This window comes from Leptodactylus fuscus, chromosome 7, assembly GCF_031893055.1.
Source record: "Leptodactylus fuscus isolate aLepFus1 chromosome 7, aLepFus1.hap2, whole genome shotgun sequence".
NCBI classification, from domain to species: Eukaryota; Metazoa; Chordata; class Amphibia; order Anura; family Leptodactylidae; genus Leptodactylus; species Leptodactylus fuscus.
In genome coordinates, this window is record NC_134271.1 from 84,141,745 (window position 1) to 84,263,640 (window position 121,896).

The 121,896-nt window shown below is 45.3% G+C and overlaps 3 protein-coding genes across 3 annotated transcripts; 1 reads left to right on the forward strand and 2 right to left on the reverse strand.

Annotated features, from left to right (window-relative positions):
* Window positions 1-57,732: 57,732 nt before the first annotated feature.
* PSMC1 (proteasome 26S subunit, ATPase 1) lies at window positions 57,733-68,265 on the forward strand. Its single transcript, XM_075282375.1, has 11 exons — window positions 57,733-57,799; window positions 59,232-59,285; window positions 60,589-60,685; window positions 62,712-62,836; window positions 62,940-63,125; window positions 65,056-65,184; window positions 65,354-65,450; window positions 65,530-65,719; window positions 66,031-66,182; window positions 66,787-66,941; window positions 67,838-68,265. Exons 1-11 carry the CDS (start codon window positions 57,797-57,799, stop codon window positions 67,970-67,972), a joined length of 1,323 nt encoding a protein of 440 aa, XP_075138476.1. The 5' UTR covers window positions 57,733-57,796; the 3' UTR covers window positions 67,973-68,265.
* Window positions 68,266-69,315: 1,050 nt separating this feature from the next.
* On the reverse strand, window positions 69,316-82,914 carry LOC142212686 (epithelial cell adhesion molecule-like). Its single transcript, XM_075280672.1, has 9 exons — window positions 82,839-82,914; window positions 77,178-77,348; window positions 76,369-76,615; window positions 73,835-73,906; window positions 73,249-73,309; window positions 71,734-71,835; window positions 70,235-70,417; window positions 69,949-70,002; window positions 69,316-69,378 (listed from the first exon to the last, which is right to left on the reverse strand). Exons 1-9 carry the CDS (start codon window positions 82,912-82,914, stop codon window positions 69,316-69,318), a joined length of 1,029 nt encoding a protein of 342 aa, XP_075136773.1.
* Window positions 82,915-85,466: 2,552 nt separating this feature from the next.
* On the reverse strand, window positions 85,467-106,485 carry NRDE2 (NRDE-2, necessary for RNA interference, domain containing). Its single transcript, XM_075282392.1, has 14 exons — window positions 106,385-106,485; window positions 104,666-104,774; window positions 103,154-103,339; window positions 101,235-101,378; window positions 99,301-99,748; window positions 98,734-99,139; window positions 95,785-95,918; window positions 91,948-92,071; window positions 91,555-91,730; window positions 88,916-89,302; window positions 87,851-88,731; window positions 86,864-87,002; window positions 86,100-86,171; window positions 85,467-85,624 (listed from the first exon to the last, which is right to left on the reverse strand). The coding sequence occupies exons 1-14, from the start codon at window positions 106,443-106,445 to the stop codon at window positions 85,499-85,501; spliced, it is 3,393 nt and encodes a 1,130-aa protein (XP_075138493.1). The 5' UTR covers window positions 106,446-106,485; the 3' UTR covers window positions 85,467-85,498.
* Window positions 106,486-121,896: the final 15,411 nt, after the last annotated feature.

Below are 121,896 nucleotides of genomic sequence, written 5' to 3' on the forward strand. Positions count from 1 at the left end.
CTCTGACCTCTCAGACTGATTCTGGCTCTGACCTCTCAGACTGATTCTGGCTCTGACCTCTCATACTAATTCTGGCTCTGACCTCCCAGTCTGATTCTGGCTCTGACCTCTCATACTGATTCTGGCTCTGACCTCTCAGACTGATTCTGGCTCTGACCTCTCAGACTGATTCTGGCTCTGACCTCTCAGACTGATTCTGGCTCTGACCTGTCAGACTGATTCTGGCTCTGACCTCTCATACTGATTCTGGCTCTGACCTCTCAGACTGATTCTGGCTCTGACCTCTCAGACTGATTCTGGCTCTGAATTCTCATACTGATTCCGGGTCTGACCTCTTATACTCATTCCGGCTCTGACCTTTCATACTGCTTCTGGTTCTGTCCTCTCATACTGATTCTGGCTCTGACCTCTAAGACTGATTCAGGCTCTGACCTCTCATACTAATTCTGGCTCTGACCTCCCAGTCTGATTCTGGCTCTGACCTCTCATACTGATTCTGGCTCTGACCTCTCAGACTGATTCTGGCTCTGACCTCTCAGACTGATTCTGGCTCTGAATTCTCATACTGATTCCGGCTCTGACCTCTCATACTCATTCCGGCTCTGACCTTTCATACTGCTTCTGGTTCTGTCCTCTCATACTGATTCTGGCTCTGACCTCTCAGACTGATTCTGGCTCTGACCTCTCATACTCATTCCGGCTCTGACCTTTCATACTGCTTCTGGTTCTGTCCTCTCATACTAATTCTGGCTCTGACCTCTCATACTGATTCTGGCTCTGACCTCTCATACCGATTCTGGCTCTGACCTCTCATACTGATTCTGGCTCTGACCTCTCAGACTGATTCTGGCTCTGAACTCTCAGACCGATTCTGGCTCTGACCTCTCAGACCGATTCTGGCTCTGACCTCTCAGACTGATTCTGGCTCTGACCTCTCAGACTGATTCTGGCTCTGACCTCTCAGAACGATTCTTGCTCTGACCTCTCAGACCGATTCTGGCTCTGACCTCTCAGACCGATTCTGGCTCTCACCTCTCAGACTGATTCTGGCTCTGACCTCTCAGACTGATTCTGGCTCCGACCTCTCAGACTGATTCTGGCTCTGACCTCTCATACTGATTCTGGCTATGACCTTTCAGACTGATTCTGGCTCTGACCTCTCATACTGATTCTGGCTCTGACCTCTCATATTGATTCTGGCTCTGACCTCTCAGACTGATTCTGGCTCTGACGTCTAATACTACTTCTGGCTCTGACTTCTCAGACTGATTCTTGCTCTGAACTCTCAGACCGATTCCGGGCTCTGACCTCTCATACAGCTTCTGGCTCTGACCTCTCAGACTGATTCTGACCTCTCAGACTGATTCTGGCTCTGACCTCTCAGACTGATTCTGGTTCTGACCTCTCAGACTGATTCTGGCTCTGTCGTCTTATACTACTTCTGGCTCTGACTTCTCAGACCGATTCTGGCTCTGACCTCTCAGACTGATTCTGGCTCTGACCTCTCAGACTGATTCTGGCTCTGACCTTTCAGACTGATTCTGGCTCTGACCTCTCATACTGATTCTGGCTCTGACCTCTCGTACTGATTCCAATTCTGACCTTTCATACTGATTCTGGCTCTGACCTCTCATACTGATTCTGGCTCTGACCTCTCGTACTGATTCCAATTCTGACCTCTCAGACTTATTCTGGCTCTGACCTTTCAGACTGATTCCGGCTCTGACCTCTCATACTGATTCTGGCTCTGATCTCTCATACTGATTCTGGCTCTGACCTCTAATACTGATTCTGGCTCTGACCTCTCGTACTGATTCCAATTCTGACCTTTCATACTGATTCTGGCTCTGACCTCTCATACTGATTCTGGCTCTGAACTCTCGTACTGATTCTGGCTCTGACCTCTCGTACTGATTCCAATTCTGACCTTTCATACTGCTTCTGGCTCTGACCTCTCATACGTGTCCTGGTTCTGACCTCTCAGACTGATTCTGGCTCTGACCTCTCATACTAATTCTGGCTCTGACCTCCCAGTCTGATTCTGGCTCTGACCTCTCATACTGATTCTGACTCTGACCTCTCAGACTGATTCTGGCTCTGACCTCTCGTACTGATTCCAATTCTGACCTTTCATACTGATTCTGGCTCTGACCTCTCATACTGATTCTGGCTCTGACCTCTCGTACTGATTCCAATTCTGACCTCTCAGACTTATTCTGGCTCTGACCTTTCAGACTGATTCCGGCTCTGACCTCTCATACTGATTCTGGCTCTGATCTCTCATACTGATTCTGGCTCTGACCTCTAATACTGATTCTGGCTCTGACCTCTCGTACTGATTCCAATTCTGACCTTTCATACTGATTCTGGCTCTGACCTCTCATACTGATTCTGGCTCTGAACTCTCGTACTGATTCTGGCTCTGACCTCTCGTACTGATTCCAATTCTGACCTTTCATACTGCTTCTGGCTCTGACCTCTCATACGTGTCCTGGTTCTGACCTCTCAGACTGATTCTGGCTCTGACCTCTCATACTAATTCTGGCTCTGACCTCCCAGTCTGATTCTGGCTCTGACCTCTCATACTGATTCTGGCTCTGACCTCTCAGACTGATTCTGGCTCTGACCTCACAGACTGATTCTGGCTCTGACCTCCCAGTCTGATTCTGACCTCTCATACTGATTCTGGCTCTGACCTCTCAGACTGATTCTGGCTCTGAATTCTCATACTGATTCCGGCTCTGACCTCTCATACTCATTCTGGCTCTGACCTTTCATACTGCTTCTGGTTCTGTCCTCTCATACTGATTCTGGCTCTGACCTCTAAGACTGATTCTGGCTCTGACCTCTCATACTAATTCTGGCTCTGAACTCCCACTCTGATTCTGGCTCTGACCTCTCATACTGATTCTGGCTCTGACCTCTCAGACTGATTATGGCTCTGACCTCTCAGACTGATTCTGGCTCTGAATTCTCATACTGATTCCGGCTCTGACCTCTCATACTCATTCTGGCTCTGACCTTTCATACTGCTTCTGGTTCTGTCCTCTCATACTGATTCTGGCTCTGACCTCTAAGACTGATTCTGGCTCTGACCTCTCATACTAATTCTGGCTCTGACCTCCCAGTCTGATTCTGGCTCTGACCTCTCATACTGATTCTGGCTCTGACCTCTCAGACTGATTCTGGCTCTGACCTCTCAGACTGATTCTGGCTCTGACCTCTCAGACTGATTCTGGCTCTGACCTCTCAGACTGATTCTGGCTCTGACCTCTCAGACTGATTCTGGCTCTGAATTCTCATACTGATTTCGGCTCTGACCTCTCATACTCATTCCGGCTCTGACCTTTCATACTGCTTCTGGTTCTGTCCTCTCATACTGATTCTGGCTCTGACCTCTAAGACTGATTCTGGCTCTGACCTCTCATGCTAATTCTGGCTCTGACCTCCCAGTCTGATTCTGGCTCTGACCTCCCAGTCTGATTCTGGCTCTGACCTCTCATACCGATTCTGGCTCTGACCTCTCATACTGATTCTGGCTCTGACCTCTCATACTGATTCTGGCTCTGACCTCTCAGACTGATTCTGGCTCTGACCTCTCAGACCGATTCTGGCTCTGACCTCTAAGACTGATTCTGGCTCTGACCTCTCATGCTAATTCTGGCTCTGACCTCCCAGTCTGATTCTGGCTCTGACCTCCCAGTCTGATTCTGGCTCTGACCTCTCAGATTGATTCTGGCTCTGACCTCTCAGACTGATTCTGGCTCTGACCTCTCAGACTGATTCTGGCTCTGACCTCTCATACTAATTCTGGCTCTGACCTCCCAGTCTGATTCTGGCTCTGACCTCTCATACTGATTCTGGCTCTGACCTCTCAGACTGATTCTGGCTCTGACCTCTCAGACTGATTCTGGCTCTGAATTCTCGTACTGATTCCGGCTCTGACCTCTCATACTCATTCCGGCTCTGACCTTTCATACTGCTTCTGGTTCTGTCCTCTCATACTGATTCTGGCTCTGACCTCTCATACTCATTCCGGCTCTGACCTTTCATACTGCTTCTGGTTCTGTCCTCTCATACTAATTCTGGCTCTGACCTCTCATACCGATTCTGGCTCTGACCTCTCAGACTGATTCTGGCTCTGAACTCTCAGACCGATTCTGGCTCTGACCTCTCGTACTGACTCCAATTCTGACCTTTCATATTGCTTCTGGCTCTGACCTCTCATACGTGTCCTGGTTCTGACCTCTCAGACTTATTCTGGCTCTGACCTTTCAGACTGATTCCGGCTCTGACCTCTCATACTGATTCTGGCTCTGATCTCTCATACTGATTCTGGCTCTGACCTCTAATACTGATTCTGGCTCTGACCTCTCGTACTGATTCCAATTCTGACCTTTCATACTGATTCTGGCTCTGACCTCTCATACTGATTCTGGCTCTGAACTCTCGTACTGATTCTGGCTCTGACCTCTCGTACTGATTCCAATTCTGACCTTTCATACTGCTTCTGGCTCTGACCTCTCATACGTGTCCTGGTTCTGACCTCTCAGACTGATTCTGGCTCTGACCTCTCATACTAATTCTGGCTCTGACCTCCCAGTCTGATTCTGGCTCTGACCTCTCAGACTGATTCTGGCTCTGACCTCCCAGTCTGATTCTGACCTCTCATACTGATTCTGGCTCTGAATTCTCATACTGATTCCGGCTCTGACCTCTCATACTCATTCCGGCTCTGACCTTTCATACTGCTTCTGGTTCTGTCCTCTCATACTGATTCTGGCTCTGACCTCTAAGACTGATTCTGGCTCTGACCTCTCATACTAATTCTGGCTCTGACCTCCCACTCTGATTCTGGCTCTGACCTCTCATACTGATTCTGGCTCTGACCTCTCAGACTGATTATGGCTCTGACCTCTCAGACTGATTCTGGCTCTGAATTCTCATACTGATTCCGGCTCTGACCTCTCATACTCATTCTGGCTCTGACCTTTCATACTGCTTCTGGTTCTGTCCTCTCATACTGATTCTGGCTCTGACCTCTAAGACTGATTCTGGCTCTGACCTCTCATACTAATTCTGGCTCTGACCTCCCAGTCTGATTCTGGCTCTGACCTCTCATACTGATTCTGGCTCTGACCTCTCAGACTGATTCTGGCTCTGACCTCTCAGACTGATTCTGGCTCTGAATTCTCATACTGATTCCGGCTCTGACCTCTCATACTCATTCCGGCTCTGACCTTTCATACTGCTTCTGGTTCTGTCCTCTCATACTGATTCTGGCTCTGAACTCTCAGACTGATTCTGGCTCTGACCTCTCATACTCATTCCGGCTCTGACCTTTCATACTTCTTCTGGATCTGTCCTCTCATACTAATTCTGGCTCTGACCTCTCATACTGATTCTGGCTCTGACCTCTCATACCGATTCTGGCTCTGACCTCTCATACTGATTCTGGCTCTGACCTCTCATACTGATTCTGGCTCTGACCTCTCAGACTGATTCTGGCTCTGACCTCTCAGACTGATTCTGGCTCTGACCTCTCAGACCGATTCTGGCTCTGACCTCTCAGACCGATTCTGGCTCTGACCTCTCAGACCGATTCTGGCTCTGACCTCTCAGACCGATTCTGGCTCTGACCTCTCAGACCGATTCTGGCTCTGACCTCTCAGACCGATTCTGGCTCTGACCTCTCAGACCGATTCTGGCTCTGACCTCTCAGACCGATTCTGGCTCTGACCTCTCAGACCGATTCTGGCTCTGACCTCTCAGACCGATTCTGGCTCTGACCTCTCAGACCGATTCTGGCTCTGACCTCTCAGACCGATTCTTGCTCTGACCTCTCAGACCGATTCTGGCTCTGACCTCTCACACTGATTCTGGCTCTGACCTCTCACACTGATTCTGGCTCTGACCTCTCAGTCTGATTCTGGCTCTGACCTCTCATACTGATTCTGGCTCTGACCTTTCATACTGATACTGGCTCTGACCTCTCAGACTGATTCTGGCTCTGACCTCTCAGACTGATTCTGGCTCTGACCTCTCAGACTGATTCTGGCTCTGACCTCTCAGACTGATTCTGGCTCTGACCTCTCATACTAATTCTGGCTCTGACCTCCCAGTCTGATTCTGGCTCTGACCTCTCATACTGATTCTGGCTCTGACCTCTCATACTGATTCTGGCTCTGACCTCTCAGACTGATTCTGGCTCTGACCTCTCAGACTGATTCTGGCTCTGAATTCTCATACTGATTTCGACTCTGACCTCTCATACTCATTCCGGCTCTGACCTTTCATACTGCTTCTGGTTCTGTCCTCTCATACTGATTCTGGCTCTGACCTCTCATGCTAATTCTGGCTCTGACCTCCCAGTCTGATTCTGGCTCTGACCTCCCAGTCTGATTCTGGCTCTGACCTCTCAGATTGATTCTGGCTCTGACCTCTCAGACTGATTCTGGCTCTGACCTCTCAGACTGATTCTGGCTCTGACCTCTCATACTGATTCTGGCTCTGACCTCTCAGACTGATTCTGGCTCTGACCTCTCAGACTGATTCTGGCTCTGAATTCTCATACTGATTCCGGCTCTGACCTCTCATACTCATTCCGGCTCTGACCTTTCATACTGCTTCTGGTTCTGTCCTCTCATACTGATTCTGGCTCTGACCTCTAAGACTGATTCTGGCTCTGACCTCTCATACTAATTCTGGCTCTGACCTCCCAGTCTGATTCTGGCTCTGACCTCTCATACTGATTCTGGCTCTGACCTCTCAGACTGATTCTGGCTCTGACCTCTCAGACTGATTCTGGCTCTGAATTCTCATACTGATTCCGGCTCTGACCTCTCATACTCATTCCGGCTCTGACCTTTCATACTGCTTCTGGTTCTGTCCTCTCATACTGATTCTGGCTCTGACCTCTCATACTCATTCCGGCTCTGACCTTTCATACTGCTTCTGGTTCTGTCCTCTCATACTAATTCTGGCTCTGACCTCTCATACTGATTCTGGCTCTGACCTCTCATACCGATTCTGGCTCTGACCTCTCATACCGATTCTGGCTCTGACCTCTCAGACTGATTCTGGCTCTGAACTCTCAGACCGATTCTGGCTCTGACCTCTCGTACTGACTCCAATTCTGACCTTTCATATTGCTTCTGGCTCTGACCTCTCATACGTGTCCTGGTTCTGACCTCTCAGACTTATTCTGGCTCTGACCTTTCAGACTGATTCCGGCTCTGACCTCTCATACTGATTCTGGCTCTGACCTCTAATACTGATTCTGGCTCTGACCTCTCGTACTGATTCCAATTCTGACCTTTCATACTGATTCTGGCTCTGACCTCTCATACTGATTCTGGCTCTGAACTCTCGTACTGATTCTGGCTCTGACCTCTCGTACTGATTCCAATTCTGACCTTTCATACTGCTTCTGGCTCTGACCTCTCATACGTGTCCTGGTTCTGACCTCTCAGACTTATTCTGACTCTGACCTCTAAGACTGATTCTGGCTCTGACCTCTCATACTAATTCTGGCTCTGACCTCCCAGTCTGATTCTGGCTCTGACCTCTCATACTGATTCTGACTCTGACCTCTCAGACTGATTCTGGCTCTGACCTCTCAGACTGATTCTGGCTCTGACCTCCCAGTCTGATTCTGACCTCTCATACTGATTCTGGCTCTGAATTCTCATACTGATTCCGGCTCTGACCTCTCATACTCATTCCGGCTCTGACCTTTCATACTGCTTCTGGTTCTGTCCTCTCATACTGATTCTGGCTCTGACCTCTAAGACTGATTCTGGCTCTGACCTCTCATACTAATTCTGGCTCTGACCTCCCACTCTGATTCTGGCTCTGACCTCTCATACTGATTCTGGCTCTGACCTCTCAGACTGATTATGGCTCTGACCTCTCAGACTGATTCTGGCTCTGAATTCTCATACTGATTCCGGCTCTGACCTCTCATACTCATTCTGGCTCTGACCTTTCATACTGCTTCTGGTTCTGTCCTCTCATACTGATTCTGGCTCTGACCTCTAAGACTGATTCTGGCTCTGACCTCTCATACTAATTCTGGCTCTGACCTCCCACTCTGATTCTGGCTCTGACCTCTCATACTGATTCTGGCTCTGACCTCTCAGACTGATTATGGCTCTGACCTCTCAGACTGATTCTGGCTCTGAATTCTCATACTGATTCCGGCTCTGACCTCTCATACTCATTCTGGCTCTGACCTTTCATACTGCTTCTGGTTCTGTCCTCTCATACTGATTCTGGCTCTGACCTCTAAGACTGATTCTGGCTCTGACCTCTCATACTAATTCTGGCTCTGACCTCCCAGTCTGATTCTGGCTCTGACCTCTCATACTGATTCTGGCTCTGACCTCTCAGACTGATTCTGGCTCTGACCTCTCAGACTGATTCTGGCTCTGACCTCTCAGACTGATTCTGGCTCTGACCTCTCAGACTGATTCTGGCTCTGAATTCTCATACTGATTTCGGCTCTGACCTCTCATACTCATTCCGGCTCTGACCTTTCATACTGCTTCTGGTTCTGTCCTCTCATACTGATTCTGGCTCTGACCTCTAAGACTGATTCTGGCTCTGACCTCTCATGCTAATTCTGGCTCTGACCTCCCAGTCTGATTCTGGCTCTGACCTCCCAGTCTGATTCTGGCTCTGACCTCTCAGACTGATTCTGGCTCTGACCTCTCAGACTGATTCTGGCTCTGACCTCTCAGACTGATTCTGGCTCTGACCCCTCATACTGATTCTGGCTCTGACCTCTCAGACTGATTCTGGCTCTGACCTCTCAGACTGATTCTGGCTCTGACCTCTCAGACTGATTCTGGCTCTGAATTCTCATACTGATTCCGGCTCTGACCTCTTATACTCATTCCGGCTCTGACCTTTCATACTGCTTCTGGTTCTGTCCTCTCATACTGATTCTGGCTCTGACCTCTAAGACTGATTCTGGCTCTGACCTCTCATACTGATTCTGGCTCTGACCTCCCAGTCTGATTCTGGCTCTGACCTCTCATACTGATTCTGGCTCTGACCTCTCAGACTGATTCTGGCTCTGACCTCTCAGACTGATTCTGGCTCTGAATTCTCATACTGATTTCGGCTCTGACCTCTCATACTCATTCCGGCTCTGACCTTTCATACTGCTTCTGGTTCTGTCCTCTCATACTGATTCTGGCTCTGACCTCTCAGACTGATTCTGGCTCTGACCTCTCATACTCATTCCGGCTCTGACCTTTCATACTGCTTCTGGTTCTGTCCTCTCATACTAATTCTGGCTCTGACCTCTCATACTGATTCTGGCTCTGACCTCTCATACCGATTCTGGCTCTGACCTCTCATTCTGATTCTGGCTCTGACCTCTCAGACTGATTGTGGCTCTGAACTCTCAGACCGATTCTGGCTCTGAACTCTCAGACCGATTCTGGCTCTAACCTCTCATACCGATTCTGGCTCTGACCTCTCAGACCGATTCTGGCTCTGACCTCTCAGACTGATTCTGGCTCTGACCTCTCAGACTGATTCTGGCTCTGACCTCTCAGACCGATTCTTGCTCTGACCTCTCAGACCGATTCTGGCTGTGACCTCTCAGACTGATTCTGGCTCTCACCTCTCAGACTGATTCTGGCTCTGACCTCTCAGACTGATTCTGGCTCCGACCTCTCAGACTGATTCTGGCTCCGACCTCTCAGACTGATTCTGGCTCTGACCTCTCATACTGATTCTGGCTCTGACCTCTCATACTGATTCTGGCTCTGACCTCTCGTACTGATTCTGGCTCTGACCTCTCGTACTGATTCCAATTCTGACCTTTCATACTGCTTCTGTCTCTGACCTCTCATACGTGTCCTGGTTCTGACCTCTCAGACTGATTCTGGCTCTGAACTCTCAGACCGATTCTGGCTCTGACCTCTCGTACTGACTCCAATTCTGACCTTTCATATTGCTTCTGGCTCTGACCTCTCATACGTGTCCTGGTTCTGACCTCTCAGACTTATTCTGGCTCTGACCTTTCAGACTGATTCCGGCTCTGACCTCTCATACTGATTCTGGCTCTGATCTCTCATACTGATTCTGGCTCTGACCTCTAATACTGATTCTGGCTCTGACCTCTCGTACTGATTCCAATTCTGACCTTTCATACTGATTCTGGCTCTGACCTCTCATACTGATTCTGGCTCTGAACTCTCGTACTGATTCTGGCTCTGACCTCTCGTACTGATTCCAATTCTGACCTTTCATACTGCTTCTGGCTCTGACCTCTCATACGTGTCCTGGTTCTGACCTCTCAGACTTATTCTGGCTCTGACCTCTAAGACTGATTCTGGCTCTGACCTCTCATACTAAATCTGGCTCTGACCTCCCAGTCTGATTCTGGCTCTGACCTCTCATACTGATTCTGGCTCTGACCTCTCAGACTGATTCTGGCTCTGACCTCTCAGAATGATTCTGGCTCTGACCTCCCAGTCTGATTCTGACCTCTCATACTGATTCTGGCTCTGACCTCTCAGACTGATTCTGGCTCTGAATTCTCATACTGATTCCGGCTCTGACCTCTCATACTCATTCCGGCTCTGACCTTTCATACTGCTTCTGGTTCTGTCCTCTCATACTGATTCTGACTCTGACCTCTCATACTAATTCTGGCTCTGACCTCCCACTCTGATTCTGGCTCTGACCTCTCATACTGATTCTGGCTCTGACCTCTCAAACTGATTATGGCTCTGACGTCTCAGACTGATTCTGGCTCTGAATTCTCATACTGATTCCGGCTCTGACCTCTCATACTCATTCTGGCTCTGACCTTTCATACTGCTTCTGGTTCTGTCCTCTCATACTGATTCTGGCTCTGACCTCTAAGACTGATTCTGGCTCTGACCTCTCATACTAATTCTGGCTCTGACCTCCCACTCTGATTCTGGCTCTGACCTCTCATACTGATTCTGGCTCTGACCTCTCAGACTGATTATGTCTCTGACCTCTCAGACTGATTCTGGCTCTGAATTCTCATACTGATTCCGGCTCTGACCTCTCATACTCATTCTGGCTCTGACCTTTCATACTGCTTCTGGTTCTGTCCTCTCATACTGATTCTGGCTCTGACCTCTCATACTAATTCTGGCTCTGACCTCCCAGTCTGATTCTGGCTCTGACCTCTCATACTGATTCTGGCTCTGACCTCTCAGACTGATTCTGGCTCTGACCTCTCAGACTGATTCTGGCTCTGACCTCTCAGACTGATTCTGGCTCTGACCTCTCAGACTGATTCTGGCTCTGACCTCTCAGACTGATTCTGGCTCTGAATTCTCATACTGATTTCGGCTCTGACCTCTCATACTCATTCCGGCTCTGACCTTTCATACTGCTTCTGGTTCTGTCCTCTCATACTGATTCTGGCTCTGACCTCTAAGACTGATTCTGGCTCTGACCTCTCATGCTAATTCTGGCTCTGACCTCCCAGTCTGATTCTGGCTCTGACCTCCCAGTCTGATTCTGGCTCTGACCTCTCAGACTGATTCTGGCTCTGACCTCTCAGACTGATTCTGGCTCTGACCTCTCAGACTGATTCTGGCTCTGACCTGTCAGACTGATTCTGGCTCTGACCTCTCATACTGATTCTGGCTCTGACCTCTCAGACTGATTCTGGCTCTGACCTCTCAGACTGATTCTGGCTCTGAATTCTCATACTGATTCCGGCTCTGACCTCTTATACTCATTCCGGCTCTGACCTTTCATACTGCTTCTGGTTCTGTCCTCTCATACTGATTCTGGCTCTGACCTCTAAGACTGATTCAGGCTCTGACCTCTCATACTAATTCTGGCTCTGACCTCCCAGTCTGATTCTGGCTCTGACCTCTCATACTGATTCTGGCTCTGACCTCTCAGACTGATTCTGGCTCTGACCTCTCAGACTGATTCTGGCTCTGAATTCTCATACTGATTCCGGCTCTGACCTCTCATACTCATTCCGGCTCTGACCTTTCATACTGCTTCTGGTTCTGTCCTCTCATACTGATTCTGGCTCTGACCTCTCAGACTGATTCTGGCTCTGACCTCTCATACTCATTCCGGCTCTGACCTTTCATACTGCTTCTGGTTCTGTCCTCTCATACTAATTCTGGCTCTGACCTCTCATACTGATTCTGGCTCTGACCTCTCATACCGATTCTGGCTCTGACCTCTCATACTGATTCTGGCTCTGACCTCTCAGACTGATTCTGGCTCTGAACTCTCAGACCGATTCTGGCTCTGACCTCTCAGACCGATTCTGGCTCTGACCTCTCAGACTGATTCTGGCTCTGACCTCTCAGACTGATTCTGGCTCTGACCTCTCAGAACGATTCTTGCTCTGACCTCTCAGACCGATTCTGGCTCTGACCTCTCAGACCGATTCTGGCTCTCACCTCTCAGACTGATTCTGGCTCTGACCTCTCAGACTGATTCTGGCTCCGACCTCTCAGACTGATTCTGGCTCTGACCTCTCATACTGATTCTGGCTATGACCTTTCAGACTGATTCTGGCTCTGACCTCTCATACTGATTCTGGCTCTGACCTCTCATATTGATTCTGGCTCTGACCTCTCAGACTGATTCTGGCTCTGACGTCTAATACTACTTCTGGCTCTGACTTCTCAGACTGATTCTTGCTCTGAACTCTCAGACCGATTCCGGGCTCTGACCTCTCATACAGCTTCTGGCTCTGACCTCTCAGACTGATTCTGACCTCTCAGACTGATTCTGGCTCTGACCTCTCAGACTGATTCTGGTTCTGACCTCTCAGACTGATTCTGGCTCTGTCGTCTTATACTACTTCTGGCTCTGACTTCTCAGACCGATTCTGGCTCTGACCTCTCAGACTGATTCTGGCTCTGACCTCTCAGACTGATTCTGGCTCTGACCTTTCAGACTGATTCTGGCTCTGACCTTTCAGACTGATTCTGGCTCTGACCTCTCATACTGATTCTGGCTCTGACCTCTCGTACTGATTCCAATTCTGACCTTTCATACTGATTCTGGCTCTGACCTCTCGTACTGATTCTGGCTCTGACCTCTCGTACTGATTCCAATTCTGACCTCTCAGACTTATTCTGGCTCTGACCTTTCAGACTGATTCCGGCTCTGACCTCTCATACTGATTCTGGCTCTGATCTCTCATACTGATTCTGGCTCTGACCTCTAATACTGATTCTGGCTCTGACCTCTCGTACTGATTCCAATTCTGACCTTTCATACTGATTCTGGCTCTGACCTCTCATACTGATTCTGGCTCTGAACTCTCGTACTGATTCTGGCTCTGACCTCTCGTACTGATTCCAATTCTGACCTTTCATACTGCTTCTGGCTCTGACCTCTCATACGTGTCCTGGTTCTGACCTCTCAGACTGATTCTGGCTCTGACCTCTCATACTAATTCTGGCTCTGACCTCCCAGTCTGATTCTGGCTCTGACCTCTCATACTGATTCTGGCTCTGACCTCTCAGACTGATTCTGGCTCTGACCTCACAGACTGATTCTGGCTCTGACCTCCCAGTCTGATTCTGACCTCTCATACTGATTCTGGCTCTGACCTCTCAGACTGATTCTGGCTCTGAATTCTCATACTGATTCCGGCTCTGACCTCTCATACTCATTCTGGCTCTGACCTTTCATACTGCTTCTGGTTCTGTCCTCTCATACTGATTCTGGCTCTGACCTCTAAGACTGATTCTGGCTCTGACCTCTCATACTAATTCTGGCTCTGAACTCCCACTCTGATTCTGGCTCTGACCTCTCATACTGATTCTGGCTCTGACCTCTCAGACTGATTATGGCTCTGACCTCTCAGACTGATTCTGGCTCTGAATTCTCATACTGATTCCGGCTCTGACCTCTCATACTCATTCTGGCTCTGACCTTTCATACTGCTTCTGGTTCTGTCCTCTCATACTGATTCTGGCTCTGACCTCTAAGACTGATTCTGGCTCTGACCTCTCATACTAATTCTGGCTCTGACCTCCCAGTCTGATTCTGGCTCTGACCTCTCATACTGATTCTGGCTCTGACCTCTCAGACTGATTCTGGCTCTGACCTCTCAGACTGATTCTGGCTCTGACCTCTCAGACTGATTCTGGCTCTGACCTCTCAGACTGATTCTGGCTCTGACCTCTCAGACTGATTCTGGCTCTGAATTCTCATACTGATTTCGGCTCTGACCTCTCATACTCATTCCGGCTCTGACCTTTCATACTGCTTCTGGTTCTGTCCTCTCATACTGATTCTGGCTCTGACCTCTAAGACTGATTCTGGCTCTGACCTCTCATGCTAATTCTGGCTCTGACCTCCCAGTCTGATTCTGGCTCTGACCTCCCAGTCTGATTCTGGCTCTGACCTCTCATACCGATTCTGGCTCTGACCTCTCATACTGATTCTGGCTCTGACCTCTCATACTGATTCTGGCTCTGACCTCTCAGACTGATTCTGGCTCTGACCTCTCAGACCGATTCTGGCTCTGACCTCTAAGACTGATTCTGGCTCTGACCTCTCATGCTAATTCTGGCTCTGACCTCCCAGTCTGATTCTGGCTCTGACCTCCCAGTCTGATTCTGGCTCTGACCTCCCAGATTGATTCTGGCTCTGACCTCTCAGACTGATTCTGGCTCTGACCTCTCAGACTGATTCTGGCTCTGACCTCTCATACTAATTCTGGCTCTGACCTCCCAGTCTGATTCTGGCTCTGACCTCTCATACTGATTCTGGCTCTGACCTCTCAGACTGATTCTGGCTCTGACCTCTCAGACTGATTCTGGCTCTGAATTCTCGTACTGATTCCGGCTCTGACCTCTCATACTCATTCCGGCTCTGACCTTTCATACTGCTTCTGGTTCTGTCCTCTCATACTGATTCTGGCTCTGACCTCTCATACTCATTCCGGCTCTGACCTTTCATACTGCTTCTGGTTCTGTCCTCTCATACTAATTCTGGCTCTGACCTCTCATACCGATTCTGGCTCTGACCTCTCAGACTGATTCTGGCTCTGAACTCTCAGACCGATTCTGGCTCTGACCTCTCGTACTGACTCCAATTCTGACCTTTCATATTGCTTCTGGCTCTGACCTCTCATACGTGTCCTGGTTCTGACCTCTCAGACTTATTCTGGCTCTGACCTTTCAGACTGATTCCGGCTCTGACCTCTCATACTGATTCTGGCTCTGATCTCTCATACTGATTCTGGCTCTGACCTCTAATACTGATTCTGGCTCTGACCTCTCGTACTGATTCCAATTCTGACCTTTCATACTGATTCTGGCTCTGACCTCTCATACTGATTCTGGCTCTGAACTCTCGTACTGATTCTGGCTCTGACCTCTCGTACTGATTCCAATTCTGACCTTTCATACTGCTTCTGGCTCTGACCTCTCATACGTGTCCTGGTTCTGACCTCTCAGACTTATTCTGGCTCTGACCTCTAAGACTGATTCTGGCTCTGACCTCTCATACTAATTCTGGCTCTGACCTCCCAGTCTGATTCTGGCTCTGACCTCTCATACTGATTCTGGCTCTGACCTCTCAGACTGATTCTGGCTCTGACCTCTCAGACTGATTCTGGCTCTGACCTCCCAGTCTAATTCTGACCTCTCATACTGATTCTGGCTCTGACCTCTCAGACTGATTCTGGCTCTGAATTCTCATACTGATTCCGGCTCTGACCTCTCATACTCATTCCGGCTCTGACCTTTCATACTGCTTCTGGTTCTGTCCTCTCATACTGATTCTGGCTCTGACCTCTAAGACTGATTCTGGCTCTGACCTCTCATACTAATTCTGGCTCTGACCTCCCACTCTGATTCTGGCTCTGACCTCTCATACTGATTCTGGCTCTGACCTCTCAGACTGATTCTGGCTCTGACCTCTCAGACTGATTATGGCTCTGACCTCTCAGACTGATTCTGGCTCTGAATTCTCATACTGATTCCGGCTCTGACCTCTCATACTCATTCTGGCTCTGACCTTTCATACTGCTTCTGGTTCTGTCCTCTCATACTGATTCTGGCTCTGACCTCTGAGACTGATTCTTGCTCTGACCTCTCATACTAATTCTGGCTCTGACCTCCCAGTCTGATTCTGGCTCTGACCTCTCATACTGATTCTGGCTCTGACCTCTCAGACTGATTCTGGCTCTGACCTCTCAGACTGATTCTGGCTCTGACCTCTCAGACTGATTCTGGCTCTGACCTCTCAGACTGATTCTGGCTCTGAATTCTCATACTGATTTCGGCTCTGACCTCTCATACTCATTCCGGCTCTGACCTTTCATACTGCTTCTGGTTCTGTCCTCTCATACTGATTCTGGCTCTGACCTCTAAGACTGATTCTGGCTCTGACCTCTCATGCTAATTCTGGCTCTGACCTCCCAGTCTGATTCTGGCTCTGACCTCCCAGTCTGATTCTGGCTCTGACCTCCCAGTCTGATTCTGGCTCTGACCTCTCAGACTGATTCTGGCTCTGACCTCTCAGACTGATTCTGGCTCTGACCTCTCAGACTGATTCTGGCTCTGACGTCTTATACTACTTCTGGCTCTGACTTCTCAGACCGATTCTGGCTTTGACCTCTCAGACTGATTCTGGCTCTGACCTCTCAGACTGATTCTGGCTCTGACCTTTCAGACTGATTCCGGCTCTGACCTCTCATACTGATTCTGGCTCTGATCTCTCATACTGATTCTGACTCTGATCTCTCATACTGATTCTGGCTCTGACCTCTCATACTGATTCTGGCTCTGACCTCTCGTACTGATTCCAATTCTGACCTTTCATACTGATTCTGGCTCTGACCTCTCATACTGATTCTGGCTCTGACCTCTCGTACTGATTTCAATTCTGACCTTTCATACTGATACTGGCTCTGACCTCTCAGACTGATTCTGGCTCTGACCTCTCAGACTGATTCTGGCTCTGACCTCTCAGACTGATTCTGGCTCTGACCTCTCAGACTGATTCTGGCTCTGACCTCTCATACTAATTCTGGCTCTGACCTCCCAGTCTGATTCTGGCTCTGACCTCTCATACTGATTCTGGCTCTGACCTCTCATACTGATTCTGGCTCTGACCTCTCAGACTGATTCTGGCTCTGACCTCTCAGACTGATTCTGGCTCTGAATTCTCATACTGATTTCGACTCTGACCTCTCATACTCATTCCGGCTCTGACCTTTCATACTGCTTCTGGTTCTGTCCTCTCATACTGATTCTGGCTCTGACCTCTCATGCTAATTCTGGCTCTGACCTCCCAGTCTGATTCTGGCTCTGACCTCTCAGATTGATTCTGGCTCTGACCTCTCAGACTGATTCTGGCTCTGACCTCTCAGACTGATTCTGGCTCTGACCTCTCATACTGATTCTGGCTCTGACCTCTCAGACTGATTCTGGCTCTGACCTCTCAGACTGATTCTGGCTCTGAATTCTCATACTGATTCCGGCTCTGACCTCTCATACTCATTCCGGCTCTGACCTTTCATACTGCTTCTGGTTCTGTCCTCTCATACTGATTCTGGCTCTGACCTCTAAGACTGATTCTGGCTCTGACCTCTCATACTAATTCTGGCTCTGACCTCCCAGTCTGATTCTGGCTCTGACCTCTCATACTGATTCTGGCTCTGACCTCTCAGACTGATTCTGGCTCTGACCTCTCAGACTGATTCTGGCTCTGAATTCTCATACTGATTCCGGCTCTGACCTCTCATACTCATTCCGGCTCTGACCTTTCATACTGCTTCTGGTTCTGTCCTCTCATACTGATTCTGGCTCTGACCTCTCATACTCATTCCGGCTCTGACCTTTCATACTGCTTCTGGTTCTGTCCTCTCATACTAATTCTGGCTCTGACCTCTCATACTGATTCTGGCTCTGACCTCTCATACCGATTCTGGCTCTGACCTCTCATACCGATTCTGGCTCTGACCTCTCAGACTGATTCTGGCTCTGAACTCTCAGACCGATTCTGGCTCTGACCTCTCGTACTGACTCCAATTATGACCTTTCATATTGCTTCTGGCTCTGACCTCTCATACGTGTCCTGGTTCTGACCTCTCAGACTTATTCTGGCTCTGACCTTTCAGACTGATTCCGGCTCTGACCTCTCATACTGATTCTGGCTCTGATCTCTCATACTGATTCTGGCTCTGACCTCTAATACTGATTCTGGCTCTGACCTCTCGTACTGATTCCAATTCTGACCTTTCATACTGATTCTGGCTCTGACCTCTCATACTGATTCTGGCTCTGAACTCTCGTACTGATTCTGGCTCTGACCTCTCGTACTGATTCCAATTCTGACCTTTCATACTGCTTCTGGCTCTGACCTCTCATACGTGTCCTGGTTCTGACCTCTCAGACTTATTCTGGCTCTGACCTCTAAGTCTGATTCTGGCTCTGACCTCTCATACTAATTCTGGCCCTGACCTCCCAGTCTGATTCTGGCTCTGACCTCTCATACTGATTCTGACTCTGACCTCTCAGACTGATTCTGGCTCTGACCTCTCAGACTGATTCTGGCTCTGACCTCCCAGTCTGATTCTGACCTCTCATACTGATTCTGGCTCTGAATTCTCATACTGATTCCGGCTCTGACCTCTCATACTCATTCCGGCTCTGACCTTTCATACTGCTTCTGGTTCTGTCCTCTCATACTGATTCTGGCTCTGACCTCTAAGACTGATTCTGGCTCTGACCTCTAAGACTGATTCTGGCTCTGACCTCTCATACTAATTCTGGCTCTGACCTCCCACTCTGATTCTGGCTCTGACCTCTCATACTGATTCTGGCTCTGACCTCTCAGACTGATTATGGCTCTGACCTCTCAGACTGATTCTGGCTCTGAATTCTCATACTGATTCCGGCTCTGACCTCTCATACTCATTCCGGCTCTGACCTTTCATACTGCTTCTGGTTCTGTCCTCTCATACTGATTCTGGCTCTGACCTCTCAGACTGATTATGGCTCTGACCTCTCAGACTGATTCTGGCTCTGAATTCTCATACTGATTCCGGCTCTGACCTCTCATACTCATTCTGGCTCTGACCTTTCATACTGCTTCTGGTTCTGTCCTCTCATACTGATTCTAGCTCTGACCTCTAAGACTGATTCTGGCTCTGACCTCTCATACTAATTCTGGCTCTGACCTCCCACTCTGATTCTGGCTCTGACCTCTCATACTGATTCTGGCTCTGACCTCTCAGACTGATTATGGCTCTGACCTCTCAGACTGATTCTGGCTCTGAATTCTCATACTGATTCCGGCTCTGACCTCTCATACTCATTCTGGCTCTGACCTTTCATACTGCTTCTGGTTCTGTCCTCTCATACTGATTCTGGCTCTGACCTCTAAGACTGATTCTGGCTCTGACCTCTCATACTAATTCTGGCTCTGACCTCCCAGTCTGATTCTGGCTCTGACCTCTCATACTGATTCTGGCTCTGACCTCTCAGACTGATTCTGGCTCTGACCTCTCAGACGGATTCTGGCTCTGACCTCTCAGACTGATTCTGGCTCTGACCTCTCAGACTGATTCTGGCTCTGAATTCTCATGCTGATTTCGGCTCTGACCTCTCATACTCATTCCGGCTCTGACCTTTCATACTGCTTCTGGTTCTGTCCTCTCATACTGATTCTGGCTCTCACCTCTGAGACTGATTCTGGCTCTGACCTCTCATGCTAATTCTGGCTCTGACCTCCCAGTCTGATTCTGGCTCTGACCTCCCAGTCTGATTCTGGCTCTGACCTCTCAGACTGATTCTGGCTCTGACCTCTCAGACTGATTCTGGCTCTGACCTCTCAGACTGATTCTGGCTCTGACCTCTCATACTGATTCTGGCTCTGACCTCTCAGACTGATTCTGGCTCTGACCTCTCAGACTGATTCTGGCTCTGACCTCTCAGACTGATTCTGGCTCTGAATTCTCATACTGATTCCGGCTCTGACCTCTTATACTCATTCCGGCTCTGACCTTTCATACTACTTCTGGTTCTGTCCTCTCATACTGATTCTGGCTCTGACCTCTAAGACTGATTCTGGCTCTGACCTCTCATACTAATTCTGGCTCTGACCTCCCAGTCTGATTCTGGCTCTGACCTCTCATACTGATTCTGGCTCTGACCTCTCAGACTGATTCTGGCTCTGACCTCTCAGACTGATTCTGGCTCTGAATTCTCATACTGATTCCGGCTCTGACCTCTCATACTCATTCCGGCTCTGACCTTTCATACTGCTTCTGGTTCTGTCCTCTCATACTGATTCTGGCTCTGACCTCTCAGACTGATTCTGGCTCTGACCTCTCATACTCATTCCGGCTCTGACCTTTCATACTGCTTCTGGTTCTGTCCTCTCATACTAATTCTGGCTCTGACCTCTCATACTGATTCTGGCTCTGACCTCTCATACCGATTCTGGCTCTGACCTCTCATACCGATTCTGGCTCTGACCTCTCAGACCGATTCTGGCTCTGACCTCTCAGACTGATTCTGGCTCTGACCTCTCAGACTGATTCTGGCTCTGACCTCTCAGACCGATTCTTGCTCTGACCTCTCAGACCGATTCTGGCTCTGACCTCTCAGACCGATTCTGGCTCTCACCTCTCAGACTGATTCTGGCTCTGACCTCTCAGACTGATTCTGGCTCCGACCTCTCAGACTGATTCTGGCTCCGACCTCTCAGACTGATTCTGGCTCTGACCTCTCATACTGATTCTGGCTCTGACCTCTCATACTGATTCTGGCTCTGACCTCTCGTACTGATTCTGGCTCTGACCTCTCGTACTGATTCCAATTCTGACCTTTCATACTGCTTCTGTCTCTGACCTCTCATACGTGTCCTGGTTCTGACCTCTCAGACTGATTCTGGCTCTGAACTCTCAGACCGATTCTGGCTCTGACCTCTCGTACTGACTCCAATTCTGACCTTTCATATTGCTTCTGGCTCTGACCTCTCATACGTGTCCTGGTTCTGACCTCTCAGACTTATTCTGGCTCTGACCTTTCAGACTGATTCCGGCTCTGACCTCTCATACTGATTCTGGCTCTGATCTCTCATACTGATTCTGGCTCTGACCTCTAATACTGATTCTGGCTCTGACCTCTCGTACTGATTCCAATTCTGACCTTTCATACTGATTCTGGCTCTGACCTCTCATACTGATTCTGGCTCTGAACTCTCGTACTGATTCTGGCTCTGACCTCTCGTACTGATTCCAATTCTGACCTTTCATACTGCTTCTGGCTCTGACCTCTCATACGTGTCCTGGTTCTGACCTCTCAGACTTATTCTGGCTCTGACCTCTAAGACTGATTCTGGCTCTGACCTCTCATACTAAATCTGGCTCTGACCTCCCAGTCTGATTCTGGCTCTGACCTCTCAGACTGATTCTGGCTCTGACCTCTAAGACTGATTCTGGCTCTGACCTCTCATGCTAATTCTGGCTCTGACCTCCCAGTCTGATTCTGGCTCTGACCTCCCAGTCTGATTCTGGCTCTGACCTCTCAGACTGATTCTGGCTCTGACCTCTCAGACTGATTCTGGCTCTGACCTCTCAGACTGATTCTGGCTCTGACCTGTCAGACTGATTCTGGCTCTGACCTCTCATACTGATTCTGGCTCTGACCTCTCAGACTGATTCTGGCTCTGACCTCTCAGACTGATTCTGGCTCTGAATTCTCATACTGATTCCGGCTCTGACCTCTTATACTCATTCCGGCTCTGACCTTTCATACTGCTTCTGGTTCTGTCCTCTCATACTGATTCTGGCTCTGACCTCTAAGACTGATTCAGGCTCTGACCTCTCATACTAATTCTGGCTCTGACCTCCCAGTCTGATTCTGGCTCTGACCTCTCATACTGATTCTGTCTCTGACCTCTCAGACTGATTCTGGCTCTGACCTCTCAGACTGATTCTGGCTCTGAATTCTCATACTGATTCCGGCTCTGACCTCTCATACTCATTCCGGCTCTGACCTTTCATACTGCTTTTGGTTCTGTCCTCTCATACTGATTCTGGCTCTGACCTCTCAGACTGATTCTGGCTCTGACCTCTCATACTCATTCCGGCTCTGACCTTTCATACTGCTTCTGGTTCTGTCCTCTCATACTAATTCTGGCTCTGACCTCTCATACTGATTCTGGCTCTGACCTCTCATACCGATTCTGGCTCTGACCTCTCATACTGATTCTGGCTCTGACCTCTCAGACTGATTCTGGCTCTGAACCCTCAGACCGATTCTGGCTCTGAACTCTCAGACCGATTCTGGCTCTGACCTCTCAGACCGATTCTGGCTCTGACCTCTCAGACTGATTCTGGCTCTGACCTCTCAGACTGATTCTGGCTCTGACCTCTCAGAACGATTCTTGCTCTGACCTCTCAGACCGATTCTGGCTCTGACCTCTCAGACCGATTCTGGCTCTCACCTCTCAGACTGATTCTGGCTCTGACCTCTCAGACTGATTCTGGCTCCGACCTCTCAGACTGATTCTGGCTCTGACCTCTCATACTGATTCTGGCTATGACCTTTCAGACTGATTCTGGCTCTGACCTCTCATACTGATTCTGGCTCTGACCTCTCATATTGATTCTGGCTCTGACCTCTCAGACTGATTCTGGCTCTGACGTCTAATACTACTTCTGGCTCTGACTTCTCAGACTGATTCTTGCTCTGAACTCTCAGACCGATTCCGGGCTCTGACCTCTCATACAGCTTCTGGCTCTGACCTCTCAGACTGATTCTGACCTCTCAGACTGATTCTGGCTCTGACCTCTCAGACTGATTCTGGTTCTGACCTCTCAGACTGATTCTGGCTCTGTCGTCTTATACTACTTCTGGCTCTGACTTCTCAGACCGATTCTGGCTCTGACCTCTCAGACTGATTCTGGCTCTGACCTCTCAGACTGATTCTGGCTCTGACCTTTCAGACTGATTCTGACTCTGACCTCTCATACTGATTCTGGCTCTGACCTCTCGTACTGATTCCAATTCTGACCTTTCATACTGATTCTGGCTCTGACCTCTCATACTGATTCTGGCTCTGACCTCTCGTACTGATTCCAATTCTGACCTCTCAGACTTATTCTGGCTCTGACCTTTCAGACTGATTCCGGCTCTGACCTCTCATACTGATTCTGGCTCTGATCTCTCATACTGATTCTGGCTCTGACCTCTAATACTGATTCTGGCTCTGACCTCTCGTACTGATTCCAATTCTGACCTTTCATACTGATTCTGGCTCTGACCTCTCATACTGATTCTGGCTCTGAACTCTCGTACTGATTCTGGCTCTGACCTCTCGTACTGATTCCAATTCTGACCTTTCATACTGCTTCTGGCTCTGACCTCTCATACGTGTCCTGGTTCTGACCTCTCAGACTGATTCTGGCTCTGACCTCTCATACTAATTCTGGCTTTGACCTCCCAGTCTGATTCTGGCTCTGACCTCTCATACTGATTCTGGCTCTGACCTCTCAGACTGATTCTGGCTCTGACCTCTCAGACTGATTCTGGCTCTGACCTCCCAGTCTGATTCTGACCTCTCATACTGATTCTGGCTCTGACCTCTCAGACTGATTCTGGCTCTGAATTCTCATACTGATTCCGGCTCTGACCTCTCATACTCATTCCGGCTCTGACCTTTCATACTGCTTCTGGTTCTGTCCTCTCATACTGATTCTGGCTCTGACCTCTAAGACTGATTCTGGCTCTGACCTCTCATACTAATTCTGGCTCTGAACTCCCACTCTGATTCTGGCTCTGACCTCTCATACTGATTCTGGCTCTGACCTCTCAGACTGATTATGGCTCTGACCTCTCAGACTGATTCTGGCTCTGAATTCTCATACTGATTCCGGCTCTGACCTCTCATACTCATTCTGGCTCTGACCTTTCATACTGCTTCTGGTTCTGTCCTCTCATACTGATTCTGGCTCTGACCTCTAAGACTGATTCTGGCTCTGACCTCTCATACTAATTCTGGCTCTGACCTCCCAGTCTGATTCTGGCTCTGACCTCTCATACTGATTCTGGCTCTGACCTCTCAGACTGATTCTGGCTCTGACCTCTCAGACTGATTCTGGCTCTGACCTCTCAGACTGATTCTGGCTCTGACCTCTCAGACTGATTCTGGCTCTGAATTCTCATACTGATTTCGGCTCTGACCTCTCATACTCATTCCGGCTCTGACCTTTCATACTGCTTCTGGTTCTGTCCTCTCATACTGATTCTGGCTCTGACCTCTAAGACTGATTCTGGCTCTGACCTCTCATGCTAATTCTGGCTCTGACCTCCCAGTCTGATTCTGGCTCTGACCTCCCAGTCTGATTCTGGCTCTGTCCTCTCATACTAATTCTGGCTCTGACCTCTCATACTGATTCTGGCTCTGACCTCTCATACCGATTCTGGCTCTGACCTCTCAGACTGATTCTGACTCTGAACTCTCAGACCGATTCTGGCTCTGAACTCTCAGACCGATTCTGGCTCTGACCTCTCATACCGATTCTGGCTCTGACCTCTCAGACCGATTCTGGCTCTGGCCTCTCAGACTGATTCTGGCTCTGACCTCTCAGACTGATTCTGGCTCTGACCTCTCAGACCGATTCTTGCTCTGACCTCTCAGACCGATTCTGGCTCTGACCTCTCAGACTGATTCTGGCTCTCACCTCTCAGACTGATTCTGGCTCTGACCTCTCAGACTGATTCTGGCTCTCACCTCTCATATTGATTCTGGCTCTGAACTCTCAGACCGATTCCGGCTCTGACCTCTCAGTCTGATTCCGGGCTCTGACCTCTCATACAGCTTCTGGCTCTGACCTCTCAGACTGATTCTGACCTCTCAGACTGATTCTGGCTCTGACCTCTCAGACTGATTCTAGCTCTGACCTCTCAGACTGATTCTGGCTCTGACGTCTTATACTACTTCTGGCTCTGACTTCTCAGACCGATTCTGGCTCTGACCTCTCAGACTGATTCTGGCTCTGACCTCTCAGACTGATTCTGGCTCTGATCTCTCATACTGATTCTGGCTCTGACCTCTCGTACTGATTCCAATTCTGACCTTTCATACTGATTCTGGCTCTGACCTCTCATACTGATTCTGGCTCTGACCTCTCGTACTGATTCCAATTCTGACCTTTCATACTGATTCTGGCTCTGACCTCTCATACTGATTCTGGCTCTGACCTCTCGTACTGATTCTGGCTCTGACCTCTCGTACTGATTCCAATTCTGACCTTTCATACTGCTTCTGGCTCTGACCTCTCATACGTGTCCTGGTTCTGACCTCTCAGACTGATTCTGGCTCTGACCTCCCAGTCTGATTCTGGCTCTGACCTCCCAGTCTGATTCTGGCTCTGACCTCTCATACTGATTCTGGCTCTGACCTCTCAGACTGATTCTGGCTCTGACCTCTCAGACTGATTCTGGCTCTGACCTCCCAGTCTGATTCTGGTTCTGACCTCTCATACTGATTCTGGCTCTGACCTCTCATACTCATTCCGGCTCTGACCTTTCATACTGCTTCTGGTTCTGTCCTCTCATACTGATTCTGGCTCTGACCTCTAAGACTTATTCTGGCTCTGACCTCTCATACTAATTCTGGCTCTGACCTCCCAGTCTGATTCTGGCTCTGACCTCTCATACTGATTCTGGCTCTGACCTCTCATACTCATTCCGGCTCTGACCTTTCATACTGCTTCTGGTTCTGTCCTCTCATACTGATTCTGGCTCTGACCTCTAAGACTGATTCTGGCTCTGACCTCTCATACTAATTCTGGCTCTGACCTCCCACTCTGATTCTGGCTCTGACCTCTCAGACTGATTCTGGCTCTGACCTCTCATACTGATTCTGGCTCTGACCTCTCAGACTGATTCTGGCTCTGAATTCTCATACTGATTCCGGCTCTGACCTCTCATACTCATTCTGGCTCTGACCTTTCATACTGCTTCTGGTTCTGTCCTCTCATACTGATTCTGGCTCTGACCTCTCAGACTGATTATGGCTCTGACCTCTCATACTAATTCTGGCTCTGACCTCCCAGTCTGATTCTGGCTCTGACCTCTCATACTGATTTTGGCTCTGACCTCTCAGACTGATTCTGGCTCTGAATTCTCATACTGATTTCGGCTCTGACCTCTCATACTCATTCCGGCTATGACCTTTCATACTGCTTCTGGTTCTGTCCTCTCATACTGATTCTGGCTCTGACCTCTAAGACTGATTCTGGCTCTGACCTCTCATGCTAATTCTGGCTCTGACCTCCCAGTCTGATTCTGGCTCTGACCTCCCAGTCTGATTCTGGCTCTGACCTCTCATACTGATTCTGGCTCTGACCTCTCAGACTGATTCTGGCTCTGAATTCTCATACTGATTCCGGCTCTGACCTCTCATACTCATTCTGGCTCTGACCTTTCATACTGCTTCTGGTTCTGTCCTCTCATACTGATTCTGGCTCTCACCTCTAAGACTGATTCTGGCTCTGACCTCTCATACTAATTCTGGCTCTGACCTCCCAGTCTGATTCTGGCTCTGACCTCTCATACTGATTCTGGCTCTGACCTCTCATACTGATTCTGGCTCTGAACTCTCAGACCGATTCTGGCTCTGACCTCTCAGACCGATTCTGGCTCTGACCTCTCAGACCGATTCTGGCTCTGACCTCTCAGACCGATTCTTGCTCTGACCTCTCAGACCGATTCTGGCTCTGACCTCTCAGACCGATTCTGGCTCTGACCTCTCAGACCGATTCTGGCTCTGACCTCTCAGACCGATTCTGGCTCTGACCTCTCAGACCGATTCTTGCTCTGACCTCTCAGACCGATTCTGGCTCTGACCTCTCACACTGATTCTGGCTCTGACCTCTCAGTCTGATTCTGGCTCTGACCTCTCATACTGATTCTGGCTCTGACCTCTCATACTAATTCTGGCTCTGACCTCCCACTCTGATTCTGGCTCTGACCTCTCAGACTGATTCTGGCTCTGACCTCTCATACTGATTCTGGCTCTGACCTCTCAGACTGATTCTGGCTCTGAATTCTCATACTGATTCCGGCTCTGACCTCTCATACTCATTCTGGCTCTGACCTTTCATACTGCTTCTGGTTCTGTCCTCTCATACTGATTCTGGCTCTGACCTCTAAGACTGATTCTGGCTCTGACCTCTAAGACTGATTCTGGCTCTGACCTCTCATACTAATTCTGGCTCTGACCTCCCAGTCTGATTCTGGCTCTGACCTCTCAGACTGATTCTGGCTCTGAATTCTCATACTGATTTCGGCTCTGACCTCTCATACTCATTCCGGCTCTGACCTTTCATACTGCTTCTGGTTCTGTCCTCTCATACTGATTCTGGCTCTGACCTCTAAGACTGATTCTGGCTCTGACCTCTCATGCTAATTCTGGCTCTGACCTCCCAGTCTGATTCTGGCTCTGACCTCCCAGTCTGATTCTGGCTCTGACCTCCCAGTCTGATTCTGGCTCTGACCTCTCAGACTGATTCTGGCTCTGACCTCTCAGACTGATTCTGGCTCTGACCTCTCAGACTGATTCTGGCTCTGACCTCTCAGACTGATTCTGGCTCTGACCTCTCAGACTGATTCTGGCTCTGACCTCTCAGACTGATTCTGGCTCTGACCTCTCATACCGATTCTGGCTCTGACCTCTCATACTGATTCTGGCTCTGACCTCTCATACTGATTCTGGCTCTGACCTCTCAGACTGATTCTGGCTCTGAACTCTCAGACCGATTCTGGCTCTGACCTCTCATACCGATTCTGGCTCTGACCTCTCAGACCGATTCTGGCTCTGACCTCTCAGACCGATTCTGGCTCTGACCTCTCAGACCGATTCTGGCTCTGACCTCTCAGACCGATTCTGGCTCTGACCTCTCAGACCGATTCTTGCTCTGACCTCTCAGACCGATTCTGGCTCTGACCTCTCAGACCGATTCTGGCTCTGACCTCTCAGACCGATTCTGGCTCTGACCTCTCAGACCGATTCTGGCTCTGACCTCTCAGACCGATTCTTGCTCTGACCTCTCAGACCGATTCTGGCTCTGACCTCTCAGACCGATTCTGGCTCTGACCTCTCACACTGATTCTGGCTCTGACCTCTCAGTCTGATTCTGGCTCTGACCTCTCATACTGATACTGGCTCTGACCTCTCAGACTGATTCTGGCTCTGACCTCTCAGACTGATTCTGGCTCTGACCTCTCAGACTGATTCTGGCTCTGACCTCTCATGCTAATTCTGGCTCTGACCTCCCAGTCTGATTCTGGCTCTGACCTCCCAGTCTGATTCTGGCTCTGACCTCTCAGATTGATTCTGGCTCTGACCTCTCAGACTGATTCTGGCTCTGACCTCTCAGACTGATTCTGGCTCTGACCTCTCAGACTGATTCTGGCTCTGACCTCTCAGACTGATTCTGGCTCTGACCTCTCAGACTGATTCTGGCTCTGACCTCTCAGACTGATTCTGGCTCTGACCTCTCAGACTGATTCTGGCTCTGACCTCTCAGACTGATTCTGGCTCTGACCTCTCAGACTGATTCTGGCTCTGACCTCTCAGACTGATTCTGGCTCTGACCTCTCAGACTGATTCTGGCTCTGACCTCTCAGACTGATTCTGGCTCTGACCTCTCATACTGATTCTGGCTCTGACCTCTCAGACTGATTCTGGCTCTGACCTCTCAGACTGATTCTGGCTCTGACCTCTCAGACCGATTCTGGCTCTGACCTCTCAGACCGATTCTGGCTCTGACCTCTCAGACCGATTCTGGCTCTGACCTCTCAGACCGATTCTGGCTCTGACCTCTCAGACCGATTCTGGCTCTGACCTCTCATACTAATTCTGGCTCTGACCTCCCAGTCTGATTCTGGCTCTGACCTCTCATACTGATTCTGGCTCTGAATTCTCATACTGATTCCGGCTCTGACCTCTCATACTCATTCCGGCTCTGACCTTTCATACTGCTTCTGGTTCTGTCCTCTCATACTGATTCTGGCTCTGACCTCTCATACTCATTCCGGCTCTGACCTTTCATACTGCTTCTGGTTCTGTCCTCTCATACTAATTCTGGCTCTGACCTTTCGTACTGCTTCTGGTTCTGTCCTCTCATACTGATTCTGGCTCTGACCTCTAAGACTGATTCTGGCTCTGACCTCTCATACTAATTCTGGCTCTGACCTCCCAGTCTGATTCTGGCTCTGACCTCTCATACTGATTCTGGCTCTGAATTCTCATACTGATTCCGGCTCTGACCTCTCATACTCATTCCGGCTCTGACCTTTCATACTGCTTCTGGTTCTGTCCTCTCATACTGATTCTGGCTCTGACCTCTCATACTCATTCCGGCTCTGACCTTTCATACTGCTTCTGGTTCTGTCCTCTCATACTAATTCTGGCTCTGACCTCTCATACTGATTCTGGCTCTGACCTCTCATACTGATACTGGCTCTGACCTCTCAGACTGATTCTGGCTCTGACCTCTCAGACTGATTCTGGCTCTGACCTCTCAGACTGATTCTGGCTCTGACCTCTCAGACTGATTCTGGCTCTGACCTCTCAGACTGATTCTGGCTCTGACCTCTCAGACTGATTCTGGCTCTGACCTCTCAGACTGATTCTGGCTCTGACCTCTCATACTGATTCTGGCTCTGACCATTCAGACTGATTCTGGCTCTGACCTCTCAGACTGATTCTGGCTCTGAACTCTCAGACCGATTCTGGGTCTGAACTCTCAGACCGATTCTGGGTCTGACCTCTCATACCGATTCTGGCTCTGACCTCTCAGACAGATTCTGGCTCTGACCTCTCAGACCGATTCTGGCTCTGACCTCTCAGACCGATTCTGGCTCTGACCTCTCAGACCGATTCTGGCTCTGACCTCTCAGACCGATTCTGGCTCTGACCTCTCAGACCGATTCTGGCTCTGACCTCTCAGACCGATTCTTGCTCTGACCTCTCAGACCGATTCTGGCTCTGACCTCTCAGACCGATTCTGGCTCTGACCTCTCAGACCGATTCTGGCTCTGACCTCTCAGACCGATTCTGGCTCTGACCTCTCAGACCGATTCTTGCTCTGACCTCTCAGACCGATTCTGGCTCTGACCTCTCACACTGATTCTGGCTCTGACCTCTCACACTGATTCTGGCTCTGACCTCTCAGTCTGATTCTGGCTCTGACCTCTCAGTCTGATTCTGGCTCTGACCTCTCATACTGATACTGGCTCTGACCTCTCAGACTGATTCTGGCTCTGACCTCTCAGACTGATTCTGGCTCTGACCTCTCAGACTGATTCTGGCTCTGACCTCTCATGCTAATTCTGGCTCTGACCTCCCAGTCTGATTCTGGCTCTGACCTCCCAGTCTGATTCTGGCTCTGACCTCCCAGTCTGATTCTGGCTCTGACCTCCCAGATTGATTCTGGCTCTGACCTCTCAGACTGATTCTGGCTCTGACCTCTCAGACTGATTCTGGCTCTGACCTCTCATACTGATTCTGGCTCTGACCTCTCAGACTGATTCTGGCTCTGACCTCTCATGCTAATTCTGGCTCTGACCTCCCAGTCTGATTCTGGCTCTGACCTCCCAGTCTGATTCTGGCTCTGACCTCTCAGATTGATTCTGGCTCTGACCTCTCAGACTCATTCTGGCTCTGACCTCTCAGACTGATTCTGGCTCTGACCTCTCATACTGATTCTGGCTCTGACCTCTCAGACTGATTCTGGCTCTGAATTCTCATACTGATTCCGGCTCTGACCTCTCATACTCATTCCGGCTCTGACCTTTCATACTGCTTCTGGTTCTGTCCTCTCATACTGATTCTGGCTCTGACCTCTAAGACTGATTCTGGCTCTGACCTCTCATACTAATTCTGGCTCTGACCTCCCAGTCTGATTCTGGCTCTGACCTCTCAGACTGATTCTGGCTCTGAATTCTCATACTGATTCCGGCTCTGACCTCTTATACTCATTCCGGCTCTGACCTTTCATACTGCTTCTGGTTCTGTCCTCTCATACTGATTCTGGCTCTGACCTCTCATACTCATTCCGGCTCTGACCTTTCATACTGCTTCTGGTTCTGTCCTCTCATACTGATTCTGGCTCTGACCTCTCATACTGATTCTGGCTCTGACCTCTCATACTGATACTGGCTCTGACCTCTCAGACTGATTCTGGCTCTGACCTCTCAGACTGATTCTGGCTCTGACCTCTCAGACTGATTCTGGCTCTGACCTCCCAGTCTGATTCTGGCTCTGACCTCTCAGATTGATTCTGGCTCTGACCTCTCAGACTCATTCTGGCTCTGACCTCTCAGACTGATTCTGGCTCTGACCTCTCATACTGATTCTGGCTCTGACCTCTCAGACTGATTCTGGCTCTGAATTCTCATACTGATTCCGGCTCTGACCTCTCATACTCATTCCGGCTCTGACCTTTCATACTGCTTCTGGTTCTGTCCTCTCATACTGATTCTGGCTCTGACCTCTAAGACTGATTCTGGCTCTGACCTCTCATACTAATTCTGGCTCTGACCTCCCAGTCTGATTCTGGCTCTGACCTCTCATACTGATTCTGGCTCTGACCTCTCAGACTGATTCTGGCTCTGACCTCTCAGACTGATTCTGGCTCTGAATTCTCATACTGATTCCGGCTCTGACCTCTTATACTCATTCCGGCTCTGACCTTTCATACTGCTTCTGGTTCTGTCCTCTCATACTGATTCTGGCTCTGACCTCTCATACTCATTCCGGCTCTGACCTTTCATACTGCTTCTGGTTCTGTCCTCTCATACTGATTCTGGCTCTGACCTCTCATACTGATTCTGGCTCTGACCTCTCATACTGATACTGGCTCTGACCTCTCAGACTGATTCTGGCTCTGACCTCTCAGACTGATTCTGGCTCTGACCTCTCAGACTGATTCTGGCTCTGACCTCTCATACTGATTCTGGCTCTGACCTCTCAGACTGATTCTGGCTCTGAATTCTCATACTGATTCCGGCTCTGACCTCTCATACTCATTCCGGCTCTGACCTTTCATACTGCTTCTGGTTCTGTCCTCTCATACTGATTCTGGCTCTGACCTCTAAGACTGATTCTGGCTCTGACCTCTCATACTAATTCTGGCTCTGACCTCCCAGTCTGATTCTGGCTCTGACCTCTCATACTGATTCTGGCTCTGACCTCTCAGACTGATTCTGGCTCTGACCTCTCAGACTGATTCTGGCTCTGACCTCTCAGACTGATTCTGGCTCTGAATTCTCATACTGATTCCGGCTCTGACCTCTCATACTCATTCCGGCTCTGACCTTTCATACTGCTTCTGGTTCTGTCCTCTCATACTGATTCTGGCTCTGAACTCTCAGACTGATTCTGGCTCTGACCTCTCATACTCATTCCGGCTCTGACCTTTCATACTGCTTCTGGTTCCGTCCTCTCATACTGATTCTGGCTCTGACCTCTCATACTGATTCTGGCTCTGACCTCTCATACCGATTCTGGCTCTGACCTCTCATACTGATTCTGGCTCTGACCTCTCATACTGATTCTGGCTCTGACCTCTCAGACTGATTCTGGCTCTGAACTCTCAGACCGATTCTGGGTCTGAACTCTCAGACCGATTCTGGGTCTGACCTCTCATACCGATTCTGGCTCTGACCTCTCAGACAGATTCTGGCTCTGACCTCTCAGACCGATTCTGGCTCTGACCTCTCAGACCGATTCTGGCTCTGACCTCTCAGACCGATTCTGGCTCTGACCTCTCAGACCGATTCTGGCTCTGACCTCTCAGACCGATTCTGGCTCTGACCTCTCAGACCGATTCTTGCTCTGACCTCTCAGACCGATTCTGGCTCTGACCTCTCAGACCGATTCTGGCTCTGACCTCTCAGACCGATTCTGGCTCTGACCTCTCAGACCGATTCTGGCTCTGACCTCTCAGACCGATTCTTGCTCTGACCTCTCAGACCGATTCTGGCTCTGACCTCTCACACTGATTCTGGCTCTGACCTCTCACACTGATTCTGGCTCTGACCTCTCAGTCTGATTCTGGCTCTGACCTCTCATACTGATTCTGGCTCTGACCTCTCATACTGATACTGGCTCTGACCTCTCAGACTGATTCTGGCTCTGACCTCTCAGACTGATTCTGGCTCTGACCTCTCAGACTGATTCTGGCTCTGACCTCTCATGCTAATTCTGGCTCTGACCTCCCAGTCTGATTCTGGCTCTGACCTCCCAGTCTGATTCTGGCTCTGACCTCCCAGTCTGATTCTGGCTCTGACCTCCCAGATTGATTCTGGCTCTGACCTCTCAGACTGATTCTGGCTCTGACCTCTCAGACTGATTCTGGCTCTGACCTCTCATACTGATTCTGGCTCTGACCTCTCAGACTGATTCTGGCTCTGACCTCTCATGCTAATTCTGGCTCTGACCTCCCAGTCTGATTCTGGCTCTGACCTCCCAGTCTGATTCTGGCTCTGACCTCTCAGATTGATTCTGGCTCTGACCTCTCAGACTCATTCTGGCTCTGACCTCTCAGACTGATTCTGGCTCTGACCTCTCATACTGATTCTGGCTCTGACCTCTCAGACTGATTCTGGCTCTGAATTCTCATACTGATTCCGGCTCTGACCTCTCATACTCATTCCGGCTCTGACCTTTCATACTGCTTCTGGTTCTGTCCTCTCATACTGATTCTGGCTCTGACCTCTAAGACTGATTCTGGCTCTGACCTCTCATACTAATTCTGGCTCTGACCTCCCAGTCTGATTCTGGCTCTGACCTCTCAGACTGATTCTGGCTCTGAATTCTCATACTGATTCCGGCTCTGACCTCTTATACTCATTCCGGCTCTGACCTTTCATACTGCTTCTGGTTCTGTCCTCTCATACTGATTCTGGCTCTGACCTCTCATACTCATTCCGGCTCTGACCTTTCATACTGCTTCTGGTTCTGTCCTCTCATACTGATTCTGGCTCTGACCTCTCATACTGATTCTGGCTCTGACCTCTCATACTGATACTGGCTCTGACCTCTCAGACTGATTCTGGCTCTGACCTCTCAGACTGATTCTGGCTCTGACCTCCCAGTCTGATTCTGGCTCTGACCTCTCAGATTGATTCTGGCTCTGACCTCTCAGACTCATTCTGGCTCTGACCTCTCAGACTGATTCTGGCTCTGACCTCTCATACTGATTCTGGCTCTGACCTCTCAGACTGATTCTGGCTCTGAATTCTCATACTGATTCCGGCTCTGACCTCTCATACTCATTCCGGCTCTGACCTTTCATACTGCTTCTGGTTCTGTCCTCTCATACTGATTCTGGCTCTGACCTCTAAGACTGATTCTGGCTCTGACCTCTCATACTAATTCTGGCTCTGACCTCCCAGTCTGATTCTGGCTCTGACCTCTCATACTGATTCTGGCTCTGACCTCTCAGACTGATTCTGGCTCTGACCTCTCAGACTGATTCTGGCTCTGAATTCTCATACTGATTCCGGCTCTGACCTCTTATACTCATTCCGGCTCTGACCTTTCATACTGCTTCTGGTTCTGTCCTCTCATACTGATTCTGGCTCTGACCTCTCATACTCATTCCGGCTCTGACCTTTCATACTGCTTCTGGTTCTGTCCTCTCATACTGATTCTGGCTCTGACCTCTCATACTGATTCTGGCTCTGACCTCTCATACTGATACTGGCTCTGACCTCTCAGACTGATTCTGGCTCTGACCTCTCAGACTGATTCTGGCTCTGACCTCTCAGACTGATTCTGGCTCTGACCTCTCATACTGATTCTGGCTCTGACCTCTCAGACTGATTCTGGCTCTGAATTCTCATACTGATTCCGGCTCTGACCTCTCATACTCATTCCGGCTCTGACCTTTCATACTGCTTCTGGTTCTGTCCTCTCATACTGATTCTGGCTCTGACCTCTAAGACTGATTCTGGCTCTGACCTCTCATACTAATTCTGGCTCTGACCTCCCAGTCTGATTCTGGCTCTGACCTCTCATACTGATTCTGGCTCTGACCTCTCAGACTGATTCTGGCTCTGACCTCTCAGACTGATTCTGGCTCTGAATTCTCATACTGATTCCGGCTCTGACCTCTCATACTCATTCCGGCTCTGACCTTTCATACTGCTTCTGGTTCTGTCCTCTCATACTGATTCTGGCTCTGAACTCTCAGACTGATTCTGGCTCTGACCTCTCATACTCATTCCGGCTCTGACCTTTCATACTGCTTCTGGTTCTGTCCTCTCATACTGATTCTGGCTCTGACCTCTCATACTGATTCTGGCTCTGACCTTTCATACTGCTTCTGGCTCTGACCTCTCATACTGATTCTGGCTCTGACCTCTCATACTGATTCTGGCTCTGACCTCTCAGACTGATTCTGGCTCTGACCTCTCAGACTGATTCTGGCTCTGACCTCTCATACCGATTCTGGCTCTGACCTCTCATACCGATTCTGGCTCTGACCTCTCATACTGATTCTGGCTCTGACCTCTCATACTGATTCTGGCTCTGACCTCTCATACTGATTCTGGCTCTGACCTCTCAGACTGATTCTGGCTCTGACCTCTCAGACTGATTCTGGCTCTGACCTCTCAGACTGATTCTGGCTCTGAATTCTCATACTGATTCCGGCTCTGACCTCTCATACTCATTCCGGCTCTGACCTTTCATACTGCTTCTGGTTCTGTCCTCTCATACTGATTCTGACTCTGACCTCTCAGACCGATTCTGGCTCTGACCTCTCAGACCGATTCTGGCTCTGACCTCTCAGACCGATTCTGGCTCTGACCTCTCAGACCGATTCTGGCTCTGACCTCTCAGACCGATTCTGGCTCTGACCTCTCAGACCGATTCTGGCTCTGACCTCTCAGACCGATTCTTGCTCTGACCTCTCAGACCGATTCTGGCTCTGACCTCTCACACTGATTCTGGCTCTGACCTCTCACACTGATTCTGGCTCTGACCTCTCAGTCTGATTCTGGCTCTGACCTCTCATACTGATTCTGGCTCTGACCTCTCATACTGATACTGGCTCTGACCTCTCAGACTGATTCTGGCTCTGACCTCTCAGACTGATTCTGGCTCTGACCTCTCAGACTGATTCTGGCTCTGACCTCTCAGACTGATTCTGGCTCTGACCTCTCAGACTGATTCTGGCTCTGACCTCCCAGTCTGATTCTGGCTCTGACCTCTCATACTGATTCTGGCTCTGACCTCTCATACTGATTCTGGCTCTGACCTCTCAGACTGATTCTGGCTCTGACCTCTCAGACTGATTCTGGCTCTGAATTCTCATACTGATTTCGACTCTGACCTCTCATACTCATTCCGGCTCTGACCTTTCATACTGCTTCTGGTTCTGTCCTCTCATACTGATTCTGGCTCTGACCTCTAAGACTGATTCTGGCTCTGACCTCTCATGCTAATTCTGGCTCTGACCTCCCAGTCTGATTCTGGCTCTGACCTCCCAGTCTGATTCTGGCTCTGACCTCTCAGATTGATTCTGGCTCTGACCTCTCAGACTGATTCTGGCTCTGACCTCTCAGACTGATTCTGGCTCTGACCTCTCATACTGATTCTGGCTCTGACCTCTCAGACTGATTCTGGCTCTGACCTCTCAGACTGATTCTGGCTCTGAATTCTCATACTGATTCCGGCTCTGACCTCTCATACTCATTCCGGCTCTGACCTTTCATACTGCTTCTGGTTCTGTCCTCTCATACTGATTCTGGATCTGACCTCTAAGACTGATTCTGGCTCTGACCTCTCATACTAATTCTGGCTCTGACCTCCCACTCTGATTCTGCCTCTGACCTCTCATACTGATTCTGGCTCTGACCTCTCATACTGATTCTGGCTCTGACCTCTCAGACTGATTCTGGCTCTGAATTCACATACTGATTCCGGCTCTGACCTCTCATACTCATTCCGGCTCTGACCTTTCATACTGCTTCTGGTTCTGTCCTCTCATACTAATTCTGGCTCTGACCTCTCATACTGATTCTGGCTCTGACCTCTCATACCGATTCTGGCTCTGACCTCTCATACCGATTCTGGCTCTGACCTCTCAGACTGATTCTGGCTCTGAACTCTCAGACCGATTCTGGCTCTGACCTCTCGTACTGACTCCAATTCTGACCTTTCATATTGCTTCTGGCTCTGACCTCTCATACGTGTCCTGGTTCTGACCTCTCAGACTTATTCTGGCTCTGACCTTTCAGACTGATTCCGGCTCTGACCTCTCATACTGATTCTGGCTCTGATCTCTCATACTGATTCTGGCTCTGACCTCTAATACTGATTCTGGCTCTGACCTCTCATACTGATTCTGGCTCTGACCTCTCGTACTGATTCCAATTCTGACCTTTCATACTGATTCTGGCTCTGACCTCTCATACTGATTCTGGCTCTGAACTCTCGTACTGATTCTGGCTCTGACCTCTCGTACTGATTCCAATTCTGACCTTTCATACTGCTTCTGGCTCTGACCTCTCATACGTGTCCTGGTTCTGACCTCTCAGACTTATTCTGGCTCTGACCTCTAAGACTGATTCTGGCTCTGACCTCTCATACTAATTCTGGCTCTGACCTCCCAGTCTGATTCTGGCTCTGACCTCTCATACTGATTCTGACTCTGACCTCTCAGACTGATTCTGGCTCTGACCTCTCAGACTGATTCTGGCTCTGACCTCCCAGTCTGATTCTGACCTCTCATACTGATTCTGGCTCTGAATTCTCATACTGATTCCGGCTCTGACCTCTCATACTCATTCCGGCTCTGACCTTTCATACTGCTTCTGGTTATGTCCTCTCATACTGATTCTGGCTCTGACCTCTAAGACTGATTCTGGCTCTGACCTCTCATACTAATTCTGGCTCTGACCTCCCACTCTTATTCTGGCTCTGACCTCTCATACTGATTCTGGCTCTGACCTTTCAGACTGATTATGGCTCTGACCTCTCAGACTGATTCTGGCTCTGAATTCTCATACTGATTCCGGCTCTGACCTCTCATACTCATTCTGGCTCTGACCTTTCATACTGCTTCTGGTTCTGTCCTCTCATACTGATTCTGGCTCTGACCTCTAAGACTGATTCTGGCTCTGACCTCTCATACTAATTCTGGCTCTGACCTCCCACTCTGATTCTGGCTCTGACCTCTCATACTGATTCTGGCTCTGACCTCTCAGACTGATTATGGCTCTGACCTCTCAGACTGATTCTGGCTCTGAATTCTCATACTGATTCCGGCTCTGACCTCTCATACTCATTCTGGCTCTGACCTTTCATACTGCTTCTGGTTCTGTCCTCTCATACTGATTCTGGCTCTGACCTCTAAGACTGATTCTGGCTCTGACCTCTCATACTAATTCTGGCTCTAACCTCTCAGTCTGATTCTGGCTCTGACCTCTCATACTGATTCTGGCTCTGACCTCTCAGACTGATTCTGGCTCTGACCTCTCAGACAGATTCTGGCTCTGACCTCTCAGACTGATTCTGGCTCTGACCTCTCAGACTGATTCTGGCTCTGAATTCTCATACTGATTTCGGCTCTGACCTCTCATACTCATTCCGGCTCTGACCTTTCATACTGCTTCTGGTTCTGTCCTCTCATACTGATTCTGGCTCTGACCTCTAAGACTGATTCTGGCTCTGACCTCTCATGCTAATTCTGGCTCTGACCTCCCAGTCTGATTCTGGCTCTGACCTCCCAGTCTGATTCTGGCTCTGACCTCTCAGACTGATTCTGGCTCTGACCTCTCAGACTGATTCTGGCTCTGACCTCTCAGACTGATTCTGGCTCTGAATTCTCATACTGATTCCGGCTCTGACCTCTTATACTCATTCCGGCTCTGACCTTTCATACTGCTTCTGGTTCTGTCCTCTCATACCGATTCTGGCTCTGACCTCTAAGACTGATTCTGGCTCTGACCTCTCATACTAATTCTGGCTCTGACCTACCAGTCTGATTCTGGCTCTGACCTCTCATACTGATTCTGGCTCTGACCTCTCAGACTGATTCTGGCTCTGACCTCTCAGACTGATTCTGGCTCTGAATTCTCATACTGATTCCGGCTCTGACCTCTCATACTCATTCCGGCTCTGACCTTTCATACTGCTTCTGGTTCTGTCCTCTCATACTGATTCTGGCTCTGACCTCTCAGACTGATTCTGGCTCTGACCTCTCATACTCATTCCGGCTCTGACCTTTCATACTGCTTCTGGTTCTGTCCTCTCATACTAATTCTGGCTCTGACCTCTCATACTGATTCTGGCTCTGACCTCTCATACCGATTCTGGCTCTGACCTCTCAGACTGATTCTGGCTCTGAACTCTCAGACCGATTCTGGCTCTGAACTCTCAGACCGATTCTGGCTCTGACCTCTCATACCGATTCTGGCTCTGACCTCTCAGACCGATTCTGGCTCTGACCTCTCAGACTGATTCTGGCTCTGACCTCTCAGACTGATTCTGGCTCTGACCTCTCAGACCGATTCTTGCTCTGACCTCTCAGACCGATTCTGGCTCTGACCTCTCAGACTGATTCTGGCTCTCACCTCTCAGACTGATTCTGGCTCTGACCTCTCAGACTGATTCTGGCTCCGATCTCTCAGACTGATTCTGGCTCTGACCTCTCATACTGATTCTGGCTATGACCTCTCAGACTGATTCTGGCTCTGACCTCTCATACTGATTCTGGCTCTGACCTCTCATATTGATTCTGGCTCTGACCTCTCAGACTGATTCTGGCTCTGACGTCTAATACTACTTCTGGCTCTGACTTCTCAGACTGATTCTTGCTCTGAACTCTCAGACCGATTCCGGCTCTTACCTCTCAGTCTGATTCCGGGCTCTGACCTCTCATACAGCTTCTGGCTCTGACCTCTCAGACTGATTCTGACCTCTCAGACTGATTCTGGCTCTGACCTCTCAGACTGATTCTGGCTCTGACCTCTCAGACTGATTCTGGCTCTGACTTCTCAGACCGATTCTGGCTCTGACCTCTCAGACTGATTCTGGCTCTGACCTCTCAGACTGATTCTGGCTCTGACCTTTCAGACTGATTCTGGCTCTGACCTCTCATACTGATTCTGGCTCTGACCTCTCGTACTGATTCCAATTCTGACCTTTCATACTGATTCTGGCTCTGACCTCTCATACTGATTCTGGCTCTGACCTCTCGTACTGATTCCAATTCTGACCTTTCATACTGATTCTGGCTCTGACCTCTCATACTGATTCTGGCTCTGACCTCTCGTACTGATTCTGGCTCTGACCTCTCGTACTGATTCCAATTCTGACCTTTCATACTGCTTCTGGCTCTGACCTCTCATACGTGTCCTGGTTCTGACCTCTCAGACTGATTCTGGCTCTGACCTCCCAGTCTGATTCTGGCTCTGACCTCCCAGTCTGATTCTGGCTCTGACCTCTCATACTGATTCTGGCTCTGACCTCTCAGACTGATTCAGGCTCTGACCTCTCAGACTGATTCTGGCTCTGACCTCCCAGTCTGATTCTGGCTCTGACCTCTCATACTGATTCTGGCTCTGACCTCTCATACTCATTCCGGCTCTGACCTTTCATACTGCTTCTGGTTCTGTCCTCTCATACTGATTCTGGCTCTGACCTCTAAGACTGATTCTGGCTCTGACCTCTCATACTAATTCTGGCTCTGACCTCCCAGTCTGATTCTGGCTCTGACCTCTCATACTGATTCTGGCTCTGACCTCTCATACTCATTCCGGCTTTGACCTTTCATACTGCTTCTGGTTCTGTCCTCTCATACTGATTCTGGCTCTGACCTCTAAGACTGATTCTGGCTCTGACCTCTCATACTAATTCTGGCTCTGACCTCCCACTCTGATTCTGGCTCTGACCTCTCAGACTGATTCTGGCTCTGACCTCTCATACTGATTCTGGCTCTGACCTCTCAGACTGATTCTGGCTCTGAATTCTCATACTGATTCCGGCTCTGACCTCTCATACTCATTCTGGCTCTGACCTTTCATACTGCTTCTGGTTCTGTCCTCTCATACTGATTCTGGCTCTGACCTCTCAGACTGATTATGGCTCTGACCTCTCATACTAATTCTGGCTCTGACCTCCCAGTCTGATTCTGGCTCTGACCTCTCATACTGATTCTGGCTCTGACCTCTCAGACTGATTCTGGCTCTGAATTCTCATACTGATTTCGGCTCTGACCTCTCATACTCATTCCGGCTCTGACCTTTCATACTGCTTCTGGTTCTGTCCTCTCATACTGATTCTGGCTCTGACCTCTAAGACTGATTCTGGCTCTGACCTCTCATGCTAATTCTGGCTCTGACCTCCCAGTCTGATTCTGGCTCTGACCTCCCAGTCTGATTCTGGCTCTGACCTCTCATACTGATTCTGGCTCTGACCTCTCAGACTGATTCTGGCTCTGAATTCTCATACTGATTCCGGCTCTGACCTCTCATACTCATTCTGGCTCTGACCTTTCATACTGCTTCTGGTTCTGTCCTCTCATACTGATTCTGGCTCTCACCTCTAAGACTGATTCTGGCTCTGACCTCTCATACTAATTCTGGCTCTGACCTCCCAGTCTGATTCTGGCTCTGACCTCTCATACTGATTCTGGCTCTGACCTCTCATACTGATTCTGGCTCTGAACTCTCAGACCGATTCTGGCTCTGACCTCTCAGACCGATTCTGGCTCTGACCTCTCAGACCGATTCTGGCTCTGACCTCTCAGACCGATTCTTGCTCTGACCTCTCAGACCGATTCTGGCTCTGACCTCTCAGACCGATTCTGGCTCTGACCTCTCAGACCGATTCTGGCTCTGACCTCTCAGACCGATTCTGGCTCTGACCTCTCAGACCGATTCTTGCTCTGACCTCTCAGACCGATTCTGGCTCTGACCTCTCACACTGATTCTGGCTCTGACCTCTCACACTGATTCTGGCTCTGACCTCTCAGTCTGATTCTGGCTCTGACCTCTCATACTGATTCTGGCTCTGACCTCTCATACTAATTCTGGCTCTGACCTCCCACTCTGATTCTGGCTCTGACCTCTCAGACTGATTCTGGCTCTGACCTCTCATACTGATTCTGGCTCTGACCTCTCAGACTGATTCTGGCTCTGAATTCTCATACTGATTCCGGCTCTGACCTCTCATACTCATTCTGGCTCTGACCTTTCATACTGCTTCTGGTTCTGTCCTCTCATACTGATTCTGGCTCTGACCTCTAAGACTGATTCTGGCTCTGACCTCTCATACTAATTCTGGCTCTGACCTCCCAGTCTGATTCTGGCTCTGACCTCTCATACTGATTCTGGCTCTGTCCTCTCATACTGATTCTGGCTCTGACCTCTAAGACTGATTCTGGCTCTGACCTCTCATGCTAATTCTGGCTCTGACCTCCCAGTCTGATTCTGGCTCTGACCTCCCAGTCTGATTCTGGCTCTGACCTCCCAGTCTGATTCTGGCTCTGACCTCTCAGACTGATTCTGGCTCTGACCTCTCAGACTGATTCTGGCTCTGACCTCTCAGACTGATTCTGGCTCTGACCTCACAGACTGATTCCGGCTCTGACCTCTCATACTGATTCTGGCTCTGACCTCTCAGACTGATTCTGGCTCTGACCTCTCAGACTGATTCCGGCTCTGAATTCTCATACTGATTCCGGCTCTGACCTCTCATACTCATTCCGGCTCTGACCTTTCATACTGCTTCTGGTTCTGTCCTCTCATACTGATTCTGGCTCTGACCTCTCATACTGATTCTGGCTCTGACCTCTCATACCGATTCTGGCTCTGACCTCTCATACTGATTCTGGCTCTGACCTCTCAGACTGATTCTGGCTCTGACCTCTCAGACTGATTCTGGCTCTGAACTCTCAGACCGATTCTGGCTCTGAACTCTCAGACCGATTCTGGCTCTGACCTCTCATACCGATTCTGGCTCTGACCTCTCAGACTGATTCGGGCTCTGACCTCCCAGTCTGATTCTGGCTCTGACCTCCCAGTCTGATTCTGGCTCTGACCTCTCAGATTGATTCTGGCTCTGACCTCTCAGACTGATTCTGGCTCTGACCTCTCAGACTGATTCTGGCTCTGACCTCTCATGCTAATTCTGGCTCTGACCTCCCAGTCTGATTCTGGCTCTGACCTCCCAGTCTGATTCTGGCTCTGACCTCTCAAATTGATTCTGGCTCTGACCTCTCAGACTGATTCTGGCTCTGACCTCTCAGACTGATTCTGGCTCTGACCTCTCAGACTGATTCTGGCTCTGACCTCTCAGACTGATTCTGGCTCTGACCTCTCAGACTGATTCTGGCTCTGAATTCTCATACTGATTCCGGCTCTGACCTCTCATACTTATTCCGGCTCTGACCTTTCATACTGCTTCTGGTTCTGTCCTCTCATACTGATTCTGGCTCTGACCTCTAAGACTGATTCTGGCTCTGACCTCTCATACTAATTCTGGCTCTGACCTCCCAGTCTGATTCTGGCTCTGACCTCTCATACTGATTCTGGCTCTGAATTCTCATACTGACTCCGGCTCTGACCTCTCATACTCATTCCGGCTCTGACCTTTCATACTGCTTCTGGTTCTGTCCTCTCATACTGATTCTGGCTCTGACCTCATATACTCATTCCGGCTCTGACCTTTCATACTGCTTCTGGTTCTGTCCTCTCATACTAATTCTGGCTCTGACCTCTCATACTGATTCTGGCTCTGACCTCTCATACTGATACTGGCTCTGACCTCTCAGACTGATTCTGGCTCTGACCTCTCAGACTGATTCTGGCTCTGACCTCTCAGACTGATTCTGGCTCTGACCTCTCAGACTGATTCTGGCTCTGAATTCTCATACTGATTCCGGCTCTGACCTCTCATACTTATTCCGGCTCTGACCTTTCATACTGCTTCTGGTTCTGTCCTCTCATACTGATTCTGGCTCTGACCTCTAAGACTGATTCTGGCTCTGACCTCTCATACTAATTCTGGCTCTGACCTCCCAGTCTGATTCTGGCTCTGACCTCTCATACTGATTCTGGCTCTGAATTCTCATACTGACTCCGGCTCTGACCTCTCATACTCATTCCGGCTCTGACCTTTCATACTGCTTCTGGTTCTGTCCTCTCATACTGATTCTGGCTCTGACCTCATATACTCATTCCGGCTCTGACCTTTCATACTGCTTCTGGTTCTGTCCTCTCATACTAATTCTGGCTCTGACCTCTCATACTGATTCTGGCTCTGACCTCTCATACTGATACTGGCTCTGACCTCTCAGACCGATTCTGGCTCTGACCTCTCAGACCGATTCTGGCTCTGACCTCTCAGACCGATTCTGGCTCTGACCTCTCAGACCGATTCTGGCTCTGACCTCTCAGACCGATTCTGGCTCTGACCTCTCAGACCGATTCTGGCTCTGACCTCTCAGACCGATTCTGGCTCTGACCTCTCAGACCGATTCTTGCTCTGACCTCTCAGACCGATTCTGGCTCTGACCTCTCACACTGATTCTGGCTCTGACCTCTCACACTGATTCTGGCTCTGACCTCTCAGTCTGATTCTGGCTCTGACCTCTCATACTGATTCTGGCTCTGACCTCTCATACTGATACTGGCTCTGACCTCTCAGACTGATTCTGGCTCTGACCTCTCAGACTGATTCTGGCTCTGACCTCTCATTCTAATTCTGGCTCTGACCTCCCAGTCTGATTCTGGCTCTGACCTCCCAGTCTGATTCTGGCTCTGACCTCCCAGTCTGATTCTGGCTCTGACCTCCCAGTCTGATTCTGGCTCTGACCTCTCAGACTGATTCTGGCTCTGACCTCTCAGACTGATTCTGGCTCTGACCTCTCAGACTGATTCTGGCTCTGACCTCTCAGACTGATTCTGGCTCTGACCTCTCATGCTAATTCTGGCTCTGACCTCCCAGTCTGATTCTGGCTCTGACCTCCCAGTCTGATTCTGGCTCTGACCTCTCAGATTGATTCTGGCTCTGACCTCTCAGACTGATTCTGGCTCTGACCTCTCATACTAATTCTGGCTCTGACCTCCCAGTCTGATTCTGGCTCTGACCTCTCATACTGATTCTGGCTCTGACCTCTCAGACTGATTCTGGCTCTGACCTCTCAGACTGATTCTGGCTCTGAATTCTCATACTGATTCCGGCTCTGACCTCTCATACTCATTCCGGCTCTGACCTTTCATACTGCTTCTGGTTCTGTCCTCTCATACTGATTCTGGCTCTGACCTCTCATACTCATTCCGGCTCTGACCTTTCATACTGCTTCTGGTTCTGTCCTCTCATACTGATTCTGGCTCTGACCTCTCATACTGATTCTGGCTCTGAACTCTCATACTGATACTGGCTCTGACCTCTCAGACTGATTCTGGCTCTGACCTCTCAGACTGATTCTGGCTCTGACCTCTCAGACTGATTCTGGCTCTGACCTCTCAGACTGATTCTGGCTCTGACCTCTCAGACTGATTCTGGCTCTGACCTCTCAGACTGATTCTGGCTCTGAATTCTCATACTGATTCCGGCTCTTACCTCTCATACTCATTCCGGCTCTGACCTTTCATACTGCTTCTGGTTCTGTCCTCTCATACTGATTCTGGCTCTGACCTCTAAGACTGATTCTGGCTCTGACCTCTCATACTAATTCTGGCTCTGACCTCCCAGTCTGATTCTGGCTCTGACCTCTCATACTGATTCTGGCTCTGACCTCTCAGACTGATTCTGGCTCTGACCTCTCAGACTGATTCTGGCTCTGAATTCTCATACTGATTCCGGCTCTGACCTCTCATACTCATTCCGGCTCTGACCTTTCATACTGCTTCTGGTTCTGTCCTCTCATACTGATTCTGGCTCTGACCTCTCATACTCATTCCAGCTCTGACCTTTCATACTGCTTCTGTCCTCTCATACTAATTCTGGCTCTGACCTCTCATACTGATTCTGGCTCTGACCTCTCATACTGATACTGGCTCTGACCTCTCAGACTGATTCTGGCTCTGACCTCTCAGACTGATTCTGGTTCTGACCTCTCATACTGATTCTGGCTCTGACCTCTCAGACTGATTCTGGCTCTGACCTCTCAGACTGATTCTGGCTCTGACCTCTCAGACTGATTCTGGCTCTGACCTCTCAGACTGATTCTGGCTCTGACCTCTCATACTGATTCTGGCTCTGACCTCTCAGACTGATTCTGGCTCTGACCTCTCAGACCGATTCTGGCTCTGAACTCTCAGACCGATTCTGGCTCTGAACTCTCAGACCGATTCTGGCTCTGAACTCTCAGACCGATTCTGGCTCTGACCTCTCAGACCGATTCTGGCTCTGACCTCTCAGACCGATTCTGGCTCTGACCTCTCAGACCGATTCTGGCTCTGACTTCTCAGACCGATTCTGGCTCTGACCTCTCAGACCGATTCTGGCTCTGACCTCTCAGACCGATTCTGGCTCTGACCTCTCAGACCGATTCTGGCTCTGACCTCTCAGACCGATTCTGGCTCTGACCTCTCAGACCGATTCTGGCTCTGACCTCTCAGACCGATTCTGGCTCTGACCTCTCAGACCGATTCTGGCTCTGACCTCTCAGACCGATTCTGGCTCTGACCTCTCAGACCGATTCTTGCTCTGACCTCTCAGACCGATTCTGGCTCTGACCTCTCAGACCGATTCTGGCTCTGACCTCTCAGACTGATTCTGGCTCTGACCTCTCAGACTGATTCTGGCTCTGACCTCCCAGTCTGATTCTGGCTCTGACCTCTCATACTGATTCTGGCTCTGACCTCTCATACTCATTCCGGCTCTGACCTTTCATACTGCTTCTGGTTCTGTCCTCTCATACTGATTCTGGCTCTGACCTCTAAGACTGATTCTGGCTCTGACCTCTCGTACTGATTCCAATTCTGACCTTTCATACTGCTTCTGGCTCTGACCTCTCATACGTGTCCTGGTTCTGACCTCTCAGACTGATTCTGGCTCTGACCTCCCAGTCTGATTCTGGCTCTGACCTCCCAGTCTGATTCTGGCTCTGACCTCTCATACTGATTCTGGCTCTGACCTCTCAGACTGATTCTGGCTCTGACCTCTCAGACTGATTCTGGCTCTGACCTCCCAGTCTGATTCTGGCTCTGACCTCTCATACTGATTCTGGCTCTGACCTCTCATACTCATTCCGGCTCTGACCTTTCATACTGCTTCTGGTTCTGTCCTCTCATACTGATTCTGGCTCTGACCTCTAAGACTGATTCTGGCTCTGACCTCTCATACTAATTCTGGCTCTGACCTCCCAGTCTGATTCTGGCTCTGACCTCTCATACTGATTCTGGCTCTGACCTCTCATACTCATTCCGGCTCTGACCTTTCATACTGCTTCTGGTTCTGTCCTCTCATACTGATTCTGGCTCTGACCTCTAAGACTGATTCTGGCTCTGACCTCTCATACTAATTCTGGCTCTGACCTCCCACTCTGATTCTGGCTCTGACCTCTCAGACTGATTCTGGCTCTGACCTCTCATACTGATTCTGGCTCTGACCTCTCAGACTGATTCTGGCTCTGAATTCTCATACTGATTCCGGCTCTGACCTCTCATACTCATTCTGGCTCTGACCTTTCATACTGCTTCTGGTTCTGTCCTCTCACACTGATTCTGGCTCTGACCTCTCAGACTGATTCTGGCTCTGACCTCTCATACTGATTCTGGCTCTGACCTCTCAGACTGATTCTGGCTCTGAATTCTCATACTGATTTCGGCTCTGACCTCTCATACTCATTCCGGCTCTGACCTTTCATACTGCTTCTGGTTCTGTCCTCTCATACTGATTCTGGCTCTGACCTCTAAGACTGATTCTGGCTCTGACCTCTCATGCTAATTCTGGCTCTGACCTCCCAGTCTGATTCTGGCTCTGACCTCCCAGTCCGATTCTGGCTCTGACCTCTCATACTGATTCTGGCTCTGACCTCTCAGACTGATTCTGGCTCTGAATTCTCATACTGATTCCGGCTCTGACCTCTCATACTCATTCTGGCTCTGACCTTTCATACTGCTTCTGGTTCTGTCCTCTCATACTGATTCTGGCTCTGACCTCTAAGACTGATTCTGGCTCTGACCTCTCATACTAATTCTGGCTCTGACCTCCCAGTCTAATTCTGGCTCTGACCTCCCACTCTGATTCTGGCTCTGACCTCTCAGACTGATTCTGGCTCTGACCTCTCATACTGATTCTGGCTCTGACCTCTCAGACTGATTCTGGCTCTGAATTCTCATACTAATTCTGGCTCTGACCTCCCAGTCTGATTCTGGCTCTGACCTCTCATACTGATTCTGGCTCTGACCTCTCAGACTGATTCTGGCTCTGAATTCTCATACTGATTTCGGCTCTGACCTCTCATACTCATTCCGGCTCTGACCTTTCATACTGCTTCTGGTTCTGTCCTCTCATACTGATTCTGGCTCTGACCTCTAAGACTGATTCTGGCTCTGACCTCTCATGCTAATTCTGGCTCTGACCTCCCAGTCTGATTCTGGCTCTGACCTCCCAGTCTGATTCTGGCTCTGACCTCCCAGTCTGATTCTGGCTCTGACCTCTCAGACTGATTCTGGCTCTGACCTCTCAGACTGATTCTGGCTCTGACCTCTCAGACTGATTCTGGCTCTGACCTCTCAGACTGATTCTGGCTCTGACCTCTCATACTGATTCTGGCTCTGACCTCTCAGACTGATTCTGGCTCTGACCTCTCAGACTGATTCCGGCTCTGAATTCTCATACTGATTCCGGCTCTGACCTCTCATACTCATTCCGGCTCTGACCTTTCATACTGCTTCTGGTTCTGTCCTCTCATACTGATTCTGGCTCTGACCTCTCATACTGATTCTGGCTCTGACCTCTCATACCGATTCTGGCTCTGACCTCTCATACCGATTCTGGCTCTGACCTCTCAGACTGATTCTGGCTCTGACCTCTCAGACTGATTCTGGCTCTGAACTCTCAGACCGATTCTGGCTCTGAACTCTCAGACCGATTCTGGCTCTGACCTCTCATACCGATTCTGGCTCTGACCTCTCAGACCGATTCTGGCTCTGACCTCTCAGACCGATTCTGGCTCTGACCTCTCAGACCGATTCTGGCTCTGACCTCTCAGACCGATTCTGGCTCTGACCTCTCAGACTGATTCTGGCTCTGACCTCTCAGACTGATTCTGGCTCTGACCTCTCAGACTGATTCTGGCTCTGAATTCTCATACTGATTCCGGCTCTGACCTCTCATACTCATTCCGGCTCTGACCTTTCATACTGCTTCTGGTTCTGTCCTCTCATACTGATTCTGGCTCTGACCTCTAAGACTGATTCTGGCTCTGACCTCTCATACTAATTCTGGCTCTGACCTCCCAGTCTGATTCTGGCTCTGACCTCTCATACTGATTCTGGCTCTGAATTCTCATACTGACTCCGGCTCTGACCTCTCATACTCATTCCGGCTCTGACCTTTCATACTGCTTCTGGTTCTGTCCTCTCATACTGATTCTGGCTCTGACCTCTCATACTCATTCCGGCTCTGACCTTTCATACTGCTTCTGGTTCTGTCCTCTCATACTAATTCTGGCTCTGACCTCTCATACTGATTCTGGCTCTGACCTCTCATACTGATACTGGCTTTGACCTCTCAGACTGATTCTGGCTCTGACCTCTCAGACTGATTCTGGCTCTGACCTCTCATACTGATTCTGGCTCTGACCTCTCAGACTGATTCTGGCTCTGACCTCTCAGACTGATTCTGGCTCTGACCTCTCAGACTGATTCTGGCTCTGACCTCTCAGACTTATTCTGGCTCTGACCTCTCATACTGATTCTGGCTCTGACCTCTCAGACTGATTCTGGCTCTGACCTCTCAGACCGATTCTGGCTCTGACCTCTCAGACCGATTCTGGCTCTGACCTCTCAGACCGATTCTGGCTCTGACCTCTCAGACCGATTCTGGCTCTGACCTCTCAGACCGATTCTGGCTCTGACCTCTCAGACCGATTCTGGCTCTGACCTCTCAGACCGATTCTGGCTCTGACCTCTCAGACCGATTCTGGCTCTGACCTCTCAGACCGATTCTGGCTCTGACCTCTCAGACCGATTCTGGCTCTGACCTCTCAGACCGATTCTGGCTCTGACCTCTCACACTGATTCTGGCTCTGACCTCTCAGTCTGATTCTGGCTCTGACCTCTCATACTGATTCTGGCTCTGACCTCTCATACTGATACTGGCTCTGACCTCTCAGACTGATTCTGGCTCTGACCTCTCAGACTGATTCTGGCTCTGACCTCTCATGCTAATTCTGGCTCTGACCTCCCAGTCTGATTCTGGCTCTGACCTCCCAGTCTGATTCTGGCTCTGACCTCCCAGTCTGATTCTGGCTCTGACCTCTCAGATTGATTCTGGCTCTGACCTCTCAGACTGATTCTGGCTCTGACCTCTCAGACTGATTCTGGCTCTGACCTCTCAGACTGATTCTGGCTCTGACCTCTCATGCTAATTCTGGCTCTGACCTCCCAGTCTGATTCTGGCTCTGACCTCCCAGTCTGATTCTGGCTCTGACCTCTCAGATTGATTCTGGCTCTGACCTCTCAGACTGATTCTGGCTCTGACCTCTCAGACTGATTCTGGCTCTGACCTCTCATACTGATTCTGGCTCTGACCTCTCAGACTGATTCTGGCTCTGAATTCTCATACTGATTCCGGCTCTGACCTCTCATACTCATTCCGGCTCTGACCTTTCATACTGCTTCTGGTTCTGTCCTCTCATACTGATTCTGGCTCTGACCTCTAAGACTGATTCTGGCTCTGACCTCTCATACTAATTCTGGCTCTGACCTCCCAGTCTGATTCTGGCTCTGACCTCTCAGACTGATTCTGGCTCTGACCTCTCAGACTGATTCTGGCTCTGACCTCTCAGACTGATTCTGGCTCTGACCTCTCAGACTGATTCTGGCTCTGAATTCTCATACTGATTCCGGCTCTGACCTCTCATACTCATTCCGGCTCTGACCTTTCATACTGCTTCTGGTTCTGTCCTCTCATACTGATTCTGGCTCTGACCTCTAAGACTGATTCTGGCTCTGACCTCTCATACTAATTCTGGCTCTGACCTCCCAGTCTGATTCTGGCTCTGACCTCTCATACTGATTCTGGCTCTGACCTCTCAGACTGATTCTGGCTCTGACCTCTCAGACTGATTCTGGCTCTGAATTCTCATACTGATTCCGGCTCTGACCTCTCATACTCATTCCGGCTCTGACCTTTCATACTGCTTCTGGTTCTGTCCTCTCATACTGATTCTGGCTCTGACCTCTCATACTCATTCAGGCTCTGACCTTTCATACTGCTTCTGTCCTCTCATACTGATTCTGGCTCTGACCTCTCATACTGATTCTGGCTCTGACCTCTCATACTGATTCTGGCTCTGACCTCTCATACTGATACTGGCTCTGACCTCTCAGACTGATTCTGGCTCTGACCTCTCAGACTGATTCTGGCTCTGACCTCTCATACTGATTCTGGCTCTGACCTCTCAGACCGATTCTGGCTCTGACCTCTCATACTGATACTTGCTCTGACCTCTCATACTGATTCTGGCTCTGACATCGCATATATATGTGCTCATGTATGTATGTATGTATGTATGTATATATATATATATATATATATATATATATATATATACACACACACAGGGTGCTCGCATATATATACTGGGTGTCCCAAAAAGATGTGCGCGCACATGTCGCATATATATGCGCTCGCATATATATGGGACACCTGCGCACATGTGTGCGCGCATTTCTTTGGGACACCCTCTATATATATATGCATATATTTATATATATAAATATGCGCGGGTGTTCCATATATATGCGCTCGCACATATATATGGAACGCACATGTGCTCGCATATATATGGGACACCCGCGCACATGTGCGCTCGCATTTTTTTGGGACACCCTCTATATATATGCATATATTTACATATATATATATATATATATATATATATAAATATGCACAGACAGACCCTGTGCCGGTACAGACTGAGCGCCCACAACCTAGAGATAGAGACGGGGCGATACAGGCAGACGTACAAGCCACGGGAGAACAGACTGTGCCAGCACTGTGACCAGGGGGCCCTAGAAGACGAGACCCACTTCCTGCTACACTGCACCAAATACTCAGCTGTGAGGGCCGTCTACTACCAAAGACTCTCTGCCCACATCCCAGACTTCATATCTGCAGACGAGAAGAGGAAACTCTACATCCTACTGGGAGAAGAAGAGGCCACTGTGGAGATCGCTGCCCAATACGTGTCCAGCTGTCACCAAATAAGAGGAAGATGAGACTCCACGGACTGTTATATTTATCCCAAAACACCCGCCCCACCCCACCTCCCCATATAGCAGTCACCAACGAAGAGGAAGATGAGACTCCACGGACTGTTATGCCCCAAACCAACCGCCCCGCCCCACCCCACCTCCCCATGTAACGGTCACCAACGAAGAGGAAGATGAGACTCCATGGACTGTTATACCCCAAACCACCCACCACTCACCCACCCGAGTCTAACTCCCCCCCCACACACACACTTTACTAGCTTTGGCAATGCCAAATATCTATTCGGACGTGCCAATAAAGCTTTTTTTGATTTGATTTGATTTATAAATATGCGCAGGTGTCCCATATATATGCGCTTGCACATATGTATACATTTTTTTGGGAACCCTGTATATGCGCGCACATATATATATATATATATATATATACAGGGTGTCCCAAAAAAAATGCGTGCGCACATGTGCGTGGGTGTCCCATATATATGCGCTCGCATATATATGGGACACCTGCGCATATGTGCGCGCCCATTTTTTTGGGACACCCTCTATATATATGCATATATTTATATATATATAAATATGCGCAGGTGTCCCATATATATGCGAGCGCATATATATGGGACACCCACGCACATGTGCGCGCGCATTTGTTTGGGACACCCTGTATGTATGTATATGTATATATATATATATATATATATATATATATGCGCGCATATACAGGGTTCCCAAAAAAATATATACACATTTTAGCAGCTGATATCTCAATTATTTATTCTTTCTTTACAGACTGAACCCATTAAACCGAGTGATGGCATACAGACTTGACTTTGAAAAAAGGAAATTTATTCTAAAATGCTACTGGAAGTATGAAAACGCAGTAGAAGTGCAAAGACAATTTAGGAGGGAGTTTAACAAAGAACCACCTACACGAGTTACCATCACTCGAATTAGAGATAAGTTTGAAGCTGATGTTCAGGACATCCATAAGAAGCGTTCCGGAAGACCACGTACCTCGACAAGCCCCATAAAAGAAGAAAGATTACTGGAAATGTTTCAACGAAGTCCAAGAAACTCTTTGCGGCAAGCTAGTCGTGAGTTAGGGATTTCAAACTCATCAGTTCATCGCATCATGAAACGTTGTCAGTGGAGAAGTTACATTCCAAGATTAGTCCATGCTCTTAATGACAATGATCCAGACCGAAGAGTACAGTATTGCGAGTGGTACTTGGAACGATGTTACGAAGATGCACACTTTCCCACAAAGATTGTGTGGAGTGATGAGGCCACATTCAAATTAAATGGTTCGATTAACAGACACAATTGCACCTACTGGGGACCTGAGAATAACACATGGTAGTGTGGAGGTGCCCCATCTTTCTTCTTTTATGGGGCTTGACGAGGTGCGTGGTCTGTACGCTTCTTATGGATGTCCTGAACATTTGCATCAGCTTCAAACTTATCTCTAATTCGAGTGAAGGTAACTCGTGTAGGTGGTTCTTTGTTAAACTCCCTCCTAAATTGTCGTTGCACTTCTACTGCGTTTTCATACTTCCAGTAGCATTTTAGAATAAATTTCCTTTCTTCAAAGTCAAGTCTGTATGCCATCACTCGGTTTAATGGGTTCAGTCTGTAAAGAAAGAATATAATTGAGTTATCAGCTGCTAAAATGTGTATACATTTTTTGGACACCCTGTATATGTGCGCACATATACAGGGTGGGGCGCATATATATGTGCGCGCATATATATGTGTGCACATATATATGTGCGCACACACACATAGATATATATATATATATATATGCGCGCACATCTATATATACACACACAAACACATATATATGCGCACACACACACACATATATGCACACACACATATATAGGCACGCACACATATATATATGCACACACATATATATATATATATATATATATATATATATATATATATATATATACACACATACTAGCTGGTACCTGCGACTTCGTCTGCGGTGATTGTAGAACTGGATAAATACAGGCGCGGGTAAGGTTTTAGTAGTGTGTATAAGGTGTGGGATATAAAATTTAACTTTGTATCTTGTTTTTGCTGTAATTCAGAGAATACGTGAGACTTTTGTGTTGAAGTTAATTTGTATTTCAGCTGCTATACGGTGTTCTGAGAAACTGTACATAGTGTCTTTGGGACAGAGGTATTTCAGGTTAATATACTTCGATATACGACATTGTATGATTTGTTATTTTCCGCCAGTACATGTAAGTTTTGGGCACAGGATACTCTTGAGCAAGTAACATAAAGTCTGGCCCTGTGCATGACAGTTTAGTAACCCATCATGTCCCTCACATTAACCCTTGTGTAAGAGTTACTGATATGTGAGAGACTTGGAGGTAATAATTAAGTATCTTCATTATTGAGGTCTTTTATTAGTACCTCCATATGTCTCACATATTAGTAACCTTTATATGGGGCACACAGGGGTTAATATGAGGGACATGATGGGGTTTATTCCTATTAATGTGAGGCACACAGGGGTTAATATGAGGGACATGATGGGGTTTATTACTATTAATGTGAGGCACATGGAGTTACTAACACTAAACTAATAACCCAAAATGCCTGACATTAATGAGAATAGGAAGTAAAGGAAGGGACCTGTGTGTTTCTTCACTTTGCTAGCAGCTTCCTCTCCTCCTAGGGAACGTTTGCAGGATGCAGACAGCAGGAGCTATCACTATAGCAGGCAGAGACCTGAGCGATTAAGCTCCACCCCCTGGGTTTCCTGCACCCCTCTCATTGGAGGGCAGTGAGAGAAGGGGAGTGTCCTTATGCCTCAGCTCTAGCAGAGCACTGAAGGGACGCTCCGACTTCATTTAACTCTTGCAGGTCCTGTGCTGCTGGTGTGCCAGTGAAATATGGCAGGAGTTCCACTCTTGGCACGTGTGCCAGGGGTTGCTGACCTCTGCTGTAGAGGGTAATATGAATTTTGTGGCTTGCTATGATCCAAAGTGTGTGAGATTGCAGAGATAGTGATGTGAGTTTGGGTTTTGTGGGGGTCCTGGGAAAAACGTATGTGCGCTATTGTGACGAAAAGTAGCCTATTGTGCAATCCTGTGTAGTAACTATGTTTGTGGAAAATTTCAGCCAAATCGGTGGAGCGGGTTTTGCGTGATTGACTGCCAAACATCCAAACCCACAAACATTTCACAATTATAATATACTAGCTGGTACCCGTGACTTCGTCTGCGGTGATTGTAGAAGTGGGTATATACAGGCGTGGGTAAGGTTTTCGTACTGTGTATAAGGTGTGGGATATGAAATGTAAGTTTGTATCTTGTTTTTGCTATAATTCAGAGAATACGTGAGACTTTTGTGTTGAAGTTAATTTGTATTTGAGCTGCTATATATATGGTGTTGTGAGAAACTTTACATAGTGACTTTGGGACAGAAGTATTTGAAGTTAACCCTTTCCCGCCGATGGCATTTTTTGATTTTCGTTTTTGACTCCCCTCCTTCTAAACCCCATAACTTTTTTATTTCTCCGCTCCAAGAGTCATATGAGGTCTTAATTTTTCCTGGGACAAATTTTTCTTCATGATGCCACCATTGTTTATTCTATATAATGTACTGGGAAGCAGGGAAAAAATTCTGAATGGGGTGGATTTGACGAAAAAATGCATTTCTGCGACTTTCTTACGGGCTTTGGTTTTACAGCGTTCACTGTGCAACCAAAATGACATGTACCCTGTATTCTGTGTTTCGTTACGATTCCGGGGATACCAAATTTATATGGTTTTATTTACTTTTTGACCCTTTAAAAAAATCCAAAACTGTGTTAAAAAAATTTTTTTTGAAAAGTCGTCATATTCCAACAGCCGTAACTTTTTTATACGTCCGTGTACGGGGATGTATAGGGCGTCTTTTTTTTGCGGTGTCGGGTGTACTTTTTAGTTCTACCATTTTCGGGAAATGTTATTGCTTTGATCACATTTTATTCAAATTTTTATCAGAATCAAAACAGTGAAAAAACGGCGGTTTGGCACTTTTGACCATTTTTCCCGCTACGGCGTTTACCAAACAGGAAAAATATTTGTATAGTTTTGTAGAGCGGGCGATTTCGGACCTAACATGTATGTGTTTCACAGTTTTTAACTACTTTTATATGTGTTCTAGGGAAAGGGGGGTGATTTGAATTTTTAATCCTTTTTATTTGTTTTTATATTTTTTTTACTTTTTTTAACTTTTTTTTTGCATTTATTAGACCGCCTAGGGGTATTGACATGGGTGGGCGGTGTCGCGGATTGTCAGAGCGGTGGGGGTCGGCAAACATGGCTGATCCGGAGCGTTAAAGAGAACCTCCTGGAGTATCGTTAAGGTGAGGGGCAAAGTGGTAAAGTATATGTATATGTGATTGTGTTGGGTTAGGGGCTAGGCTGCAGAGGGCAATATGAATTTTGTGGCTTGCTATGGTCCAAAGTGTGTGAGATTGCAGAGATGGTGGTGTGAGTTTGGGTTTTGTGGGGGTCCTGGCACAAACGTATGTGCGCTATTGTGACGAAAAGTAGCCTATTGTGCAATCGGGTGTATTAACTATGTTTGTGGAAACTTTCAGCCAAATCGGTCGAGCAGGTTTTGCGTGATTGAGTAACAAACATCCAAACACACAAACCCACAAACATCCAAACTCACAAACTTTCACAGGATGTATCTATGTCCAGGAATGTGTATTTCCTGTATTCTTATTGATAATCATATACATATACAATGTCTCTCTTGGCCAGTTCTGGCTCCTTCCTATAGACACTCCACTCTACCGCAGCTGCTCCTGAAGTCAGGTGACTAGATTGGAGTTTCTGGCGGCAGCTCCTATTAGCAACTCCATTCTAGTCACTTCAGTACTGAACAGTCTACATTGGAGTTGATTCTAGTAGTTCCTGCCTCCAGCAACTCCAATCTAGTCACCTCACTGGTGAATTGTCTAGATTGGAGTTGCTCCTGGTAGGTCCTCCCTACAGTAACTCCATTCTAGCCCGTTCACTAGTGAGGTGACTAGATTGGAGTCTCTGGAGGGAGGACCTACCAGGAGCAACTCCATTCTAGACGCAACCTTTACATAACACATGCTTCATACTAACAGTAACATGAGGCAGCGCCACCTACTGGACTTACGCCATACCAGGAAGCGCCTTATTATAATACCCTCTCCATTCTAGTATCTACCGAGACAGCTGCGGGCAGTAACTCCTCCCTGTTGCTATGGTGACGACGGCCATTTTCCGCTTTGCGTTCTTTTGTCTGGCGGAAAGTGATCCAGCTCGGGCACTGTACAGTGACGTGTTTCCTGTTAGAGCTCAGCGGCAGACATGGTGAGTGAGCATCTTTTCCTCCGCGGTCTGGCTAATTTACCGGCGTTTACGGCTGCCGTGTAATAGCGGCGTTGCCTTATACAGGCTGGGGGAGGGTTATGTGTACCTTATGTGCGGTATCAGCACCAGCAAGCAGGGGGAACCGTATTTAATAGACCAGGAGTGAGTGCGAGGAATTGTATGTCTGTTTCCCGATGTGATAGTGACAGCGCCATCTACAGTCTCCCTTTTATAACAGAGTGACCCTATATAGTAATATTTACTGGTCGTACCCCCGTTATCCTCCATAACCGGTACCTACAGTCCAAACCTCAGAGCCTATTAGTCATGTATCTTATCACAGTCCCACCTCCCAAAACACGGTGCCCTGTAGCTACTCCCCCCCCATATATAGTAGCAGATCCCATAAGTCTGTGCTGTTACATTGTCCCCCACATACAGCGCCAGTCACAGTGGTCCACATCAGTAATAGGGCTGCAGAGTCTGTAGGCCAAAGCCATGACTCTTCATAAATGGCCGATCATGGTCACACAGAGGCAGTAAAAATCATCAAATTCATGAATGTATCAGCCATTGAATTCCTATGGAAGTAAATGTGTAACAAACTGTTAATTGAAGTAACTATACAATACAATAATCCATTTTCATTTTATGTTAATACTGGAGTTGATAGTTTTCCTGTCTCCGGCCCATAGTCCTGATCAACAGCCCCTCTTATGTTGGTCACTGTGCCCCCTGATAGGGGTCAGTTCACACAGAATTTTTTGGCAGCGGATTTTGAGGCGGAATCCGCCTCAAAATCCACTGCCAAAACCGGCTCCCATTGACTTCAATGGGAACTGCTCGCTTCTTTTATCCGCTAGCTAGTAGCGGAAAAAAGAAGCGAGATGATCCTTCGGGTATGTTCGCACGGTGGAATTTGCATTCCGTATGTGAACATTACGTCCGACTAACCGCGACGGGATGCCAGTGCATTGCATCCAGTCACTGCATTGCGCTCCGGATTAAGCACAAATGAATGGTCCTAGTCCAGAGGGAGGTGTCGCGTGGTGGAATCCACCTCAAGAAAGGGCAGCTCACTTCTTTGTTCCCACTCGCGGAAAAAGGAACCTATTGAGTTCAATGGGAGGCGGTTTTTTGACACGGATTCCGCGTCAAAATCCTGACCAAAAAACCCTGTGTAAACCTGGCTTAACAGCTGCTTCTAGTAGTTTACCCCTTCTTCCTGGGCAGTTGTCTACTTGGAAGATGTTTGTTCTCTGGACTGCACGCTGAATATTTCTCATACAGAGTCCATCAGCTGGTTTAGCTGTAAGTGATATTTTAGGGGCTTATACGTGACATGTTCTCTCAGCCCTATGCTGTTGTCTTCCTTTTTTCAGAGTTGTTCTTTAACAGGTCGTCAAGCTTATTTCATTTTGTGAATTTCTAGGGACAAAGTCAGAGTGGAGGACATGGCCCCGGGGGAGGGAAGAAAGACGACAAGGTAAGCTAACCTTCAGATTGTTGCGCTCCACTTCTGCTGCAGCTGGATAACGCCTATCATTTGTTCTGCTTTGGCAGTAGTTCTTATTCTTATAGTGTTTCTGTGATCTCTATTACATGGCTATTACCAGTGATATAGGAGGCAAGACTGCCCTGTAACATTGAATAGTTACACTGATGATTCTAAGCCACCTTTTGTCATGTAGTTTAGATATTGAAGAGCTTGTCCAGGCTTCTGTAAAACATGTAATCATTGATGAAAAGTTTCCAATATATTTTGTGATTTTAATCGGCACTATTTATCAGACCTGTGCTTGTTGTCAGTGAATGGGATCATCTTAAACGAATTACAGTTTTTTACAGTTGTATACAGTGTAGAGAAGTCTGCTGGTCTCAAGAAAGACATTTATGCTGCTGATGTGTTTAGCGCTCATTGTTTAGCCTCTAAACAGATGTAACAAACCCTCCCCAGTGATACTTATTAGGTTAACAAAGGTTTTAAGCCTCAGTCACCAGTTACTGATCACAAACAAGAGATTTAAGAATGGTGAGGAATCCCATAACAACCCATCAGGAAGTTTTGGCTACATAGAAGTGGCCCAGCCCTTTTAGGGTCAGTGCACACAGAGTTTTTTGACGCTGAATTCGCCTCAAAATCAGCCTCCAATAAAAGCCTCCCAATAGAGTTCTATTAAGGGGCTTTTTTGGAGGCTGAGTTTGAGACGGATTCAGCGTCAAAATTAGCGCCAAAAAACTGTGCACTGACTCTAAAAGAAAACTTTCCACAATTATTTATTTTCTTTCTCCAAACTTCTGATCTCCATCCATTTATGGTCCATAGTCCTTATTAATTCAGCATGTGATAGTTCCATTATGACTTAACCGAAAGTCGTCTGATAGTCTAAGGCCTATGGTGAAGTCTAGAGATGAGCGAACACTGTTCGGATCAGCCGTTCCAAACAGCACGCTCCCATAGAAATGAATGGAAGCACCTGGCACGTACACTTTGCCGGCGGCCGGTCGCCGTGCCAGGTGCTTCCATTCATTTCTATAGGAGCGTGCTGTTCGGAACGGCTGATCCGAACAGTGTTCGCTCATCTCTAGTGAAGTCCTCTGTAATGGGTGTGTATACTAGAACCATTTGATCATGATTTTCATGAGCCTCACAGTACGGTTCTGTATAGGTGTCCGATAATCCAGCTGTCCCAATGACTACGGAAATTCTACTGAGAAAAATACCGGTAATATAGTTCCATTTGTTCTTCCTGTGAAATAACTTTTTGTTTTAATCTGTAACATGGAAGGACAAGAAAAAGAAGTACGAGCCTCCAGTCCCAACTAGGGTTGGTAAGAAGAAAAAGAAGACAAAGGGACCTGATGCTGCCAGTAAACTGCCACTTGGTGAGATCTGCTATTCTTTTACTTTACTGCCCCTGTAGCATCTGATCAGTTTACCTCTCCGATGGAATTGAGGAATAAGTATCCTATTATTATTTTCAGTGGTCAGAACCCCACCATCAGACGTAAAGTGGTTATGCCATAAATATTATATATTCCCTATCAGTAGGCCACGGAATAAATGGTTAATCAGTGAAGGTCTCACTGCTGGAGCCTCCACCAATCTCAAGACCTTCTGCGTTTTAGTCCTGTTCACACCGTAGCAGTGTACATGGAATATGAATTCTCATTCATTTCAATTGGAGTTCCATAAATAGCCAGAGTACATCACTCGGAATTTTCTGTGTCTACCACTACATTCTGAATTAGAGTAAAGCACCCCTGTTCTTGTGATTCGTAGGGATCAGCAATTTCTAAATAATTTTTATGGTATAACCCTTTTAGTCTAACATCACACTTTGCATTTTTATATCAGATTTTGTCACAGTTTTTGAGCCACAGCCAAAAATGGTTCAACAGGAATAGGAAATATACATCTCCCTTCCACTAAATTTACTCCTGGCTATGGCTCAAAAAACAGCATCTGCAACAAATAAAAACACAGCTTTTCCACCATGTGTGGCCTCAGCCTTCGGCTGCTTTCACGCTACCATGTCTTGGACAATTTTATTAGAGCGAAAGGATAAGTTTGATGGATAAAACTCTACAATGTTGGACCGCCTCTAGCCTGGTAACAAGATGAGTTATGCTTGAGCATGGAGGCATACAGGTTCCCTACCATATCCTGCAGTGCATTTGCCCACAGATATTCCAACTGGCCTGTAGATCCTGCACATTCCTAGGTTGCCGAAGCTTGCTTCCCAGCTGGTATGGTGACTGGGCAAGCAAAGGAAGTGCTGTAATCTGGTGGAAACATTCCTGGGCAACCTATTCTGTCCATGGGCGAGCATTATTCTGCTGAAATATACCTGTTGCAAATTATGCCTTCAGAGGTAACAAATGTGGCTGCAGGATGTCCTGAATTTATGGTTGAGCTGTTATTGTTTCTCATATCACTACTATGGGAACTGACTGTTGTATGCGATGGCTTCCCAGGTCATCACACAAGCTGTTGGGGCAGTGTATAATTCCACAGCAAAGGCATGATTAAATCGTTCATCATGAGTCCTCTATACTCAAACCTGACCATCCTTAGATCCCGAATATATAGCTGACAGTGGGAGGACATGTAATAGTCACCCTGACACCAGACTTTCTTCTGTTAAGTGCCTGGAAATAGTCTGGGCATTGACAGAGGGTTTGTAATGGAGGAGCCCTCCATGTCTGGATGTGAATAAGGAAACTCTGGGAGCCGCCTGTGGTTGTCGGCTGATTAAATGTTTCTCTCTACTGGTAGTCTGTCTACGCCTGTGGGGGCCTGTAACCATGTGTCTTGCTCCTAGGAAATTTGATGTGTTTGTTGTTCGGTGTGCATTTTGACAATATTGTTAATGAGTTTATATTCCTATATTATTGCTGTATGGGAAGACATAGACAGATCTAAGACCTGTTTGATAGATGTAAAGGTTGTATTGTTTACATATCTTATAGTAAATCTTGGAGTCTTCCTTCTCTTAAAAAAATAAATAAAATCTTATTTACATTTGGTGGGATATTTTTTCTATTTATTTGTTCCTGGAAAAGTTTGGTGGTCCTGTACCTTGGGTCACATAATCAGAACCAGTACCCAGCCTGCACGTTGCTCCACTGCCTCTCCCTTGTTCAGCATTAGTTACTAGTATCAAGGGGGTTGTCTTTACTATTATAATCTACTCTGCCAGCGCCCATATACAAACTTCTTGGAAACCCCTTTAAGCAATGATACCCTCCTCATTCTCGCATACCTGCATAGTACTATGAGCACTGTAGGTAAGATAAGTGACAGCTTGTCATCCAGTTTAACACTTATAACCAGAAGAGGTGTCTTGTCCTCTGGTGATGTGTATTCCATGTAATGCCCTCTAATTCCCACCCTTTCATTTTTGTATAGTTACCCCCCATACACAGTGCAGGCTGAAGCTGCTGAAGTTGGAGAGGATAAAGGACTACTTGCTTATGGAGGAGGAGTTCATCAGAAACCAGGAGCAGATGAAGCCCCTGGAGGAGAAGCAGGAGGTACGTGAGATTTTGTGATGGAGACTGTTATACGGGTCAAGTAACATGGGAATTCAGTGACGTTGTGTGTAAATTTTATTTATTTATTTATTTTAATGGACAGGAGGAGCGATCTAAGGTAGATGACCTACGAGGAACGCCTATGTCAGTGGGAACCTTGGAGGAAATTATTGATGATAACCATGCCATCGTCTCCACATCAGTGGGATCAGAACATTATGTCAGCATCCTTTCATTTGTGGACAAAGATCTACTTGAGCCAGGGTGTTCTGTGTTGCTAAACCACAAAGTGAGTAAATGGAGGAGAGGCACAAAAGATGATTTTAGTTGACTTTTATGTATGCAACATTAATACAAGGTTTTAATAGACCCAGCACTATTACAGCTCTACCTGAAGAGGGATAATCATTTATGTATTTATTTATATTTCATATTTTGTGATGATGGCATGCATCCTTTTAGGATAGGACATTTTAAGTATCTTGTATTTAGATCAGTGCGATTCTTTACATCGGGATGCTGTTTTCATTTATTGCAAATAAGGTAAAGGCACCTACTTCACCCCATCTAGCTTGAACTGAAACAGATTATCACCCACAGTTTCTATACGACTTGCATGTATGATGAATGTTGCTAAGGTGTTATCCAGCTCTAAGAATTGATGGCCTGTCCTTAAGATAGTTCACTAACTTTAAATTGTGGGTCTATGGTTAGTAGCTGCACCTATGACAATGGGACACCACTGCAGTACCGATAATTACTAAAAGTACTGTGAGTGAGCAGCTCAGCATCCTGTGTTTAATCAGTTCTGTGAATTATGCACTCTTAGTACCTCTGCAGATCAGATGTTTTAAAGACTGACCCCACACCCCCAATCTAGAATTGATAGCCTAGTTTAAAGAGGACCTTTCATGTCCTTAGTTACGCGCTGTTTTATATACCGCTAGAAAGCCAACAGTATGCTGAATTCAGTGCACTCTCTGCTTTCCCGTTATGTGTCCTGGGGCAAGAGATAACGGTGCAGTTACCGATATCTCTTCACTGTCAGAAGGACATTTCAGACAGCCAAACTGGGCTGTGAGAAACGCCCCTCCTGACAGTACTGTCCATAGCTCTGTGCTGTCAGAGGGGGCGTTCCTTACCGCCCAGCCATAACGCTGAGCTGTGAAGAACGCCCCCCCTTCCCAAGTACTAGTCTGTGGATGAGTACTGTCTGGAGGAGTGTCCTCACAGCCCGGCAAGACTGTCAGAAACGCCCTTCTCACAGTGAAGAGTTATCAGTAAGGGCACGGATATCTCTTGCACCGGAGAAGATAACGTGAAAGCCGACAGTGCGGTGAATTCAACGCAATGTCAGCTTTTTATCGTATATAAAATCACGTGTGCCTGAGGACATGAAAGGTCCTCTTTAAAGATAGACCATCACTTTCTGTTATATAATATATATTATTTTCTTAATTATGTATTGCCCTCTCATATATAGTAGCAGGATGTGTTGATACCTTTGACATCACCCATCAATCCTGGCATTTTGCCTCCAGTGTTTTATAAAGGAGGGGGGGGAGATACAGACCAAATATCAGGGAAACCTGGCCCCAAAACATTGTTCAAATGAAGCTTTGTCCGGGGATCGTCATTAAATCACAATACATTAGGCTGCGAATGTTATCATTCTGCTCAGAATCTGATCAGATCCACCGCCTGTCAGTAAGGGTTGTTAGCATATTTAAGTTTGCTAAAAGCTGCAAACATTTTGCGCAACATACATGGGAATGTGGTTTCTGCAACCCTGTTCACATGCTATGGCATAATATCTCTGTTGGGAAAACGATCAGCTAGAATAAACAGAATTCTACTTATTCCCCAGGATTCTGCACGGAAAAGTTGCACATTAGCCACACAGAGTAGACTTATTGATTGGGACTGATTCTAATGTGAATTTGCAGAATATTCATTGCAGAAATCTGAGTCCAGCCTCAGATGCTTATTGTAGATCTTGTAATAATTGCAAATTTACAATATGCAAATCCAACAATTCAATTAAAGTGTGTATGTGGTGGGCATGACCAGAGCTCCTATGTCATGATTACCACCCCCACCCCCATATATGATGTCACTTTTTATGATTACCAGTTTATACTTGATTCTATCAACTTGTGGTGTCCTAATACACTGAGTAAAGCTCTTTATATATTTCATGCCCCATGTTCTTTGTTTAGGTGCATGCTGTAATCGGAGTCCTCATGGATGATACTGACCCCTTGGTCACTGTGATGAAAGTTGAGAAAGCTCCCCAGGAGACGTATGCTGATATCGGAGGACTAGATAACCAAATTCAGGAAATCAAGGTGTGTCATTGACTCTTATTACATATCATTGATCATACAGACTGATCATTTATATGAATAAGCTGTACTTGGCTGTATGATTGATTCTAATGGATAATGACTATGCATACACAGAGACCCTATTTCTTACAGCATTCTGTATTGCTGAGACTTTGTTCCCTTCTTGTAGGAGTCTGTTGAGCTTCCCCTGACTCATCCAGAGTATTATGAAGAAATGGGCATTAAACCACCCAAAGGTGTCATTCTATATGGACCACCTGGCACAGGTACAATTCCCATGGTCCCTCTTTTCAATTTATTTAACAGAAGTCTATATCTTGTCTGACTAATTTAATCTGTTTACAGGTAAAACCCTTCTGGCCAAAGCTGTAGCCAACCAGACATCTGCCACCTTTCTGAGAGTGGTGGGCTCTGAGCTGATCCAAAAATACCTTGGTGATGGACCGAAGCTGGTCCGTGAGCTGTTCAGAGTAGCTGAAGAACATGCACCATCTATAGTGTTTATTGATGAGATTGATGCCATTGGTACAAAAAGGTAAGAATAAGGGTTCCTAATAACATACTCCCAGTATCACTTCTTTTGCCTGTGATAGAAAAGGTGCTGGAGGTTGCAGTTCTAAAAATGATCATGTTCTTTTATTTAATGGGTATTCCTATCCTAGGTGCAGGTCATACCTCTGAAATCCCCATTTATCATTTGCTTAAGATGGAAATTCATCTTTAAGGGTCAGGCATAGGCAGAGTGTTTGTTGCTATCTGCATTGTAGCCCATGAAGTTATGTGACTTGGAGCAGAGACATTCTATTGTATACATGACAAGTGCCTACTACGTTTCTCTTCTCTTAGATATGACTCTAATTCTGGTGGAGAGCGAGAAATTCAGAGGACCATGTTGGAGCTGCTCAACCAGCTGGACGGATTTGACTCCAGAGGCGATGTGAAAGTCATTATGGCTACTAACAGAATAGAAACACTGGATCCGGCGTTAATTAGACCAGGTGCGGATTAGCCCATTACTCCTTTATTCCTCCTTTAATAAATGGCAGCAGAATTCTTATGGTGCCCCCCATTAACACTGGTGGCAGGTGCTGGGTCTAGAATGAAAAAAAAAAAATTCACTCTACATCTCTAACCAATGTTTTAAGTCACAATATACAATGTATTTCCCTTGATCTTTCAGGGTACATTTTATGGCATCTTAAACCTATAGTATAAAATTAGTTTATTATGTTTTTAAATTGAGATCATATTTCAATGCAGGTAATTTTTTTTTTCTCTTTGTTCCACATTTTAGTTCTTTTTTGGGGTCTAACTTGTCATACCCATTTGTTGTTTCTCCTGGCCCTTGTTGTCCTTCTGTTCTTAACCCTTCCACTCACCTTAATCTATCCCCCACATGGAGGGCTTGCCACGACTCAACAATCCTAGGGGTCTGGAATTTAGGGCTGCCATGTTATTAAGGGGCACTGTGGGCCAAGTGGTTATAACATGTGGTCTCTTGACTTATTATATTCTGGTTCTTCTGCTGCATTTTATGAATTAAGGAATTGTAATATTAATGTTGAGTTTTTGACCCATATCTACTTCTTATTATAAACTTAGGTCGTATCGACAGAAAGATTGAATTCCCTCTGCCGGATGAAAAGACAAAAAAGAGAATCTTCCAGATCCACACTAGTCGCATGACGCTGGCTGATGATGTCACACTGGACGATTTAATCATGGCAAAAGACGACCTGTCCGGAGCAGATATAAAGGTGATGATATTTTGACTGTTATATGGATGTAAAACTGGTCCATGCACCATCTGTATAGTGTGTTAGGCTATGGAATCTAGTCCAGTTTTAGCTTTCATTTGATACATTTTCCATTCTTGTACCATTATGTGCATACATGTCATTATTCTGCTCTCTTCACACTAGAGGCTGTGATTTATCTTCTGCTGATAGTTGTATCAAAGGCTGCATACACAGTTTTACTGGTTGGTACCTCTAGTAACTGAAAATATCACATGATTTCCTTGATTCTGCATTGTGGGTGATGCCCAGTTAGGGCAGGTTCACATCTGCGCCCCGGTCTCCATTTTGTAGGTTTCCGTTTCCTGCCCAAAACTGGGCAGGAGACGAATCCTGCAGTCATTTTTCAAACCCATTCATTTGAATGGGTTTAGAAAGTGTCCAGGCATGACCGCCTGTGAACATTTTGTGCTCTCCGTGGTGAAACCTTTTTTTCGTAAATGGGCACAAAGTTGGATATGCAGGACTTTGTGTCCGGTTAAAAAGAAACTAGTTTCGCGGCAGAGAGCACAAAACGCTCACAAGCGCTCATGGCTGGACACTGTCTGACAGGTTTCCGTCTTCTGTTGGCAGAAGACGGAAACCTGAAAACCGAGATCGAGTGCAGGTGTGGACCCGCCCTCATTAGACAGCAATTCAATCTGGAAAAAAAAGTTGTGATGTCATCTATGTTAATAGAGGTGTCGTCTGTGTTAAGCGGTCTATCACTTAGTAGTAGTAGAGCTCTGAATGTAAATGGGTTACTTGACATTAGTACAAGATAAGTGAAGTTCTTCAATGCTATATGTAGATTTTTATCAACAAGTGAGGCTGTAGCTATTGGTGGCATAACTCTCTATCTCTGACTCCCTCTGCAGGCGATTTGTACAGAGGCTGGGCTGATGGCTCTCCGAGAGAGGAGGATGAAAGTTACCAATGAAGATTTTAAGAAATCAAAAGAGAATGTTCTGTACAAGAAACAAGAAGGGACGCCGGAGGGGCTGTACCTGTAATAATGTTGTTGTGTATATTTTCTATTTCTTCTGTTATTGCTCGCTGGCTGGGATGGTGGAAAGAGTATTGCTGTATGTGTACAGGGATGTGTGCTGAAAAATTGGACTATGACTCCCATCAGATCCTGAGAATCTCATTAGAACATGAATGGCATACTTCCTATAAGTCTTCAAACCGACATTGCTGTTTTCCAACCATAGATCGTACACCACATTTGTTCCCCATATATACAGACAGGAGGCTTATGAGCAGCTGCTCAAGGTTGTGTCAAAAAGAGAAAAAAAGAATAAAAAGACTAAAAACAGATGGTTGTGGTTTTATAAATAAGTGACTAGAAATTCTTGAGTCCACTATTTGTGAGTATTATAACTTCGGTTTTATCTTTGAGATGTGTAATAGCAGCCATAACACCCAGCTTTTCCAGGAACAGATAACTAAGCAAAGTTACTGCATTTCATAGAAATTTAGAGGATTATCATCTTCTATCCACAGCCTAGGTGACAAGATAAGATAATCCTTTAATAGTCCCACAGTGGGGAAATTTCAGCATGTTACAGCAGCATAGTAATACAGATACAAAGTAATATGTTACAGAAGTAGACGCACATATGCTGAGAAGAGAAGATATACTAGGAGTCCATAGCAGCTAAGGAAACGGAAGAGAAAGAGGAAGACTTCATGGTCATCGTCATAATCATTAGTTCTCTGTGCGGAGTTATCTTCGCTTGGTTTGATGTAGATTATACAGCCTGGTCGTGGTTGGAAGGAAGGACCTGCGATAGCGCTCCTTCTCACACTTGGAGTGAAGCAGACGGTCACTTACAGTGCTGCCAAGTGCCATCAAGGTCCCATACATGGGGTGGGATTTGTTCTCCCGCATGGAGGTCACCACAGACAGTATCCTTCTGTCACCCACCACCTGTACTGGGTCCAAGGGCCTCCCCAGGATAGAGCTGGCCCATATTGCGTTCCATATTGCATCACTGGATGCTCCAACTTTTCAATCCCTCAGAATGGTGAGCTCCAGCACTCTCTGAGAAGTGCACATACATACCATCACTCCACTAACTTGGGGTTCTGATCTCAGTGTTTCAGGGGCCAGTCCCCAGTGATCAAACAGATTTCCTATTTTCTGGATGTTAATAGTGAAATAACCCTTTAGATATAAGACAATGGCTCAAAAACTTATATACGTAGAGGATCTAGTGCTGTGTTCTCTGGTATAAGACTTTGGAAATAACCTCCTTATAGAAGAGTCCACACCTTCTGTACTAGCTGCATCCTTTATATTGAACCTCTAGAAAGATAGCAGACATTACTGAAAATCTTCCACTTTATTAGATTACGAGTAATAATATCTGAGCCCGTCCCTTTGTGCCATCCGGTGCTCTTCCAGTTCGTGACTCTGCAGTATAACACAAAATCATCAGATCACCATCATTGTATAAATCAGCTTCACCAAATCTTAGAAAATGTAATATTTTGGGCACAAATATAGAAAAGCAATTTAAAAAAGATAACATTTTGATGTTTCTGAATCACTTATATGTGGGATTATTGGAATTGGGAACAATTGTATATCTGCGTATTAAAATATATTGGATGGTGCACTCCATGTAAGCATACCCTCATAGAGCCATTATGCCCAGCAGCTAAATCCAGGGACAGGTAGCTAGCTAAAGGGTAATGTAAGAACGGTCAGCAGACATGGTGGGGGAAAAAAGCAGATGAGAGGAGACAGGCCGTACTCATCCTCCATCTCTAGATGAAGGATAGAGATACTTGCTGGATGGCCTGGCAAGTAAACTAGTGAAGAGTTTGTACAGAAGCGTCCATCTCTCCTGATATAACTATATCTAATCGCCACGCTATAGGAATAATGACAGCTTCTTGTCAGATACTGAGAAACTTCTGAGAAGCAATCAATATGCTGGCATTTCATTGTAAGAAAAACGGAAGAAAACGAACATCTTACCTCAATGACTTCAAAATGAAGACGCATCTGCTCCGCTCTCCTCTGCAGCACCACCTGCAGGACAAGAACATGAATTTATCTACATGCAAAGCTTTTTTTTTTATTATTATTATTATAATTATTATATATTTAATGTTAAGCAGCACGTATGAAATGGTTGCAAGGCTGATCACAGAAGGAAGTGGTCTCTTTGCCATTGTGACAATGGCATCATTGCTACATATGTGTATTGTGTAGATGAAGCCTAAGGCAGGATATGTATAAAAATTACAACCCATATACTTACAAATACTGCAATCCCAGTAAGAACAGCCAGGGCAATTATGATAATAATGGCAGCAAACCCAGGAGAGATGCTTTTCATGTTGATTCGAGGAGGTTCATTGTCAAAAAACAAAATCCGAATTGATTCAGTATCAACTTCAAGGCTCCATCCATCCAGGGGAATGTTGAATTTACTCTGTTTTAACTGTACAACAAGGTATATGATCAGTGCTAAACATGGATAGATTTATTGTTCTCTTGCTGTATTCACTTTGAACTTTTTCACATTTTGTAACCTTACAACCACAAAATGAAATGTATTTTATTAAGATTTTACGTGAAAGACCAACATGAAGTAGCCAATAATTGTGAAGTGGAAGGAAAATGATACATGGTTCTGAAAATTTTAATCAAATAAAAATCTGAAAAGTGTGATGTGCAAAAGTCTTCAGCCCTCTTATACCAATACTTTGTACAGCCGCCTTTCTCTGCGATTACAGCACTGCCCGGAAATTGGTGCGTCTTTCAGCTTTGACCAAGGCTTTAGGTAGGTTAATGCACACGTTCAGCAGATATCGGAAATGGGTTTTAGGAGAGATTGGTCAGACCTGAATAGGTGATCTGTTATAGTTAAGAGAGCAGAGATCTATCAAAGTCTGATCTTCCCAACACATTTATGGAAGTGAAATGAACAAAGGAAATTTTTGAGAACTCTAGAAGAAAAATTAGTGATGCCCATCAGAATGTAAAAGGCTACAGAACTGCAAGGAGAAGGCTACTGCTCTCCTAAAAAAAAACATTGCTGCCTCTCTGCTGTCACCTGGACAAGCCAAAAGGCTATTGGAGAAATGTTTGCGGATAATGAGACCAAATTAGATAAGTTTGGGTTTGTTTTGTTTTTTGTTTTTTTTAAGTTAAAACATGACACCTCATGAATTCCCTTTCCCAAATTGTCTAATAATGAACAAATTAAAATAATAAACTATTAGAAAATAAAAACATATTACATATATTGGGTATTGCCACATCTATAAGATGCAGTTTATGGGAGGAAACCCACCATTATAACAGAGTTAGAGTTGTTTTGTATGGAGGATGTACAGGACTAATGAACAATTACTGTAAATGTAGATGCAGTTAATGATATCTATAAATGCATAGCCAAGTCTAATATTTTGGAATCATTTGCTTTATTTGCCTTATTTTATTTACTTTCGAGACTTGTGTGAAAATTTGATTTCGTTTTAGGTCAAATTTATTTAAAAAAAATTATGGAGGAAATTATGGAGGGTTCACAAACTTTCAAGCACCACTGTACATTACCATTAACTTTTTTCAACATGTTAGACCCTTAGGGGTAGTAGAATTATCTCGGGTTTTCTAGAGTCTAGAAATCTAGACCACTCCTTCTCAGATCTCAAATTGCAAATCGCCCATTCCCCTTGTGCCCCTGTTAGCACCACATATTAAAGCTCAATGACAGACAGGCAATAAGAGGAGCAGAAAGTCCCTATGACTTACCTCCCGCTCAATGTAATATGCCACTGTTGCAATGTCAATAGTATCCTTCGTTCCATTGGTAGCTAACAATTTCATAGTCACCTCATGACTCAGATCATGAACCTGCAAGAAACAAAGAATCAGGGCAGAGACAAGGAGAGGAGTGAGGCTATATATGGCCGCCATTACAGGAGTCATTACATAGCTTTCCTATTGTGTTAAATGGTAAATGCATCCCCCCTCCCCAATATACAGTACACCCAATATACAGTACAACTAGACAAACTTGCTGTTCAGCACCCAAGAGCTGGGCAACAATGACTGTGGAAATTATAATGTCCATTACAATGTCATCCAGCATTCCTAGTAAAATGAATGCCAAATCTGCCTTGATATCATTGAGACATCCCCTGCCTGATATAGCACACTAGTTGCTGTTCAGGACTTCAGAAGAGCTGTAATGGCGATATTGGTCACCCAGCTTTCCTGATGACTTGAAGGCATAGATATCTATATAGTAAAACCTCAATTCCAATATAGTTGAGACACTGTAAAATGTAAAGAAAGCAAGAATGCTATGATTTGGACATCTGATAAAACCATATTTTAGGAATAACAGAACATAAAACACATTTCAGAAAAAAAAATTTCATTTGAAAAAAATTTGGAACTTGTTAGCAGTAACATCTCAGAAAGTTGGGCCAAAAGGCTGGAAAAATAAGTGGTACTTACAGAAAACTGCTGCAGGTTCAATTTGTGTATCATAAGAGCATATTAGTGAGGATGAGTTTCTGAGAAGCAAAGATGGTCAGAGATTCACCAATCTGGGGAAAACTGCGTCTAAAACTTATGGAACAATTTCAGAGAAATGTTTCTCAATTTAAACTTGTCACATTGTCCCAACTTTTTTGTTTGAGGTAGGCTCATTTGTGGTTCAGGAATCAAAGAGACCTTGGTGACAGTAAAGTTTGCCATATTGGTTGCTGCACAGCTTTCCAAGATGCAGATATAACTAAGGGTTCGTTCACACTTACACTTGATGTCTGGTGTGTGCATTCCGTCAGGTTTCCGTCTTCAGCCCCAGCGAAACTGGACAGAGAACGGAAACCCGGCGGTCAGCTTTAAAACCCATTCACTTGAATGCATTTGTAAAGGTGACCGCCGGTGTCCGCCTGCTGCCTGTCCGTGGGAAACCATTTTTTTTTAGCTAGACACAAAGTTAGACATGCAGGGCTTTGTGTCCGGCTAAAAAACCCGGTTACCCCGCGGACAGGCAGCAGGTGGACATCACGGTCACCTTTACAAACTTATTCAAGTGAATGGGTTTTAAAGCTGACCGCTGGGTTTCCCTCCTCTGTCCAGTTTCTCTGGGGCTGAAGACGGAAACCCAGTGGAATGCACAAACTGGACACAGAGTGCAAGTGTGAACGAACCCTAAGTAGAAGCTGAACAGAATTTTCATAAATACCACGACTTGCACTAAAGTTTTAAAGTGGGGCATATAATGGTAGGAAATACAAATAATTCCGTACTCACCATCACCTGTAAGATCTGCGGAGCTTTGAGAAGAAATCGTGACACTTTAGTAATCAACTTCCTGTAGACATAAAACAGATGACGAAATGAAATCAGCCCCAGACATTTGTCAGATGATGCAATAAAAAATAATTCAATTATACTGGAAGCTGAGAACATCAGTGGGGGAAATATTTACTACTGAAATTACAGAAACGCCGCAGGGCTCCGCACTGCAGGTAAATCACAAGCTGAGCCGCCAGACACAACCTGAGTCATCAGTCCCAGGAATCTACTATGTAAATAGAAAAATGAAATATTGCGTTTCCTATCACATTTGGAAGGTCTGAGCATGCAGTTAAAAAGATAGTCACTCCAGTACTGGGTTAGATAGTAGGGGGAAGATGAGACATTTTTCACTGAGGTTGAGGTTGCACATTAAAAAGTTCTGTGGGTCAAGAGAACTGTTTTCTTCAGTTTTGGATACAGCCCGCAGTGTAAAGAATGGTAGTTTCATTGTCATAGTCTATATGGGGGCTGCCAAGAGCAAGTAACATGAACCATTGTGTACGCATCAAGATATTCCTGGAGGAAACATGGCACTAACCTGCGGAGATCTTCTTCTTTTCCTTTCAGCAACACCACATCTACTTTGAAGGTGAAATGAATCTGAATGAGGCTTAAAAAAAACAAAACAAGAATGCCATGATCAGTGCAGTATACAGAAAGCCATAATGGATCACCAGGCCTTATCCATATATGTACCTTTCAGACCCTTTCAGACAATTTTTTTAGTCACTTTATTATTCAAATAATTTTAAATAAAAAATAAGCAATTTTGCAAACAGCTTATAATACTGTGTTTCTCTAAAATAAGCCCTAGTATGATTTTTCATGATTTTTGGAGCATGCTTGAAATATAAACAAAAAAAGTGTCCAGACAGCTATACATGTAAAAAAAGTAACTAGAATACAGCAGAACAGATACAGTAGACCCTTCATCAAGGAAAATATATGCCCCAAAAGAAAGCAGACACCTCAAAAGAGTTGCACCCCCAAGAGAATCACACATTTACTTTAACCCCTTCCTGACATCAGCTGTTCCATTATGGTTGATGCCAGGTGTTTAACTATGGCAGCTGCTATAGCCACCGGGTGTTTACTGTTTTATACAGAAGACACCCAGCGCTACTGCATACAATCAGTGCCTGCACCGATCACGTGCATTAACCCTTCCGCATTGTATTAGTGATCAGACTCCCTGAGGTTCAAGACCCCTAGGGGGTCTAATAAATGTGCCTTGTCAATAAAGGTTCTGGAAGAATTTATGTCCAGCTGGTTTGTGCGCGCCTTACACCACTTCTCTTCTAACCAATTGGTCTTGGACTTTGAGGGCCACCTGTACATTTAATTTTTTGCGAGCCTTGGCTGTCGCAAGGGGACTAGCTGCTGCCACCAAGCTTTAATTTTATGTGCTAATAGTGTTGTGATTTGTCACATCACAACACAACATGGTAAGGGGCTTTAATTTATGCCTATTGCCTCATCTTATCGGGGATACTACACTATTGGTGTCACGCTCGGTGTCTCTCTCTTTTCTTTTTGCATTGTAGTAGTGATCAGACTCCCTGAGGTTCAAGACCCCTAGGGGGTCTAATAAATGCAAAAAAAAAAAGTTAAAAAGAAAATATTAAAAAAGAATTAAACATATTCAAAGTTCTAATCGCCCCCCTTTCCCTAGAACACATATAAAAGTACTTAAATACTGTGAAACACTTACACATTAGGTATCCCTGTGTCCGAAATCACCCAATCTACAAATCTTTAAGACATTTTTAACACAGTTTTGTTTTTTTGTTAAGGAGTTAAAATGTAAATAAAACCATATACATTAGGTATCCCCAGAATCGTACTGAAACATAGAATACAGGTGACATGTCGTTCTGGCTGCACATTGGATGCCGTATAACCGAAGCCCGTAACAAAGTCGCACAAATGCACTTTTTCTTTAAATCCACCCCATTCAGAATTTTTTTTCTAGGTTCCCTGTGCATTGTACAGTATAATTAATGGTAGCATCTTGAAGAAAAATTTATCCCACAAATATTAAGACCTCATATGGCTCAGAGTGGAAAAATAAAAAATATAAAAAGTTATGGGGTTTGCAAGGAGGAAGTAAAAAACGAAAATCAAAAAATGCCATTGGCAGGAAGGGGTTAAGAGAGCAATCTGTACAATATGGCATTAATGAGAGAGTTCTCCACAACAATAAAGATTGATTACTGGTAATGCTAGATCACACAGATCTGGTAGTACCACTGGCATGACTATGTTGTGGCTGGCTCCATTCACCAGGGGGAGCCAACTGCTACACTTGGCTGCAGTGGAAAGCTGCTGAAACAGCAAAGGTCCAGAGACAGGAGTGAGACCATCATTAGCACTTGCCAACTTTGAATTGTTATTGTTGTAAGGGGGTTTGGTGAGTGGATTGTTGTTCATGGAAAAAGATAAGACATCCCCTGAAAATAAGCCCTAACCTATCTTTTGGAGCAAAAAGTAATATAAGACCTTGTCTTATTTTTGGAGAAACACGGTAGTAAAAAATCTACTCTCAATTTTAGTACACAGCTCCTATGTAGATAGGGCTTCAAGCCTGCAAAGTTGTAGTCTTTTTTTTTTATTTTAGATGTAGTGGAGTAATAAAAAATAGATTGCAAAGGTAGAGATATCCTTTTATAATAGTTTATGGGGGGAAATGACAACTGCTGAGCACAAGGTGTTGTCAGTCTCCTTCCCCCTCTAGCAAGAAAGATTTGTTGTTGTTGCAGAATCTGTTGGAAAGATTGCTGACACTGTCCCTATCCCCTCAACAATGCCAGCCGCTGTATACAACCGCTAGCTTCCCCACAAGATGCTGGCCAGAGACCCTTTGGCTATGTCAGCCAATCCCTTATCCCTTAAAAATGTCAGACACTGCCCCCTCAGCAATTCCTGTAACAGTGCACCCCTGCTAATGTCAGCTAATGTGCCACCTTAAAGTGCCAACTATCAAATTGTATAACTAGCTGGCAGTGTTTCTCTAATACCAGAAACCTGATCAGAAACAACATAAAAAATAATCCAATATGGTGTCGAACTTACTGCACGCTAACAAGCTTATCGCATTTTGGGTCATCACTGGTCTTGTCCGTCACCCTGATCCCAGCACTGTCCACACACCAGCACATGTTGGAATCTTCGTCACATTGTTTTGCTTTGAAAGCTCCATTAACCTCACACTCTGGATCATACACATTGTCAATCTCCACTTTGCTCCGCCCTGGATGACTCCGTCCACTGCGGCTTTTGTGCAGCATCTCAAGATGCATTAGACGACACTTTGGCGTCACTTAAAAATTAAAAAAATATATATCATGGAGAATTCATTGTGGAGAAATGATCACCTTTGGCATAATGGTAAGATCAGAGTAGTATCCATAATTATATCAAATACAAGAGTAAGATATTAGTTTTATACATTTGAAACAGTGCAGCACTGAGAATGCAGGGTATCCATGCACTAGAAAGCAGCAGTGACATCACTGAGAATAAGGCTTCTCTATAAAATAGAAACCAGTGTAATGCAGCAGTGACATCACTGAGAATGCAGCCTATCCATTCACTAGAGAGCAGCAGTGACATCACTGAGAATGCAGCCTATCCATTCACTAGAGAGCAGCAGTGACATCACTGAGAATGCAGCCTATCCATTCACTAGAGAGCAGCAGTGACATCACTGAGAATGCAGCTTATCTAATCATTAGAGGACAGTAGTGATGTCACTGAGAATGCAACCTATCCATTCACTATAGAGTGTCAGTGACATCACTGAATGCAGCCTATCCATTCACTAGAAAGGACCAGTGACAACACTGGCAGGGCAGTGAATATATAGTTTAAACAGAACTTACACTGATTGCAGTTAACTGTCAAGTTATCATATCCTCTGAATACAGCCTCACATGTTCCACAACGATTCAGGTGACAGGTGACATATTCATTGTATAGACATGAAGAATCCTCGCAGACTTCATCATAGTCACAGTTCTCACTGGCAGGAAGCTCATCAGAACATTCATCATCTGTGAAAAGATAGTTGTGGTAAAAGCTACACTCCTTGACAAAAAAACACAAACACACCCAGATAGAAATATCACACTGCTGCAAAACTTGTCATCGGTTTTATCTTGGAGATTTGTAAGTTACTGTAATTGTGTTCTGTCTATATACACCAGGTCTTGCCATAGAAAGGGCATAAAAATGCTTCCCTGTAAAAAGGCTCTCAGAGGCTACTTTTGGATAGTGTACATGTTGGTGACAGATTGTTTAATGCTAGTTAGGCCTCTACAACACAATTGAATACATTTTGATAGACTTTAAAAGGACTGAGAGAAGCAGGATAGTAATTTCAATGAATTGGCCTTTCTGACGTAGCTGTTTAGAGGTGTTAGGAATAATGGTTACGTGAAGGCAAGCACACGCGCTGAATAGGCTACAGACGGGTCGTACAGACCACCAATAGCAACAATCATTTTATCCACCAACAAGCAACTTCCGCAGGTGGCACCTTCATTAAACGCCCCTGTCCTTCTTTCAATTGTACAGTTTCCCCAATAACCTTATCCTTTCGCTCTAATATTGTAATCACTGACATATATCATCATCATTACATTCACACATATAAAGTTTCATTTTATTCCAACAACTTCTTCTTGATGCGTTTTTTTTTTTTTTGTTTGTTTTGGAAATAAGTGGACAAAACCAGACTGTAATGTCAATTGTTAGGTGTTACATTTGGATGTTGTAAGTTACTCAATACTAGAGTACAATATATAACACCAGACAGTAAGAATACATGCATTTCTACCATAAAATTTCAGGCTGCAACATAAAAGATGTGCAAGCACTAGCAAATATAAGAGGCAACATGCATCATGGGACTGTGATACTCATGTGAAATCAAGTGTTAATCCTAGGGACTAGGAAATCAGGGACTAAAACTCCTGAAAAGCTGCCCAACACTGCGGAAAGTGAGGTTATGTAGCCTTGATGGCGAACCTATGGCACGGGTTACAGAGGTGGCACTCAGAGCCCTCTCTGTGGGAACGCACCTGTGGAACAGATTATACTGTAAAGGGCCACTGTGGAGCAAATTGTACTGTAAAGGGCCACTGTGGAGCTGATTGTACTGTGTGTGGGCCTCTGTGGAGCAGATTGTACTGTGTAAGAGCCACTGTAGAGCAGATTGTACTGTGTGGGGGCCTCTGTGAAGCATACTGGACTGTGTGAGAGTCACTGTGGAGCAGATTGGACTGAGTGGGGACCCTTCACTATTTATATCACACAGTATCTGTTTTATAGCAGACATAATAACATTGTATGGTCACTATAAAACAGGTCTGTGCAATGTAAATAGTAAACATTAATTGTTCAAAATTATACCAAATACAGTATAAAGTTGTTTATACTATTGAAAGCTCTGCAAAGCCCCAGTCACACAACCGTTTTTTTCGGGTACCTAATTGTCCGCAATTGTGGATCCGAACAGTATTAAGGTTAAATTGCCATGTAGGTACTTTGTGATAAATTAGTGGGTTTTGGGTTGCAGTTTGGGCACTTGGTCTCTAAAAGGTTCGTCACCACTGTTATATAGGTAGGGTCAGGGGTGTAACTACCGGGGTAGCAGCGGAGGCAGCTGCCACAGGGCCCAGGACACTAAGGGGCCCGGTGACAGCTGCTACCGCTGCAGATTTTATTTTATTTTTTAAATAGGCCCTTACCTGCTAGTGTATCTTCAGCACGTAACGGGCCCTATTTACTGCAGTGCCGGGGCCTGCAATGCCAAAAGTTCGTCACGGGGCCCCGCCATTCCTAGTTCGCCACTGGGTAGGCTATATTCTATGAAGCACAGGAGGACAGCTATACAATCTGGTCATGATATTGCAGTTTGCAGCTGCTAACACCCTAAACAAGAGACGGGTGTGTCATTATGTATTACCTATAAAGACTCAAGACTAGTCAGGGGGGAAACACTTCAAAACATGAAGCAATCTAGGGTCATCCACAGTAATCCAACAAAGAGACTGGCAGAAAGGCAGAGTTGTGGGAAAGAGGAGTCAGGGGACTGTTGAGTCTAAATAGCAGCCCCCTGGAAACTACGCAATCCTTAGTACCCAGAAAATATGAAAAGAATGAATGTGAAATGCTATTAGATCTAGACGCTAGGCAGAGCCTTGGGATCAAGTGTAAGGTTGGGTGCACTAACAGCGCTTCCAGTTCCACCCATTACTTTGTGTGCGCTTGAGTATGAAGGTGGAGTCTGCTTCTCCTACTTCATTAAACAAATCCACTCAAATGCTGACTGCAGTTTGCGGAAGGCTGATAAGACCCCAGAGTATAATAATTTTTCATGGGTGGTTCACTATGGGCCATAATACTGTGCACAGGGGCCACTATGGGGAAGGGAGAGGGCGTGGGGGGGGGGGGGGGGGGACTGGTCCCGCTCAACAATGTCTCCACCTCCGTGAGGGGAGGGGAGAGGAAAGACTGTACAGAGTACAAAAGGCGGACAATTGATGGTACTCCAACCAGGAGAGGGTAGCATCTGGGTGAGTAGATTGGAGATGGCCAAAGGAGGGTAGGGAGGCGAGAGATTCGGAAATAGCGCCCAGTCTAGTGTCCCCGGGTGCATGCCAAACTAGGAAACGACGAGCGGCAACGCCCGGCGGGAACATAGGGTTCCTAAACAACGGAGTTAAGGGGCCGGGAACCGTAGCTAGGGCAGCGGATTTACACAACTTGTTCCACACTGAAAGAAAGTGAGAGGCTAGCTGGGAAGAATGGACCGAGGCAGGGCGAAAGTGCGAAGGAATCCAGGGGGAGAGAAGGGAGGAAGGACAAAGTCAGTTTCGCCTCCAGGGGAACCCACTGTTTGTCACGGGACCTATAGCGCCAATCAAGCAAGCGAAGGAGGACCGCTGCACGGTAGTAAAGAAGGGGGTCCGGCAAGCCAGCACCCCCGGCAGTTTTGCGCCTAGTAAGAGTCCTAAAATGAAGTCTACTACGGGAGGGACCCCAGACAAACCGACCAAAGAGAAATCTGAGTGCAGAGAAAAAACACCCGGGGACGGGTATCGGAAGGGATCCAAGAGGACCATAGGAGCTCAAATCGGAGGTGGTCCTCTCCAGAAGGGGAAAGTAGAAAGTAGTTAAGGTCCACCAGGTCCTTCGGGTCGGGTGCAATCTGAATCCCCAGATATTTAATGGAATGGGGACGCCAGTGGAAAGGGAACTGAGTTGCCAGACCGGCGACATCAGAAGGCGGAAGGGAGACGTTAAGGGCCTCGCTCTTGGAAAGGTTAACCTTAAAGTTAGAAACCTCCCAAAAGCAGCGGAATTCATCAAGGATGGCAGGGAATGAGCGGTCAGGTTGGGCTACATATAGCAACAGGTCGTCTACATACAGGGCGGCTTTAACCTGGGAGTCAGCCACCGAGAATCCCACAACCTCCGGACGGGAGCGTATAGCCACGACCAGGTGCTCCATCACCAGGGCATAAAGGAGGGGGGAAAGAGGGCAACCCTGACAAGTGCCATTGCAAACTGAGAAAAGCTCTGAAAGGATCCCGTCCGCACGCACCCTGACATTATAACCAAAATATGCAACATTTACCACTCTGCTAACACTGCCCCTTGTTATTTCACAGAATGAATGCCTTCACCCATGTAACTCCTCACTGCTATTCTTTGGAACAAGCCCCTTTCAATGGATGACTCAGTTACTCAGAATAAGTGGCATGCATGTCCTCTACTACACCTACACGTAAATTATTTGCTACGTAGAAGTATCACTTCTATCAAAAACATTGATTTATCAAGTTACTGAAGTCGGACTGCTATTTTTCTGAACACTACTATATACAGGTATATATATATATATATATATATATATATATATATATATATATATATATATATATATACTAGCTGGTACCCGCGACTTCGTCTGCGGTGATTGTAGTAGTGGGTATATACAGGTGTGGGTAAGGTTTTCGTACTGTGTATAAGGTATGGGATATGAAATGTAAGTTTGTATCTTGTTTTTGCTATAATTCAGAGAATACGTGAGACTTTTGTGTTGAAGTTACTTTGTATTTGAGCTGCTATATATACGGTGTTGTGAGAAACTTTACATAGTGACTTTGGGACAGAAGTATTTTAAGTTAACCCTTTCCCGTCGATGGCATTTTTTGATTTGGCTCCCCTCCTTCTAAACCCCATAACTTTTTTATTTCTCCGCTCCCAGAGCCATATGAGGTCTTAATTTTTCCTGGGACAAATTTTTCTTCCTGATGCCGCCATTATTTATTCTATATAATGTACTGGGAAGCAGGGAAAAAATTCAGAATGGGGTGGATTTGAAGAAAAAATGCATTTCTGCGATTTTCTTACGGGCTTTGGTTTTACGGCGTTCACTGTGCAACCAAAATGACATGTCCTCTGTATTGTGTTTCGTTACGATTCCGGGGATACCAAATTTATATGGTTGTATTTACATTTTGACCCCTTAAAAAAAATCCAAAACTGTGTTAAAAAAATTTTTTTTTTGAAAAGTCGCCATATTCCGACAGCCGTAACTTTTTTATACATACGCGTATGGGGATGTATAGGGCGTCTTTTTTTTGCGGGGCCGGGCGTACTTTGTAGTTCTACCATTTTCGGGAAATGTTATTGCTTTGATCACTTTTTATTTAAATTTTTATCAGAATCAAAACAGTGAAAAAATGGCTGTTTGGCACTTTTGACCATTTTTCCCGCTACGGAGTTTACCAAACAGGAAAAATATTTGTCTAGCTTTGTAGAGCGGGCGATTTCGGACGCGGTAATACCTAACATGTATGTGTTTCACGGTATTTAACTACTTTTATATGTGTTCTAGGGAAAGGGGGGTGATCTGAATTTTTATTCCTTTTTAATTTTTTTTTATATTTTTTTTACTTTTTTTAAACTTTTTTTTTGCATGTATTAGACCGCCTAGGGGTATTGACATGGGTGGGTGGTGTCGCGGATTGTCAGAGCGGTGGGGGTCGGCAAACATGGCTGCTCCGGAGCGTTAAAGAGCGCCTCCTGGAGTATCGTTAAGGTGAGGGGCAAAGTGGTAAAGTATATGTATATGTGATTGTGTGGGGTTAGGGGCGAGGCTGTAGGGGGTAATAGGAATTTTGTGGCTTGCTATGGTCCAAAGTGTGTGAGATTGCAGAGATGGTGGTGTGAGTTTGGGTTTTGTGGGGGTCCTGGCACAAACGTATGTGCGCTATTGTGACGAAAAGTAGCCTATTGCGCAATCGGGTGTATTAGCTATGTTTGTGGAAAATTTCAGCCAAATCGGTGGAGCGGGTTTTGCGTGATTGAGGAACAAACATCCGAACATCCAAAACTCACAAACCCACAAACTTTCACATTTATAATATTAATAGGATATATTATATATATATATATATATATATATATATATATATATATATATATATATATACACATAGATACACACTATATAAACAGTATTTACATACCTGGTATAGGGGATACCCCCGCCAGAGACAGAAGCAGCAGACAATACCCAAAGCAGCAGGACTTATTTGTATCCATGTGAAATCCTCAGTAGTACAGGGCTGCTTGTCTACCCCTCTGCTGGAAACGTCTCACCTACAGTGGGTTCCACTTGGTTGGAGACAGGTTTAAGCATTACCCCCTCCCAACTGGAAAGCTTGTGAGGGCACATATATTAAATAGTGGAAATAATGGCCGTCAGTGACATTGAAATCACTGGGACGCAACAATTAACACAATAAGAACCATCCTATGAATTCCTGTAGCTAAACTAGATATGCTCTACTCAAAAGGAATATCACTCTCTGCTATGTGACTCTTTACACATAAAATTAATCTTCAAGCTTTCTGCGTAAATTACATCACATTACTTATCTTATACTGACCCCAAGCTACTTACATGGTAAAGTGTGATGCTGACTGACTCTAGGTTTACACCTGCGCTATGGTTTCCATTTGCCAGTTCACTTGGGGGCCCAAAGAACGCAAGTCTAACCTGCATGAAAAGTGGTTACCACGTAGACTATAATGGGGTCTACCAGGTTTCTGCCCAAAAAATGTGGAGAGACAGGACTTTTCTCTCTGCATTTTTTAAATGGGTTTGGGGATGGAAACCCTGAACGGAATACAGGCGCAGGTGTGAACCTAGCCCGAAAAGGGCTGTGATTTGAAGGGTAGCATTTTGTGCCAGAATTTGGATTAATTAATGCAAACTATGCCAAGCAATAAGTAATATAACATTTTAAAATAGGCAGTCTATGTACCAAATAGGAAAAAAATATAGATAAGGGTGCACATCCGAAGATGCAAGCCAAAAACCTATCCACAGTAAAATAAAAATGGCAGCACGCCACAATATATGTACCAGATACACAGAAGTAGCAGAGTTAACCCAAATTTCTGCAACTGCTGCAGTGTGATATTATCATATAATACAAGAAAAAACTGTGAAAGGTCATTGAAAAATATTTTTCCAATGACTATTCATTGTTTTTTGTTGTCTTCTGTGAAAAGATATCACACTGCAGCAGTTTACCCAATTGGAGACATCTGGGTTAACTCTGCTACATCTGTATCACACAACCTGAGCCACTGTAACACATCTGGCACATTTTCAGACTGCTAAAGTTTTATACGGTGACATTTTTAGTAGTTACATAACCCATCTTATACTGATTTTCAGCTACAACCTGAATAACTAGGAGTTGCACTAACTACTCTGAGGTTTCATAGCTGTCACACAATATTCCCTGAAAAAATCCGCTTCAGGAATTAGGAGTTGTTTTTTTCCTCCAGCACAGTGTATGGACCTTGAAAAAAACACTAGCAGTTTTTCCATGTGGATTTTCCATCTCCCATTGACTGCTTTGGTTTTTGCAGACGGAATCCACCTGAAGGAAGCTTTTTTTTCCACTAGCTGAAGAAAAAAAAAAAAAGAGCTAGCAGAACCCATAGAACTGTGTTTTTTCCACGTGGATTCTGACACAGCGCCAAAATCCTTTGTGTGAATGGACACTTAAGTGTCTGTCGTTTCCAATAAAACTCAATGGACTTCTCACACACAGAAGTGGGGTCACCGGCTTTCTGGCTGCCATTGCAGTGAGTGTGGACTGGATGTCCGGCGAGGCATTTTTAGAAGAGTGCTGTACCTGCAGGGGGTATGACTAGTGTGACGTGCTCGCTGAAGACCACCCTGCACATGAAAGAAAAGATAAAATCAAAACAATGTAAGACAGAGAAACCCGAGTCAGGTCATGTCTGCTTCCCACAGACACCAGGCTAAAACTGACTAGTAATGTGAGAGGGTGTAGCCCAGAAGCGGAGAGGACATCTTTTGATACTCCTAGTGGCCAGGCTCCCCCCCACCACACCGTAAGACAAGCTAAGTCTGTATAGACGAAACGTGTGTTGGGCCGTAGTGGTGGTGAACCCAGGTATACCATAACTTTATGTCCCTACCTTTCCTTGGGGGGAAGGATCACTTGTTTCCTTTAACATGGTTGTCACTTACTTACTCTTAGAGATCCATGGATCCTTGCATTTGCTTCCTTAACATGGTTGCTATTCACTTAATTATACTGTATTATTGCTTGCCTCTTGCACAGTAATTTTGTATTAGTTCTAACATGATTCTCTGTGACTCTAATTGACTTTTTGCCTCACTTCCGCTTGGTATGTGTCTATATTTATTCGGCTATATATTCCTGGGTCACTTTACCCTTTGGAGTTTTGATTTGGTGTTTTATGGATATTATATCCTTCTTTCCCCATTATTTTTGTATGTATTTATCTGGCTTTAATATAATGTTAATAAAATATTTACATTTTATATGAAATTCCAGATGTGGATGTTTTCTCTGATTGATGTTTCCATAAAGTAATTATCTGAAGTTCAGTTTTAAACTGAACCACCAACTAGTGAACACCACAATGACAGGTCAGGTACAACTTTTTTTTCCCAAACTTTTTATCCACTAAAGCACAATCTGGTTCAGACCAAGGCAATAAAATTGAGACTTTTTAAAAAAAATTTTTTACAAACTGGAGAACTGCAAATCTGCAGTATCTCAAACAACTGTTTTATTGGGTATTATACAAAGATGAGTATACAAGGGGTCAGTGACTAGTCTTCCAGTAACAGGTCCAGCTCCTCCAAGGGCAGTCGGACTCTCAGTTCCTTCTCAGTCATTAAATCGACAAGTTCTTGCAGCTGATCCGGGAAATATTCAATTGCGTCCAAACACAAAACCTGCCAGCCATAGAGGATAACAGCATTACTGGAAAAATACCACACTGATGACACATTCATCCTCCTTATGGGACCCCCAAATACAGGAAAGCATTACTGAAGAGATACCCCAGCAATGGTCACCCCTCACACTCCACAGGACCACTTAATACTAAAGCTGAGAGGCAGAGAGGAGGATACTAAAACCAGAGAAATATTGCAGCAAGTTTATCACCCCTAGATTCCCCAAATACAAAACCTGACAGCCAGAAATAAGAAGAGTGGTAATGTATAGAATACTACAGCAAGATAACCCCCTATAGGAACCCCTAATAAAAACTAGTTTCTGAGAATCGAGAATCGGACTGTTCATCAGGTTGGAGAGAATCTTTACTTACGTAACCCAGGTGCAGGCTCCCTATCTGTTGTATTGCCTACAGTACATCAAAACTCAGGATACATGTATGTTAGGTTCATGGGACCAACAATTACTCACCTTTGCCCAGGGACAGCTCTGTATGGCTTTATAGAACATTCCCCGGCTTCTTTCCTGATGTCCCTGAGAGACCTGCAAAACAACAAGAGGTCATCAAGTAACAATGTACATAGCGAATCCACCAGCAGAATAGTGAGTGCAGCTCTGAAGTATAATACAGGATGTAACATGTAGGATTTATACAGGATAAGTAATGCAAGGTATGTACATAATGACATCTCCAGCCAAATAGCTAGTGCAGCTCTGGAGTAGAACATAGACTGTAATTCAGAATCACTACAGGATAAGTAACATAAGGTATATTCATAGTGACTCCACAGAAAAAATAGTGAGTGCAGTTATGTGACATGACAAAGGATGTAACTCAGGATCAGTACAGGATAAGTAATATAATGTATGTACATAGAGAGTTCATCAGTAGAATAGTGAGCACAGCTCTGGAGTATAATACAGGATGTAACATAGGAACAGTAAAGGATAAGTAATGTAATGTACGTAAACAGTTATTCCACTAGCAGAGTATTGAGTACTGCTCTGGAGCATAGCACAGGATACAGCTCAGGATCAGTACAGAAAAAATCACGTACAATGTATCACATGAAGAATGTGCACAGTAACTCCACTAATTTTATATGTGACCTGTAACATCCCAATTGAAATAGAAAGAAAAAAGGACAACTAGTGTCAGTAAGCAGGCTGCTAGATGGTTCAGTTTCCCTCCTGACCATCAGACTATTATACAAAGACTGGAAAGAGTCCCTCACCATGAACCGCAAGTACATGCGCCAGAGCAGAAGACATCGGGATCCTTGTTCTGTGCTCAGTCCACGCTCAAACAGTGTCTTGATGCGATTGGACAGGCCTGTTTCTGGCATGACAGTGTGAATGTCTCCTGAGTTTCCGCTGTAAAACATAAAAGCACAGCATGTGGCAGTGATCAATAGCGGGCAGTAACTCCAGTTTTAGCGAGAGAAGAAAAGGGGGCAAGAAAATAAAAATGTTGCAATCTTTCTTTCCAGCAGTGGCTTTTGTTAGCAGATGCAAATAATGCAAATGTATGCAGATCAGATAATATGCACATGCTTGGGAAGGAAGGAACTCAGTGTTATTTGTGTGTTTACATATATAGATAACACACTCTGCTTTATCAGCAAACTGCAATTAGCCGAACTGATTGTCCTGCTAGCAGAGTTCACATAGCAGACAAACAAAATAGCATTTCTAAAGCAATACATTTAGAAAGTCTTCAATTTACATAAGCTACCAGTATAGATAGGATCTTTGAGATGAAACAACCCCTTTAAGTGCCTGTCTGCCTCACACTATTCAGTCACTATTTGGTTAATTACTACATTTCTATAATTTAGTCACCGTTGTTAAATGCCACTTATATTGACAAGACAGTGCAAAAGGTAAAATATGGGATCTATGGCATAACATTTCCTCTTAGTCTTTTCTAATATGAATTTTTTCCCCTGTAATATTTGCATGTTGGATGGCTTATTATATATGGGCTATGTTGTTAGCTCAGCATAATCCAGTGATGGCGAACCTTTTAGAGGCTGGGTGCCCAAACGGCAACCTAAAACTCATTAATTTATTGCAAAGTGCCAACACGGAAATTTAACCTTAATACTGTGTGGATCCAAAACTGCAGAAAGTTATGAACCTTATCCTTCTACTGTACATCACTAAAAATCTCAGTAAGCAGCAGGTTGTTAGGATAAATTTATACATTATCATCACATCACCTCTGTACAGATTCCACAAGCTTTTTCCTTCTCTCTTCTGCGTGGATTGCAAACAGATATGGCTCCAGAGAGTCTGTCGTCCTCCTGACACAGTCTATGAACCTCCTGGTTTTATTGCTGTTGTGAGATTTGCTCTCGGACTGGATGTAGGACTTCCAGAGGGTAATGTTATTGGGGTACAAACGCAAAGCAGCCATTAAGGCCTCCCTAAGAGGAGCTCGTGGGTAGACGCTAAGCTTCATATGGTACTTCAGTAAGTTAGTATGCATCATGATGACCTCTTGTAAAGGGCTCCCAGAACAATGTGCTTCCTGCCGTTTTCTCCCAGAAGGTGTCATGGAATCAGAGACCTGACTAAACACTGCAATAGCAGAGTCTATTCCTGCAGTGAGATACTGAAAAAGAGCAAGGCAGCCAGTTATAGTGACAAGAGAAGAGTCTGCAGAGAGCTTCAGGGAATCTTCCAGTGCATGCTCATATACTTTCCTTGCCTTTAATAAGCTGACAGCAGGGACTGGCCCTTTATATGGCACATAAGTGGTACTCTCAGCAAGGCTGGTAAGAATGTGGACTGCACGAAAGCCAGCCTCATGACCTGCTTGGGCCCCTGTTTCTGCTTCTAGCTCTGCATACAATAAACAGAGACTTCGTAAAGCTTGGTCCTTTAACCCTTGGCTGCCTGCAAGTCCAATGGCGGCATCAAACACCTTCCTAGCTTCTTCGGTGTTCCCCAGCAGCCATTCTAGAAGAGCATACTCCTTCCAGAGTGCCAGGCTGTTCCGGTTCATTGTTTCTTTAAGAAGCCCTTTTGCCAGCCTCTTGCTTCTTTTTCCTTGAGATTTCAGCTTTTTCTTATTTTTTTCCTGCAGACACTGAACCACCTGGAAACAAGAAAATCAAAAAGGTGTTACCGTTACTGAAATAAGTGGTGCTAGACCCACAGTTACATTATTGTGCAGCTCTGTTATTTGAATACAATAAAGAAGACAGAGGCAAATTTTTGCTTCTAACAGCAAGCATCTATCTCCAAAACAGTAAGGAATTAAAAGCGATAAACTCTAATACCTTAGTTATTTCATACTGAAGCCAGAAGACAGAAAGCTTCATCTTCTCCTCCACTGTAAAGAAGGACATAGCAGATTGAAAGACATCTTGTATGAAGCACTCTCCATCCTTACAATGGCCAATCTGCTTTCTGCTCCTGCTCATAGTATCAAGATGGCCAACAGTGCTAACTCCAGACAGAGGCAGGTCATAGGATGTCAGCAGCCGCTCGTAAAAAGGTGTGTGGTCAAACATGGAGGCATTGTCCAAAGAGAGATACAAAGATGTAGGGGGTAATGCAGAGTAACAGGGAACTCCAAGGAACTGCAGGAAGGACAAGACAAGCTGAAACTTCAACTCTGCACTGGAAATTTTGAACATGGAAGGGCCAATGTCATCAAATAAGACCTGAAAAAAGATGTAAACATGAAGTAACAGCAGAATCAGCTCCAAGAATCACAAACTGATGATCCATAAAGCTTGGAACTGTATCAACATGCTGGATTATCAGATATTATGGATTATTAAATGGTCACAGAAAAGGAGAAAACTCCTTGTAAGTGTAGAGAGCCTCAAGCAAGCAAGTACCTAAAAAACTCAATACCAAATATGATGTCATGACATTTTTTACATTATACTCAGAGTAAATCTACACTCACCGGCCACTTTATTAGGTACACCTGTCCAACTGCTCGTTAACACTTAATTTCTAATCAGCCAATCACATGGCGGCAACTCAGTGCATTTAGGCATGTAGACATGGTCAAGACAATCTCCTGCAGTTCAAACCGAGCATCAGTATGGGGAAGAAAGGTGATTTGAGTGCCTTTGAACGTGGCATGGTTGTTGGTGCCAGAAGGGCTGGTCTGAGTATTTCAGAAACTGCTGATCTACTGGGATTTTCACGCACAACCATCTCTAGGGTTTACAGAGAATGGTCCGAAAAAGAAAAAACATCCAGTGAGCGGCAGTTCTGTGGGCGGAAATGCGTTGTTGATGCCAGAGGTCAGAGGAGAATGGCCAGACTGGTTCGAGCTGATAGAAAGGCAACAGTGACTCAAATAGCCACCCGTTACAACCAAGGTAGCCAGAAGAGCATCTCTGAACGCACAGTACGTCGAACTTTGAGGCAGATGGGCTACAGCAGCAGAAGACCACACCGGGTGCCACTCCTTTCAGCTAAGAACAGGAAACTGAGGCTACAATTTGCACAAGCTCATCAAAATTGGACAATTGAAGATTGGAAAAACGTTGCCTGGTCTGATGAGTCTCGATTTCTGCTGCGACATTCGGATGGTAGGGTCAGAATTTGGTGCCAACAACATGAAAGCATGGATCCATCCTGCCTTGTATCAACGGTTCAGGCTGGTGGTGGTGGTGTCATGGTGTGGGGAATATTTTCTTGGCACTCTTTGGGCCCCTTGGTACCAATTGAGCATCGTTGCAACGCCAAAGCCTACCTGAGTATTGTTGCTGACCATGTCCATCCCTTTATGACCACAATGTACCCAACATCTGATGGCTACTTTCAGCAGGATAATGCGCCATGTCATAAAGCTGGAATCATCTCAGACTGGTTTCTTGAACATGACAATGAGTTCACTGTACTCCAATGGCCTCCACAGTCACCAGATCTCAATCCAATAGAGCATCTTTGGGATGTGGTGGAACGGGAGATTCGCATCATGGATGTGCAGCCGACAAATCTGCGGCAACTGTGTGATGCCATCATGTCAATATGGACCAAAATCTCTGAGGAATGCTTCCAGCACCTTGTTGAATCTATGCCACGAAGAATTGAGGCAGTTCTGAAGGCAAAAGGGGGTCCAACCCGTTACTAGCATGGTGTGCCTAATAAAGTGGCCGGTGAGTGTATGTGTATCAGTAAGGTATTGTAGCAGCCACAAAAATTATGAATGCAGTTCTGAATGTGACTGGAGTATAAGACAGAAATGTAACTTTTGTAGTACATTAAAGGGGTATTCCCATGTCCCTTGCTCACCAGTCTTCGCTGCTGTAAAGACTTCTTTCTTCCTGGTTTTAGACGCCAATTGGTGGGCGGGGTTTCTTATGCAAAGCCATACTGTCCGACTACCTCCAGTTTAGCTCCACCCCCAAATTAGCATGTAGCTCCGCCCACGACATAGCGTGATCCTATGGGACGACTGAAGGGCCTGTGATGTCATCAAAGGTCCTATAACACTTGGATTTAGCTTGTTCTATATAGAGTCGGCTAAGGGACCAGGTCCTTCTATCCACTAGCTTTTAGCCTGCTCTATATAAGAAAGCTAAATCCTAGTGAGCAGAGGGACCAGGTCCTTTAGCCTACTATGATTTAGACTGTTATATAGAGAGCAGGAAGCTAGGTCACATGTGTGGTGTAGACACAGGAACAGCTACAGACACAAGCTCGCTCCCGTGCACTTAGCCCCTCCCTTCCTCCTAAGAGCAGGCAGCTAGTCACTTGGGAAATGAGCAGATAATCTCAAGGGCCATAGAAATGCAGTGTCAACAATGAAGTGAATAAATTAAGATAGTGGACAAACAAAGCAGTTTGCTGAAGCAGTGTATTTAGGAAAAGTCTTAAATCCACATTAACAAGCAGTATAGATAGGATCCTTGTTATGGGACAACCCCTTTAAATGTTTTTGAGGTCTCACCTGTCTTTCAGGGTCATCACAATCTTCCTCATTTTGTTTCTTGGTTGGGTCTGGTCTCCACGGTATCCAGTGTTTGGCCTCCCGAGCGCACTCAATGTTCAGCCAGATTTCAGATCTGGGGCGGTTTTTATCTTTGATATCAATCTCCTCATCTGCTTCATCATCTTCCTCTTCACCTAGAAAATAGATACGAAAGTTATAATGGTTTCCTAAATGTAATCACTGGAACTGAAACTGCTAATAGAAATTCTTTCTTTCAATTCTCTCCTGTTTCAAGATGTGAAGCTTTTTGAATATGACTCGCCCCAACTGTAGTCTGGTGCTAAAGAGTAAGCACGGAGAAGAGGTAACCATTCTAATCTCTAATCTGAAATAGATATACAAGAGTATTACCCAGGTTATTGATCACGACCCAACCTCCCCTCTCTTGCTGCCTCATCCATGAGCTCCAGCCTTTTGCTCCTTTTTCTCCAAACCGAGGCTCCCCACTATCCCAGAAAGGCTCAAAAAATTCCACCTGAAATAAAAAGATAACAAAAATTATTTCAAGTCTTATTTTGTGAAAGGATGATCACTTTCTACAGACAAATTTATCACCAATATAAGCCTTGTACTTGCCCTTTAAGGAAGGATATTATTTTTGTAATATCATCTACGAACTATATTATATTACTTATCCTGTACTGATTCGGAGTTACATCCTGTATTATACTCCAGAGCTGCACTCAATATTCTGCTGGTGGTGTAACTGTGTATATACAGTACATTACATTACATATCCTGTACTGATCCTGAGTTACATCCTGTATTACACTCCAGAGCTGCACTCCCTACTCTGCTGGTGGTGTAAATGTGTATATACAATACAGTACATTACTTATCCTGTACTGATCCTGAGTTACATCCTGTATTACACTCCAGATCTGTACTCCCTATTCTGCTGGTGGTGTAACTGTGTATATACAGTACATTACTTATCCTGTACTGATCCTGCTGTCCGGTTTCCTGGGGGTTTACCACGGACACCCCAGGGTGGACAGCAACGGCAGTGTGAACGCCGCTTAACAAATGTACTGTACAACATGTGACCACTTTCAGCAAATTGATCCAAAAATTCTGGTGTATTTTCATTAGTATATCTGCTGCAGTGACCATTGTGATCAGAATAATGACTGCAGCTCTAAGTGTAGCTAAGGATCAGTACAATGGAAGTAATGTAATGTATGTGTGCACAGTTACTCCACCACCAGCAGAATAGTGAGTGTAGGTATGGAGTATAATACATGATTAGTATTGTAATGTATGTAAACAGTGACTCCACTATACAGTGGTGATTGCTGGTGTTATCCCAGGGCAATACAGCAACACTTTTTCACTGATACTAAACAGTATTGAAGAGTTATTGCTTGTGGACACATTTTCTTCCTAAGAGAACATTTTATTGTATATTCTGTATATACACACAACCCAATCCAACAGAATTAACTAAACCTGCCTGGTACAGCTGGCAGCAATTGGGTTTGGATTCACTATGGATTCATGGCTCAGAGCTGAACACTTCCGATTTAATAATCCATAATCCAGCCCTTGTGGAGTTCATCCTGGCAGAGAAGATTCTTATTGCAACATTTCTAATTAGACGGCTAGAAGGAGTCACTGGCAGCCGATCGGTTCTGTACAAGCTGTTGCTCTATTCAGCTGCGTCTTCCATATAAATATCTGCAATTTGTGTAATTCACCACGTGGCTGCAGCGTTCCTGCACTTCATCACTATTTATCATCAGTTACCCATCACCAAAAAAATGGAGCAGAACACACTATGCAAAATGGGTTGAACTGAAGGGGTGCTACATTTTATTTACATGCCAGATAAAGTCTGCTTTAGAGGCAGCAGTTGAGATGGGTGCAACATTCTATTATAGACCCAATTCTTCTTCACTGCACAGACCATAGTATATGGAGAGACGTGCAATGGCTGAGCAGTGGAATGGCACTGCATCCATGTATTTTTTAACTCAGATACCTCTACATATAAGAGCGCATTATACTTGCTCACTTACTTGGAAAATGATGGGTAAAACTGACATAGAAAAGGACTTAAACATTTTAGTTGACAGTAAACTTGAGAGGCAACTGCTGGTCAGGCAAAAAAGAAGATCATGGCATGCATTAAAAGAAACATGGATAAATATGACGCAAACCTGATTCTGCCACTTTACAAATCACTTGTCAGACTGCACATGGAATACTGGGAACAGGTTTGGGCACCTGTGCCCAAGAAAGACATACTAGATCAACTAAACTAATAAATTGAACTGGGTGAACTACAGTACTCAGAGAGGTTATCAAAACTATGTAGTTTGGGGAAAAAAGAAGAGTAATTATGTAAAAGAATAAAAACAGTCAGTATAGACCTTTCTGACAAGATCTCTTTATACCCAAGACTTTTAACAACAAAGAATCTTCTGAATGTGAAGAAATATTGTTTCTATACAGACTTCGAAAGGGGTTCTTTATTGTAAGAGCAATGAGACTATGGAAGTCTCTGCCTGAGAAAAGTGTAATTGGGAATTCTTTACATTTTGGGGGCCTTTCTTGGGAGCAGCAGTATTACAGGTTATAGCACAACTGTCATGGCATGCAGCCCTATGTTCGCAATACCACATTATTTATAAAAAATGAAAAAAAAAAATATATATATAGCATGAAATTCAGGTTTTAGGCACTTTCTCGTTAGCTTTCAGGATGCAGGACCATCTCCTCATCACCTCACTGTTACCATCTGCTGATTAAAAGGGAATCTGTCAGCAGGATAATTAGTATTCTGTAAGGCTGATTGTACACTTTCCAAAGATGAATTTCTTACTCTACATTGCAGGTCTATTTTCATGAGTATCAGAATTTTATTCTTATGCTGAAAAGGAGTATTTCTTCTCCTGCAATGGCTTTACTCTACATTCTAGTTAACTGCTCCTACAGCAAAGAGTGAAGTCCTAACAGGAGAGAAAACCCCCAGAAAGTCCTTTTCAGCTAATTAGCATAAAAAGAAATTTTCAAATGGAGCTTCAATGCAGAATAAGAGAGGCGGCTTTTGGAAAGTGTAGAAGTTACCCTTCAAGGTACTGTCATTACTTCGATACCAATTTTCCTGCAGACAGACTCTCCTATCCTCACAACGGAGGATAAGTGTCTGATCGCTGCAGATATTTATATGGAAGACGCAGCTGAATAGAGCAACAGCTTGTACAGAGACGAACGGCTGCCAGTGATTCCTTCTAGCATCTACTTAGAATTGTTACAATAAGAATCCAGATCCAAACACTGGGTGCCTCAAGGATCAGGAGACCAGTAAAACGGAGGACTTGCAGCACCCACAGCCCATAGAAGTGAATGGAACACTGGTCACGTAAGCACAGTAGCACTCTACTCACAAGGAGATTTAAGGGGGACTTTTGGTCCCCTAATTTACTGGACGCTGGGGGAACAGACAGCCAGGCTCCCATGAATCAGACAGGAGATAAGTGTTCTTAGCCGCACAACCCCTGTATATACTGTACAGAGCATGTGCTTTTGTGCCACACTGTCAGGATACAGTCACATCCCAAACTACATTTAGAACTCTATTGTTTATAGTTCAGTCTTAAACTGCACAAATTCATATTGAACTGCTGTGAGTACTAGTGCAGATATAGTGATTATATACTGTAGAACTCTCAGACCATGAAGGAAAATACATTTTTCACTCCATGTTAGGGTAGGTTCACACTAACGTTATTTAATGTCCACTGCTGTCATCTATCACAGGATGAGAACAATGGACATTAAATACAGATGCAGACAAAGTCCCCTCAGAGGGTACATCTGCATCCACCCCAATGTAAAAATTAAAACAAAAGCTTTCTTCCATCATGTTTTTTACTTTTATGATGGAAGAAAGAATTGCGTATGCAGGACTTTTTCTTTTGTTACTAAAGTAAACAAACATGATGGAACACAGCATCTGTCATTTTCCCATCTAGAGTTGATGGGAACACATACAGACAGAGGGGGCTCAGTCGGTGTTCAATACTTCGCAACAGTTAATGTCCATTGCTGTCATCCTATGATTGATGACAGCAACAGACATTAATAGCGCTGTGAACATAGCCTTATAAAGCACTGTAGTACTGTACTGTAGATTGCAATTGTGGATGGTGCCTGCACACAGCGCTTGCGTCAGTATGGGTTTACCTGCTCTTTAGTTGTCATTTTATTCACACTATCTGGCTTAAAGAAAGTGAAGTCCATAAGGGCTTGGAACAAGGACATAGCTTTTTCACAGTGGCCGGCCTGACGCAGGAAGTGACACTGCTGAAGAAAAATATCTGTCAAAGGAAGAAAAGTTACATTAAGACTGACCAATAAAAGGGCTTACTCGTTTTACAAATGTATAATAAAAGTTCATTACCTTCTTAACCCATTTATGCTGGAGGTTATATTGGTTTTGAGTTCCAATAATGGGAAACTAGGCATAAATGGGTTAATATACTTTACATTTAAATTCTCTCTATTCTCAATTTAATGGTTGCTGCCAGAAGCCTTCTTTATGTAGTCATTGTCACACAGCTGAGGATTTGCTAGAATTGTATCTGATTGTGAGTTTTCTCTGTGACCCATACACATGCACAATGTATCAGCACAGGAGGGATGTATCAATATGGAGTTCAGACTACCTCACAGAGGGTTGTCTAGACTGAACTCAGTAAGAATTTCTATCCTGTTCCAGCAGCACTAGGATCAGATTAGTTTGCTTCCTCAGAAAGTGAAAAAGAACATAACTATCTTCTGACAGCAAGAAGAGAATGAAGAGGGAATAACACACAATGTCTATTAGAAGAAGTACAAATTCACGGTTCTATCTACGGTAAATATTAATGGAACAGGCAAAAAACTATTGCCAAATAAACTATACATGGAAAGAGAACTGGCTGTCTCCTTTCATCCAGTCTGGTTCTGTGGCTGGTGACACCATGGTTAGGCTGCAGTATCCATTGTACTGAACTTACACCGCACCTCAGTTGTGTGCAAACAGATGTCATAACATAAAGGTATGTCAAACTTTGAATATATTCTGATTTCTCATTTTGGGACTTGTCAGAATGTCATCAATAGCTGAATAGACCAAACCTGAATGGATCCACATGTTGTAGCAATCACATGGTTTCTGGCTTACTGATCTGCATCAATAACATTTTCTCGCCAGTCTTAGGCTCCGTTCCCACAGAGTAACATGCCGCTCATTCTGACACATAAACACGTGTCAGAGTGAGCGCTGTAAAACAGAATCCTGTTGACTTCAATGGGTGCCGTCTTACACGCACTACACATTGAAATCAATGGGAGGCTTTTTAACCGATTGATTTCAATGTGTAGCGCGCGTAAGACGGCACCCATTGAAGTCAATGGGATTCTGTTTTACAGCGCTCACTCTGACACGTGTTTACATGTCAGAATGGGTGTGGCGAGTTACTCCGTGGGAACGGAGCCTTAAAGGGGTAATATGACCAAAGGCATAGCCAGTGAGAGCTGAGTAGCTTTAGCTCTCTTCATTCAAGTCTAGGTAAGATACTTTAATAGCTGTTCTCCAGATGACAAAAATCCCAGAGGAGGCCCCACCTATAAGATATTTACAGCATACGTTATAAATATATTTTTTTTGAAGAAATGCACTAAAATATGCAAAGTGCAGTGATGGCACTATAATTGTAGCATTTCTTCATTATTACAGTGGAAAATAAATAAACCAAATGGCTTAGCCCTGTCTGGTACACAAGTTTTCTGGAATACAAGCCATGATAAAAGGTATGACAAAGTTGCAGATCTTTGTTGTGCAAAAAATTTTTTGGGACATTTTCTGCCACATTTGCAACTTTTGTAAGAAAGTCGCCATAGCAAGAAATAAAGAATGACAAAAACACCAAGCAAACCGTAGTGCAGCATTTCTTGGTTTGGTGTGATCTTAATTAAGCTAAGGAGCTCACCTTGGAGGGTTGTGGGTCTAAGCCACAACACTGTTTGCAAATGTTAGGCCACAAAATGCTTCTCATAGGTCGAGGCAGCAATGTTCCTGACACCTCGTGGGTGTAAATGATAGGGGTGGAGGACCAACAACTCAGATCCGGTAAGAATCTAGTAGTAAGGAACTGCGCTCTCTTGTTTGGTAAAATAGTAGATTTGATTTTATTGACTTCAACAAACTCTCACACAATGCGTTTCGGGCGTTATCCTACGCCGTTCTTCAGGTGTATTGGTTTCTCTCACTGCTGGGCTGGAAGCAACCAGCACAGCAGTGAGAGAAACCAATACACCTGAAGAAGGGCGTAGTATAAAGCCAGAAACGCGTTGTGTGAGAGTTTGTTGAAGTCAATAAAATCGAATCTACTATTTTACCAAACAAGAGAGCGCAGTTCCTTACTACTAGATTCTTACCGGATCGGAGTTGTTGGTCCTCCACGCCATAGCAAGAAAAGGATTAAGGCAAGTCACAGCAGAAATACTTTGCCCAATAGATTAACTATAACCAGGAAAGTGAAGCAAGTTATAGCTGACTGATGTAGATTTTAAAGGGCTTATTCACTTTCTATTACTGATGGCCCATCCACAGCTTGGCTGCTTCAGGATAGAGCGGTTTTCAGTGATGTACTGCATCAAGGATAGGCCATCAATATTAGAAAGTGGATAATCCCTTTAATTCTTGTGTACGGGACCCGGCAAGATGCATCAGAATTAAGAGGTTACACAAAACACTGGTCTTAACTTATCAGCATTTCTGTATTTTTGCTTAACAAATATGGGAAATTTATTGTTTCCATTTTTTCCCCTTTTTGGCTGCATGCATGTTTTTTCTGAGGTGTATTTCCTTTCACCTAATTTCCTAAAAAGACACAAGAGCATTATAAATCCACAAATCCACCTCAAGGAAATCGTGATTTCACTACTGTCAGATATATTTGACCTTTCAAAAAACATGTGCACATGATAAATGCATCGTAAAATGTTACTTAAGGTAAACCACACCTTCCTTCTCCGATGTTTGGCATACAATGTAACATTTTTTGACAGAGGTAAAATTAGAAGCAAATAGTTTGGAAAAGACTTGAAAGAAGCCCTGCCAGGGTAAATAGTAAAGACTCTACTCACTATACATGCTGTGCTCAGTACCAGGCATGGCCGGATGAGAGAGCATACTGCCATCATGTACTGCAGACAGGGTGCTGAGACACTTCCCATAGATGGCGTTCACTTTGGAGACTGAAAAGGTGCTGAATTGCCCCTGAACAAACTGCAGATATTTCTGCCAGAGCTGTGGATCATTGGGGTGAAGAAATATCAACTTTTGCCACTCTTTAAGCAGCGCAGTGTTCTCCCAGAATTCTGCACACAACTGCAGCCGCGACAACTTCAGCTCTGTACTGGCCGGGTTATTCTCGATGGCTCTCTCCAGTATCGACAGCTTCTTCTCCAGGACCATCTTTAGAGACATTCGGTGGCTGTCTATCTCACTCTCATTGGTAGAGTACATGCTGGGTTGATGGATCAACTCATCCTGTAAACAGAGAAAGAAAGTACTAGTCAAGTCTGCTGTACATCTATCGTAAGCTTAGTCACATATCCTGCAACTGAATATACATATGTCATCACCCAGCATTTCCAGAACAAGAAGATAAGTCAAGGCCATATAATACTTCTTCATTATAAACAGCACACCTGAAATGAGACAAACTCCATCCATGTTTTGATGTCTCCGGGGTTTTCTCGGATTCTCTTGTTGTAATCCTCTACCTTTTCCAGGACAGTGGTGTCTCTGGGCTCCACAGCTGGAATCTTGTTCTCTGGTCCCCCTCTACCTTGCAGCCACATGGCAGTGGAGCTGTCATACACTCCCAGTGGATTCACCCAGCTGGCTGGACCAGAAGAGGAGGCAGAGGGTTCTGGTTCACAGTCCTTTACTGGAATAAACCCACTGGAGGCAGGGTCGGCACTATCCTTACTGCAACATACTGTCTCTCCCTTGGACCGCAATGACTGCATCGCTGTGCGGCTGTAATAGCGATCTACTCTTTTTTGAGATGTCTTCTTGTGGTTTGTGTCCTCCCAGATGATTTGCTGCTTTTTGGGATCAAGGCCCAGGCATGAATGACCTCTCCTCCTATACCTATGGACAGGAAACAAGGGCAGATATTTACTACTCCCATCATACATTGAAGATGATATATTGTATGGTCTTCCTACAAACAAACATCACTTTACAGTTTGCATTAATACAAATTATTACTTTACTTCATGTCACTTTTATACTCCAATCACATACAGAGCTGCATTCAACAAGCTGGTACCTCCTGTTTAACAATTAGGGTGTGGGATCCCACATCTTTCCCCTGCTGGTTCAGTGTTTGTACCTAGAATACTCTGCGGAGAGGCACAGTAAAAGATGCATTGGCTACTACAATTCACAATAAATAGTTTTCTATGGGATCTCAGTTAATGGCTAAAGGCTCGTTCACATCTGCGCCCGACACTCCGTTATGCAGGTTTCCATTTCCTGCATAAAACAGAGCAGGAGACACAAACCTGCAGGAGTCTTTCTCACCCATTCATTTGAATGGGTGAGAAAGATGTCCGGCCATGAGCGGCGGTGAGCGTTTTATGCTCTCCGTCGCGAAACCGGGTTTTTTAATCCAGACACAGAGTCGGCCATGCAGTACTCTGTGTCCGGATTTAAAAAAAAAACGGTTTCGCGGCGGAGAGCATAAAACGCTCACCGCCGCTCACGGCCGGACCCGGTCTGTGCTTTCCGTCTTCTTGCATGTAGAAGACGGAAAGCACAGAACGGAGTGCTGAACGCAGGTGTGAACCTAGCGTAAGGATTTCTCAGTCAGATTTCTGAACTGAAGGTGCGCTTTAAATAACTCCTAATAACGTCAAGATACATAAAACAAAGTATTACTAAATTTCTCTATAAATGTAATAGTATTGAGGCGACCAAGTGGTGATAATATACTCTGAGGAAAGCTAGGTGTTAAACAGAGTTGCTGATTCTGAAGTTCCCTCTGTTGCAGCAGCACTTTCTGGTCTTTATTAAACCTGTTAGGGGCGTTCCCACTTGCGCCCGTGACCGCCCGCTGGCTCTCCGTTCTATTCCCCAGAGAAAATGCATAGATGCATAGGGGACAGCTTCTCGGTGGTTAGTTTTAAAACCCATTCATTTGAATGGGTTTTAAAAGCAAACCTCCGGTGACCGTATGCAGCCTCTCCACGGGGAAACAGTTTTTTTTGGCCAGACACAAAGTTGGACATGCAGGACTTTGTGTCCAGCCAAAAAAAACTGTTTTCCCGTGGAGAGGCTGCATACGGACCCCGGCGGTTTGCTTTTAAAACCCATTCAAATGAACGGGTTTTAAAACTGACCACCAGGAAACCATGCCCTATGCAATTCTCTGGGGAATAGGGCAGAGATGAGTTTATCTTTTCTATTATTATCCTGGACGTACAATAATAATAAAGCACAAAGTGACAAATGAATTAGAAGCCTGCTGAGGCTAGTGAGACTGAACCCTTTCTTCATCGTACTTTAGTACAGTGAGATTTTACATCGAATTGCCGCTTTAACCTATAAAAGATGACTGCTGCTTTATCCTCACCGTACAATGTCTCCTCGGTACAAAGACTTATACTCCCAGTTTGCTGGATCAGATTTCTTATCAATTCTGAAAGTCTCCTCTGGTGCAGACTGGGTTTCATCCAGCCAGATAGAGCGGCTGGCGACTGATCCCCGAGTGTCCTCCCTGCAGACAACAGTCACAAATTCAGAAGTATTAATACAGATTCAGGATAATTTAACCCTTTACAGACCAGAAAGACATGAAATTATTAACAATTTCATTTATGGGACATTAGGCTCTGCCATCAATGTAGTGTTCAGGGGTTACATTCCTCAGGTTCGTGAAGGAACATGGACCTATAAACTTTAAAGGGTACCAGTACCAAGCACAACTGCAACAAAGGACAATGTCTTTGCACCTGAATAATCGGAGAAGGGGCTTCACTCCTCACTGGAGTGTAGGAACCCCTTCTATTGGAGATCTGTCCAAATGGTCAGATCTCCAATAGAAACCTGCACAAGAGAGGCCATCAATATATCATGGCCAACCGAAAGAAAAACAAATGGATATGGTACTCAAATTCATCCCACTAGAGGCAAACAGTATTTACATACATAGGTGTCAGACTGTGAACGGGTGTAGTAGTACCTTGGGAAACACCCAAAGAATTATGGATTCCAGAAACGTGAGAGGGGGAGAGGTATGGCCTATACAGATAGTCTATAGGTGTAACAATGGACATAAAATAGCTGGTGGAGTCAGCTGGCGGAGGTAATATTTACCGTTTGTGCATCTATGGGTATGTTCACATTATTTGCTCTTATGAATTGATGTCTTGAATACACTTTGTGTGTCATTCCTTTTAACATCATGGACTTAAAGGGGTATTCCCACGTACATAATTATTTTAAAATTTGTAGATAATTAAAAGTTAAACATTTTTACAAATATAAGTAATTAAATATTTTGCAGCGTTTTAAAGATATTCTCTAGTATCTTGTGGTCACAGTCTTTTAAGTCTTGATCGGTTGCCATTGGATACGACCATGAATGCAGGACCTTTCTAAGGTCCCAAAATCAGCTATGATTTCCTTATTGTGGCCGGGATATCTTCTAATACATGTAGTGCCCCTGCCTGATAACCCAGCTACAATAAGAAAATCATAGCTGTGCCAGACCATAGAAAGTTTCTGCATTTGTGGTCGTAACCATTGGCAACCGATCAAGAAAACAGACTGTCATCACTAAGATGGTTAGAGAAAATCTTTAAAACGCTGCAGAATTTTTAATTACTTATATTTGCAAAACTGTTTAACTTTTAATTATCTACAAATATAGATATGATTATGTATATGGGAATTCCCCTTTAATGACCATTCTATGTGTCATTTGTGGATAATGTATGGTATATGCTTGGCCTGAATGTCTGAAATATTTTCTCTATTTCTGTTTTATGTGCAGGATCTACTCGCTGAGATATATGATTATGCGTCATTATTAATAAGTGTTTGGATGGTTACTCTGTGTAGTAAAAACACTACTACAGACTTCTATATCCATTGTTACACCAATAGACTATCTATATAGACCATACACCCCCTCTTTTTATGGTACCCATATTCTTTGGGTTTTTCCCAAGACACTACAACCTCTGTTCAGTCTGACAACAATGTATCTATATGCAGTTTATCTCTTGTCTAATGAATTAGATTTTTTTCTTACTGTTACTTTTTTTAAAAAATTGGTTGTTGTGAATTTAGTACCAAAATCGACAGTGGCCTATGTGATTACAATGTGGAAGGTGAACGGTGATTGTCAGAATGTGCTCCAATATAAGAAATATAAGGAAACTGATTATAGCAATTTCCTGATACATGAGAAACTTCCGGCCTCCGATATTGCATAGTTAATACTTCCTTGGGTCCACAATCTATGATCTATTTTCAGCTTCTACCCACCGAACAGCTCCCGATGGCTGAGCAGTCTTTAAATCTGTGATGTCACGCTCATCGTCATCCTCGCTACTCCTTTTCCTCTTCTTATGCTTTTTATGTTTCTTTTTCTTCTTTTTCCTCTTTTTTCTTCTTCTTTCATCCTCTGAACCAGATGATTCACTCCCGGAAGACTTGAGATTATGGTCATTGCTGTCAATCATACAACATATGACTCAGTAACTAATGAAAGTGGAAAGACCAGCCTAATGTGAATGAGGCATAATTTTGGTATCATGAAATGTCCTGCAGATTCCTACTTTGTGTTCCTATCATGGGTGTGAAGTTGGTAGACCAAACCAGATAGAAGCAGTAAAGATCTTTAAGGCTAAGGCCCCACGTTTTGGACAAGCTGATTATTTTTAATGCAGATTTTGATGCATCTGTTTGAGCTAAAGTCAAAAGTGGCTTGAAAAGGAAGCTCTAATACTTTGCCCTTCAATCAAATCTACTCCTGGCTTTGACTAAAAAAAACTGCAGCAAAATCAGCAACAAAAAAAAAGCAACCTTTCCATCTCATGGAGGTCTTTTATCCGACTGTACATTCAGCCTGACTGCAGCCAGGCTGAACGTGGGCATGGTTGGTGCGGGATGGTGCTCACATTCACTTCACTGGGAGTGCCGGAGATAGCCCAGTGCTTTACTTCAGTTGTCTCCACTGCTCCCATTGAAGTGAACGGAAGTGCTGCCCTGCGGTCAGGCTCAATGCACACAAGGGGAAAATCACCTCCCATTTGCAGGATCGGTATGGGCCTTAGCCGACAGATCCCTACCAATCAGGTATTTTCAGGTATAACCCCTTTAATTCAAGAACAAAACCTAGTGATTTAATTCCTATCAAAGAAAATAAGCATCAAGCTATTCATTCGGTTAATTATACAATATCAATAATTATATAAAATAATTTTTAAAAAAAATATTTTTTTTGTGAAATAGTAACTTTTTTTTAAGACTCTGACTCCATAGCCTTAGTTCCTAGATTTCTCACCTTATAAATTGTTTCACTTCACACAAGCAATAAAATGCTACAGCCACCACTAGGTGAAGCTCACTACTTACAAGATTTATACATTCAATTTATTACTGAACTTATATAAGCTTTAAAGTGTAATTAAAAAAAGAAATGTTACACATCTTAGATAAAATGTACAAAATTGACACATGCCCAGGGCAACACAGTGGCTCAGTGGTTAGCACTGCAGCCTTGCAGCGCTGGAGTCCTGGGTTCAAATCCCACCAGGAACAACATCTGCAAGGAGTTTGTATGTTCTCCCCGTGTTTGCGTGGATTTCCTCCCATTCTACAAAGACATACTGATAGGGAAAAAAAGTACATTGTGATCCCTACATGGGGCTCACAATCTACATAAAAAATTTTTTTTAAAAAAATGACACATGCCCTTATCTGTCATTCCAGGCCACAGGCTGTAGTAGTTGTTAACCAACCCAACTCCCATCAGGTCCTAACTCATCAGACTACCTGGACAGTGGAGATTCAGGATGAGAGGGTGTTGGATCAAGTTGAGTGCGCTGGTGCAGGGACAAGGCATCCTCTGAACGAAAGCTCTCATTCTTCAGCCATTCCAGCCCTGTGGTGGAAACATAAATGAAACAACATTATGGCTCTGAAACCCTACTGAACACAAAGTGACCTCAGGTCTATATTAATAGGTGCATGTGACATCAAGTCACCCCAAATATTTAATAGTGGCTCAGAGGTTAGCATTGTTGTCTTGCAGTGCTGGGGTCCTAGGTTTGAATCTAACCAAGGACAACTTCTACAAGGAGTTTGTGGTGGTTGCCTATGAGAGGGGTTTAGGGGTGCAAGTATTCTTCGGTAGAGGTAGAAGAGTTCTATGGCAGGAGTGGAGGGGTACAAGAAGTCTATGGGAAAAAGTGGAGAGGTATAAGGGCTCTGTGACAGAAGTGGAGGGGTATAAGGGCTCTGTGGCAGAAGTGGAGGGGTATAAGGGCTCTGTGACAGAAGTGGAGGGGTATAAGGGCTCTGTGACAGAAGTGGAGGGGTATAAGGGCTCTGTGACAGAAGTGGAGGGGTATAAGGGCTCTGTGACAGAAGTGGAGGGGTATAAGGGCTCTGTGACAGAAGTGGAGGGGTATAAGGGCTCTGTGACAGAAGTGGAGGGGTATAAGGGCTCTGTGACAGAAGTGGAGGGGTATAAGGGCTCTGTGACAGAAGTGGAGGGGTATAAGGGCTCTGTGACAGAAGTGGAGGGGTATAAGGGCTCTGTGACAGAAGTGGAGGGGTATAAGGGCTCTGTGACAGAAGTGGAGGAGTATAAGGGCTCTGTGACAGAAGTGGAGGGGTATAAGGGCTCTGTGACAGAAGTGGAGGGGTATAAGGGCTCTGTGACAGAAGTGGAGGGGTATAAGGGCTCTGTGACAGAAGTGGAGGGGTATAAGGGCTCTGTGACAGAAGTGGAGGGGTATAAGGGCTCTGTGACAGAAGTGGAGGGGTATAAGGGCTCTGTGACAGAAGTGGAGGGGTATAAGGGCTCTGTGACAGAAGTGGAGGGGTATAAGGGCTCTGTGACAGAAGTGGAGGGGTATAAGGGCTCTGTGACAGAAGTGGAGGGGTATAAGGGCTCTGTGACAGAAGTGGAGGGGTATAAGGGCTCTGTGACAGAAGTGGAGGGGTATAAGGGCTCTGTGACAGAAGTGGAGGGGTATAAGGGCTCTGTGACAGAAGTGGAGGGGTATAAGGGCTCTGTGACAGAAGTGGAGGGGTATAAGGGCTCTGTGACAGAAGTGGAGGGGTATAAGGGCTCTGTGACAGAAGTGGAGGGGTATAAGGGCTCTGTGACAGAAGTGGAGGGGTATAAGGGCTCTGTGACAGAAGTGGAGGGGTATAAGGGCTCTGTGACAGAAGTGGAGGGGTATAAGGGCTCTGTGACAGAAGTGGAGGGGTATAAGGGCTCTGTGACAGAAGTGGAGGGGTATAAGGGCTCTGTGACAGAAGTAGAGGGACATAAGGGTTCTATGGCTGAAGTGGAAGGGTATAAGGGCTCTATGACAAAAGTGGAGGAGGATAAGAGTTCTATGGTAGAGTGGAGGAGTATAAGAGTTCTGTTGCAGGAGTTAAGGGGTAGAAGGTTTCTATGACAAGACTATGGTTCTCTGCCGACTTTGGAGCGGTATAGGGGGAGCTAGTGGACAGTGCAGGGGTCTCTCCGGCGGTTACCCGTTTGTTCAGGGACAGCACCAGCACTGGAGCATCCGGCAAATGCTGGAAATAGAGCCATGTTTAGTGTCTGTCAACAATCCCGTCGCACCTAATCTACGTCTCACACTCCTTTCTCCAGACTACCACTCCCAGAACACACTGCGGCTGAAGGCAACGATTCACTACGTGCACGGCCGCAGTTGCTGATGGGATATGTAGTCCGAACTTCTACTGTATGCAACAAGTGCTAAAATAGCGTGACCTTCCTATAAAATACTTATACACCATGAGCAGAACATATACAGTGTGTACTAAGAGAAGGAAGCTCCTGACTACTAGAGGCGGCTGCGTGACCCAGGACTATACCTAATGTTCTATAGCTAGGCTGTCACCTTCTACTTCCATGTACCCGGCATATACAGCATATGAGTGTAGTGTATGGCATATTATTTCATGGCAGACACACCTCACAGAGGAATACAGGACGTTATAGTCAACACCACGTCTGTGCACTTGGCTGTTACAAAAAGTGTCGGGGGTCTATCTATCTATTATATATGTATGTGTCTATTGTCTATCTATCTATTATATATGTATCTATTATCTATCTATTATACATGTATGTGTCTATTGTCTATCTATCTATTATATATAATAATAATAATACATTTTATTTATATAGCGCCAACATATTCCGCAGCACTGTACAATTTATAGGGTTCAGATACAGACATACATAACAAAGAACGTCATTTCACACAATGGGACTGAGGGCCCTGCTCAAAAGAGCTTACAATCTATGAGGTAGAGGGGGTGACACAAGAGGTAGCAGGGGCGGCATTGCTTATACAGTGTTCAGACAATTTTGTGCATTAGGAATTGTGATAGGCTTGTCTGAAAAGATGCGTCTTTAGTTTGCGTTTGAAACTGTAGAAATTGGGAGTTAATCTTATTGTCCGGGGTAGAGCATTCCAGAGAAGTGGTGCAGCTCGGGAGAAGTCTTGTATACGAGCGTGGGAGGTTCTGATAATAGAGGATGTAAGTGTTAGGTTATTGGGTGAGCGAAGAACACGGGTTGGGCGGTAGACAGAGATGAGGGAAGAAATGTAGGGAGGTCCGGCATTATGGAGAGCCTTGTGGATGAGAGTAATAACTTTATATTTTATTCTATAATGAATAGGCAGCCAATGTAGTGACTGGCACAGACCGGAGGCATCGCTGTAGCGTCTAGCCTGATAGATGAGCCTGGCCGCTGCATTCAGAATAGATTGTAGAGGAGAAAGTTTAGTGAGGGGAAGACCGATTAGTAAGGAGTTACAGTAGTCAAGGCAAGAATGAATCAGAGAGACAATAAGTGTCTTTAGTGTATCTCTGGTAAGGAAAGGGCGTATTCTGGAGATGTTTTTGAGGTGGAGGTGACATGAACGTGCGAGTGATTCAATATGAGGGGTGAAGGAAAGGTCTGCGTCAAATATGACCCCGAGGCAGCGGGCATGCTGCCTAGGAGTTATAGTAAGGCCTGAGACTGCAATGGATATATCAGGGACAGATCTGTTAGATGGTGGAAACAGTAGTAGTTCAGTCTTAGAGAGATTTATGTATGTATTTATTATATATGTATCTATCTATTATATATGTATCTATCTATTGTCTATCTATTATATATGTATGTATGTATGTATTGTCTATCTATCTATCTAACTCCAAAAAAGCAGGCGGCACACTAAAAATTGTGAAAAAAGTGCAGTATGAGGCAATAAACCTCCTTCACTTTTTTCACAATTTTTGGTGTGCTGCCTGCTTTTTTGGAGTTATATTGAACGGAACAAATCCTTTTCCCATTGGTGAGCACCCTATATCTAGACTGGTGCGGTCATCTATTATTATTATTGTTGTTTATATAGCACCATTAATTCCATGGTGCTTTACATTTGGGGGTTACATACAGTACACAATATACAGGTAATAGAGATGAGCGAGTACTGTTCGGATCAGCCGATCCGAACAGCACGCTCCATAGAAATGAATGGATGCACCTGGTACTTCCGCTTTGACGGCAGCCGGCCGCTTAACCCCCCCGCGTGCCGGCTACGTCCATTCATTTCTATGCGAGCGTGCTGTTCGGATCGGCTGATCCGAACAGTACTCGCTCATCTCTAACAGGTAAATATAATACTAACAATGACAGACTGGCACAGTGGGGTAGAGGGCCCTGCCCGCAAGGGCTTACAATCTATGAGGGAAGGGGGTAGAGACAGAAGGTGAGGGGGGAGACTGTTCAGATGGCAGTGCGTTGATAGTGTTATTGGAGGTTGTAGGCCTTCCTGAATAGGTGAGTCTTCAGGGCCTTCTTGAAGCCTGTGATTGTGGGGCTCAGTCTTATGTGTCTTGGTAAGGAGTTCCAGAGTATGGGGGATGCACGGGAGAAATCTTGGAGACGGTTGTGTGAGGAGCAGATGAGAGCAGAGCGGAGTAGGAGGTCATTGGAGGATCTGAGGTTACGTGTGGGCAGGTAGCGGGAGATTAGTTCAGAGATATATGGCAGGGACAGGTTGTGGATGGCTTTGTATGTTAGCGTTATCTATTATCTATATATCTATCTGTTTGTATATAAGAGCATGATGAAATATGTTTAGACACCATCATTTATCATTTCCATCTTTTTTTGCCACTTTTTATATGCATGCACCTTTTTTTCTGAGGTGTATGTCCAGGTGTTTTACTAAAAAGGCACAAGATACGTAACAAATCTTGTGCAAATACACTTCAAGGAAGGAGATTTTGTATTTTCTATGTTGGCCATATACTTGTGTGCTGTTGCCCTTTTTTGCGTCTTATACAGGAAAATGGACACCGTAAATCCTTTGTAAAACAGTACTACAGATCAACCACACCCACTGTGCCTGACAAAAATGCAAAGTTACGAGCCCGGTGTAAAAGCCTTTTAAAAAAAGGTGCAATTGCATGTTAAATCTTGTGCACACTGTTGGGGCTACACGGTGGCTCAGTGGTTAGCTGGAGTCCTGAGTTCAAATCCCGCCAGGAACAACATCTGCAAGGAGTATGTATGTTTTACCCTTGTTTGTGTGGATTTCCTCCCATTCTACAAAAACATACTGATAGGAAAAAAAATTGGATTGTGATCCTTATATGGGGCTCACAATCTACAGTCATGGCCAAAAGTTTTGAGAATGATACAAATATAAATTTTTACAAAGTCTACTGCTTCAGTTTTTCTAATAGCAATTTGCATATACTCCAGAATGTTATAAAGAGTGATCAGCTTAACAGCAATTACTTGCAAAGTCAATATTTGCTTAGAAAATGAACTTTATCCCCCAAAACACATTTCAACATAATTGCAGCCCTGCCTTAAAAGGACCAGCTAACATCATTTCAGTGATTGCTCCATTAACACAGGTGTGGGTGTTGATGAGGACGGGGCTGGAGATCAATCTGTCATGATTAAGTAAGAGTGACACCACTCTGGTACTGGTACTTGGCATCATTGTTTCTCTTCTGTTACCCATGGTTATCTCTAAAGAAACACGTGCAGTCATCATTGCACTGCACAAAAATGGCCTAACAGGGAAGAGCATCGCAGCTAGAAAGATTGCACCTCAGTCAACAATCTATCGCATCATCAAGAACTTCAAGGAGAGAGGTTCCATTGTTGGCAAAAAGGCTCCAGGGCGCCCAAGCAGGGCCGCCGATAGGCCAGTACTACTGCTACTGGTGTCAGGGGCCCGGCCAAATTTAAAAATGGGGGGGGGCCCGGGCCCCCTGGCACTGGCAGCAGTCATTGTATGTCCTGTTTCAACTCAGATCTGCGTCCAGAGGACGCAGGTCTGAGTTGAACACATACGCGGCTGAAGCGAGGAGCTGACAGATCAGCTCCTCGCTTCGCCACTGCACGCCTCTCTCGCTGACACATATGCGGCAGAAGCGAGGAGCTGACCTGTGTCAGCTCCTCGTTTCGCCGCTGCCGCCTCTCTCGGTGACACATATGCGGCTGAGCCGGAACCCGGCTCAGCCGCATATGTGTCAGCGAGAGAGGCGGCAGCGCCTGTTGGGACATCGGGTGTGCCGCACTGCGGAGAGGGAACTGGGGCAATAATATATAAGTTTTTAGCTGGAGAATAATAATGATGTAGGCTATGTTACTAGCATAGCAGCCTGTTTGGGGGTGGGACTTTCACTTTAAAGGAGTGTTCACATTGAGTTTTTGGCCTCCCTTGCCGGGATACGTTGGTAACCAGTCACAATCAGCTACCCACTTATCCCTGCATGGAGAACTGCAGGCCCCCCTTTTTTTTAATGGCCAGTTCTTCGTGCAGGGATAAGTTGACAGCTGATTCTGACTGGTTACCAACGTATCCCGGGAAGGGAGGCCAAAAACACAATGTGAATAAGCCCTGAGGATTTATTAGGAGGGCTCTTATAGATGGTGTTGGCTCTCTATAGGCGCTTTCACACGTAGCAGATTGTACCTGCAAATAGAATCTAATTAAGCCTCGTAATGCTGCTAAATAAAGGGAAATGTAATACAGAATTGGTATGACGCAAAATAAGGTAGTTTTAAAATGGCGGGGGGGGGGGGGGCCCAGACACTTAGGCTGTATAGGGCCCCAAAATTCCTGATGGCGGCCCTGCGCCCAAGAAAGACCAGCAAACACCAGGACCGTCTCTTAAAAGTGTTTCAGCTGCGGGATCGGGCTACCAGCAGTGCAGAGCTTGCTGAGGAATGGCAGCAGGCAGGTGTGAGTGCATCTGCACACACTGTGAGTCGGAGACTCTTGGAGCAAGGCCTGGTCTCAAAGAGGGCAGCAAAGAAGCCACTTCTCTCCAGAAAAAAAACATCAGGGACAGACTGATATTCTGCAAAAGGTACAGGGAGTGGACTGCTGAGGACTGGGGTAAAGTCATTTTCTCTGATGAATCCCCTTTTCGATTGTTTGGGACATCTGGAAAAAAGATTATTCAGAGAAGACGAGGTGAGCGCTACCACCAGTCTTGTCTCATGCCAACTGTAAAGCATCCTGAAACCATTCATGCGTGGGGTTGCTTCTCAGCCAAGGGAATCGGCTCTCTCACAGTCTTGCCTAAAAACACAGCCATGAATAAAGAATGGTACCAGAATGTCCTCCAAGATCAACTTCTCCCAACCGTCCAAGAGCAGTTTGGCAATCAACAATGCCTTTTCCAGCATGATGGAGCACCTTGCCATAAAGCAAAGGTTATAACTAAATGGCTCAGGGAACAAAACATAGAGATTTTGGGTCCATGGCCTGGAAACTCCCCAGATCTTAATCCCATTGAGAACTTGTGGTCAATCATCAAGAGACGGGTGGACAAACAAAAACCTACAAATTCTGACAAAATGCAAGCATTGATTGTGCAAGAATGGACTGCTATCAGTCAGGATTTGGTCCAGAAGTTGATTGAGAGCATGCCAGGGAGAATTGCAGAGGTCCTGAAGAAGAAGGGTCAACACTGCAAATATTGACTTGCTGCATTAACTCATTCTAACTGTCAATATCAGCTTTTGTTACTCATAATATGATTGCAATTATATTTCTGTATGTGATAAAAACATCTGACAAACACACATAAAAAACAGAGGGCAGCAGATCATGTGAAAATATAAGATTTGTGTCATTCTCAAAACTTTTGGCCATGACTGTACATTTAAGAAAACAAAAATCTTGTGCACACCGCATTAGAATAGGGGAATAGTAAGGCTAAGTTCACATATTTACACCTGATTCTCCGCTGAAGACCTTGTCACAGAGAGAGAGAGAGAAGTGTTGCATGGAAGAATTTATTCTCTGCTGATCTATGGTGGACATCCAGCGGACTCCATTATAGTCAAAGGGTTTTGCCAGTCTCTGTGTGTTTTTGCTATCTCAGTGGTCTGGCTCTCCCTTGTTCGAGAGGAACCGAACAATGGAGACTAGAGCGCAGATGTGAATTTAGCCTGAGCAGGGCCGCTTTAACCATAGGGCCAACAGTGCACTTGCGAGGATTCCCTTGCAAATGCAGGACTGTCTCTGTTGTCTTGGGCACTGGGTTCGATGCTGCCTCAACTTCAACTCATTGCCGTCCGCTCCCTACTTCAACATTCATCCCCTCTCTTTCCTGGGAGCTACAGGCACAATGTGATGACGTCACTGACATTGCATCTGCAGCTCCCTGAAAACTCTGGACCAGAACAGCATGGGATCGAGGAGAGGTTTGTATTAGTGTTTTTATGTTATGTTTGGTAGGAGAGGGACATTCTGGCTGTCTTGGAATAAGGCATGGGCTAATAATAAAGGGATTTGTAACTGGAAATTTTTTTGAGGGCACAATTACTAGCAAAATCATTGTGGACATTGTGCCTGGCAACATTATAGAACACTATGCCAATGAATAGAGTGCCTTGACCAGTGCGCGTATAGGTGCTGTGGCTACCCATTAATAGGGTTCTATAAGTAGGAACTTTTTAGGCCACTGTGACTAGCAGTGTTATAGGCTATTGTAATGGGCAAAAAGTGAAGCATCGTGACTAGTAATATTATAAGTAACTGTAGCTAAAAGAATAGGGATCTTGGACTTGAAACATTGGGCACTATGACTGGATACATTATAGAGTGCCATGTCTTGATATATTATGGGCACTGTGACTAGAAACATTATAGGCGCACTGTCATAGTTATGAAGGCCTGTACATGTCAATTAATAGGGCACAGTTTATGGTGTTGATGGGGGGGTTACTTCTAAAAACTTTGCACTGAGTCCACTAATGTGTTAAAAAGACCCTGTGCCTAAACACCATATCCTGATGGATTAATCCAATAGAAAATGGATATTTTTAATTGCAACTTATTTTTTGCCTCCCTCTCCTTCAGTCAGGTGAAACCTTTACATGAAAGGTGAGAATACTTGTAATAATGAAAAAATTGACACGGCTGCAGTAGAAAAAGGTTATGAATCATTTGGAACATTCAGGCATTTGGAAAAGCTAAAACTAATTTTAGGTAATGTCTACTATTGTGATGGCATTCATTTTTACTTAAAGAGGTTATGCCTTGAGGTGGTAACAGGAGGTCCTTTCTCGCTACAACACATTCAGTCTAACCGCAGCCAGGCTTAACGTAGGTGTGACCAGTACTGTCACGCCTCATTGACATGAATGGGATTGCCAGAGATAGCTGAGTAACAAACAAACAAATGAGCTTTATTAGCATTACCAAAGGATAAGATGTTTGGTGTTGCCAAAGCAAAAAGGAGGTTGGGGGTGGTGGAGGGGTGTGGGTGCAGGGTCCGTGGGTTGAGGGTTTGAGTGTCCTTAGGGTCTCGTTGTTCTTGTTTGGGGCGTGTGAGTATGGGGTAGACAGGTGATGGAGGGGGCTTAGTGGTGTTTGGGTGGGGGGTTTAATAGTCCATGGGAGATGGGTGGTTTGACAGTCCTTGTGTCTCATCTTCCTCTTAGTTGATGACAGCTGGACACGTATTGGGCAGCGATCTCCACAGTGGCCTCTTCTTCTCCCAGTAGGATGTAGAGTTTCCTCTTCTCGTCTGCAGATGTGAAGTCTGGGATGTGGGCAGAGAGTCTTTGGTAGTAGACGGCCCTCACAGCTGAGTATTTGGTGCAGTGTAGCAGGAAGTGGGTCTCGTCTTCTAGGGTCCCCTGGTCACAGTGCTGGCACAGTCTGTTCTCCCGTGGCTTGTACGTCTGCCTGTATCGCCCCGTCTCTATCTCTAGGTTGTGGGCGCTCAGTCTGTACCGGCTCAGGGTCTGTCTGTGCTTGGGGTGGCGTATTCTCTCCAGGTAGGTGGCCATGGTGTAGTCCCTTTGTAGGGATTGATACATGGTGAGTTTCTTGGAGTTATTTATTTCATTTCTCCATTCTTCGATGTACTGCTCTCTGTTTGCCTCTGTGGTCGCCTTTATTTCAGGTGTGTCCAGTTCTCCCATTGAAATGAATGGAAGTGCTATCCACCACCAGTCTCGCCCACATTCAGCCTGACTGTAGTCATTCTGAGTGTGCAGTATGGCGAAAGGACATAATGGCCTCAAGGCATGACCTCTTTAAGTAACAATGAGCGCTGTCATTGCTTGGATAGAAGATAAATACTTTTCATGGCATAACCCCTTTAAAACCCAATCACTGTAAAATGAAAAGTTTTGCCACTTTCTAATAGATTTTATCAGGTAATTTTATCAAAATGTGGGGGGTATTTATCAAATTGAAAAGTGTCGAGCAGAGTGACAAAGGGCTAAAGTGGCGTATTTCAAGAGATGCGGCAGTATTAGTAAGAGACATCTGACAGACATTTATTCCTTTGTCGGCCTGTCCTCTGCACCATGCTTTCTGGCAGCTGTTAACACCTCCGATTCACACTGCAGATCAAAGTATCAAGGTGTTGATATATATAAAAAGGGCAAATGCTACAATATAAATAATTCACGTGGCTGCAGTGTAAAGCATCTTGTTAATTATTAACAGCCTCCTACTGTCTCTTTTATGGCAGCGGCTGTTGCCCGCACCAGGGAGGGTAAGACGACTTTGCAGGGAGGTCTTTTATTTAAAGGAGCAGAACATCTGTCGACTGTGTTCTTATATTTCTTGTCTGAAGGGCAAATCTGCCATTACATAGCAATAAGTTCCCCACTTCTATAATGCTACAGAAGTAATATCTGTAAAGCACTGGAGAATATGATGGTGCAATAAAACCAAGTAAAATATGTAATAAATAATATGCTGGGATAGGGAGCGGTCATGGTATATGTACTAAGTAATAAGAAGCCAGTCTGCCTCTGCATTGTTATATAGATATACAGCAAGGGCAGCAAATCGTAGATCACCAGTACCAAAGCAGCAATGCTCTTGCCGTGCTGCTGACTCGCCATAGAAACTATAGCAGCAAGTGCAGGTATTGCAGCATTGTCTCATTGAGAGCTCAGTAGTGGTGATCTGCGAGGGCCAGGTGTTGGACCCCCCAGATCTAATATTGATGGCCAATCCTAAGGAAAGGACATTAATTGTCAAATGGATGAGTTGGTTGGGTCAAAAAATTAGACTCAACAAAGTTCATTAGTTTATTTTACTGGCAGTTAAAAACTGATGCAATGCATAGGTTAAAATGGAGACACGGACAGAAAACAGATGAGAAGTCACACAGATGCAGATTGGGATCTTGGATGTATCTGCATTCACACAACAGTGAATAATGGCCAAGTGATGTCTGTTTTTTAAACAGACTTCTTATGTCACCATTACATGCAATGTCAGTGAATGAGAACATGTCATGTCAGTCCATTGCAACAGATCGTTAAAATATAGGTCATGTCCTATTTTTACCAGTTATCACAGATCCCTCCATACACTCAAATGTATAAGGGTTCCATGAAAATGGGTGCCCCTCAAATGAAAGAACTTTCTGTGAAAAACGCTGCGGAAAAAAATGCAATGGGTTTTTTTCCACAGAGTTTGGGCCTGTTCACATGAAGTAACATGGTGCTCATTCTGACATGTAAACACGTTTCAGAGTGAGCGTTTCAAAACAGAATCCCATTGACTTCAATGGGTGCCTTCTTACGCGTGCTACACATTGATTTCAATGGGTTAAAAAGCTTCCCATTGATTTCAATGAGTAGCGCGCGTAAGATGGCACCCATTGAAGTCAATGGGATTCTGTTTTGAAGCACTCACTCTGACACGTGTTTACGTGTCAGAATGAGCGTCACGTTACTTCGTGGGAACGGGCCCTTTCTTTGTAGCGATTCACTGTGTGGGGCCTTAGCCTAAAGGGGTTTTCCCTCTAAATTAAAGGCAAGCTGAATATGGGTGGGACTGAATGGGACTAGTGATGGTCAGCAATCCCATTCGCCTCAATAGGAGCACTGGAGAAAACAGAGTGGCGTACTTCTGCCTACGAAGGATAGGACAAACCCTGTAGAAGCTGTATTGACAGCCATTTTAGCTGTCAACTAACTTTCCCAGAAATATAGGGCTACATTTTTGTCATCTTCAAAAGATTTTCATATGTATGAGAGAGTTATAAATCTGAATTCCAGCAGGAAAAGGTTAATAGAGTGACTCTGGAATCAGCCCACTCTCCCTCATCCTGCTGCTCTGCAGCAACAATATTGATTGCTTTGTGGCGAGGCGAAGCCCAAGGCCTTTTATAGGCTTTTTAGTGGTAAATGTGACATTATTAGCAGCTGGGGGGTGACACCCCTCATCTCACGCTAGGATTTTGGCCAGAATCATACTCAAGTGTACATTGTTCTTGAAATGAGAAGGAAAATATTTGAAGGTTTTGCAAATCATTGAGTAATGTGTTATTACCATAGAGTTTATTTTGTCACCGATGTGCAAGGACTTTGGAAAGTAATCTATAACAAAATTGAATAATTCTGATTAGGATCTGTTCATCCAGGGCTTTCTGGTTCACTCAGAGCTTTCTGACTCTTGATGCCACATACATATTCTGACCATGTCTTGATAGTATGGAGAGCCACCGTATATACTAGCCACAGGCTGGTATATATTGTGCTGCTTATTTACTGTACGCTTATAAAAAGAAAGATTTGAGATCTGTGCTTCCTTTAGTAAAATAGTCAAAAATTTAAGAAGTAAAAAGCAGGGGCGTTCACCAAAAACGTCTTTTTAGTAAAACTGAGTCCTTTATTTCAACATCGGTAAAAACACCAGTAAAAACAAGGTGCAGGGAGAGAGTAATACAGTTCTAAAGCTGGCAACAGTTGCCAGTTTTACCAAACAGATGTTTTGGGTGAGCTTTTTGCTTCTTAAATTTTGAACTATTTCATGTCTTTATACAGATGTAGAGCACCACCTTGCCGAACAATTTCAAAACCACCTCCTAATGTTTGTATCTATGATTGACTCTACATTAGGGGGCATTCACACGATGTAACGCGGCGTTGATTCTGACACGTAAACTCGTGTCAGAATCAGCACTGCAAAACGGAATCCCATTGACTTCAATGGGTTCCGTTTAGCACGCATAACACATTGAAATCAATGGGAGGCTTCTTAACCCATTGATTTCAATGTGTTACGCGCGCTAAACAGAACTCATTGAAGTCAATAGGATTCTGTTTTGCAGTGCTGATTCTGACACAAGTTTACGTGTCAGAATCAACGCTGCGTTACATCGTGTGAATGCCCCCTTACATTGTAGGGACTTGTAACACCGCAATATAGACTGCAGTAGTGTCACCTTTTTAATTTTCTTCCATATATACGCTATTTCTTTAGTAAAATGCCTAGGGAGGATTCCAGACCCCATCACGAATTAAACACATTCTCTGGAAGCCCATGTGCCACGAGTATAGATTTCTTCTGTCATTTATACCACAAAAGTATTGTAAATACTAGCGAATCTGCTATGGCCAATGGCCCTACCCATGCCCCACCCATATAAAAAAAAAAGTGGTGAAGCGGATATAAAAATTGCATTTGTGACAGTTTAAATTGCAAGTGGCGTTAAAAAGTCTTAATCCACCAGTTTTTGCACAGAACCTGGACTTTTTTCTTTTTACACCACCATTGCCAATTTCCTAGATGGGGGCATGGCAAGAGTGGGGCTATTGGCCCTTTCAGATTGAAGCAAAGGCTCCATGACGACAATGTTAGTGAATGGAGTTGCATGGCAATCCTGAGAGTGCCACGACTGAGTCCACTGATCACAAAAATAATGGATATTGCTTCCTCTTTCGATCTTTGCTAGTTCGATGAGAGTTGCAGCCAATGTCGCCTTATAGTCCTAGCCTTATGATCAGTTACATAGTACTAAAAGGCTAAGTTTATATTTGCGGTGGAGTCTCTACTGGAGATACCGGTACATTGTCCGTCTGAAAACTGGCAGAGGAAAAAGTCGTATTAACCAGTGGGGTCCATCAGGCTCAAGGTGTAATCTCTGTTTAGCTCTCTATTTGGTTCTCAAACAACAGAGAGGCGACGTTAGTGTGAACCTAGCCTACCTTGTGTACTATATAGCCTGGACTGTAGACCGATACAATGATACACTGCAGCAAACTATCAGGGCAGGAGGGAGAACTATTAATGTGTTTTGTTCAGAGAGGATTTTCTAAATTTGATACAATTCTGCTAAACCATCAGCTGTGAAAAGCATTAGGTTAGGACATGGAAATGGCCTGAAGCAAAAAGTCTGTTAGAAATTTGCAGAACATTTCATTATAAGACGATTCAGCTTCATTTCCATAAAGCCAGGACTCCCCTTTACACTTGGGTTCAGCACACAGTAATTTGTGTACAGAATATAGGCTCCCTGTTATCTTGTTTCATTGTACTTTGGTGTTTCCAGCATGATGGGGGTTAATCATTACCTTACTTTACAAACAGCCACACTATCTCTAATGTAACTGGTTGCCACAGAGATCAAACAAATACAAACCTCCAATGGTGTCTCCACAATGACCTCATGTTCTACTACACACCCTGACAATCTGCGGATTTTGCACAAGTGAAGAAATTTGCCCCTGCAGCATGCACCATGTCATACTGTTCATAGACAAAGCAATGACCAGTGAGATGGCTGGATCATTTCTTGGGGTTGACACAGTTCTAAACCTGTCATTTTGGAAGAGCTTTGCATCTCTGTGTTTCCATTGCAATAGGTATATAGGTAGTGACAAACTATCCGATGCAAACACATTGCAAACAGAGACAAAATGCCTTCCCTTCCACTGCTACTGGTTATATCTTCATCATCCATGGCACCATCAACATGACAATTGTGAGACCTCTAGATGTTTCTTTCACCATTTTGTAATACTGTATATAGAGACCCTGGAGAATGGGCTTACATTTAAGAATAAGCTGGGACCCCTTCTCCACAAGGCTGGTAGCAGTTTATATGACAGGGGTAGGCAACCTTTGGCACTCCAGCTGTTGTCAAAACTACAACTCCCAGAATGCATACTCACTCTGCTGTTTTCCCATGGAAGTGAATGGAGCACGTTGGGAGTTGTAGTTTCACAGCAGCTGGAATGCTAAAGGTTACTGATCTTTGTTAGGCTGCGTTCACACGGGGTTTTTTGGTCAGGAAACTGACTCAAATTCCTCCTCCTAAAAACGCCTCACCATAGGACTGTATGGTCAGTCAGTGTCCTGACCAAATTCCTGACCAAAAAACTCTGTGTGAACGCAGCCTTATATGGCAATGGTCTCCAACCTGTGGCACTCCAGCTGTGATCATTTCCAGCATACTTGTGACAACTGAAGAGCTACAGATTGAAGATCAGTACTGTATGATATATATGCAGGCTCAGGCTGAATCACTTGTGATTCTACTGGTGGACCCCTGAACCAGGAGCGCCCCCAGCTCACCCTGGCATGGCACAGTGCACTTACTTCACTTCATATAGATACTTATCAACTAAGCTATGTGTCAGTCAATATACTGGGTAGATTATTTAAGAAATATATCCCTAGCTCAGAGCTAAAAGGGCCCTTGTTCAAGGCAAAAGGCAGACAACAGGCTACTGACTAGACCCCAGGACAGAAACAATCAAAGGCAAGGGCTGAGCAGCAAGATACCACTAACAAATACATTTATAACATTTTAGGAATTTACAAAATAGTGTCAGGTAGTATTGGCATGTGGCTGTATAGTGGGCACCCTGTTCTACATTATATACATGTATTGTTACAGAACTGCTCTGTGAATACTAAGCAAACATGACAGCAACAAAATAATTCCCAAGAATAGCAGCTACACTGCAATAAAATGTATTATTCTACAGCAGGGGTCTTCAAACTAAGGCCCACGGGCCACATGTGGCCCATTGAGGACATTTTTCCGGCCCACTGCATGTGGCCTGCGTGCCGTCACCCGCATCGCTCACTAACGGGGAATCCGGTACAGGAGTGCCCATTAGTGAGCGATTGCTGCTTTCAGTTGTATAAGCAAATGCACATACAGCTGAAAGGAGTCAGTTTAAGCCGTGGTCTGTGCGACCGCGGCCTACACTGACTGCAGAGTGTGAGCATATAATACAGTGTGGGGGTGTACTGAGGAGCATATAATACTGAGTATGGAGGTGGTGTACTGAGGAGCATATAATACTTTGTGTGTGGGGGGGGTGTACTGAGGAGCATATAATACTGTGGTGGGGCGTACTGGGGAGCATATAATACAGTGTAGGGGGGCGTACTGGGGAGCATATAATACAGTGTAGGGGGCGTACTGGGGAGCATATAATACAGTGTAGGGGGACATACTGAGGAGCATATAATACTGGGGGGCGTACTGAGGAGCATATAATACTGTGGTGGGGCATACTGGGGAGCATATAATACAGTGTAGGGGGCATACTGGGGAGCATATAATACAGTGTAGGGGGACATACTGAGGAGCATATAATACTGGGGGGCGTACTGAGGAGCGTATAATACTTTGTGTGTGGTGGGGCATACTGGGGAGCATATAATACAGTGTAGGGGGGCATACTGAGGAGCATATACTGTGGGGGGAGGAATACTGTAGAGCATATAATACTGGGGGGCCTACTGTGGAGTGTATAATACTCTGGGGGGAGCTACTGTGGAGCGTATAATCTTAAATTTTCTTTTAAACTATATTTCAGCCTTCCAATGGTCTGAGGGACAGTGAACTGGCTCTTTGTTTAAAAAGTTTGAAAACCCTTGTTCTACAGGTTAATGGAGCCTCTGATGCAGATGTCAACACAGCCTAAGTCTATAAGAATCTGGATGTAAGAAAAATTTCTGCATGCAAACTGAACTGAAAATCAGGAAATCCACAGCATCTCAATGATTTCTGCACATTTTCATTTCACTGTATGTAATTCACTGTTGTGTACACACACAGTCTAATGCATAGCACACTGCTTGATATAGATGTATGGGTATATAACCAGCAGGGGGCAGCAAGGTGATGCAAGCTTCTGCAGTCTTAGAAACTTTTGACTCCTGCACATGATGTGACTCAGGATCAGTACCAGATAAGCAAAGCGAATTATTTACAAAGTTTATTTGCAGAATGAAAGGGGTTATTCAGCCTTTAGAAAATGATGGTCGTCACTGGAATACAACATTTCTGCAGTACGAAGAAAAGACACTATAAAAATACAGCATTTTTAGTATGAACAGTATCTGACGTAAACCTTAATAAAGGCTAGGACATTCACGGGAGTTCCGCAGTCCCTTCACACCTGAGTGGCTGGGATGCCAGAAGGCAATTCTAAGTATACGCCATCAATTTTTAATGACTGCATAAACCCTTTAAGATGTAAAATGATGCTCTGAAGTGTAGCTGTTCGCAGCATGTTCTCAGTTGAACTACTCGGCCTTGGATGCTGGATGACCTTGCTGTGGTCAGTAGGTGCGGGGGTCTTACTGGATATTGCCATGTAATCACAGAATTTGTTACAAAGGTTATTTCAGTGGTTATTGCCAAACACTAAGCCACATGAACAGAGTGTGTATTGTGTGCTGTGTGTATAACAATACTGTCATTCTTACCCAGGAGCACTC

What these genes read in the sequence shown, in the direction of transcription:
- PSMC1 (XM_075282375.1), top strand. An exon ending in ATATGGACCACCTGGCACAG is followed by an intron (nt 65,451 to 65,529) that starts GTACAATTCCCA and finishes ATCTGTTTACAG; the next exon opens with GTAAAACCCTTCTGGCCAAA. An exon ending in TCCGGCGTTAATTAGACCAG is followed by an intron (nt 66,183 to 66,786) that starts GTGCGGATTAGC and finishes TTATAAACTTAG; the next exon opens with GTCGTATCGACAGAAAGATT.
- LOC142212686 (XM_075280672.1), bottom strand. Translation starts at nt 82,914, where the DNA reads ATGGATACAAATAAGTCCTGCTGCTTTGGGTATTGTCTGCTGCTTCTG. An exon ending in AAAGAAGAAGATCTCCGCAG is followed by an intron (nt 73,310 to 73,834) that starts GTTAGTGCCATG and finishes TTATGTCTACAG; the next exon opens with GAAGTTGATTACTAAAGTGT. An exon ending in TTACTGGGATTGCAGTATTT is followed by an intron (nt 70,003 to 70,234) that starts GTAAGTATATGG and finishes CTTGTCCTGCAG; the next exon opens with GTGGTGCTGCAGAGGAGAGC.
- NRDE2 (XM_075282392.1), bottom strand. Translation starts at nt 106,445, where the DNA reads ATGGCTCTATTTCCAGCATTTGCCGGATGCTCCAGTGCTGGTGCTGTC. An exon ending in CTTGTGGAATCTGTACAGAG is followed by an intron (nt 87,003 to 87,850) that starts GTGATGTGATGA and finishes TATGTTTTACAG; the next exon opens with CGGAAACTCAGGAGACATTC. An exon ending in GCATGTACTTGCGGTTCATG is followed by an intron (nt 86,172 to 86,863) that starts GTGAGGGACTCT and finishes GTTGTTTTGCAG; the next exon opens with GTCTCTCAGGGACATCAGGA.